This window comes from Fringilla coelebs (genome assembly GCF_963513975.1).
Source record: "Fringilla coelebs genome assembly, chromosome: 2".
Taxonomy (NCBI): domain Eukaryota; kingdom Metazoa; phylum Chordata; class Aves; order Passeriformes; family Fringillidae; genus Fringilla; species Fringilla coelebs.
Genome location: NC_140029.1, coordinates 17,342,308 through 17,486,486, shown reverse-complemented (window position 1 = coordinate 17,486,486; position 144,179 = coordinate 17,342,308). Strand labels below are relative to the sequence as shown.

Here is a 144,179-nt window from a genome sequence, read left to right as displayed (position 1 = left end):
AAACAGAGCACCAAGAAGGGATGATCAGCGTTCAGGCTGCATCCCTGAGAGCCTGCTGAGGGACCTCTCAGATGGAGGTGCTGGTCCTCACCCTTGCAGACAGAGCCAGAAGGACAGATGCTGCCTGCTGAGTGCCTAAAGCAGTGGAGATCTCACTTGGGTCATCTGCTCTTGCTGAGTGGCACTGCTTGGTCCAACAACTCACAAATGCAATGGGACTTGATGCTAAGCCCAGGGTTTCCCATCTCACACCCTGTGAGACCCACTGCTTCCTGGATTTCACTTTGCTCAAGCTGCTTTCAAACCCACTGGCATTACTTGGCACTGGGGAAATTAATTTCAAACTAGAACTGCTCCTGCCAGCAACAGCACTGGCTCAGATATCATCAGCTGGGTGATGAGTGCTCATCATGTCCATCTAGTAATACCCAAAATATAACCCATGTACACTTTACCCATGACAGTCTACACAATGTGAGACAAGAGTCGAATCCAGCACAGGGGATAGTCCCCACTCCAGCAGGAAAGGGGACCAGAGGCCATCCAGAGAGCCCTGGCAAGCTGCACATCTGATTTCATGAGCATGGAGCCTCTGCTGCCTCTGTGGAATCAGTGGGCTGATGTGAGAGGCCTCTAGTCAGAGTCAGGCTTGCTACAGGCTGAGGAAGAGTGACACAGAGAGCAGGGCAGGAGCAGCAGTCTGCAGGGGTTACAGCCAGGGGCCAGCAGCCCCAGATGGACAGACATTCCAGCTGATAGGGGTCTCAGGAGATCTCTGCTCCTGAGGCTTCAGAAGGGATTTGTACCATGGGGAAATCAAGTATATTGTCACAGTACCACATAACAAGCTGAGATGGGAATAAAGCAGCTGGTTAGATGTGTGTGGAGTGGGTAGCCTGGAAACAACATTCACTCAGGGAGTAGACATGCATGAACTGACCAGCTCTGCTGACATCCCATCTCACAGAGCATCCTTCTACGTAAGCATAGCGAAAGATCTGCTGCTGAGAAAATATGCCCATAGATTTACTTTGATCTAAAGTTAAAATACTTGTGCAAAATTGCTGTCCGGGGTCCCAGTGTAAGTGCTATCAGCATTCTGTGAGCCAACACCACTGAGGAAGCTATTCTGTTATAATCTCAGAGAAAACAAAATACAGAAGAAATATGCTTTAGTGATATGCCTTACAAACAAGCAGTGAGAAATCTCTCAGTTAGGTTTCCTGGATTACCTGCTAAACAAGAGTCATCAAAGACTAAGAGTCCACAGAGCACTTGTTCTATTGAATGTTAGCGCCCCTAAAATTCCCTGAAAGCAGATAGATAAGAGATACATCACTTGCCATTTTTTATCCAACAGCACAAGAGATGTTACAGCTGCTTTGATAAATGAACTGAGAATTTCACTTAAGCAGAACTTCCTTGAGCATGTTTGTGCTCTCCATTTATTTTTAAGAGCCTCTCAGAGCATCCCTCATGCCCCTGTGACAGCCTCCATCTCCTCCAAAAAGGACTCACAGAAGCTGCTTAGTGATTAGGTTGAGACAACAAGGTCAGGATACTGGGGGCAAAAGCTTGGAGCCAATCTGAACTGGTAAGTGCTTTATTATATCTTGCACTTGTTTCAGTGGAGCTCATCAAATGAGATGGAGATCTCCAAAGAAAAGAATTTGCATTGGTGGCAAGAGGAGAATTTAAAGAAAAGACAAAGAGAGACATAGGAAGTAGACATAGTAAGTAAAGGAAGCAAAAAGGAAAATCAGTGTTCAATTATTGGTTTTGACTGGGGGTTTTGGTGGAGGTACCAGACCTGCTCTCCAACGTGAGTTTTGTTTTGGAATCCACTACTGGATCCTGAACATATTCATTAAAAGCCTGAGCCTCCAACAATCCTTTTCTGAGTTCTGTGACCATGACAGCATTGCAGTGTAAAGCATAAAATCTCTTCGCTGTGTTATTTTGGCAGAGAAATACAGACTTTGCACATCCATGAAATTCAACTGGTGTGATAGCTTTGGGCATTTGTTTGCCTTTCAGCACACAAAGCCCTTTTATTCTGATACCTGCCATTAGCTGCTGTTATGCCTTTTCTCCCCTTTATCTGACTGTATTTAGAAGTATATTTCTATATGTTTACTCCTGTTTCCACAGTCATTACTTGGTTCATTTTACTAATATAAATCTATAAGCTTTGTCCAACAAAAACATTTGGAATGTGGTTCTGGTTAGTATGTATCTGTTTTCTCAAGCAGCAAAGATCCAAAACTCTTTCATAGAACATCTGTGTGTGTTAGACAATCCTTGGTTTGGACAATGCTTTGAACACATTCAATTTACATTTCATTTCATAGACTTGCTCATGCCTGAAAAAGAAATAACCTGATAAATTATTTGCAGTTGCTGCCAGCTTAAGCAATGTCTGAAATGCTTTGTTGACGAGTGGAACTTTTCAGATTATTTTTGGTGCTGTGACATACTGCTGTACATAACCCAGACTGGAAAATAACTGACAGCCCCTGGCATCTTGGAGATAAGCAGTATCAGCTGCCATAGGGTAGTGGACTGTGTCTCATGAGTAAAACAGACTCTAGCAGTAGCTTTGGGAGAGAAAACATGATTTTTTTCTAACAATTGCGTTGTTAACACATTTCTATTTAATTTTGATTCAGCCTTTAGATGATTTTTTCCTCTTTTTTGCTACTGATCTTTTCCTTTGGCATGCTGGCCCTGGGCATCCAGTCTATCTATATTTGGAAGCACGACAGAAAAGTAAGGTGAGCAGGAGCAAAAGGGACTTCAAATACAGGAAGTAATTTTGTGGGTTTTGTGGCTCTTCCCTCCCTCCATCCCCTCGGAAAGAGGAGGAAGGATCCCCCTCTCCAGCTGCTGAGAGAGGCCCCTGGCACTGTGTCAGCCCAGGGCCCCTGTGCAAGAGCTGAGCAGCCCCAGGAGGGGAATCTCCCACCATGGACAGGAGGAGCCATTGTAGGATTTACCCTCCCCCTGCAGGAGCAGCAAAGGGGCTGCTGCCAGGGAAACACAATGAACCACCTGAGACTGCCAGGGATGCTCTGTGTCCAGAGCTGCCTCTGATGCTCTCAGCTATTTAGCAAGTAGCTGCAAAACATGCAGCCTACTGTCTGGCTGGAAAAATGTGCCAGCAAAACTGGAAGCAAATTAAGAACACCTTTCAGAGCAGACTGTGTCCGCTGCGTTGCTGATAATAATGACACATCAGATGAGATGACTTAGCATAGGAGGAAAATGAGAATGGGCATCTGCACCATCTTAAATTATTTTCTCATCCTGTTCTCCTTTAGTACACCCACGTCTATGCACTGTTGCTGTGTACTGGGCCCAGGGGAAGCCTTTGGGTACTTAAATCACAAAAGAATTACAGACACAGTTGCATGTAAGTCTGCCAGATGGTAAGAGGAATCACAGGCATCCACTGGTTTCAAACTGTTTATTTAGGGATAGGAAATCAGTTGCAATAAAGCCTTTCTGGCAGGGTCATCTCTGTCTGATAAACATACACACACACACACACATAAATATATGTATATATTTCTTTGAGGACCAATCATAACACTATCTCATTAGAATTTTTTTTTCCAAATCCAAAACTAAAACAAGCAGAAAAGCATGGCCAGTGAGTGAGTATCTATCTTTATACTACATAAACAGGCAAAAGCCCTATCAGAACAAAGCCTCATGTGTTGACATTTGACACATGCTCTTGGACCCTAAGAAAGAAGTTGTTCAGATGTTATTAGAAGAGTATGATTATTTCAATGTTCACGCTCTTAAAAACTCTTTTTCACATATATTTTCATGCTGTGGGCGCTCCTCTCACAGCAGTCAGTGCAGGAGCTGTCCCCTGAGCACATCCCTTCTGGAATGCTTTGAGCCCACAGGAGGCAGCTCAGCCCAAGGCAGATGGACCATGGAGGAGCCACGAGCCCCTGCACAGCTTTGAAAGGGGCCAAGCTGTAGAGCTGCAGCCTGTGGGTGCATTTCATGGGCTCTTGCACATCAGGCACATCCAACCCAGAGCTCAGTGGGCCCAGTAAGAGAGTGAGATTTGACACAGAGACACCTTCCCATAGTCACGTGTCACCTTCCAGAAAGATCTGGGCATAACCAATCCTTTATTCAGGCAAACTGAAAATTTTCCCTAGTCTATCTTTTATCTCTTTTTAGTTCTCAGGGAAGACATACTTGTGTCATTCCCTATCCTGAGTATGTTTTGTATTTTAAGCTCACTTTTAAACCCAAAGGAGACTGAAAGTTGAGCGTATTCACAAAGGCTTCCTTGAATAATAACCCCCCTGGGGAACTCTTTCTGATATTTTGGAAGACAAGAAGTTTGTTTCTTATTGCATGCTGAAAACAACTTGAGATCACATCAGTAACAGCACAGTGAAGAGGCTGTAAAGACTGAGATAGCTCTGGTTTTCAGCTAATAATATTACTCTGACACAGTGCATGTAATTGTCTCTGGGGGATGTTTTAATTAAAAGGGGAAAAATAAGTTTCTTCTCAACTACAGTTTCCTTCTACCTCTCATCAAATAAAATGTAGATGATGCAGGATAATTATTCTCATTAGTCCTAGTGGTTTGTGCTCAAAGCATTTGTGATAACATCTTGCTTTACTCTTTGTCCTTTTATTACCTGTAGGATACTGTAGAATATCAGGCTGATGCTGAACTGCATCAGTGCAGGCAGCCTTGGGGGCTCATATCTTAATACATGCTTTGACATCTTATCAATCTTCAAATTTAACGTACTGATTTATGTGCTAGCATAATGATGAGCTCCCTGTGGATACTGAACTGTATGTTATTTGGATGCACAAGGTCAAGAGCAGCTTCTGCAGATCAGTTCTCTCTGGTCTCTGCCAGAAGCTGATAGGAGGCAAATCTTTTGTGCTTCCCTCGAAAATAAGCTGCAGATTTTCTTTAAGGGAAAAAATAGGCATTGTACACAAAAGAGGAAAATAGTGTGAATAGTGGAGAATGGGATAAGGAAATGAAAATGAAGGCAGAGTTGCATGATCCTGAATATTCAGAATAATAATATTTCATCCTCCAAGGATATCATTCCAGATAAAAGCATGAGATGAATGTCTTCAGCTTTCCAGATCAGGAGTTCTGGAAGGAAAATAATGAGACAGAAAATATTTTACATTTATATGAAAGAGTTCTGGCAAATGACACTTGTGATTTCTTAGTGTCCCCAAGTAAAGGAAACAGGTGATAAAGTAGTCAGTGAAGAAAGATGCATTTCTTTTTTCTATCTTCAGTGTTTGGAGCTCCAAATCCATTCTACAGTTTTATTTCTTCCTTGCATCAGCATAGTCACTGCTTGAAAAGAAAGGTATTTAACAAAATTTTCTAATTTTCTGTAAGAGTTTTTCTAATTTAAAAATTGTTCGGATATTCCTGTTTTCAAGTCCATTTTTCTTCTACTTTTGCTGGTGTATTCTGATACTCCAGGCTTTCCTTTGGAGTTGCAATGAGGAATTACAGTAAAATCATTGAAACATCTTGTTAATTGCTGTCTGGTGGCTGATCGGGGGTTGTGACTTGGCAAATTTTATTGGAAAGTACTTTGTCACAATCTGACAAGATAAATTAATTAGTGTAAAACTCCACTGTGCATTCATTATTGCCAATGTACCTCAGACCTTTGACATAGCTGGTGCTACATAATTTACACAATTGGCAAGGAGCAAAGTGAGACCAGTGTTTATTTCCATTGAGCATTCACTTGTTAAACACACATGCCTTTTAAAAAAGAGATTAACTGACCCTTTAATGTTGTTAAGGTGATGCATCCCTAGTTGCTCAAATAGTCAGGGTGTTTATACACCTTTTTGGTCTGACTGCAGAACCACAGCCTAAAGATCATTGTGCAAAAAGATTTTCTTTCTGGTGGTTTAAAGCTTTCAGGTGCTTTACAGCCTCTCACTGTCACTGAATTAGAGCACTGATAGTTTTCCCTGTTAGCCATGTGTCCTTGCTATGTAAATGTGAAAGGCTACAGATAGGCAAGTAGACTCTGTGGCAGCTGATTTTATGATGCAGATGAATTAAGAATATTTTCATGTCAGAAATATGGAGCTGTTGAGAGCATTAGGGATGATTGTAGTGATGAACTCCAGTGTGGAAGTGACTCTGTGAAAATAAGGTTTTGTGTGTGAATAAAAGGGACTGAAGCCATAGGAAGCAATAACTACAATTCCTTTAATACTCCTCTGATGAAATCATCTATGATATCATGTGGTCTAGGAGGAGGAACATATTGAATATAGCCCAGCTCACACTGCATGGTGTAGAGGCACATAGAGGTCCTGATGCTGATTTTTCTGAAGTTAGTAAATATATTTTTGCTAAATTTATTGGTTTGAAAAACTTCTCACTCTTCTCTACAAAGAATGGATATAGTAATTACTAACTTGCAGAAAAATCAAAGTCCTAATGAGAACTTCTGTTCCCATTTTGTTCTCTGTACATTTTGGTTTTAGGGTCTAAGGCATAACCAGAAATAGGCTCTCCACCACAACATCAGCAGCAGTCACTATTATCTCCTCATTATTAGGGACCTGTATTTCAAACACCCACAAAAATACCGATTCCCTAAAAATTCCTTTTATCTTGGTATTATGCCACTCGCAGCAAGAAGAATAATCTATATCTGAAATAAAATTGCAGTGGGTTTTCTTCCCGGGTTGCCAATACACGGTGAGTCAGAAGCAATGCAAGAGCTTTGGGCCATGATCACCTTGGCTGTTGTTTTCCCTCTGCATTCAGCCAAGAAGGAAAGTGTGGGTGTCTCTTTCCTGATCTTGCCTTTCAGTCACCCCACTCCTGCGAGCAGCTTCTCCCCACTCACTCCTGGGGGGGCTGCACAGCCCACGACTGGGTGGAGGGGCCACTGCAGCACAGGCACAAAGTGGTCCTGGTTTGGGATCCAACCAGGAACTCGGGTCCTCAAAACTGAGAAGTCAAATCTTTACCTTATCCTGCTGGTAAAATTTTATATAATTTTATCCTTTTTTTACTGAGGCACCTGTCTCAGCAGATGATCCTTGTAATGCAGCAGAACAGTTCAGGTACAGTCATTTGCAGCGCTCAGAAAAATTACTAAGTGCAAGCCTCCCTTCTGTATTCCCTGTTTACTTGTCTCACCCATCTCTTAATTTGTATGTGACACACATATTTTTAATATAAAAGGTGCTCTGAGTCAATGCAAGGACTTGAATCAGTTCAGCACAATGGGAATGAAACAGTGAATCCCATTGTGATACAGATAAATAGTTCCAGAAAAGTACCTGAAAATGAAAAGCAGAAACTGTGCATATCACATATGATTACCCCAGCACTTGCAAAACAGCTTTTGAAAGATTGGAAGGTAAGATTTCTGTGAAGAATAGAAAAACAAGAAAAAAGGAGGAGAAAATACCTTCCTCAAAGAGCATAATGATATGAATGGTATCTGTCACAGGAGCTGGAAAGTGCTATATCCCAGTAAGCATGCACAAGGTAAAAGGAAAGACATGCTCTTAATAAAAGATCAAAATATACTCTTAACAAAGGTAGCAATAAGTTTTCAATGTTTCTAACAAACCAGAAGTCTCAGTGAAACTGAGCTCAAAACGGGTCAAGAGGTATGGAACACAAGGCTTGGTATTTACTGCTCTCACAAGTGTAAAGGCAAAAGAAAACAAGTGTAGTAGAAGATGCAATGCCTTTTATTGTTTAAGTGTTGCACTTTTGGACAGCTGATGTGCCCAGAAATCTTGTCTGGCAGGTTTTTTTTGCTGTTTTGGGGGGTTTGGTCTGTGTTCTGGTTTGTTGGTTGGTTAGGGTTTTGCGATATAAGAAATTCGAAGCTCAGTCTGGGCTAAGCACCATTGCTGGAGTTTCACATAATTGTATTCACCCATTCAACAGTTTGAGAGGAAAAGAGCAGTTATTCCAGTGGAGCAGAGCTAGATGAGGGGGAAAGAAACAAGGTATGAGGTCACTGTGGGACTGAGATAGGCAATCAGGACTTGCAGAAAGCAGGTGGTTTCATGGTGACTGAGCATCTTTGCTGATAAGTTTGACTTGCCACTTAGTACTCCCTGAAGACCAGAGAGGAGAGGAGGTTTAGACACAGAAAGGAACAAGCTAATTGCACAAACCACAGTAATTTCTGAAGTATAAGTGCACTAAAGTAGATCTGTCATATGATAGGAATAGCTGGTAAAACAGTGACTCATGGGTAGGTCACTTTTAAGCACCCCTAACTGGGCATTTAGGTGTGCATTTTCTTAATAATATTAGTGCTTAAAAAGGCTGAGAATCATCCAAACGAATTTCAGAGATGTGTGGAAAGTGACCATCCATTGACACCAGCTGAAGTAGGTGTGGATCTCTGAAAAGGTGACTGGCTGCCTGCATCTTTGCCAGAACTAAATAAAATATAAAGCACTGGCTCCCTATCCAAGTCTTTAAACATCTGAAGACCTACCAACACCTGCCTTTTCCCCAGTCTAAGCCATACATTGTGCAAGAGGATGTGCTCTGCTGACTCTAGGCCAGAATATCTAGAACTGCTCTTTATCCTCAGACATTTGCCAAACCTCTGTCATCTCTTCAATTCCATTTCAGTGCTAACTAAAAATGTTTTATTTTGCTTTGGGATTTTTACCTGTTTTAAACAGAAGGAAGAGTATGCTGAATTTAGTAGGTATGTGCTCTAGGATACTCTATTTGTATTGGCAGTGGCTATTAGAGCTATTAGAGCTGTGACTATCAAACATGATGTGCTACTATAACTTAATGGAAAAGATTTAAAAATTTTTTATTTGTATGTTGGAAAGATTTTGTTTGATTTTTTTCCTAAATGACAGGTTACAGTCCAAATCAAAGTGAAGGGCATCCCCACACCCATCTGCTGTTTTGATTTCACATAAGGATGCAGCCCATTGCATTTGTTCAGTTGGGTAACTGATGATTGTCAATAATATTGAGAGCTTCATCCAATGCTAAAAATAAAATCCCATATATTAAAAAAAAGTAATTCTGATTCTGCACAGAGAATGAACAAATTACTTCCTAAATAAAATCAACTCTGAGCCATCCCATCCTCTTCCAAAGTGTTTTGGGTGTATTTTAACTTTGCGCTATCACTATTGAAATGATAATTAACTGAACAGACTACCAGAAAAAAAACCCAAACATATTAGCCCTAATGCACAAGGCTGTAAACAAATGCTGTCAATAAACAGACACATTTAAGACACACCTGTCTTTCCATTCCACTAAGATGCATGATTTACCACATACTTAGCAATGAAACACAGTTAGTCCTTTGCACAACTTTGCAAAGCATCTCCTGGTAAAAGATAACAGAACAATGTTTCCTGTTAAAACATAGCATTTCTAACCATCTCACCACTATCACAAGGCAGAAACATCTATCAAGATTACCTAGGCAATCAAAAATGCCTAAGCACATTGCAAGCCTAAGTACTCTGGAAAATTATTGAACTGATTAATTCTGTAAAGTTGAGTAAACATGCAATAGACTTGTCTCACCTAGCATTAAAATTAATTTCTTCACAAGACTAAAAAGTATACATAGGAGAAAATGATAGAAATCTAGACTAAGTTAAAAGATAAAAAAAGTTGAAGGATTATAAACTATGGCATATTGTAAGCAAGAACAATCTTTCTGAATACACTAAATCCTTCTTATCTCTGATGTCCAGAAAGAGTGCCAAGGTAGGTTGTAAATTTCTTATACAGAGGGATCATCCCAATAATTCAATCTATATTTTAAAGGATGCTGAAATAGCTGTCACTCTATGGCTTTTGAATCCTTTGTGCATGCACACAGAACAGGGACAAGAGCTGTCCTCCTTGTGCTGTTATATCACACAAATCCTGCATTCCCACTTTCCCCACTCTCCAGTGCCCTGCCATTCTCAGTGGAGCTCCGAGTGCAAGACAAGTAACAGAAGGAAAATGCTAAAATAATTATTTTAATGGCCAGAAAACAAGAAAATTTGGCTGAGATCTTAAAAACTCTGAGACAGATATCAAAGTCATAAACAGGCTTTCCACTCTGTCCTTGCATTAAAGACAGAGCAGAACCCACTTATCACCAAATTAGATCATTGGCTTTAGAGGCTCTTTCTCAAGGATGAGCTTGTCCTTAGCTACTTCCTGGACACCTAAACCTTCTTGCTTTCATATCAGTGAGACTACTGAAAGTTTTGTCTGGTGTTTGAACCAGGAAACAGCATTTAGACCACTTAATTCAATATGGTTGCAGATTAATGCAGCACAGCCCCAGCATGATACATTTAATTTTATTTTGGACATGTAGATTTTTCCCATGTTTAAATATTTCATTTTTTAACTTGAATTTTATGTATATAGTAAGAGATATCCTAGAATTTCACTGCACTGATTTTGGTTATGCCGATTTTCTGGATCTGGAGATGGAGCCCAAAACTGTAGCTTGACTAGAAGCCAAGGAAAGGTGGAAATGTGTTAAGTGAGTTATTTTCAGGGCTGATATTGGTTTCTTTTGGTACCAGTCCCCTAGCAAGCATGAGAATCAAGTCCAAAGTGTCAGTCCCAAGTTGCCCTCTCTCCAGGAACTGAAGAGCAGCAGTAAGGGCTGATATCCAAAGCAAAGGACCTGCCAGTGAAACACTGAGTAGAGTTTCAACCCAAGAACCTGGAAAAATTGCACTTTTTGGCACCCAAAGAACTAATTTTTCCATTTGCCAACACACCATCAGTTGGTTTTACATGCAAAGTATGATTCAAAGGTGCCTCACACCAGCTGGCCAGATCACCTTCCCCAGCAGTGCCTGTTACCTCAACATTTTGCATCATCACTTAAAATGGGGTTCACTGGGCTTTAACAATGAGTGCAGACCCATCTGTCTGTGGCTCAGGATCAAAGAAAACAGAAAAGTGAATCAGATCTAAGAGTTCAAACCTGAAGCCAAATTTAACAGAACTGGAATGTAGAACTCTTTCCTTTAAACATCCTATCAATCCTTTTGTCCCATACACAAAACAATTGCTGAATTTGCAGTAGCTCCTGCAAGTCTCTTCCAAAAACACATTGCCAAGTAGTCTCCATTTCCAAGTAATTCCCTTTCATGCACTCCAAAGAATTAGAGAAACACACACAATCATTTTAAAGAACAATAAATTAAGTGAAAACTGTCAACTTTACTATGTAATTGCATTGAATCCATGCAATTACATGCAAGAATAATTTAATTCCTTTTACTGATTCATTCTGGAGTTAGAATTACACAGTATTAAGGCAAATCTTTCATACTTAGAATAATTAATTGGTCTCAATATATTTGTTTGGGGGATGACTTAGGCAGGAAAGCACAAATTGCTCAGTGGTTAGATGGTGTACATTTTCCCTAAGCAGAAAGTGATGATGTGAGGCTTTCTACAAGATCACCACCACACTCAATCAGCCCTGGAGCACCTTTATGGCATTCCAGGGTGGTCCCCATGCTTTTGTGGTCAAGGACTTTGTGTGGCTGCCAGAGGATTGGATTCCCTTTGTTTGTACTTTCACTCAGTAGAAATAGAAGAAAGGGGGTGTGAGTCCTCTTCTGGGGCAGGTCCACATTCTTCCTTCCATCAGCCCTGTGGGTACTTCCAGGATGCTTTCCTGCTCAGCTGTGGGTGGATGTTCATTCCTATATAATAGTGCAAGGAGAACAGTGTGGAAAGGCATGGTTTTCCATCTGCATACTGATATAATCAATTGCAGTCTTTGTGGATCTGGGAGAAACATTTAAGCCCAAAGACAGCCCTTTCCAGCTCACACAGCTTGGATTGTGTATCAGGCAGGGGCCAGCACCACCACACACCTCCAAAGGAAAGAAGGGCCACTGAAAGAGCTTCCTCAGACTTTTCCTCAGAATTTGACTTTTACACCAAGAGGCACAAACTTACCTAATAGATTCCTAGCTTCTCAAAAGGAATCAAGAAATAACAACAAAAAAAAACCCCAAAAGTCATTTGAAGGAACAAAATGGGCTAATGTAAAGAAGGGAAATAAAAGTAATTTTCTACTTGCTCCTAAAAATAATTATTTTGGACCCAAGGTGCAAGATAAATGGCAACCATATTTAATTTTGAGGGCAATCGTGTCTATGACTGAGCAAACAAAAAAAAAAACCTGGGTAGATCCCTCATATAACCCCAATAGAGTGGAGGAGCAAAACAAACTTAGATGAATCAATAGAATAGGAATGGATTATTGTATCTACTTACATAGTCCCACACTTTCTAAGAAAAAAAAAAAGAGTCCCCAAAGAAAAAGAACATCCAAACAGAAGTTAGTCTTTGCTTGCATCAGAAGTGTCATGTGTGGGATATGTTGCATATGCATCACAATGATGTATTTTCGCTTAAAGCCTAAAACAGGCTACTGCTGTTTGTGCAAATTTCCAAAAGTCCCTCCTAAGTCTTCACTTCCCCATCTATTAACCTCATTTTATTTTTCAATGCAAGGTTGTTTTTTCCTCCTGACAAGGTCCTTGTTTTTGGTTGGATTTTTTTTCATTTCCATTTTTTATTTCTCAGAAAGTTGTGTTTGAATATTCATATTTTTTTCTCAAAGGAATGGACAAAAAGTGAATAGCAGTGTAGTGGCTGTTTAAAGACAAGGACCCAAGGAGGAGCATCAGGAGGCACAGACAGAAAAGAGGCCTTGCAGTGTGCAGACAACTTTGAGAGACATTTTGAGCAAATTTCAGTGAGGAAAGCCATATCAGCTGTTTGTATTTCTAGGTCACAAAGGTCAGAACAATAGAAAGAAGCTTTTCTTTCAAGAAAACAAAACTCCACAAATTAATCATTCCCAAGTATGGGAGTGATCAGCTGAAGAAAGTGAACACATAAGAAATTAGGCAAGTAGTGCATGAAACTTATTTTTCCCAAATTTTATCAAATTCCCAAGGCACTGTTGCCACAGGAATGACATTTTAGGCAGTCAGTTCTTTTGGACATGTTAAATTTATGTTTGACTTCTCCAAGGCTTGATTCTTTTTTCAAGTATTTGAGCTACAAAGTCTCGCAGCCTAATGTCCAAAGTACCTTGAGGGATCATTGCCTTTTCCGTGGGCCATTGCATTAGAAGTGCTGCAGGGTTAGTGGGACATCAGAGGGTGAGGATTTGCTGTGCCACTTTTACAGAGCACTAAGTCCCAGCATTGTGGTGAGACCTGCAGAGCCCTGGAAAGCAGGTGGGGAGGTGCCAGGTCCTGCAGCAGAGCAGGAGCCTGCAGCTTGCAGGAGCACAGCTATCTCTGTCCTTGGATCTGCTGCCAGACAGCCAGCAAGGGACAGGGGCCATATATTAGTGGGCCAAAGATGCATCTATTATTGATTCCATCTGTTGATTTTCATTCACAAATAACTCTCCTCTGTCCAGCCATCAGTCCTGTCCCTCTGGTCACCCCTTCTCACCTCTGAGACCAGAGTACCTTTCCCCAGCTTGCCCACCCTATGCAGCGAGGTTGTACCTGCTGGAAAAGTGTCTGAACAGTGCCTTGCAGAGCAGCAGAGAAGCTGAGTGTCTGCTGAGGGCTCCTGCCTCTGCTGAGTGTACAGCTTACAGCATCACTGTGCCTTCACCCTTATTTATCCCTCAACCCACCGCCTTTGGAGTAAAATGAGTTGTCTTTGTTTCTGCTGGGACAGCAGATGGGAGAGGGAGGTACTCCATGGTCAGGTACTTTTCTGTGGCTGTTCCTTTACCTCCACCTGTGCCCTCAGTCTCTTATTTTCTTCCTCCTCTCAGAAAGAGCTGGGCACAGACAGAGTTTTAGGACAGTTATTGCCTTGAAGCCTGACATAATTAAAATCTCTTTCATTACCATCATTGATAGGAGAGTATCATTACAATGAACAGGATAGATACCTTTAGCCCTTACAATAAGAATAAAAGATAACTGCCCGTGACCACACGTGTCAAATAATATTAACAGAATGTACAATTCCATAATGAGAGTTAATACAGTTTTTAATGGCACTGAGGTACTGGTATAATTTAACATTCAGATGTTGGACTGGGTTCTCTAAACCACCATTGCTTGGTGCACTCCTCCCTGCACGTGGAGCTCCTACCTTCTCCAGCAGCAGGGCTCTGCAGGTGCAGAGCAGATGTCCAGTGATGGAAGTAGCTTCCCATAGACAAGAACCTTACTGTCCTCCTGCAATTAAGGCTATTAAACCACCTAAAGCCTTCTTGGGAACTCAGTTCCCAGAACCTGCAGTAACGGCCCAAAAAGTATTGAGACAATTTCTGCTTCTAAACCTGTCTCATCTTGGCAGGGACAGAAAGGACCCACTGTGCCTGTGCTTTGGCTCCTGCACACAGTGGGGAGCTGGCAAGCCCTGCCCCAAAGCTGTTCCCACTGTGACGACACCGTGCAAGCAGTTCTGCCCTGGGTGATGCCATCTGATGTTTGCAGCTCTGGGTGCTGCCCAGCCCTTGCTGGCACGTCATTCTGCAGGGCTGAATCCTCCACAGCAGCTCAGGTGCCACAGGACACAGCTCCCACCATTCCCTGGCAGCCTTTCCTGTCAGCCACATCTATCCACCTTCTGACCTCTCTGATCAGCCTTCCAAAAGGGATGTGCCAAGTCAGCTCTGGCAAAAGGGCAGCTCTTGTGGGAGTCAGGGAGAAGAGGAGGAGCTGCTCTCCCACTGGAGTTGCTTTCTGTCAGAGCACATTCAGGAGCTGCTGATGGATGGAGCATCATTCAGGCTGCCATGTGCAGTGGCACTTGGATCTCCTCCTGAGGGCACTGCTCAGTGCCACAGGAGCAGAGGCCCTCAGCAAGGAGCTCAGAAGCTCCTTGTTCTCTTCCAATTCCTGTTCTTTTGATTGCCCTCAAGAAAGGATTAATATTCAGCCAGGAAATCAAATTATCATCCATCTTTCTGCTGTAAATCCCAGGGCCTCCACTACATGCCTGCGCTGTTTCAGAAATAATTTCATGACCTTTGTCATCTGGAAACAGCATGGGTGTTAAGGAGTTATAAGGTTATGAACAGAAACAAATAGAAAATAATTGACCCAAGAGTGTGCCTGACAAAATTTTACTGACTGTTGTGACCAGTGTTTCAGCTGGTGCCATGAAGCCTTTGTCCTCTGCTCTTTGTCACATATCATAGAAAACTGCTCCCTGGGGTCAGTGCCTGTGTAGCTCTTCTGAAGAACCACATCATGTCACACAGCTGGCATCATATTTTTCTTTCTCATTGCTCATGAAGGCCACAATATCTCAAAAAGGACATGGAAGAACAAGGAAATGTGCAGAGAGGAGCAGCAAGTTTGATCACTGCTCTAGAAAGAAAGCAGGACCATATGGAAAGAGACCAATATCCTTCAAGTAGGTAAATATATATAGAGAGAAATTAAAAAAGGAATGGGAGATATGGGTGGAAAAGGAACAATGGAGACCTGAGAGCCCTCCAATGAAAGCATCACATTACAGACAGATTTGAAACTGTCATAAGGTCAAATTATCCAATAGAATTAAATTTGTGAGCTCATTCCTGCAAAAAGGTATGGAAACAATATGTAAAAAAAAAATAGGCAAATTAATAGAAGAAAGAGGCTTCATAATAAAAAGCCCACACCTTTAGACTGAGAAGCCCCAAACAGCAGGCTGTGGATAAGAGATCCTACAGGGCAGCATGAATGCAGACTTACTCTATGCACCCAGATACTGCCTGAGCACTTTTCATCTTGCCTGATGGTGGCTGCAGGGAGGCACAGAGGATTCTGGCCCACATGGGACCTGCAAACCCTTTGACACGTGTCATCAGTACAGCTCTAGACTGGCCAGAGACAGTGGAGTGGAGTGACTGCCATGCTGGGCTGAGGAGGGGTGCAAAGGATGAGAGCACCCAGCTTAGAGGCAGCACCACAGTGGGTGGTGACACTCCAGCAAGTGAGACCTCCACACTTCTCAGAGCTGGGGGAAGATTTTCTCTGCTTCTGACTCAGGACTGAGCACTGACAGCACAGCTGAACCCTGTATGACCAATGAGTGCAGTTCACGTGATGTCATATATAATGCAATGACATCTCTTTATCACTCAATGTATTCCAGTCCACTCTGCTTTAGTTCAAAACCAAATGCAGCAAAATGTTCAGTCTAAGGGAGACATGAAATTGAGATGCATGGAGCAAAAATACATCCTTCTTGCCTCATTGCAAGAGGTAAGAAAAATTCAAGTTCTTCCATTAGGCAGGAATTAAAATGTAGTTTGTAGAGCAGGAAAACAGCACATTATTGAACCACTGTAAGGCAGGTGAGGTAATCATTAACTGATTCCATTATACTTCCTTCTCCCAAAACTAAAGTGACTTCCCTATAATTTGGAATGAATTCTGAAAGTATTTCCTGACTGTGCCTTTCCTAATGATGCAGGGGATGGTGTTTCTGTTCACTTGCTTTGTCCTGTAGTGAAACACGCCAGATAAGAAAATTAGCAAGCTGTTCTCATTAGCCATTTTGGACTGTGTATCCCACCCTCACAACAGGCAACTGGCAGGTAGGCTGGGAAATGCAATCAGCTTTGAGCCCATTATGAACAGGTTTGATGAAGTGTTACTTCACAAATTATGTCTGCCTGACAAAGTACCTGGCATGGGTGTCTGTGCATTCCTGTCAAATGGCAGCTTTGCTGGGCAAGGAATTTAGGACTGGTTTCAGAAGGAACTCTGCTGCCAACATTTTCTTTTGGCACCCCTGGGAGTTATCCCAGTTTGGAGTGTTTTACAAAGCTAAGAAATCCCCTAAATGCTCATTTCTGGAACAGTGCTGCAGCTTTCTGCGGAAGGCAGGCTCTGAACAGTAAAAAAAATTGCACATCTACACTTGCATGGCCCTTTCCTTCCCTTTCCCGTGCTGTACTGTGCACTGCTGACTTGTGGGTACCCTTTGTGCCTCTCCAGGGAGCTGTGTTTCCCCACAGGGTAGCACTGCCACTCATCTCGTGGCTGCAGCATGCTGTGACCCAAACTGCAGCTCCTGCACTCCAGAAATAGCATCCTGCCTCTGGGAGAGGTCAGCCATGGCTGACTGCTTCATGCCAGCTGTATCTGCTGTGGAGGTTTCCAAACATGCCCTGCCTGATTGCTCATTGCCTTTCTCCTCCTCAGGAATCATCTCCCAAGAGGCTCTGCATCCCCTCCCCACATGGCTGCCCCAGGGCAGGAGACAGCATCCACACAGAGCTGTCCCCCTGCGCACTTCTCACCCTGGAGAATCCTGTATGTGGGTGAAGCTCCCATAAATCACCCATGGGGGAGTTCCTTGGCATCCCCCACTCCAGATTTGTGGCTCAAGGGACTTAAAAACTTGGGATTTGGATACATCATTGTGCTACAGGCATACAGTCTATGAGGGCTCTTAAGAATGTAAACATACCCAGACTCAGAGCAAGGGTCTTCTTGTCTAACAGCAGCTTTCTGAAACATTCTTAAGAATAGAGTCTAAAAACCAGTCCTCTGCCCTTACAGTTCCTCCCAGCCTCTAAAAACCAACATTTTAAGGAGTTCTTGAGGTTGCATACTCATCACTGTATGTAATGGCTCTTTTCTCCATGAGCTTACCCAAGTCCCTTCAAATTCATTTTTCTTTTTGGATAAATGCATTAATCTTTTGACAGTGAGATTTGGGGTTTTGAGGGCATTTTTTTCCTCCTTTTTTATTTTGCTTTGGCATGTGCTACAATAAACAGCCAAGACATGAGAGTGGTGGGTTGTACCAGAGGACTGAAGCTCGGCTGCAGACCTACAGGACCGTTTCTGCCCAGACAGGTCCTCCCTCCCTGCCTCCTGAGTGTCTTGGTTTGGAAAGACAGGTGCCTGCTAAAGGAGACAGGAGCCTCCCCTGAAATGGAGAATGCAAACCCTCCCCACCCCTCCGAATTGCTATGAATTTTAAATAAGGGGCTCTCAGGCAAAAAATATGGGAGCAGGAAATAACAGTTCTTTAATAGGGAAGGAAAAAAAATAGAAGGATAAAATAAAACAATGCAATACACCAGAACAACACTAACGGAGTCAGAACTCAACCTGACACCCTGTGGGTCAGGGTGTTGGTAGCAGTCCAGTTGGAAAAGGGGCTGCAGTCCTCCTGCAGTGTCAGGCGTGGTTCTGTTGGAGCAGGGGGTCCTGTAGGAAAGGGGTGTCTTCTTCCTCCACAGATCCATGGAAGTAGAAGCAGCTGCTGCTCCTCTGGGGAGTCCAATGGAGAAGCTGTGCTGGCGTGTCAGAATCCTCCCGGTTATATCTGGGTAGGAATGCTTGGCTCCTCCCTCTGGGCGGAGCATCTCACAATGGGATGTTAGAGTTCTTATCAGTCATGTGGTGAAATTCTATAGCCCCTTATCAGCAGATGTCCCCTATTGATTACAATCACTCCGGAAGAGAGATAAGGAGTATTGCCCACTTGACACCAGACAACTGCCATACAGATGGCAATAGAATACATCTTGCCTTGCCATCTGGAACACTGAGCTCCTCTCATGATCAAGCCCAGTGCTCTGCTGTGGAAGCCAGCCACTCCTGACCCCGCTTTTCCCAGCTCTCTGGGGGACAGCAGCAAGGGCAGCAGGAGGGGGCATGGAGTGAGCCCTGCCTGGGAGCAGCAGTACTGCTTCAGAAATTGCTGAGGTCATTGTTTATGTGGTCCCTCTGGTCTGAGACAGAAATACAAACTCCTGAGGAGATCAAGCATGTGGACCACTCACCAGGAAGTGGAAGCAGAGATTAAATGCCCCCTATTCTCCCCAGGACCTCCTCCCCAGAGTTCCCCTCCTTCACCTTCCCCAAGCCATGTCCTGCCCTGCTGCTGACCAAGCCTGGTGTCCCTCTGCTCCCTGGAGCTTCATGGGCCTCCCAAACATGGGTTGGCCCCAGGGCATGGCAGGGCTGAAAGAGCAGGTGAGGACAGTTCTGTGACACTGTGAACTCTGCTGGAGTTCTGACCCAGTCAGTCCTGATTTTGCTGCTGCCATTAAAGCACATCTGGTCCGACCATGACTGGTGCTGTGCTTTCCCCTGAGGTCTCCTGCTGTGTCCATGAGCCTAAATGTCTCTTTTTTTTTTTTTTAATTACAGATGGGCATAGTCAACAGGATTTACCAAGATATATCTTAAGTATCACAAATTCTTGACTTGATGAAGACTGCATTTCTCTTTAACACTTTATATGGAGCCTAAGGTTATACTAGAGCAGTTTTTTTAATGAGAGGATCTTGTTTTGTAAGATGATTTACTAACAGAAAAATGTCAAGAAAATCCCACACTCCACAAGCATTACATAGCAGTTCCTACATGTGTGTGCTTTGAGAAAAGTCTGCTCTCCCTTATCTGAACCACAAATTTGGTAATTTTGTTTAGCTAGAGTAGAAGCAGCCACCTCTGAAGCACCTCAGATCCAAGAGCTCAGATCCAAGAGCTACACAGATGGTAGAAATGGACACAGCAATTCCATTAAAAATAATGATAGTCAATGTGTGGAGGTTACAGGTGAAAATAATATATTGGACCTGTAAGAAAAGGAAAAGACAAAACATGAATAAGAGTGTTCTGGGAGAACATTTAGACAACCATAGAATAAAAATAGCTGGATGAAGAAAGCCCTCCAAAAAAAAATGGAGCTGGCAAAAGAAAGACATATTTTGAAACAGCAACAAAAGAGTGAATTATGCCTGTGAGCTGAGAAGCTGAATGACAGTGCCAAGGTCAATGGGATGGTAGACAATAGCAGGAGAGAAAGTTAAGAGGGGTTTGGTCATTTGCTAACTTGGCTGTGAGAAGGAAAATTTGAGAAGAAAAGGGAAGGAGAGGGGAAGGAAAAGGAAAAGGAAAAGGAAAAGGAAAAGGAAAAGGAAAAGGAAAAGGAAAAGGAAAAGGAAAAGGAAAAGAAGAAGAAAGAAAGAAAGAAAGAAAGAAAGAAAGAAAGAAAGAAAGAAAGAAAGAAAGAAAGAAAGAAAGAAAGAAAGAGAGAGAGAGAGAGAAAGAGAGAAAGAGAGAAAGAGAGAAAGAGAGAAAGAGAGAAAGAAAGAAAGAAAGAAAGAAAGAAAGAAAGAAAGAAAGAAAGAAAGAAAGAAAAAGAAAGAAAGAAGAGTTTTGTCCCTGAACACCAAGTAAGCCAAAGAAAGAATAGGAAGGAATAAGAAAGAGGAATAAACAGCACTACAGGAATCAAGAAACAGCAAGTTCTGCAAAACTAGAAGTATAGTAATATAAAATCAGACTGTCCTTCTTTTTCTCTGAGGCACAAGAACAATTTGATTATATGAGGGATTTGAGAAACATACTAAAAGATATTTTGCAGGATAAGAAATGTTTCTTTTATAGCTTGAGAAAAATACACATTTCTGTAAAAAACATGGAAGAAAATATCATTCCTGGTGAGACAAGTGGGAGCAAAAAGAGGAAGAGATCTTTATTTGTGATAACCATACATTTTAGAAACTAACATTTATACTTCAGGACATATGGGAAAACCAGTGAGAAATAGTATAGATGCTGTATCAAAGACAAATTAATCATTTGAGTTTCCCACTAGAAAATCTGATGTTTGATTGTGAACCACATTTTTGAGGGCTACACAGCACACAGAAATAATAAAAATAGTTTGTCTGAAACCCAAAAATATCTTTAAACATAGGTTCTAGAGAATTAGGGAGACAGATATATAGATACACTTGCCTCGAACATTAGAGATTCCCTAAACCCGCCATTACTTTCAAGTTTTAATCTCCAAGGAGTTTTTACTGCAGATAAAAGTAAAATCTACTTGGAGTAGGTTTTTACTTTCCTCTGATGCAAATTAATAAATCGTGCAGCTCACATTTCACAGCAATTCCCAAGGCAGGACCCACAGAAAGGTCATGCAGACACCTTTGGAAGCAGAAGAACACAAGAAGCTCATTTTGGGGCCATGGTTTCTACTTCACTAAAAGCTGCAGGCTGTGTTTCAGGGTGCTGGTATCCCTCCAGTTCTTGGGGAATTTGGAACACAAGCCTCTCCCCCAAGCAAGGCGCTGCCAGTTTGCTGCTGGCCACACCTGTAGCTCTGTCAGGGCAGGTGCCCATGGTCTGAAGGTCCTCTCATGCTCTGGCCTGAGCCAGCTCTCAAGACACTGCCATCCAGGGAGGAGGGAGCTCCTTTCCTACCAAAGCACGTGAAACACAGTGAGGAAGACATAAATGATGGGTTTGAACATCTTTCATTCTGAAGCAATAGTTTTTACTTATGTGGGAATATGGAAACTTCAGTGAGAGCAGCCATGGTTTACAAAGAGAAATGGACTGCAAGATGATGTTAAAGTTTTTTGTTAAAGATCTCACATCTTCCAGAGTGAGGATCTGCTGTTTTCTACAGGATGTGCCCAGGTGAGAGCATATGGCTCCCAGCAGCTTTCTCCTACATCTTCCTCTGATGAAGAGGAAAAGGGTGACTCCCATATCCTTGTACCCACAAGAAACAGCATCCAAGTCTCCCAGACCCTGCAGCCCCAGGGCCTCCCCACTGGACCCCTGTGGCCAGCATGAGAGAAAACCTCTGGTGATTCCCAACTCTGTTTGTATAAATGGATTAAGATAGGCCTGCCCCAGGCAGCTGAATCACTCCAGAAGCTCTTGTGCTTCACCAAGAGCAGTTTTTTCTCTCCTTAGAGAATTGTGGGCCACCTGCAGGTGTCTGAGTCAGCCTCATCTTCTGAATTTGCCCAGCTCCTGGCTGAAGCCAGTGGATTGAAAGAAATTGCTGGTGTTCCAGCAAGCTTTAATCTGCAGACTCCCCATGCATGCTGTGATTAGCTTGTTACAAAACTGTATGAACCATTGCAATAATCCCATGTACTAAGCAAAGGAATTTGGTACCTCTGTTCAACCCCTGTTGAGCAGCATACCTCTGACTGCTTGGATTTACAGCCTCTTTTCTGACTGAAAACAAATTTACATATGTCCAGACTCTCCATTTTCCACTCAGCAGAAGAAAGATGACTCATTAAATCCATTGTCTGCACTAATGAAATGAGTGCTCGTGAAGTTTCTGATCACACTCCAAAAAATACTTTTGAGTGAAGGTATTTAGAAACTGCACTTATCTGGACAGCTTTCATCCTGTTTGTCAGACCTTTTAACTGATCAGTACAATTCTGGGGGATTGAGCTGCAAGCCTGGAGGATGCTGTATGTGAGGGAGCAGAGTGCCAGTGCCTTGGCAAGGCAGGGGCTCAGCCCTGACAGGGCTGCTCTGTGCATCCCTGCTGCCTGTGCCACCACAGCCTGTCAGAAGTGCTGTAGGGATCTGAGAACACTGTCAGTGACATGTTGAGTACTCAAATTTATCTTTGTTTTATGCTGCTTAAGATAAAAACCTTTGCCACCTTTTCAATAGACTGCTGTCAATTAATCTACTGCTGAGGCTATCTAAACTTCAAACAGTGCTGACATTTTTGTTATTTGGAAAACTTGCCCTTCATTATCTACTTTGCCTCTCATCCAGGCTCCATAAGGCCTGAGATTTACCCTAAGTAACAGCTTAATGAATACATTTCTCAGTGCAAGAAATCTTTTAATCTGCAGAGATCAAATGACAGAATACTCGCACAGCAACTATTCAGCTGAACATTGGATTGCCACATGCTTGCACCATCCTAATGAGCAACAGCAGACCAACAGGAAACAGATACTATTTCCCAGCTCTCTTGCTTTAATCTACCAACCAGGGGTGGAACCATAAAAAAGGAACCACAGCTCAATAGGTAGGGAGGCTCCCTTTTCATGTTTTCTCCAGGCTCAAGTTTTTACAGACACATGACAAAGACATTTTCCTGCCTTTATTGGTTTGCAAACATAAGGATTGAAACAGAATAATTGTCATCAACACTTGCAAATGGAGTGAGGACTCTTGTCTTGACTTTTGGAGAGCAATAATAAAGAAACTTGTTGACAAATTTTCCCTCTATTCTTACATAAAGCCACATTCCTTTTTTGTTTTCAGTTTCCTCCTATGAAATAGTCATTAAGACCCAAATTCCAGACACTTTCAAATGCATGTGAGCAGCACAGGGAAAGAAAATACCCTGTAATGTATATGATAAAGAAATAACCCTTGTAATGTATATGATGTGAGCAACAAACCTTGCCAAAATTCTTTGCTATGCTAAGCTAGAGGAAAGGCAGGAAATTTGGAATTCACATGACTTAAGGAACACAGTTTAGCTTTCTGCTGCCTTTGACAATGAAGTTGTTGATATTTTTCTCACAGAATGATTTTTTCTTGAAGATCTGAAGGGGCAAAAGATATCCAGTGGAAACACATTCATTTCAAAGAAAAATTGTTTTGCCCTTTTCTATTTTCTCATAATAACACATAACTTTCATTATACAAAGGTTAAAAAGCTTCAGTGAAACGCTATGGATTATTTTTCTTCATAAGGGAAAATCCACGATTTCAGCTTTTAACTAGACAAAAAAGAGCATGGTTCAAATTCCCAACATTTCTCTTGGGACAGATTTTACAGGCTCCCTTGGAATGGCAGTGAACTGTGGGAACAACCTGCAGAATGTGCAGTGGCTGGCAAGAGAAAGCAGAGCTTGGCAGGTCCCAAGCCCAGGCATGAGGCTCAGATGCAGACCTGCAGCTCCCACTCCCATCACCCTGCTGCTGTCTGCAGGCCAGGCAAGGCTTCCACCCAGCCCTGCCTCCCACAGCTCTATTGAAATATCACCCTGCTCCTGGCTCTGTGCTGAGATTTTGAACTGCTGTTTATGGAAGCTCATTCTTGTATTTTCTTGCAGTCAGTCTTTTATAACCTCTAAACAGACAGTAGGAATTCACCCAATATACACAAGCTTTACAATCTAGTCTCATCACAAATTAATTTATTTGCAAACTTTCAGTCGTATATGGAGACTTCTGCGAAGAAAAGCAAAGCTCAAATGTTTTTTTTTTCTTTTTTTTTTTCTCCTTTACAGGGGACTGTATGGCCTTTAAACACAATACAGAAGGGCATTTTTCCCATTGGTCTTCTATTGACTGATGACAAGTATGGGGAAGCAGAAAAAGTACAACATTGTGAGAAAAATCCTTCATCCCAACAGATCCAAATCATCAGGGAACATATTTTCATTTGCAATGTGACTACCAGCCTGCAGGGTGTAGGAGAGCAAGAGGAAAAGGCACCCCTTTTTCCACAACACCACAAGAGCTGTGTTAACATCACATCTGAGACACGACAAAAATTTCTGCTAGATAGAAACCACAGTGAAAGGGTTGTTGAATATTGATGGGAACCAGATGCTACTGCATATCCTAAACAAGCAGGGAGTGCCCAATTTCAGACATCAAATAGAGGCTGTAGAACACAGAAAGTATGGATAGAGCGAATCCAAATTGAAACTAAGCCTCAAGACAAAATATCCCACACAACTTCAGTGGGCTAAAGCAATTTACCTTTTTATGCAAAGCCATATTAATTGAAATTGCAAAAGTCTAATCAGTCATTACTAGTCCAGTTCTGATGATACTTATTGTCCAAATTGTATAATTATTACAGTAAGATCAGGAACAGACTTTTCAGAAGAGACCAGCAGGACTGGCAAGGTGAAGCAATATGACTCTACTTAAGGCAAAGGTTTTACTTTCATTTACTTTAAGGATCCCTTTAGGGATCCATAGCATTTGAGAGGCTATGGGTTAAATTAGATAGAGGCAAAAGAAAAAAGATGTTGTTCTCTGTGAATCACCAGCCAGTTAACTAAGAGATGAGTTAGTTATTCTACAGACCTTTGGGAAAAATCTCTCAATTCATAACCCTAATCCTTATGGGACATTTCAATGTCTCACACCTCAGCTGGAAATACTCTACTGTTGCTGTGGGGAAAAGTAAGCAGGGAATTCCTAAAGGTTTTACTATAATTTCTTTTCACAATTAGTCAGCAAGCCAGGGGCTTAGGAAAGGTGCCCTCCTGCCAGGGCACCTAGGAAAGCTGCCCTCTTGGACTTGACTTTTGTGAGTCAAGGAGGGCTCATGGGAGACACCAGATGAACAGAACAATCATGCTTCCCCTGCTCATCCAGTCAATATGACTAACTTTTGGAATACAGCTTGGAAGGTGTAGGATGATGTTTTGCTGTTCTTACAGACAAGGGTATTTAGCTTTTGAATAATGACACCTTTTTTGTGGCAGCATGAAAAGTCTCACTTTACCAGCTGCAGAGGATTTCAGTTTGTCAGCTTGTGTGCCACCCAGCACAGTACAAAGAGAGAAGTGACATTATCTTTCTTTCATCTCCTGCTCAGTCTTGATAGTCACTCCTGGGATTCCTCATGCTGCTGTCAGTCTGTGGTTTTTTCCCCTGGGAATGCTAGTGTAGAAGAGACAAGATAAGTGATGCTGTTGTGTGCCACAGATAACTCTGCTCTGCAGGACCTCTTCATTGCCTGCCAAGGCCTTTCCTGCCTTTCCTACTGCCATGCTGGCAAGGAAGTTGGGATTGCGTGGGGGACTGGGGGGACACACAGCCAGGACAGGTGACCCCAGCTGACCAAAGGATATTCCAGACCATCTGACAGCCTGCTCAGCATATAAAGTGGGGGGAAGAGGAAGGGAGCAGTAGACATTTGGAGAGATGGAGTTTGCCTCCCAAGTCCCTGTTCCACGTGGTGGAGCCCTGCTCTCCCAGAGATGGCTGAACACCTGCCTGCCCATGGGAAGCACTGAATGAATTCCTGGGTTTGCTTTGCTTGTGTGCCTGGCTTTGTGCTCCCCCTGTTAAACTGTCTTTGTATCAATGCATGAGTTTTCCAGCTTTCACCCTTCCCATTCTCCCCAGTCCTGCTGGTGGATGAGCAGCTGCCTGGGGTTTGGCTGCTGGCTGACCAAGCTGAGATGACGTGGAGAGGGCAGGGACACTTCCCTGGCTGCAGTGCCAATCCAGACGGAGAGATTCAGAAGAAGGATGCTCTCCATCACTGGCAGCATGGCGTGACTAAACTGGCATCGCATTCAGAGTAGTCAGAGCTCTGCAATCATGCTGCAGTCCAGCTTCCTCTGGGAAGATGCAGTTCTAGCACCAGGCCAAAGCTACAATGTTCAAGAAGATTAGGAGTAGTGTTTGGAATATTTTTCCTCATGATAGAATAACAAAATAAATATATCTGGAAAAGCCATAGTCAAAAAGAAAAAGGTGACTACAGAACTCATTGTTTAGGTGAAAATAGTAGTTATTACCTTGTTTATCAAAGAATTCCCCAGTCCCTCAGTATTTATGATGTGTGTCAAAGTTCACTAATAAACTTTCATATTGCAGAAATTTTGAACAGTATTTTCACTGGCCACAATATTACACAATTATAACTTTCACAAATAATATAATCATCTCATTCTTCAAGTTGCTCTTGTTTTTCTTTTCTTTAGGAAGCACTGATAAGTGCACTCAGAAATCAGCCTATATGGCTTCACTTTTTTGTTTTTATTATTATCCAGAAAATATTTTTTTCTGGACAATGCAAAGGATTCATGTAGGCTGAACAAACAATGCCAGTGAAATTATCAGCAAGTAATCTTCTCAACCCAATAGGAGCGGCTTCTGGTGCATTCAACTCACATTCCATTACATCTCCTTCATTACAGTATTGTGATGGAGAAAGGCAATTAATTTCATATCACTTCAAGCCTTTGCTGTCACTAAGCAATTGGTAATGTTGATTCCCTTCTCCTTGAGTGATTAAGTTTTACAGGCAGTAGTAAAATGTTATTATCTTAATTCTGCTGTAGTTCTAGGCTATACCTGGTCTCCCAAATATACCAAGACCATAAAAACTACTTACCAAAGAAATTTCAAACACATATATACATTAAAATTATTTATTAGGTTCAGCAATTCCTTCTCCCCTACAGCAACAAATATGGCCTTTAGAAACTAGTATTGTATGAAGAATAAGCTGTCCATTCAAATACAAATTATTCCTTTCCCCAATTATATTTTTTCCCATTTGAAATCCATTTTCAGGCTTTATTATCTAATAAATACCAGGTCCCAATTCATGTTCAGGCAGAATATTATATTAGCATTCCTGGAACTCTGTCTCACTATTGAACCCTGCTTATATAAGATGAGCATTTTTCTTTAGACACAGATGCCAACATAAATTGATGAGATTCTCCCACTCCTAATAATTGGTATGAAATTTTTCAACAGTCCCTGCACAGAAATTCACAGCCCATGCTGTAATGAGCCATTCAGCTTCACATGAAAAGCTAGCAAGAAAATCACCTTTCCCAGAACTAAAGTGACATATTAACACTTGCAAAATGTGGTATTGTATCAAAGAGAATGAAAATGTTCTCTGAGGCACCGAGCACAGCAGCACATGCGCAGCCCTGAGTGTGCAGTCCCTTGATCTCCTCTGGAGTGATACCAAAGGCCAGAATTTAAAATTGCTTATTAAACATTTTAACAGAAGAGCAAGTCAAAACTGTTCAAGATTGCACAGGGTCTATATACAGCCCTGGAGTTAAGAGCTTGTTCATTTTTCCCTCAGAGCACCATTGTTTTCAATTTATTTTTCCTGATTTGCTTTGCTATTGTAGTGGATTGAGCTGCTCTGTTGGGAAACTGCTTGTGAATACTGCTATAACCAGCTGGGGAGAAAATCACCTGCAAAACAGAAATTCAAGAGGCTGTTTGGTCCCTGCCCACACTGATAGAGATCACAACACTGTCAGATCAGTCAACACTGTCCAGTCACTTTTTGAAATTTTCTGATGAGGGGTATGCCATGGTCTCCCACGTCTCTGTCACTGTATACCTACAGAGTCGATTTATTTTCTCCAAAATCAGACTTACATCTTCTTTTCTGTAATTAAACTGAACACATCTTGCAAACTGTGGAAAACGGCTGAACATGGAAAACAATTAATTGTTGAGCTTATTTTATGTTACCTTTGGAAATGTGAGTTAGAAATCTTGTTTTGATCTTCACCATATTTATCCTTTCTGCTTAAGACTAAACAAAGGCAGTACTTTCAACATATCCCTCAGCAGTTGCATCCTCAAGTCATCCTTCTTGTCAATGCCACCTTCCAGCTTTTGGCATGTTCTGGCTCACCCACACCTTTGGAAGGGATTGAAAAGTCCAGGTGGGAAAAGGCCAAGCACCAGAGTGAAACAGAAGCCTCCTGTTTGGTTGCTAATTTTTTTCAGAAAGGATCCCCTTCAAGGCAGGGGACACAGTTCAGTCACCAGCACAGAGGTATCTGCTGGCATTTGGACTGTCCTACAGATGTCCCCAGCTGACAGATGCTGCTCCACAGGACACAGCTCTCCCATGGCTGTATATTCCCTTGCTCCACAGAGATGTCTTGGGCAGCAAAAGCAGCAGAAGTGACACCAGGCTCAGGTAACTCAATTAATTTCTCTCTGTCTGCTTAGAGAGCTAGATAAAAAATAATATTCCAAAATACAAGTCAACATCAGTTTCCTTCATTCATTTTAGAAATCCTTTTCAGGCCAGACAGATTTCTACTGCCTCATGTAATGCAGGTTTATTCTTCCTGAGGATCTGCAAGTACAAGAAGTATTGCCTGCTCTTCTCAGAAAATAAATGAGTTCACTTTTAACTTAATCTATATATTCACATATGACTTACTCTCTGCCAAAGTAGCTTTTTGTTGTATGACTCATTCCTCAGGCTCTAAATATTGTTGATTATATCAAGGAGTGGTATCCAACCCCAAAACAGACTTCCATGAAAGTTTTACTGGAGGAACTGGGTGTAAAAATTAGACTTTGTTCTTCATTTGACTGGTCCTCTGTTCTTCCAATTATGCTTATACCATGTTCATTGCCATCTATGTAGCTATGTAAGGATGAATATATGGCCTTCCTAATCTCCTTTTGCAGTTAACAAAAAAAGATAGACCCTTCAGAATCCAGGACTGTCAATGCAGAAAATGCAAAGGGCCAGGAAGGAAGTTTATAGACTGAACATTTGAGCATCTATAATTTTCTTTATCCCTTGATATGTCTTTATTGTTTCAATTAATTCACTCTAATATTTCACCCATGCCCAGTCCAGATGATAGCAGAATCTCTCTCTTAAACACATGTCCCACTTTAGGACACAGATCTTTTACCTCACTCTATAGAAACACAACTCAGATGGTCTAAAACACAGCCCTCCAACTGCCTTATGCTTAGAAACAGAAATAACACACAAAAGAGCAACTCCAGCTTTGGGGCAGGGGAGCATCCACATGGGTCCAGCAGAAACCCAGGGCCAAGTGCTGTGCAGCTTAGATGGGACCAACCTGCACTAACAGTGGGAGCAATACAGATGTGAGCCAGGGAAATCCTTTACCTGGCCTCATAATTGAAAATTTATCATCTTCCCCAATAGAGACAGCATAGGGCAACAACATGTTTATTTTAGGAGTCACTGTGTGCCCAAAAAAAGCCAGCTGAAAGCCATTTATTGATAGTGGCTTCAGCACAGACTTGTGGATCCCACCCAGAGAGTTTAAGGGGAAGTTACTGACCACAGGTTTCTGCTCCTATCCTCAATAAACAGTCACAGAGAATTTCTGTAGGTAGTTCAAGGGTGGGGACTGATTAACCTTTTGAGAAATGTCAGGGTAAATTTTAAGTGGAACAGGGAGGAGCTCCAGCTTTCTGACCATCTTCATAGTCTCCTCTGGACTGACTCCAACAGTTCCATGTCCTTTTTTTGGGAGATCTGGAGCTGAATTTATTAACATGCAGAAATTGCAGTGTATAAAATTACAGTTTTAATTGAAAGCTAGCACTGATACAAGTATGTTGCTGAGAATGGTTGCACTTTGATACTGGCAGTGTTGAAATCCATAGTGGGCTGTTATTTGCTAATGTTTATATAGATACAAAGCATACACCATTAGCAAGCCACTTCACTAAATAAGTAGGGTACAAATGTAGTTAACAATTACTGCAACTGAGAGACTAGAGAGTACAGGCTTTTCTCATCTGCACTTTGGCATACAGACAGCTCATGCTTAGGTGTGAAAAAACGAGCTCTTTCTTCATATGTTTTGCCTTTCTCCATTATCTATAGAATACAATAATAGCAGCAGGGATAAAACCCTCCAGCATGACTCAGAGAGCTAAGAAAAGCCACAAGCCCCCCTGCTAATGTGATGCCAGTTCTCTTGCAGAGCTGCAGACTGCTTTGTGCAGAAATCCTGATGCATCTCTGCTCACTGCCTGCAGGTCATCGCTGCCGTGCGGACGTGGCACAAAAAAGAGCCGCCCCACTGAAGGCAGTTACAGAATTCCTGGGGAGTTAAAGAGGGAGCAGAGTTTGCCTCAAGTCCTGAAGTCAGTGTGCCTTTGCAAAATGACATCTTAACTGCAGGTCTGTGCATAGTGTAGGACATTTGCATTTTGGTTTACCCTGAAGGAAATCCCGGGCAAGTCAGTGTGTCAAAAGATGGGCATAGTTTGGATACATCACAAGTCTGTGGCTGAGGAATGAAGATCATGGCCCCACTGCACTGCTCTGATCCACCAACAACCCATCTTTCCCTGCTGCAGCCCAGCCTTTTACCAGATGGGCTCTTCTGTTAGGCAGAGGATCCCCCAGTGTCAGCTCACCTTGTAACCCCATTTAGTGCTAGACGCATCTCAAGGGAAAAGTAAAATCATAGTACTTTTCACAGAAGACAGGAGTAATGCACTTTATTTATGGAACTGGGAATAAAACTACAAAATAAGAAAAAGGGGAAAAAAAGGAAAAAAGGCAAAAAGGAAGAAGAATAAAAACTAATTATTAAAGCCACTTAAAATATCTCTCTGTCCTTGTCTGCTCTGTCAGGAGTTGTTTGCAGATGTTGCCATTACTGACAAATTCTCACAAGCAAATCCCCATCAGAGAACACTCTGATTTTGGAGATCCTGTCTCTTCCTCTGCTCACAGTGTCCTGTTTAGATCTTTTCTTAAAAGAAAAAAATCTCTAAATATTTATGAACCTTCAAAATCTATTCCATCTCTCCAGTATTCCCCTTTTCAGCTATCATTGTGACAGTTTGCATCATGTTTCAGTTTCATTTCTTTCTTTTCCCTCTTGCCAGTCAGTGCAGACAGGTCCCTCAAGGCTGATTTTTTTGTGTCACTAGTGCTGTACCTGCTGCCCAGAGCAGCTGGCTGGGTCCCAGCTGATGTTTAACCACTGAAGTAAATGCATCAAGGTGGTAATTTTACAGAACTTTCATATTTCTGCTATGTGTTTCCATCACCAGTTCTGCCAGAGCTGTGATTTCTCACAGAATTCCAAACATTTTATCTTTACTGTTCCTTCAAATCTAGTAGCACTATACTAGCAACCAGTTCAGCAGGTTTCCACCCCACTCAGATAACAATACCCAAAATGGTGCATAACAGAGGCAGAAAGTAGAGCAGAGCCTGTTGCCTTGGGCTGGGTGCAATCTGCCCTAGACTTGGGCTCAGGCTGGACAGGCTCACAGCCGTGGAAAAAAGACTGGAAAAAAGAACAGGGCTCAGCTGTGTTCATGCGCATGCCTTGCCAGGGATGCCTGCACCCTGCAGACTCCCATTTGCCTGCTGCAAAATCCAGTGCTGAAAATTGGGAATTTTCAGCTGGTGTCCTGTGTGAAGTCTTGGCCCTGAGCACCCAGTGAGACAGAGGGAGGTCTCACTGCCCCTCCAAGCCTAAGGAAAAAGCACTGTCACTGTGGTTCAGCCCATGGTGGTTCAGCAGCCAGCCAGGGATGCTCGTGCAGCCCAGCCATGCAGCGCTGCTGGATGTCCTTCCCTCCACACCAGCTCACTGTGTGAAGACAAAACCCATCAATGACCCGCAAAACAAAGCACCTCAAAGGCCAGCCCTTTCTGCAGGGACTGTGTTTATCTAATTAGGGCACTGTGAGAGTCTGTCTGAAATATCCCTCATCTGCCTCACAACTGTCATGGAGGGACCACTGAAGATCCCCCTGTCCACAAGCCCCTGGATGGTAAGCCAGGAGACCTTGATGACCTGGGAGCATTGCTGAGCTACTATTGCCACAGGTGTGTTTTGCTGCATGCTACACTGCGCTTCAGGAGGAGAAGAAAATAGGACATTCTGACCTTTTTTGCAGCAAAAAAGCTTTGGGATTTTTCCTCTCCAAATTCCTGGCCTGGCTGGACTTTTCCTGAGTTTTAGGAGTGGTCCCGTGAAGAAAACCCCTTCCATCCATTTGCACCCACCATGACAGACAAACTGAGATGCAGGAAGCCACCTCATCAGAGAAAAAGCTGAGACATGAAATCCCCATGTGAAAAGTCCCCTCCCACACTTTCCAAGGACTGGGACTGAAGCCCCCAGCCCGGGGGAGGTGCACAGGGGGAGGCGAGCCGACCAAAGCGAGATGGATGTTGCAGGGACAAGCATCCAACCACGAGAACAATGGCTCTCACCCACTGAGATATGGACTGTGTGTACCCTTCTTCCAAATACCATTTTTTCCCAATACAATAGATTCAGTTTTAAAATCATTCCCTTCCCCCTTCAGAGAAGTGTATAATTAGGATCCTGATGAGCTGCACTTTTGAGATCTCCCTGGACGTGAACTGGGGAACCTCCTCGGCTGGACATTGAAGGACCTTGGTCATTCCCATATTTGGTAGCTATATACCCTTTTCCTTTTCTTCCCTTTTTCCTTATTTTTCCTTTTTTTTTTCCCCAATCCTTCCCCAACACATCTTTGCTGTGGTTATTTCAATAAAAGTGCATTTGTTTTGATTATCACCACAAACCCCCTTGTACCATGTCACTTCTTTTTGCACTCTGAGATCACAAAAGCCATTTGCAAGGACGGATCGTGGCAGGCACCTTCCCAATAACTTTGTTCTTAAGCGCTATGGCAAAAGCCAGTATGAACATTAACAAACTAAACTGAATGGGAGGGCAGGCTTTCAAATAAAAAGAAAATCCCCATTACAGGAGTGGACTGTGCAAAAGGACACAAAAGCCAGCAAGTCTAGAATAGATTTAAAATGTGGTATGAAACAGGTTCAAATTTTTGGAGGTAGTAAATAGGGTAGGAGTGGTAAAGTCTTGTCAGATGAGTCCTGGTAAGTTGTCACCGACATGTTTTATGAAAAATCCTTTCCTTAGGATTTTTCCTCCTGAGAAGCTGAGATGCCTCAGGAACAAAAGGTAAACAATGATTATCTGCTGCTGTGGAATGCAACAGGTGGATCTGAGATTGGTCTCACCTGGTTGTTTCTAATTAATGGCCAATCACAGTCCAGCTGACTCTGACTATTTCGGTCAGTCCAAGCCTTTGTTATGCATTTCTTTTCTATTCTTAGCTAGCCTTCTGATGAAATCCATTCTTCTATTCTTTTAGTATAGTTTTTAATATAATATATATCATAAAATAATAGATCAAGCCTTCTGAACATGGAGTCAACTTTCTCGTCTCTTCCCTCATCCTAAGACCCCTGCAAACACTGTCACAGTAAGTTATTTCCCATCTAATTATCTTGGCACCCTCCCAGGTGTTCCCTTGCCTCTGCAGAGTCACAGGACTGTGGCTAGAAACAAGTTGCCTTCTCCATGGCAGCACAGCCACCCTGAGTGTCCATCAGCACTGCTGCCCATGTCCTCTGTCTGCTGACCCAGACCTCCACCAACTCTTCATGAGCTGCCAACACAGAACCTTTGTATCAGGAAATTAGTTGGTTCTTCAAGCAACTTATCATCACTTTGTCTTGAGCTGGAAATAAGGACTGAGCTGCGTTTTGGCTAGTGGTGTTTTCTGCCCTATACAGCAGCACAGTAGGAGTATAAATGTTCACAAAGTGAAGCTCTCCATGGTCTACTTCATTGGTTTCAACAATGAACCTTGATCTCCCCCAGAAGACATGCTAAGTCCTCACAGTGCTGAATGAATTAGTATTTAGTCTACAGTTCAGAAAAAGAGTTTTACAGGTTTAAATTTATATGACGTGTATGAAAGAAAAGGATTGAATGCCTATGGATCATGGAAAACCCGTTCACTTTTCTTTTCTGAGTATATGGGTCCTATGCTCAAGCAGTTTGCTATATGTGAAGTTTTCTAAATCCCTTTTAACAGATATAAATAACCTGATTTTTAGTTCCCAGTGTTCCAAGTTTTATCAGCAGAATACTATGTCTCATGTACTCTTCTGAAGTACAAACACAAACATACGCTGAAAATAAACTCTGCTACTTTGCTATCTCTGCTTACTGGGACGTTCTTGCCTGCTTTTTAAACTCAAGCTATTGCTGCATATTTATGGATTTGAATACAAACAGCATGGAAAGGAAGGCAAGGGAGTTTTCTAAGTACCTTCTGTAAAGACACCCTTAAACAAAACTCTGTGAAAGGCTGACCTTCTTGCAGGTTTGCCTGTTCATCTATCACAGTTGCACAGTGACAATATATTTTTTCAGGGTGGAACAGAGATACTGGACAAAGGGAATTTGCTATTGATGGGTTTACTTTCCTTCTGGGTGAAGTTATTCAACTGCTCTGTTATGTTTCATCTTGCTTCTTCTCCAAGTGTCAGGACTGCTTCTAGACAAAATGCTGCCAGGAGTGATGACAAAGAAAGCAGCACATAACCAGTAAGAAAATATGTGGAATCATTCCCATGTTAACTTTCAAATCTGAAGATGAGTCTTAATGTAAAATGACTGGACTTCTTTCAAAACTGGAACGGGACGCCCAGGGAAGTGGTTTAGTCACCATCCCTGGAGGTATTTAAAAGATGTATGGATGTGGTGCTGAGGGACATGCTTTAGTGGTGGATTTGGCAATGCTGGGTTAAAGGTTAGACAAGAGTCTTTTCCAGCCAAGAGGTCTATGATCCTGTGTGCTGTGCAGGACTGCAAAGCTGAGTGCTCCCAAGGAGGGCTGCTGTGGGCCCCCGAGCACTTTGAGCAGAGCTGTTGTGAAAGGGGACCAGCCTCTGAGATAAGGACCCTCTGAGAGTGGTGCCACCAGCCCAGCTGAGCCCTTGTGTCTGCAGCAGGGCAGGCTGTCCCAGTACTCTTTCCCCTCTGAACCAGAAAGGTTTTCCCAGTTTGCAGCTGCCCGGACCACAGGCACAGTGTGTGCTGGGGGCTGCCTCCCTGCCAAGACTGCTCTGCAGGGACTGAGGCATTCTCCCAAAAGAGCTCAGTGTGAGAAGTCACAGTGCCTTCCCCAAGCTTTAGCTGTCCCCATAGCTCTCCCCACCAAGCCAGCATGACCCCAAACCCCACAGTGACAGATCCTCCATTAGAGAAGCAAGGGAAGTTGCCCTTCCTGCAGCTTTGAGCTCAAAGTGGCACAGGTTTCCAGGCTGTCTCCTCCATGCTTCCCACTTTGGGCTAAATTTCCCGTTATCACTCCTCAGTCTCTGTTCCCCTGAAGCAGCCCATTTTCCCAGGCAGTGGCTGGGAGGGCTGGCAAGGACAGCCCTGTGATTGCTCTCATGCTGAGGTCCACAGGCAATCAATCCCTGGAGTGCCTGTTTGCTGCTGACAGATAAGTGCCTCCTCTCCTCTGTTTTCAAATTATTCAAGCAACAAAAGCAGATACCCAAAACCAGTCTCTGAATGCTACCTGAGAGTAGAAGAGCAGCCCCTGAGCTGGTGGTGTGGGGAGAGATGGGCTTAGGGCAACCTCACTGAAATGTGATGCTGCACCAGCAAGGATGGCCAGGAAGCCCCACTTGAGGCATCTGGATCAGAAAATCACTTATCTGTTTTATAAAGACTTAACCATAGGAAAGAGTCTTTATACATGACAAACCTGTGGGGAGAAAGAGAAGCAGCCTGTGGGGAAGGATTGTCCACAGCTCTGGGGCGTGGGGAGAGAGGAGGAGTGCAGGAACATGAACATCTGAGAGCCAATGGGTCTGCTAACATAGCTTCCAGATATGAAAAATCTTACTGATAACAGCTATCATCTAGATAAAAGAGCCATGTTGTGGAAAAGTCTGAAGGCCTTTCACAGGAAATAACCTAAAAGGGGCCTAGGGAAGGTTTTCTGTACTTTATTAAATTCTGTATGCTTTATTCTAGTTTTTGTTGAACTTTATGTTCCCTGTAGTTTTAAAACATAAGCCCCAGAATTCTATAGTTACAGTTTACCTTTAGTGTGAGGAGAAAAATTGGTTCAAAAATTCTTTTCAAATATTCTAATTTTTTATGAAGATTATTGAGTAACACCCTGAAAAAATTAATATGAACAGAAATATCAATTGCATTAACACCAGACAGAGATATTTTACAGGTGTGAAACCAAGTGTAATATATTATACAAGCTTCCCAGGTGAAACAATCCATAGGAGGGAATGAAGAAGTTATTTTCTCTACCAAATGCTTTTTTAAAATTTCTTCTGACAAATAAAAAGTAAGCATATTAATACATATAATTTGTTCTAAATAAACATGGAAATCTATTTATTTCTACAACTTCAAGATATCATTCATTACTGTCAGGTCCTGCCACCTCATACCAATTAATTTATTAATTTTGAAGCAACCGAAGGGAATGGATTTAGATGATACTTTGATATATAATTGTTGAGCTCTGTATTACAAATGCTTTTCAGTCAAATAGCTGGGCCAGCCTGACTGGAGTGTTTTTTACTGAAATATCACAGGACCATGTGCTGAGCTATTGCCTGTCCACATTGGCCCTGAGGCAGCAGGAAAGGGCAGGAATGCCCAGAGTTGCCAGCATGCTTGGCTTCATATGAAGAGAGAAGTTCAGGGGCTTGTCCAGGGATGGCTGCAGTCAAAGTTCCCCATCCTGAGTAGGAAGAGAGAACTGAGTGATCTGAGACATTTCCAATGCCACTGGCCAAAACTATAAAGGAAAGTAGTTTTCTACTGGCAAATCCTGTCTGAATATGTTTTTATGTAGCATGGCAGAGTAGGATGGCCTAGAACAAAAAATAAAGTGAAATTTCACAGAACCACAGAATCTTCTGAGTTAGAAGGGACCCCTAAAGGATCATCTAGCCCAAATCTGAAGTGAATGGCCCATGCAGGGATCAAACCCACAACCCAGCTGGTGTTATTAGCACCATGCTCTGACCGACTGTACTGCAAGACATCTTCTGTGGAAATCAAGGCCATGACTGTGGATTCAAATTTCACTGAAGAGACCTCTAGATAGTACATTAGAAACATTTTCCTAACATCAGCAACCCCCTTTTCAATTTCTCTCCCAGTTCCTCTCCTAGGGAGACTGAAATTTAGCTACCACAGGGCAACACAGAAATTCTCCCTCACAAATCGGGGTTTGTATTTCTTTGTACTTTGGCACTATTGTCAGTACTCATACAGGGAAAAACACACATTTTCTTTTCCATGCACAGGGTGTGGCATGGTCCTTTCCTGGAGAAACAGATTCAAGTTGAATCAGATGGGGTGAGGGAAAGACACTCCACATGAGTTTTTCACTTTTCTTGGGTCAGAAGAAGAGATCATCAAGGGGATGAGAAAGCTCTGCCTAACCCCTCTTTTCTCAGTTTGGTCTGACCAGTGTAGTTAAAAGCAATTGTTCTGTATTGGTCACAGGGAACTGGTGATTTCAGAGTGCTGTGGAATAGATCCATGTTCATGAAGCTTCAGTGGTCTCCACTTGGTCTTTCCAAGCAGTGTTTGCTCTCACCCTGACCTCTAACAGACAAAGTTGGCAGAAAGCCTGCTGTCATTACCCATCTTTAAGATGATGTTACTTTTTTCTCATTCCCACTGGCAGAATAAAATATCTGGGAATTGTTTGCACTAGTAGCAGCATGAAAAATGTGAATACATTATTTCAAAAGCATAGGAACAAACTCCAACAATGGCTTGGCTTTGATTTGGTGGTGGGGGTGCTGATGATTGTATCAATGAGAGCAGATGTTTTCATCTGCAGAGAGATTTATTCTGAATAGAGAAAATATATTAAAATTATAGAAAAGGGAGGGAGGGAGGGAGGGAGGGAGGGAGGGAGGAAGGAAGGAAGGAAGGAAGGAAGGAAGGAAGGAAGGAAGGAAGGAAGGAAGGAAGGAAGGAAGGAAGGAAGGAAGGAAGGAAGGAAGGAAGGAAGGAAGGAAGGAAGGAAGGAAGGAAGGAAGGAAGGAAGGAAGGAAGGAAGGAAGGAAGGAAGGAAGGAAGGAAGGAAGGAAGGAAGGAAGGAAGGAAGGAAGGAAGGAAGGAAGGAAGGAAGGAAGGAAGGAAGGAAGGAAGGAAGGAAGGAAGGAAGGAAGGAAGGAAGGAAGGAAGGAAGGATGGATCAGGTTGGTCTAGCAGGACCTGCCTTTCCTGATCCCTGGTTAGTGTGTGATGGCACTGAAGATGATCTGCTCCAGGACCTTTCCCACCAGGCTGAGAGGCCCCTCATTCCCTGGATCCTCCTTCTGGCCCTTCTTGTAGATGGGTGTCACATCTGCCAGTGACAGCTGGCACCTCCCCAGCCAGCCAGGACTGTACAGGACTGAAAGGAGCTTGGTGAACTCTTCCAGCACAGGGAACTCCGCTGGCATGACGCAAGAACAGGCCCTGGTTCTGTAAACAGTGGAGCAAGAACCTCACTCCCCTTGTAGGAGCAGCCAGGGACATGATTTTTCTTTCTGTGTGGTATCTGCCTCATTTTAGGATCCTATACATTCAATTCACTTGGAGCTGCTGTATTCCAGCAGTGGGTGTCACACAACTTGCCTCACAGCTGTTGTCAATTAATGACAACGGGACATTCTAGTGAAATGAACAGCCCATTCGTTCACATCCTGGTTTATTTTCACGCCTCGCTCTTGAGAAAACCAACAGGCAGCTGCACTGTGACTTTGAACTGGTCCCTATTCATTTCCTACTGGGGTGTGCTTGGACACCAAAATGTATTATGCATGCCCAGCAGCTCAAAGGACCCTGGTTCTTGCTTCAAGCCTGTGGAAATAATACATTGGATCGGGGGTTTATACAAATAGTGGTAATTATGCAGAAATCAGCCCATGTTCCCTTGCTAATGGCACCTCATTAATTTCGCTGAAACCTCCCTAAATTATACCAATGAATTCTCCTGTGAGATAGGGTTTGGGGTTTTTTCTGTTTGTTTGGTTTTTCCCTTTCATAAGCAAATTGTGCCATAGAAAAGTAAAAAGGGAACATTTCTGCTGGGTTGAAATAGATAAATTTCCCATCAGATCAAACAGCGGTGGTGAGAATAGGAATTGTGATGTCTAGTACACACGAAAACTGTGGATGATAACTGCTGTAGAGAAAGTATTACTTTGACAAAAAAAGTTCAAGAATTAGTTCCAGAAGTGGCAGAGCCCAGTTTCCAATGGATTTCTGTGGGCAGTTGAATTGCATGAAGGTTGCAGTATGACCTCGCCATGTCAGTAAACATGACAGAACACTCCAGGGAGAAAGTAATAATATTAATTTTTGACAAAAACTGCTATTAGGCAGTTGGGTTTTTTTTTTTTTAGTAGTAGTAGTTAATGCCAGATAATTTCCTTAGGAGACAATCTTTGACAGAGGAGAGGACTCTTCACTTGATCCTCTGCATTTTGCAGCTGAAAATCAGCCATGGAACAGAACTCACAAGAGGCCTTGAAGACAGAGCATCCATTGGCTCTTCATATGGATTCTCTGGCAAATGGCACAATCTGAGCTCTAGTTGGAGCAAGAAAATGAGTGGAAATGCAGTGTCTTTGAGACCTTCAGGAGTCTGGCAAATTAGTTCAAAACTAAAGGGCAAGTTTGAAAATTATTGATAAGGGAGCTGATGGTTGACATATCCCTGCAGTAAAAGAGTTTGAGCTTAGTTTCTCCAGGAACCAGGCTAATTAAAAGATGCACTTTTATTTTTGTCAGCTTTCACATCAAGTTTTCTTCACATTTTGTCACCCTGTCCTGTTGATGGAGGGGGTTGGTGGGTACCTGGCAGCTAGCCAAGGTAAGCCCAACACATTCACTTTTATGTTTACTCTTTTTTCAAAATTCCTTCTCTGACTATTTACGCTGATAGTCTCCATATCTGATACCCCTTATTTTCTCTCTCTTCTGCTGAGGTGTTCCTTATGTAAATACATGATCAGCCATGTTTTTATTAAGCTTTAGTTTTTTATCTGCTTATTTTTAATTCACCAGTTGTACTACTTAATAATTTTATTTTGCTTCGCCTTTTAAAGTCCATATTCAGTCTTTACAAGTGCAACACATTATTAGTTTAATTCTTGAAGTACACATAGTACTTCCAACAAATGCAACAATAGTCTTTGCTCTAACAAGCTTACAGCTCAAATGATAGATGATAGAAGAATTCTGAGCTGGGGGCAATCAGAGAATGATAAGACTTTCACTGTATACACTTGAGAATGAATTGACCACAGGATGTACATAGATCATCACATCCTTGATGGCATGTAACCGTGTAATCAGTGTCTAATAATGGCTTCAAGACATCAAAGCAATGAGGTTTTAAAACAACCTTCTTGTTAGAGTTGTGGGAACAACAAAATAAGTCATCCTTAAGTTGGAGCCTGGTGTGTTTCTGAAAATTGCTGTGAGATGATGCTGCCTGCAGCAATGGGAGAGTGGATTTTTTTTTTTTAATTTTACTTTTTTTCCACAGTATTTTTTGTATTTGCTTGTTGTGAGCAGGGAGGGAAAGGGACTTTTCACAGTGTAAGGTTACAGAAGGTGAATGTCAAAGCTGCTTGCATACGGGACAGCAGCCAAGCACAGCGCCCTGGGAACAGATGGAAAAGTGCCAGCACAAGATCTAGCAAGAAAGCAGGGTCATTAAATGCCTTTCCACTACCTTGCCCACCTGCACCTGTGGTAGCTCCCATCCATGCCTAAGAGGTGAAAGTATTTGGTTTACTGCACAAGAGATGAAGAGATGGGCATTGTGCATTAGGCTGATCCCAGTCAGTCCCAGACTACCCCAGTGACAGCTGTCAATCTGCCTTCAGCAGCACCTGGCACTGCTAACTCGCCAAACCACATTAAAATAAACCATAAACTGTTTTCCAAATAAGCGGTTGTTCTAGATTTTAGAGAGCAGATAAAAGCAGAGAGGAGAAGGAAGGTGGTCTGCAGGTCAGAAAGAGAAACAGGGACACGTGGCCAGAAGATGATCTCACAATTGACTGTGATCTGCTTTTGAAAAATAGTTTCTACTCCGTCTGCACCAGTATATTTGATGATAAAAGATACTCCTGGAAGAGTGGCTAGACATCCTAAGACAAAACTGAAGGGTTTATTTGATTATATGGGGATAAAGTATTTGTGCAGGCAAAGCATAATTAAATACCACGCTCTCTTCAGCCCTCAGAATGTTGCTGTGAGGTTAAGGTATTGTCTTTTTGCCTCCCTTGTGCACTGATTGCATTTTGCCTACACACATGCTCACACACACAGAGTCTGTCAGCTTGCTGGATTTGCCACTTTTCTCCTGATTTGAAATAGTCTTTCCTTACTGGGAAAAATACCTTTGTACAACTGCTGATAGCTTCCCAAATTCTGCTAGTATTCAAGGAACAGTGACAGGGAATGGTTTATTCATCCTGTGTGTTTCTGTCAGTGATCATACCTAGAGACTGAATTCTGTTTGAAATATAGACACGCTTCCTGACTGTCTGCCTAGAAAAACAGATACCTGAATGACAGAGGCTGAAAGGGAACCTGTGGTATAACTCGAGTCTTTAATTTTTTAATTGGATTTTAAGTAGGAAAAAAATTTTCTGCAGTGATACATGGCAGGGAAGTCCAGGAGTTTCTGCCCAGCAGCTGCTTGATGGCTTTGGAGCCCCAGATCCCAGGAGCCAGCCTGTATGGAGTCTGCTTTCTCCCTGTGTTCTGCATACCTGACCTAACACAGCTGAATGTTTCATCATCTGCCGCTGCACAGAAGCCAGAAAACATTGTTTTGATGGAGTTTTTAAAGCACATCTAAGTGCTTTGGCACATAATATTGCTGCAAAATCCCTCCTCAGCCTCTGCATTCTGTGCCTACTTCACCGTCCTTTTCAAGCTGCCTTTTGCAGCGCGGCTGCTGAAACTCTGCCATGGGAGAAGGCGCCTGCTGTTTCTGCAATCACTGTCTGCCACCCCGTCCATGCCTATCCAGGGAAGCTTGTCACCTTGTTATATTGTCCAGTGGGGGGCAAGGATGGCCCTTGGTGAGCCCCCAGCACGCAGGGAGCTTTCTCTGAGCAAGCACTTCTGAGCACAACGGCAACACAAACATATTGACAAAACAGTATTTGAAATAGAAACAGGATTCTGCCACAAACACTCTCAAGAGCTCCTTTCCCCTCTGTTGAGAGGAGTTTGATCTCTCTGTGCACCACTTTCGCAGCACACTCAGGGGTTCTGAGTAATTTCAAGAGTTTCAAGTGCATTCCTCCTATGTTTTGAATGCAGACACAATAGTAACATCTCCTCCTTGATTTTCTTGAAGAGTTTTGTTAATGCATTCCATAGTGATTTGACTTGCTCTCTACTCCGTATTTTTAGGTGGTTTCCTGGCAATAAAGATGTATTTTCCCTCATGAGAGAGTGAAGAGTGTTTACTCCTCATCTCTTTAGATCTGCTTCACCTTACTCCATCTCTTTCAGGATAAGCCATTGATATCAGGTTTGGGGAAATACAGTACATTAAACTTTCTGAAACAAGGCAGGAGCAAAAAAGTCTGGGGTATGATGGTTCTAGCATGGGGTGGCACAACACTGGTGCCACGTCTTGGTGATGGAAGGAAAGATTCAGCAGTCATCACTGCTGGGGCCCTCAGAGACACTTCTCATTCAAATCTGGAGCTGACATCCACAGCCCAGAAAACCACCAGTGGTGAAACACATGGCAAACTATAGCATATGTCTCTAAATTCTTGAGAAAAAGTACTCAAAATCCCTTCTGTAGGGATATAACAATCCAAACTCCCTGAAGGGAGGGAGAAATGGGGTAAAATGCAGCATGGATGAGGAAGCAAGAGAACCAGATGGGGCATCCCCTGCCAGCAAGGTGTGAGATCAGTGACAGGGTCTCCAGAACAGTGGCACAACAGCACTGACCTGGGCATCCAACAAAGCCTTGCTGTTGAGCAGATACTTTGGCAGTCAATTCAGTGGGGAGGTTTTGTCCTGACAACTGCTTCCTCATTCTTCATGTCTGGAATAAGAGCAGGGAGCCTGAGGGAAGTTTCATCCTCACAGGTTCAAAGGCCTTCGCATAAAACATGACTGGAGGTGCCATCAAAGAAAGTTCTTCTCGCCCAGCCTTTCTCTGGTGATCCAGCTTCCCTCTTGCCACTCCAGATTCCACTTCAGTCACCTGGAATAGGTAATGCATTATTCCTTCATGTTCATATACAGATAATGGCCCAGAAGTCTCAAAAATTATGATGGTATCAGGTTAAGCCAAGCTTAGCTTTTGTCCTGAGCGTGGGCTTCAGACCAATCCAAGTTACATGTAAGCTCTTTGTGAGGCTGGTTCTGAACTTTCCAATAAGCAAAAGCCTCTTTGCATACAGACCCGTGTCACTGCATCTGCCTTGATTCGAAAGAAAAAGATTGCTAAGCTCTTAAATATAAAACATATTTTTTGCTTCTTAAACTTAAAAACAAAGGAAAAAAGGGTGTGTTGATAGCTTCTGTTAGGCAAGAACAGATCAAAAATTTTTTAGAGTTTCTTTAGCATTCTGCCAGAGCCCTCAAATTTTTTTCACCTAGTAAAAATTTGGGACAATAGCAAAAAATGATCCACACTGTTACTGTAGGCAATTAAGGAATTTTTATAATGTTTTGCCACTTTTTGAAGTATCTTAAAGAGTATGTAATTTACCATAGTTCTAACATCTGTCATTTCCTTGGGAATACTTCACTTGTCAGAAATTAAAATGCATTACTACTAATGAGATATTCTGATTTCAGATTGTCATTTCCGATTCTAAATATAAAAGTAATTACCAGCACATATGACCCCCCACAACTGAACAATTTTATCATCATTCTCAGAAGTAGCATCAGTACTTTTGCTTTTTCTTGTAAAAAAAAAGCTTTTACCATAATGACACCCTTATAGTCAAGTGGAAGACATTACATAGACACAAAGGAATGAAATAATTGCATCAGTGATTTCACAATATTTTCTACCTAAAAGAGAAAAAATAAATACAAAAGGACAGTTATTTAAGTTCTTATGTACAGTCATATAAGGCAGCTTTTGGGTTTGTTTTCAAATGCATGGAAAAAGTACCTAAAAGAAGAGTCTCTGAAAACTGCAGCAACAGCAGGCAATGTTTGTGCTTCTTGTAAATCCCAATAAATGAAGTGCCGTTTCTTTTCATCATACCAGTATTGCACTTTGCAAACAACACAGCTATCCATGTGAGAATTTTTCAAATTCAAAGCAGGAGATTCATAAACAAGCTGGATTTCAGGGACAAATTTTGCCATATGCAAACCTCCTATCCATCTCCTGCAGTGCTTTTCCTTTTTCAGCAGACCCCTTGCAGTGGGCAGAAGTTCCTGTTGGCATCATCATCCCTCTTACTGTTTGGCCCTCTCAACCTTGGATGCTATATATTGGATACCCTGCATTTGATATAGAGTATAAGATGTCTCAGGAGGGAGTCAACAAATAGGCAGACTTTGAAAGACTCTCCCTTTATCTAGCACATGTAATTGGAATTATCTAAGTAACTGCTGCATATATACAACCTGTTCCTATTCTGTAATTTAATGCACATGTCTATACATTATAACACTCCTCTGCACAGCCCCTTCAATGTTTTACAAGTTGTTTTTGGATGAGTATTAGTAAGTGTATTGATAATGGTGATTAAATAAGTAAGAATATTTCTTCACTACTTACTACTTGGTACTGAGAAACTGTATTTTGAACAAATACAGTTTCAGAATAAAGCAGACTACTGGATATCTGCTTAGATCAGTATTCAGACAGACACTAACTATGTCCCCTTTTCTCATTTCATTTCCATTTGAAAGACAAGAGAATTTGGGCAGATTTTTGCCCAAATTCTTCTCCTTTTCCTGAGAATAAGACCATGTGAGGAGATTAAGAGAGAAAGGATTTTCGTGGGTCATCAGATCTAGCTTTCTGTAATCCCTATTAGCCCTGTCACACACATTTTTCCATAAAGAGACAAATATCTAAGTTTATTTTTCATTCATATCAGTGATCATCTACTGGTTAGGAACATTGGGCTCATTTCCACTTGGAAATTATTCTTATCCTTGTTTATTTCCAGTTCTTGTATCAGCATTTAGGTCAGTTAAATGCAGTGAGGTCCTTGGGTTAGCTGCCAGAAAATGGGCTTTCCTTTCTTCTGATTCTCCTCTCCTTCTTCCCCTTGCTCTTACTCCTCTTCAAAAATAACAGATCATCACAGCCATGTGCTGTGTTTTGGGTAGGACCTTATCAGTGGTTCTCAGAGGGTAAATAAGATTTTTCCAGTGTCTGCTGAAAGCATTTTGCTTGATGCAGCACAGGCCCCCTGTTGGCCTTCCCACAGCTCCATCTCAACCTGCTCACCCTGCAGCTGCTTAGAATAACAAGGTCTTGTTCCTCCTTCCTTTGTTTCCAGCTGATGAGCTCCAGCTCACAGCAGGAATTTTAGCTATTTAGCGACCTTGTAATTTTGACTTCTGTAATGTCATTATTTCTTTATTATGTCAAGGTTTAAAGTAATCTTTTTGTTCCTGTAGTGTTCCTCCCTCCCAGCTGTTACCACCAAGAACTCATCAGCATGTTTCTACTTTTTCTGCCAAACTCTAAGATATTTCTGAGTCCCATATCCAGTACCCAAGGAATTCAGTTCTTCTTTTTTCTACTACTAATTAGTTCTCCTCGCCCCTTGCATTTTGTTTATCAGACATTTCCTTAGTTATCATATACAAATTAACACACAAAACTGCAACCTTATTAATCATTTCCAGTGAGGAAATGTTTAACCTAAGTCCAGGCAGATTGAAGCCATTTCACTCCCCTTTTATCAAAATTTAATTGAATCATGAGGGATAAGTATAAAGTTAGACTGACAAAATCTACTCTCAGGAGATGGTAAATCTACATTGTGTTTTACACCATTCCCCATCTAGTTCCTTGCCTTTAATTATGCTTTCAGAATTATGGATGAATATTGCCTAAGTTTCTAGTTTGAGTGCATTCAGCATTTTGAATTCAAATTTCTTTATGGGAATTGGCATATATTATCATCAAGTTAAGAATTACTGGGCTCACTTGAAAACACAATAATGCTTAATTATTTTTAAGGTTTTCTGTGATGTAATATATCTATTTGAGCACCTATTCTGCTGAATAAACTTCCTATTTGATTTAAAGTACATTACAAAGTCTGAGTGCCATTTTTCCACCATCATAACCTTCTTGACTTTCACAGAGTCTTTTGTTGTTGTTGATCTGCTCTTTCATTTTTATCTGATCAGTCAAAAGAATGCCTGCTTCTCTATATAGAGAAATACACAGAGAAAATCCAGGAAAATTGTGCCTCACTGTTTTTTCAATGGTTCTTCATTCTACATTTGAGAAGGGAGTTTCCTCATTCATATTGCAACTCTTCAAATGTATTTAACTTGAAGAAGTAGTCAAATATTAATCTACTCAAATGCATTCACACAAGCAAGCACAGATATTAACACAAGGGGAAAAAAACCAGCCAAAGATGTGTGTGAATTAATTGTGAATTACACAGTACAATAACACATTTGTTTTTTTAAAACTAGCACAAAAAGCCTCTCTCACTGCCATCCTTACAAGTGTCTCTATAATCACCTGGAGCATTTAGCTTCACACTTTGGAGAACTGGAGGATTTGACCTAGTTGCTAGTTTTAAGGGAAACAAGACATACAAAGGAAGAAGCTGGAGGTTTTCAAGACAAGATGTTGCCAGGGTTACAGGAATTTGCTCATGCAATCCTCTCCACCACACTTGAACTATTCCAGAGCTGCTTCATGCGCCTGCACACGGAAATAAGTGCATACACCAAGGTCTTGAGAATGTTATTTCCGGACAAGAAGAAACACAAGATGCTGTGTTCAACGCTGTTTTCAGCTCATTTTGTTCTTTATTCCTTATCAAACCAAATATTCTTGTCAAAAAAAAAAAAAAGAAAAAAGAATGAGATGTTCTGGGTTTGAGAGAGCTGTTCAGGTGGTCAAGATGTTTTGCTACTATTTCCAGAATGACATCATTTGAGCAGAGACTTAATAGTCCATACTGGACTTCATGGTAGTAACTGAAGAGTTGTAGAAAAGTAAACCTACTTTTTAAGTGTGTATTCATTCATATTTCACCTTATCAGTATCCAATCAAAATAAAATATTGTTATAAAAGACTACACTGTAAAACTGCTTTAGAGTAAGACAAATGTTAAGATTTGAACCGTGTGGAGCTTCCCTGGCCCTGCCAGGACTTACACCACAGGTCCCTGTCCCCTGTGGGACACTCAGCATCCTGGGCATTGTCCCGTCCCAGTCCTGACTGCCCCTGTGTCTTGTGTGAACCTCAAAGTCACATTGCAGCAGTTCCTCTGCTGCTGCCAGGTGGATTCTGGATGTGACTCACTACCTTGCTTCCTCTGGGACTGTTGGTGGATCCTGCCACAGCCCCCAACCCACCCTGCTCAGAGCCTGTGGCACAGTGCCCCGTGCAGAGGGCAAACTAAACCCGAGCTCCAAGGGCACCAAGGGATGACAGCTCTGTGCAAAGAAAGCTCAAGCCCTGCAGGAGCTGTGATGAGAATGAGTCTTCTTCTCTCTTTCATTCCTCTGGGCAGCTCTGATTTTCCAGGCTGGGGGTCAGTCCAACTCAGCCCAGTCTGTCGGGAGCCGACACAGCTTTTCTGTTGGACTGTCCTTTGAGCAGGAAGAATTATGGTAGCATAAGCCTTGCAAGCCTTGCCAGCCAGTGGAGAGGTTTATTCTGCCTGGGAAGGTGCTTCTCTTGTCATATTACAACCACCACACTGTGGAGAGATGGAATGTAAGAAAATAGTGCAGAAGGTAGTCTCACACCTGAGGAGCTGCAGCTGTACTGATCACCAAAGATTAGGAATAGGCCACAGCTGAGTCCAATAAGAAGAGTGCTAAAAAAGAGTGAGCTGATTGAAGAGAGAGCAGTAATTTGTTGGTTGTGAAGAGAGGTGGTATTTGTTGGATGTGAAGAAGGAGTTAGTTCTGTGAGAAACTGCCTATTAGAAATCACTGAGAAGGTGTGAGACTTGAAATATGATGACAACACCACACCATAGCAGCCACCAGTCACGCTTCTGAGCTTCCCTGGACATCTACAGGGCCCAGGAGAAGCCAGCAGTGTGTAAAGCTTGATTTTATCTCAGAAACATCCAAGCAGGTCTCTGCATGACCTTAGCACACCACAGGGTGTAAGGAACTAATCTCAGTTTCCATGGGTGCCCCATAAAACATCCCTTTCCTCAGACTGTGCTTCTAGTTATAGTCTTTGCTTTGTTTTTCATGGCCAGCCATTAATTACCCCACTGACTGATGCAGAAAGCTGCGAGATAGGTTGCTTTTGGCATCAAGCAACTTTTAAAAAAAAACTTCATTAAGGAAAGTCAGTGATGTGGTTTGTCTGAGGCCCATATGGACAGAGCCAAAAGACCTGTTAGACCCCCTAGAAAGGCTGAGACCAGAATGGTCTCACGTGCTGTATTTTCATTGTGAAAATGCTCCTCAGCAAAGGTGCACTACTGGAGCATGTCTTACCTGGGTTTTTGTGAGAACTCCAGAGAACTTCCCAGCACACCTAAGTTTTGAAGGACTCCCACAGAAAGGGGCAGAAACAGGTCCAGCCTGCTGCAGGCACTCAGCCATTGTGGTGTCACACAAACACAGTCCCACGGTCCCCGTGCTGCTCAGGCACGTACGCCCAAACCAAATGCAGGCTTCAGAACAGAGGCATTACACCTTGCCTTGCATCATGGCATGCAGCCCAGCCCAGCTGCCTTTTGCACAACCTGGCCCCAGAGCCTCTGGACTCCTGACTGCACAAGCAGCAGAGTGCAGAAGGGCAGAACACAGCTGTGCATTCCCCACCTGCCCCTACAGGCAGCTCTCCTGCTCCCCAGCCCTGCCTTATTACGGAGCAGGGTTCCTGTAGGGCGTAGAGGAGGGTTTCTGAATCCCTGGAGGAGGAGGAGATGAGGTCAAAGATGATGCTGGAGTGAAGAGCTGGGGCAGGAGAACTCTTTGTATGCCTTGAATTGCACTGTTCACGGTGGAGACACATCACAGGCTCACACCTCTCCTTTGTTCCTGTTCCAGCTGAGCACTCAATGTTCCAATTCTCTCCTAATCAGCATCACCCTTTGTGAGCAACACAAAAAGTTGCCCATTTTCTAGATACATCAAAATAATGCCTTGATTTATTCTCCTTCCTGCAGAGAAACAGAGAGAGAAAGACCTTCCTCCATCTCTGTCCCTACACTAAGAGCTGTTTAGTGCAGCCTTATTGACAACACTCAGAAAAAATTCTAGCTCATTGCCTTCAGAACTGAAAAACAGGACAGTCAGGAATAGCATAGAATCTATGCTGTCACCACTTTAAAAGCTCTTTAAGGGGCAGCTCTTACACCCAGAATCAGAACAGAGGCATGTCCAGGCAGAGAAAGGCTTCAGATGCTGTGTGACAAGGTTACAAATCCTAGGCCCTCCATCTCATTTGCTCTGAAGTTTTTCTCCAGAGTCTTGGACTCACTAACTGCAAACACCCACTGAAGAGAGATTGTCTTCTTGAAATGAGGGTCTAGTACTGGGTGACACTCAGCACTGGTAGAACCACAGTTAAAATACTCCAGTTGGATAGAGACAATATATGTCTGCTAGACAATAAATATATTTATGAAAGCATTTTGTATTGGAAGTCCTGAAAATCATGCAATATGGTAACTTAAATGCTTGGCTCAGCTACTGAAAAGAGACAACTTCAGATATAAAAAGACAGTGTCAGTTTGTGGGAACTTTATTCCATGGTCTGATGGTCTTTGGGGCAGCATAAGAGAACCTAAGCATAAGAAAACAGGCAAGTAAGCAGTGATCCTGACAAATGGCACAGCAGCTTATTCTAATTAACTAAATTTAATTACTGGAGTCAGACAAACTGTCTTTTTACAAGGAGCCAACAAAATCAATACCAAGGATTAGTCATAGCAAATTTAGTAGTGCTGCCTGTTAGGAAAGTGGCTGGACATTTCTTATTAGAAAACCTGCTTTTGATCTAAATATCCCTTGCACAGCTTCATCTGTCTGACTGAAATTGTCCATATGTGCTATCTAATTTTGACTAATTTTTCCAGAAAATGTTATCAAAAAGAGTGTAACCATTTCCAAGAATCAAAGCAGTGAACAGGATACTGCTTAGCCATGTAGCTTTCCAGGACAATTATTTTCACCTTCTTACCCTTTGCTTCAGAGGGGGTACTTAAAATGCAGTAGAAAGTGGAAGCTAGCATCAGAAACTGGAACTGTGCTTCCCACTGGGTCTAGCTAAACTCAGCTAAGCTTCACAGTCCTCAGACACTCCACAGATGCTCTGAAGTGTTTGACAGCTGAAATGCCCAGAGGTACAGCCCTCCCTGAGGACAGTGCACCCATTTCCCTCACTGACGCAATCCAGGAAACCTCTCAACACGCAGGAGCACTGGGAAACTCCCCTGAACAGCTGCTGTGAGTCATTTGGGACCAACCTGGGATAAACAAAGAATTTGTACTTAATTGTACCTTAGGTGGCACTCAAGCAACCCGAGGGATGGACCAGCTCTTTATGAATAAGAGATGCAAATCAAAATAACAAGAAATAAAAAGACTGGCCAGGTACAGCAGATTCAGACCTGGGTCTGGGACAGGAAGAAGAGGAGGCTGGGGCAGAGGAGCCAAAGGACCAAAAGCTCAAGAGCTGGGCCCATGGGAACCTCATGAGGTCAAAGAGGGCCAAGGGCAAGCCAAGGGCTGCACCTAAGTCAGGGCAATCACCAGTGCCCAAAGGAAAACTGGACATGAGTTGGCACAGTTAGACTGACAAAATCTACTGTCAGGAGATGGCAAATCTACCTTGTGTTTTATACCATTCCCCATCTAGTTCCTTGCCTTTAATTATGCTTTTAGAATTATGGATGAATAGTGCCTAAGTTTCTAGTTTGAGTGCATTCAGCATTTTGCAGCCCAGAATGCCACCTGTAGCCTGGCCTGCATCAGAAGCAGGGTGGCCAGCAGGGTGAGGGGGGGCTCCTGCCCTCTGTGCTCCTGAGACACCTGCAATACTGCACCCAGCTCCAGGGTCCTGACACAGGAGGGACAGCAGCTTGCCAGAGTGAGTCCAGAGGAGCCAAAAGTGACCAGAGGGCAGCAGCAGCTCTCCATGAAGACAGGCTGAGAGAGCTGGAGTTGTTCAGCCTGGAGAGAACAGGGGTGACACCATAGCACCTTCCTAAAGGGGCTACAAGAGAGCTGGGCAGGAACTTTTTACAAGGACATGTGGTGATAGGACAAGGAACAATGGCTTTAAACTGAATGATGGTAGGTTTTGATTAAATATTAGGAAGAAATTCTTGACTGTGAAGGTGGTGAGGGACTGGAACAGGTTGTCCAGGAGATGGTGGGAACATTCAAGGTCAGGCTGGACAGGGCTCTGAGCAGCCTGGTTTAGGTGAAGATGTCCTTGCTCACTGCAGAGGGGTTTGGTCTAGACGACCTTTAAAGGTCTGTCTCAAACCATTCTATGATTTTATCTTGAGAGAAGCACCCAGGTAGTGTCTCTAGGCCATAACCTGTGGAGGCTCTCATACATGTCAGTCTCCTCTCCAAGGTGGTTTCCATGTGGACAAAATTCCCTCAGTGAAAGCCAGACAGAAACTTCAATGCAGTCCAAGAGGTTCCTGAATGCAATGAGGAACTCCAGGGCAAGGGGAAGAACAGGGACTGGAAGGAAGCAGAGGATATGGCACATCATAAGGCAGGAGAAAATACTGCCGTGAGTGACAGAAAAAGATTAATATTTCTTATAAAAGCAGAATTCTAATCGATGCACGTTAAAATGTCAGTAAGGCAAAATAAACACATTAATTTTATTAATCCTCTTCTCTTCTAGCACATGTGCTGACTATTCCTGGCCCACAACAGAAGAGGCAACCAAGCTTTATCCAACCAGGCAACAAAGCCATCAATAACCCTGTCACCACTGTGCCTGAGGGAATTCTCTCCTAAACCATTTAAGTCTCAGTGAGCGGAGGAATAGCTGTCTGAGCAGACCTTGATGATCTTTCTAGTAATCTTTTCAGGCCACTGGGGAAGAAATAAAATTGAACATTTTATTATCTGACTTGCTGTGGGTTTGGGCTTGGTTGTTTTTTTCATTTCTTATTTGAGAAATACAGCGTTTTAAGGACTGTCTTTAAAATCTTTCTGATCATTCCATTGGGTGGGGCCTTCAAAAGGAAATATGACCATGATCACACATGTCTACAGAATTGACTGTTGAACCCTTTTTTGTCACCTCCCTGCTGGAGAGGAACACTTCTCCATCCCAGTGAGGAGAACTGATTGGAGTTCTTCTTAATCAGTCCTGTACCACCATTATGTTGATTAAATATTCACTAGAAGACAGTTTAACCTGCTCTGGCTTACTTTACCCTGAGGTGGACAAAATTACCTCATATTTGCTCCACCTGGGGGAGCAATCACCTCTGAAATCATCACAAGTATTCCAGCAGAAATGATCTGTCTTTAGCCTCAACTTATATTGCGCAAATTCTTAGCACAAGTTTGTGTCCCAGAGCATCTCTTTGCTGCCCAAATTTAGTCCTAGTAATAAAATAAAAAATAAGAAAAATGAGAGAGAGAGAGAAAAATGAGGAAAACACAACAGATGCTGCTGTATTTCAGTAGCTGTCAAACATTTGGGCTTGAAATGTTGGGTGGCATACAAACACTGAGAGGTGAACAGAGTATTCTCTGTCTTTATTGATACTAGGTTTCCCTGCAATATCTACCTGTTATGGGAGAAGGCCAGCTTATTTCCTGTGCCTCCTCTCCTGTGAATCTGAATCCTGAAAATGCATGAAAAAACCCTAGCAAAAGCAGGGTTCATACAAACATGAATTCAATCGTGCTTTGCAAAAAAGTGACATAAATTTGCATGGACAAGAAGGCCAGACACAGGGAAAGCATTAGAATGCATACCACAGACGGGCAACTCTCTTAGTTTAATCTCAAAATAATTTAGCTTTAGTGTTCTTAAAAAGCAGGTGTCATTGTACAACATTGAGTCAGACATGCAGAGCTGTGACTGATGAGAAGCTCGGCCAGCAGTCCAGCCTGGCATTCCTGCTATTTTGCTTCATCAGACAGAGCCCCTGAAGTGTCTGCTCCTTGTCCATAGCAGTCATGAAGACAGGCATTGCCAGTGTTTCACCATCTCCCTTCAGCTTCCCTATCTGCACTGCTGGGAAAGGAGCCATGAAACACCTGGAGACACACTTAGTGCTGAGAATCTCAATTCACTCTTCACAAAATAGGCTGAAAACCTGCAATCTTGTTTCAATTGATGCTAGCTATCAGATAACCTGATTTCTTTCAGGGCAGGTTTTTAGCTGACTCACATCTTGGGGAAAAGCCATGGTGCAAGGACTCTTCCACAGCCACCTTTAGAAAACTGCTACTGTGGTTTCAGATGTAGCAAAGGATTAATCCCATTTCAGACAGGTATAAGGAGAGGGAAGGGAGAACAGAAACCCACTTTCCTCTCTTTATCTCAAATTGCAGCATTTAATGGTGTCAGTAGTGCAGTGGTCAAGTCTGGCTGAGAGCCCCTCACATAAGTTGTTCCACGGCAGAGAAGGAACCTTAGGAGATAAAAGCCCAGGCAAGCATCACACCTGTGATTGTCTTCCCTTGGCAGGCACACCTGGCTTCAGGGGGTGTAAGGGTCTCCTTAAGGAAACTACAGCAAGCAGTCTCAATAACTTTTTTCCTGTGCTAGGTCGATTTAGATTTGCTGCCAATTTTTTTATTTGGAGCTTTGTTACAACACTTTGATACAAGAAAATAATCACTGATGGGAGCTAGTAATTATCTGTTGGGGAGATCACAAAAAAAGAAAGAAATAATAAAACACGGCTGTGTCGTAGCCCATTAACTTGATGCCTTCAAATTCTTCTCAGCTTTCATCTCTTTTTATTTTAGTTACTGCTGCTCACATCTGTGTGGCCTCCTGTGATTCCTGATCCCTTCCATCCAAATGGCATATTTTAAACCTTAGAACAGTGTCAGGCTTTTTCCTAATGAACAATTGTCAAAAAAAAAAAAAGAAAAGAAAGAAAGAAAAATAAGAAAAATACAAAAATTGACAGCTTTTTAAAGTCACTGCATAACCTTACCCTCTGGCTTATCTTACTTCCAGCTCCCAAACATCTCCTATTCATGTAAGAATCAAATAGGGATTATTTTTGCTTTCATATGATGTGTCTTCCTGGTCTTATTCCAACATGCATTTGTTGTCATCCTTGTAGAAATAAAAAATGCAGCTGTTCTTTATAAGAACATGAAGCTTTAGCAGAAAAAAAACCTCATAGGGCTCATATGTCTCTGTTCCCTCTAGTCCTAGTCTCTTCCTTCCATCCTTGGGATGAGAACACAGACAATATGGCTGTTTGAAGGATGCTAAAACCTTCCCCTTTCCAACCCCAGGTGGCTGAAATGCTCCCCAGTTAACGCCATAAGGAGTCTTTCCTTCTTCCTTGCAGCTGTCTTGATGCAGAGATGTTTGGCTCTCTGCATAGGACTGGTTTGCTGGTGACAGGACAGAGCTGTGTGCTCTGTGCCCCACCCCTGAAAGCCACCAGATGGAACAAGAGCAAAGATTTGGATATTTAAGCAGCACATGCTCTCTAACCCTGATGTCTGTGAATAATGACAAAGTTTAAATGCCAAAGCTCTCGTAGCCTCATGCTTTTGTCATCATGAGCTATTTCACTGTGATAAATTTCATTAATGCTTCTGTGTCTCTCATGGCCAAAGCCAGCCTTGATCTACAGACCCACCAGTTTTGGTGACACTCATGCCCAGATTTTCACAGTGAGCTAAAATCTTTGTAATATCTGGTTCCATTTATATCAAAGAGGAGATCTGGCTTCTTAATGGGTCTATCATAGTGAGACTAGAGAAAGTCTAATGAAATCCATGCTGGGATATTTCATTATCTTGCAGGCAATAAAACCATCAAAACAAAGCCATTCATTATCTTTCCTATTAGGGAAGAAAACAAGTGATCTATATCATTTAGATTATCTCATTGTCCTCCCTGTTCAAAAATGATAGTAGCATAATGAACATTAAAAAAGGCAATGTATATTATTCACTTGTTTCTTTCCACAGGAAGAAAGCAGTGCCTTAGAAGGAAGAATAAGCTTGAGGGCTCAGCTGCATAAAAATTGCCTATTTTACAGCTCATTGCATTGTTAAGTAACATTATACTGTAATTTGGCCTTTGGGATATAGTTTTACATAGGGTAGACTAGCACTTGCAAATTTTTTTTAATATTCTTTTCTCCCAAATATGTTACACATAACCAAATTCAATATTTGGATTTTCAAATCTGCACTAAGTGGAAATGATTATGAGCATACATGACAGTAGGCTGCTTCTGGACTCCAAAACCCTAATTTTTTCTAAAGTGATATATTAAACACTTCAGAATTGCTCATCTCTACTGTCTATCTTTCTAAAACAGATTATAGGGTCTTCATGATAAGAGCTCTGTCACATTGACATGCCATAAGGCTGTGATTGTAGTAAGAGATTTGGGAGGTTAAAAAAATACAATCATTATAATAATTTTTGTCCTGTTTTCATAAGAAAAAAATTATTTCTATGACTGCAGCATTTTTCCCTATCCCTTCCTCAGTCTGTCAGTTCTAACAACTTTCAGGAAATTTTCGAACAAGTGCAACAAAGAAACGTGTGTCAGAAATGTTGAAGTCCTCCATACTCCATGGAAATAAGTTAGAAATACCTCGGTAAAAGGCAGTTATTACTGCCAAAAGACACCAGAGAGTTGGGCAAATGCATTGGCTACACTGCTACCAAAGCAAGCCTTGCTAGGAGCTCTTCTGGCCTGAAGCCATAGACAACTGCTCTGGGGCTCACCCCTCATCTCTGATGGCAATGAGAATTTAAAAAAAAAAAAGGGTTTAAAAAGGGCATTTAATGTGCTCCAAAGCACACATCTTCCACAGCTGTCTAGAGCACTGGGCACGAACAAAAACAACACCTCAGCTGCAGAGTCGCCACTGGTAGCATGGGAAAGAGACTCAGTACAGACCCCGTGTTTAATGAAGATTACACTAGAAGCAGACCAAGGCAACTGTGGAGTAGGTTTAGCCAGTGTTTGAATTCAGCAAGGCTAGGATTTTACATCTAGGGAATGCCTTTTCCCAGTTGCCATGACATTTTTATTTCAATTAAGCCAAAATGAGACTCTAGTCTCCTTGGCTGTGGGAAATAAACTGAAGCCAAAATATGTTGCTTAGAGGCAGTGACTGAAATCAAATGGAAATTCAGAAGAATGTGTCATTATATTGCCCATTTCTAGATGACTAAAGAAAACAGCATATAAAAGAGCAGAATCATATATTTTACTTTCAGACTGGATTCTCCTACAAATAAATAGCAAAATCCCCAGCTGGTTGTAAGGACATCCAGACTGTGTGAAAGCAAAAATGTTCCAGGTTCCCCCTAATAAGAAATTGCCCTACAAAAAATATGACCAGCACACTTCATTTTTTAGAAAGCTCGCTTGCAATAAGATTTTTTTTATTTAGGAGAAAAAATTGAAACTAGGAAGCAAATAGTGATTCTTCATCTCAGAAGGAGTGGAGAAATTCTGGGTTATGTTCTGGAATTCAATTCTTAATAAACAAATGCATTATTAAATAATTAGTAATTCAGGCATCTAAAATGTTTATCCTGTGGTAGCACCTCAGTCCTGTGTTACAGATTCACTGTGATATACAAATCTTTAATTGTAAGTTGACAGTAGAAGGTTCTTTGTGATAATTTACCTTTAAAGCAATTAAGTTCTTAATATCACTGCAGCATAAATTTTTCCTACCATTTTCAGCTTAGCTGAAGGGAGAGGGCCAAATGTTGCCTTTGGGCACCTGAAGCTGGAGGTAAGGAATGGGAACAAAACCTCTGTCTTGGATTTCTGGAGGGTGTACTTTGGGCTGCTCAGGACAATGGTTCAGAGGGTCCCTTGGGAAACAGCCCTTAGGGGTCCATGGAGGCTGGACATACTTTAAATAAGGAAATGGAAATCATGATGGCACAGGAGCAGCTCATCCCTATGTGCCGAAAAATAAACCAGAGAGGAAAACCAGTCTGGCTGAACAGGAAGCTTTCCCTTGAACTCAGGGGAAATAAAGAGAGTTTAAGGTATTTGAAAGAAGGGGCAGGCAATTCAGGAAGGGTACAAGGATGTCATTAGGTCATGTAGAGAGAGATTTAGAAAGGCAAAAGCTCAGCTAGAACTCAATCTGGCCACTGCTGTGAAAGATAATAAAAAAGTGGGTTTATAAATGCATTAACAAGGAAAGGAGGGCTAAGGAAAATCTGCATCTTTTGTTAGATGTGGAGGCGAACATTGTAACCAAGGGTGAGAAAAGGACTGAGATGGAAAGGCTGGAAAATGCCTCCTTTGTCTCAGTCTTCAGCAGAAAGACAGGTTATCCTCCGGGCAGCTGGCCCTGTGAGCTGGTAGACAAGGATGGGGAGCAGAATAGACACCCTGCGATCCAGAGGAAGCAGCTAGTGACCTGCTGTGCTGCTTAGATGCTCACAGGTCTATGGGGACAGATGGGATCTGGGGAACTACATCACCTGGAAAGGTGATGGAGCTGCTCATCTTGAGTGCCACCATGTGGCACACACAGGTCAACCAGGGCATCAGGCACAGCCAGCACAGCCAGCACAGCCGGCATTTAGGAAAGGCAAGTCCTGCTTGACCAACCTGACCTCCTTTTATGACCAGGTGACCTGCCTGGGGGGTGAGGGGAAGGCTGTGGATATGTCTGCCTGGAGCTCAGCAAAGCCTTTGCCACATCTCCCACAGCATTCTTCTGGAGCAGCTGGCAGCCTGGGCTTTGGATGGGTGGCCTCTTCACTGGGTTAAGAACTGGCTGATGGCTGAGCCCAGGGAGTGGTGGTGAATGGAGAAAAATCCAGCTGGTGGCTGGTCACCATTGGGGTCCTTCAAGGCTCATTATTAATCCTATTTAATACTCTTATCAATGATCTAGATGAGGAAATCAAGGGCACCCTTAGTCAGTTTGTAGATGACACCAAGCTGTGCAAGATGGAGTGTTGATCTGCTGGAGTACAGGAAGGCTATGCAGAGGGAGAGGGATTTTTGGGGTGAAGTTGTGTTTTTATTAGGTCAAGATATATTGCTGGGAACAACAAACTAAATTTCAAGTACACAAACTCTCCTTCAGATGACCCAAAAGCTTGTCAAAACACTTCTAAATAAGTATTTCCATTTCATTAAAACAGTTACATCTGCCATCAAGTTTGCTTCTCCTCTAACTCCACGGCCAAAGTGTTAACCCATGTGCAAAAAGTCAGCAAAGCAAAGGGTATTAGTTCAGACAGCAGCAGAAGCAGATTCTTTTATCAAGCTCACGTTCCTGAACACTGCAGCAAATACTACCAGAATTTTTTAAGCCTGTACAGTAGAAACAAAAATTACATAAATTAGCAGCCTTGTAAATTAAGGCTCCATGTTGTTAATGACCAAAACAAACAGACTGGGAAAGGATCTTTTATCTTTTTCACACTCACATATTCTTCTCACACAATGAGACAACCAACAGATGTTGAACAAATCATCTTGGGAAAAGCAGTTTCAGAGGACTGCCACTGGCACATTTTAATTTGTACCTAGATTTTACTTATACAGCTATATTTTAAGCTATGATCTTTTACATTTGCAGCACTGCAACAATATAAAAAGCACACAAGCATGACCTTTGTGTGATTCCTCTGACCCACCCTAGTAAGTTTTCTGTCAAAATTCTCAAATAAACCAATCCCAGGAGTTCTTCTACACACTTCACAAATTAACAAGCAATCATGTCTCTGTTCCCCAGCAAAGTCAGAGCTGCATCACCTTGAGTAAAGAGCAGATCATTACATTTATAGTCTCATCCCTAATTCACTTAGCTATGTGAGTAAAAAATCTCCTAGTTCCTGCCCCTCAGGAGGTCTGATTCTCTCCTGCTCACAATATTACGCTGCTACCTAGCTTTGTGTAGCCAGGAGAGCTCTGTATCTTCAATGAGTTGAAGAGAAACCTTTGTTGGTCAAAACCTTTATTTCTTAAAGCTCACGTAAAACTGAAAGGAGATAGTCTCAAGAGTGATATCCCTTTAAGTTTGTAAACAAATGTTTGGCAGTAAGATGACATACACAGAACAATCTTTCAATTGCTAACCTGCTTCAAACTCAACTATACACTGGCACTGTCTGAACTTTGTAAAAATGGCACATTATACTCCCAAGACTGAACACAGGGGAAGTACATTAGCCAGCCACAAGCCTTAGAAGTCAATGTTTTGACTGTTCAAAATTTTGGATGCCTTTTCAATTTCTCAAACCTAGAGACTCAACCAAGGCATATTATTAGGCAGGTATGTTAAGAAGAGTTCAAGCTCTTCCAGGCATTGGAACTATGCTGAGAACAGCTTACTTTTATGTGTACAGGCTCCCTTCTATCCCTTTTTAAGATAAAATAAAATCCTGGGTAGGACAGATGATGAGTAGCAAATCCAGCAGAGGAAAAGATAATAAGCTAGTGCCTGAGGCTGGCACTAGCAGCAGCACAAACTGGCCCAGGCTCTTACAAGCCAGCAGGGACAATAACTGGATGGACAAAACAATGATGCAGCGACTTCCCTCCATAGGGGAGAGAAAAGAGGGGAGGTGCTGTCACTCCTTACTGTTCAGACAGGGGGCGAGTTTTTTAGTTCCTTAGGAAGAACTACTCGGTGGTTTCTTTGGAAAGGCTCCTGGCTGCTAATACTTGCAACTGAAAAGGGAAATCCAGGGGCATCCTCCTTGAATGTTGGATGAAGTGGAATGTTGAAAAAACAATCCTTCAAATCAATGATTACAAGTGGATCTCTCTTGGGATCATTGAAAAAGAGGGATGTCCAAGTTGAAGGGGTCCCATTTCCTCGATGACCTCATTAATTCCTCTAAGGTCATGAAGTAATCTCCTATTAGAAGTTTTCTTGTGAATAACGAACACTGGAGGATTCCAGGGACTGTTTGTTGGATTAATGTAGTCTTTCTGAAATTGTTCTTTCACTAAATGTTTCAGAACACTCATTTTCTTTTCTTCCAGGGGCCACTGGTCCACCCATACGGGGTCATTCACTTTCCAGGTTAATTTTAGGGTGCACCACTCCAGAGAAAAGGGTTCAAGACTGACTTGCCCAAAACCAGAAAGCCTCTTTTTAATGGCACTGGTTTAAGAGATGGGAGTCCTGTGCTCTGGCTCCTTTTCCAATGACAGTTTCTGTCTTTTGTTCAGTATCTATTTAAAATTCATACACAGTCTAAAGACATGGGCTCAGGTGCTCTCTCTGCCTCCCTCTCCCTGTTGCATAACCTGCAGAATCTGCAGAATCATATCCTTGCTGGTTTTCTGACACAGGACCAGTGGGGGCAGATGGCCCTGGTATTATGACAGCCATGAACATTAGTACTGAGAACTGGCTTTAACCTGGAGGAGGGGGCAGCCCCCGGAGGAGAGGGGGCCTGGCTGCTTCTGAAAGTCAGGAGGCAACTGGTCATGTCTCCTACATCCTGGAGGAGTGCCCTGGGAAAGAGATTGTTATTTTTCCAGGGAGGGAGGGAGGCACTACAGGATAACTCATGATGACAGATTCCGCTGCTCCTGTGTCTCGTGTGGAGCTGGTCCCAGCAAGGGCAGACAGAGATGTTTACACAAGCACCCACACTGGGGACACACACAGGCCCCTGGCTGGGCTTCAACAAGAAAGGATTGCTACATTCAAGGCTTAGAGTAACACAAAAATGGGTTTGAGGCCCAAGAGAAGAATGAATTTTGTATTCTGGGGAAGTTCAAGCTGTCCAGGGGTGACCTGGACAGGGGACCAGATAGATCTAGCTGATTAGTAACAATGAGTCGATGGTAGTGACTGATTCCCAGTTCATCCCTACACCTATCAGGACCTATCAGGAATAGAATCCTCTGACCAAATATATGTATCTTAGCCATTTGGGCCAGGCTCTTTTTTAAGGTTCATGCCAAGAAAGAAACAATACCCACAGGCAATTCATCTGATCTGCTAAGGCTGACTGAAAAGTTCCTGGTTTGTCTGCTGAGGACAAAAGGAGCCCGTGGTGAGTAGCTCACACATAGACATCAATATTCAGCAGTGCAGGTGCTGATACAAGCATGGCCCACAAGGCCCAAAGGAGTGTCTGCGATGCTGTCTTTTGCAGTGCCCCAACACTCAAGCAGGGCACTTACCAAGCTCAAAGAGGACTAGATCAGATTACTCCAGGACTGTGCTGCCTGGTTTCTGTGAGAACATATCCCCAGCAACTCAGAGCATGGTGCCTGTTTGGAACCTTGAGGAAGATTTCAACAATAAAAAAACTAACCAACCAACCAACCAAACAAACAAAACTCCCAAACAAAAACAAACAAAACCCAAAACAAACAAACAAACAAAAACCACAACAACAACAAAAAGGCAGATAGGAAGGTGAATATAACACCCATTCAGAGGCATTCTGTGGCAGTGTTCTTCCCTGGGTGGGTCCAGAACTGAATTACACCAGTAATGTGTACCATTCATTTTTGAATGAATCTTCAAATTTTATTTCCTGAACAGGATCTAAGGTCTGGTGCACAACAGCTGCTGTGGGAAATCAATCCTCCTCACATGTAGTGAGAAGGTTTGCTCCAAAACTGCACTATTTCTCCAAATTGCAAATCTATAATTAGGCAATGAGGACCATGTTCCAAAGGTAGAACAAGCGATATTCAAACGAAAAGACACTTGAGGTCATATTTTTATTGCTCAGGTTGACTCTCTTAAATCAGGGATTATGGAAGTTGCTATTGGATGAGGATATGTTAGGCAGAAGCTCAGAGCAGACTATCCTGACTATTCCTTTAAATATATAGAGTCTTGGAACATGCTTTAATCTGAGACTTGGGTCAGTCCTTAGGTTATCCAAAGGATGCTACTGTGAACTTCACTAGCATCTCCCAACTTTTCTTAAATTATTAACTGTTGATCCATAGAAGTAGAAAAAATTAGCCTTACATTTCCAGAAGCACTCCTGAAATACAAAATGTTGTCCACACTTCAGGAAAAACTGGTTTTCTAGGCTCTGATCCAAATTTGTGAGAGCAGGTTACCAGAAGTCCAATAAGGCAACCAATTTCTTACAAATGAATTAGAATGTTACAAGCAGGGAAAATATTCCATATACAAACAAATCATCAAAGCCTAAAGATTAAAGTACACAATTTTTACAAGATGAAAGACATTTTAATAGACTTTATTCCAGCAGTAGGTCAGCTAGGTCACAGCAGGATGTTGAAATAAGACAGTACTCAAGATTACTTACTTTTATATGAATAAAGAACAATAGAACTGATCCACTTCTGTGTTCCATGAAAAGTTAATTCACATTATTTAAAAAAAAAAAAAGTTTAAAAAATGTTTACAGATAAAATCAAGACAATCAACCAGAGATTGGAAAATCAGCATTTTTGGAATTGCTATTCAGAGGGAATTTCCAAGTGAGGCAACATAGATATTTCCTTTGGACATCTAATAGATGCTGATGTAAATATTCTAAACCATTTTAGGGCAGCTATACAAATATGAGCCTGCTGCATAGCAGAACATATGCAGACTCTTTTAATGCAATTATTGTAGATGAGCACTCAATTAATTTCATCTTGTTAGCATGTGCTAGTTACCAATTCAGACACACTCTGAAAAATCTAGACAGTACCCAAAAAAGGGAGAAATATCTGAGATACTAAGTTCATTGTCATCAAAAATACAAAGGCTGCTACCTGAAAAAATGTGGGAAATCCTTAAACAAAGTACCAACCATGTCAACAGTGGAACAGGGTGAAGTGATAAGAGGAAGAGTTTGTCTGGAAGTTAACTCAGAGCTAACAGCTACCAATTCACTTTGCAAGCAGGGAAAAACTAAGCACTGTATGGGATAAACTGCTGAGGCACAGAAGTGCACCACAGCTCCCATGCAGATGTCCCAGGGAAGAAGCCTCCTTCTACTTGTGTGCAAGGATGAGGTGTTATTCAATCCGAGGTGCAGAAACACCTGTATCATTTGTTTATTTCCCTGTCAAGCTGAGTGAGGCCACATATTCTCCCAAGAGCAATGTCATTCTGATTGCCCCCTGCTCCACCTCGCTCCCTTTCTCAGCAGATTTTGGTCACCTCACCTATGCAGACAGCGAAGTTAAGGGAAATGAGGTTCAGCCAGTCCCACATAGGTTTCCTCAGCCCCTGTTCACTTGGGCTGATCTGGCTTTGGTGCCAGCTCAGAAGTCCTCTAGGCTGCAGTCACACTCCCTACTGTCATTGATACACACAGAGTTTGGAGAGGAACTTTCCTTTGCATTGCCATGCAGCTGTAACAGCTCTCCTGAGGAGGTGAGCTCACGTTGGTAAGTCATCTGTTGCTCTTACACTTGACTCTCCCTTATCATGCTCCACGTCATTTTGGGCAGCAAGACCCTGCCCTTATGATTGTTGATAATCTGACTTTTCTCTCCTGAAAACTTCCTTTAGCTTTAGGCTGCAATTTCTGCTTACACAGGTTCTTGCAGAAAACTCAACCTCTACTTTTAAGATATTGCTCAAAACTTCCAGGGTCTTCCTGGAAAGCCAGGGCTTAGATGCCTCTAGAGGATTTCAGAAGTAGTATGCCAGTCCCATGAATCTCAGGTCAAGTGAGCCTTTTTTGGTACTACTCTGAACCACCAGTCACACTCTGTCTGATATTAATATTGCTTCAGAAAAACAGCAAACTAATGTAGTATCTGGCCCACCCTCCCACAAGAACTCTCTGATGAGGAACAGTCTGTTTGGTCAAGCAAATCCTCCTCACTAGACCCAATCACTGCAGGCATCACCCACTAGCACATGCAGGTTATATCTCCAAGCAGTTAAATAATGGGAAGAAAACTCAGCTTTAGGGTAGTACACATTAATTATGTTAGGCAGGTGCTAAAGGAGCTCACCTGTAAAGCTGACAGTGAAACAGGAACCCACACTGCTGAGACTGCAGACACTCAGTAAGACACAGCTCTGTCCACAGAATCAATGAAGTGCAATACCTACCCTGCAGTCCCATCCAAACTTGGATGCTGCTCCCCTTCCTTACAAACAAGCACAGCTTCATGATTAAATGATGATTTCTTTCTTTAACACCACAGTTCACAACTGGCACCATGATTTTTTAGCAGGTACCCAAACACTTCCGAATAACACAATTTATTGAAAATATTTTGAAAATACATTTGCACATTACAGACAATCTTAGGAAATTCTTCACTTTCACAAAGCAGTGGCCAGTGTCTCTCATTGGGGAAGACATACAGTGACACCAATTCTGCTGTCAGTATTTCCAAGGCACATATTCACAAACTACTTTAGGAAAGTGCAGCCATAAAAATACATTTTATGTTTCATTACCATTAAAGCTTCTTTTAGTGAAAAGACAAATTTGCTGTGTAACCTGAGATTTTCTAGAGCAATGCACAGCCCTCAAACTTGCTGTTTTACAAAGCTGTAATAAGGAACATGGTGCTTCCTATTTTTGTGCAGATATTGACTTTTGATGAATTAAATAAGACATTTTGCCCAAAACCAATGAAATACAACTCTGAAAATTCAGAATTTTTCTTTATAGGAAAGTGTGCCCCAAGCATCTGGAGCCCATCAGTTACATAGCTCAGGTTCAGCTTCTGTGACAGGTTTGATGATGCCCAATGCTAATGGGATCCTTACACCCCTTACACCTTAATGCTGCCTTACACCCAGAGCAGCACCTCTCACCTTACTCTTCTGTCCCAGTGGTTCAGGCTCCAGCCCTGGCTTTGCAGGGCTGCCTGAGTTGTGATGCAGTGGAATAACTTGTGATTTCTAAATTAAAACGCATCATTCCATTCTATTCGGGAATAAGTGCTACGATGATGGAGTGGTCACAGGATGCAGGAAAACAAGGGTGAACTTTACTTAATTTGCTTCACACTTATTTACTGCAACTAACTGAGTGTGGCACAGCTGGAGCCCAGATAACACCCCAGGGTTATGACTGGTTTTTCTACAACTTTCACAAAAGTGTTAAAACTGGAGTTTAATATATGAGCGTATTTACTTTCTCTCTTACAAAATACAAATATGAAACCACCTTCTAATATCACTTCTGTAGGTCAGAATTATGTTCAGCATTATCAGACTTCCAGGAGAAATAGAGCAAATGAATTCATGTGAAATCAAGCAAAGTGAAAAAACTTGTATCCAACATTAATTACTATAATCACATAGAGCTGAGATACAGCAACCATTTTTCATTTCTACATATTGAACAGCAAAAAAAGTAATAAAAAATATATATATATACAAGCTTAATAGGAAAAAAAGCCCTGAAGTGGTTTTCTACTGCTCAAGAGAAAGACAATTTTCTCCTAAATGCTTTAGTGCATTCCCCCCCTCATTCCCAAGAGCTAATGCATTTTTTCTTCCTGTTCCAGGGCAAACTGAAACCAGTCAAATCTTTCTTCAAATCAAGAAAGCTGTGAACTAGTGAATTGATACATTTTCACCTGAGATCACTCTGAAATATAGGACGAGATAATAATGATTAACAGCTAAGGTGCACAATCGTTTGGTAACTTTTAAAACAGCATTTACACAGAACAGTTTTTGCTACAGAACAGTAAAACTATTATCTGTAATGAGAATTATTGAACATAGCAGAGGAAGAAACAGTATGAGAACTGCAAGCAGCTTACTCTTCTACCTTCTTCTATTCAATATTGTCCTGTTCCCAAGTTTTCTGTAACATAAAAAGAGGGAGAGGAAGGAAGAATAAATTTAAAAATATCAATTATTAAAAATATTTCATCTTTAAATCAGTTTATTTCATGATTATGTAATTTTCACTCAAATTTGTTGACTCATTTCAAAGTAGTCCTATGTAAATTCTATGAGAAGATGCATTTTATCTAAAGTGAAACCACAAAGTTGAATATAATCTACATGTGTATCCAGCTCTGATTTACAGGTAGAATTAACCATGAGATTTAAAAAAAAGCCAATGCTTTTCTTATTTTTTGATATCTGGATTTAGTTATTCAATCTTTTCTAGAGTAATCCTGTTGAATAAAAATTAGTGACATGTTCAAACAAAATCAGCTGGGCTGCTGAAAACCACTTAAAAGCATCACAAAAGTACATTCACCCAAGCACTGACAAGTCATGCTGCAACAGTAAACAGAGAACTACCATCCATAAATTCCACTGAGGAAAGCAAGGGCTTTTCCAGAGGGACTGTCCTGTACCTTGTGCTGGTCTCAAGAAACAGAACCATTGTGATGTTTGGAGGTGGGAAGGATCCAGGCAAGAGTGAAAAGGAACAACTTATCTACTCATTTTTTGGTTATTTTAGGACAGGCATCAGTACTGTATGGACATGTAACAGGTCATTAAAACTTTTAACATCTGTTCTTTGCTCTCATGATTTGGGGAGGGATCATTATCATGTAGTACAGGAGAGCGAAAAAGAACTCAATTGAAAATCACAGAAGAAACCCATGCATCTAAGGACAGAATTCCAATTTCTAGTATCTCATGCCACTGCTTGGATGAGGAACCATCAGGCAGAAATGCTGCTCATATGTAGCCTTAATTGTCTGCTCAGCAGAGCTGCTCAGTGTCAACACCATGTGAGACATAATCAGAGGGGAAAGTTGTGCCCTCCTCACAAAAGTGCTCAGAAATACCAAGAAGCTGAATGAGAGTCATACCAACCCCAGCTCTGATGAATCTGCATAGGAAAAATAAAGTAAGACCAAGTTTCAAGCTCAGATCCTGCAGAGATCAGGTATCTCACAGGAAATAGAACCTCCAAACTAAGAGGAAATCTATGACTACCGTGTTTACAGGTAAATAAACAACCAATACAACATACTTTGGCAAAACCTATGGCAAACAGAGCTACAATTTGATAAAACCTGTATCTCTATCACTCTGCAGATTAAATTCAAGTATTTATGCTGGGATGTCTTTGTTGTATCAATGCATCAGATGCAATTACAGGTGAATATTAAGGCAAAATAAAAAATAACATCTACACAATGTAGCTTAAGTGATTCTAAATTGTAAACTGAAGACACAAAAAATTAAATATAATTTCAAAATGCATTTTTAATGTATCTTCAAACACAGAACTTGGTTTTGTACAGCATCCTACAAAAAAGATGTACCCAAAATATTTAGCAGACTTTAACATCTCAATTTCAGAGTTAAGCAGCAGAAGAGGAAAACAATTAAATGCTACAGACAAGAAAGAAGACATAAGCTCTCAGATGGGACTTGAAACAAATGGGAGAATTAAGTTAACTTTATTTCCTGTTTTAAGTCTAAAATAAATCAGTGTCATAAAGCAGTATCAAAACATTTCAGTTTACCTCAATAGCATCATCCATTTCTGTGCTCTCATACAATCATTTCAGCTTGTGTCAGAACAAGGAAACTCTTTTTCTGGAGAGCTGTCATCACTTAGGTCACTGTAGCTGTCACTGTTGGAACCAATAAGAATTCAGAAAGATTTAAACCAAATATTTCATTTCAAGCCCTCCAACCCATGATGCATATGATCAACACTTTCCTCAAATGCACCCCATTTCCAGAAAACTTCTTTAGGCTCATGCTAAAACCATGGTATTTTAGAACACCTTCCTCTAAAGTAATGGGATTGAAGTCTGGAGTTTTAAGACCTGATGCAAAATAATGCTCTACCTGATAAACAGCACATTCAATTTCTTTTTGCTTGACTCCTGTACATTCATTCTGCATTTTGCTGGTGCTGCGTGTCTAAGATCATGGTTAACAAGATAGATAATGACAGGTATTCAGAGCTAAAATAAAAGGAATGTCTGCCTTATGGTTAAAAAAAAAAAAAAGAGTTAAGACAACTTTATTAGCTCACAATTCTACCCTTAAATTACAGTTCCTGCTCTTTTAGTAAGAACACAAATAATTTTCATTGCACCAAGCAATATCCTGACAGTTTTTCTAGAGGTTTTATCCCCTTTTGTTGTGTCCTGAGAGAAGCAGACTGGTTTTCAGAGACCAAATTGCCATGCAAGTGGTTTTTTTATAAGTGGTAAGAACAAGGAAACAGTGAAGAACAGGAATCACCACAGTGACTGAGAGAAAGAAGTGCCAAACCCACATTTTCAGTCAGTGTGATGTCTATTGGATCTCCAAGTTTATCTTAAATTTAAGTGCACTTCAGAAGTGCCTCCAGCCTCAACCCCTCCCTACTGTACTTCATTCTACAGTCTGTTTTCCAGATATTTTCATTTCCCCAGATGAGAAGCCAACAAAGGCAGCCCAGGGAACAGATAAGCACATTTGAGCAGCAATAATTGTGGTCAGTCCTGTCACCCTGCAGCGCCCAGGCCATGGCTAGCACAGCACAGTGGGGATCTCAGAGCTCATTTGTGTGGGAAAACCATGACAGCCTTGGGTGCCAGCTCTGTGCCAGGCACTGACTGCACAGCTGTCCTGTCACATCTCCCCTTTACCACACATCCCTTCATCCTCCAGACAACAGGACCCCACTCATTGTGTTCCCCATCTCTGGGCATGATCTGCTACTGAGACACCAAGCACATGGCCCGCCCAGACAGAGCCTTATCAGTGACTGCCTTATCAGCACCAGAGCCTTATCAGTGACTGCCTGCTGGGCACTGCTTCAAGGGAGCCATGCAGCCCCACAGCCTCTGATGAGACTGCACTGTGGAACAGTGAACAAACTGCACTCAGCTACTCTGCTCCTTGGTACTGAGCACTGCTTTGTAGCCTGAATTTCACCCTCTCTTCTCTTCTTTGAGAGAAAAGGAAAATCAAAGAAAGAATAGGTAAAAAAACCAGACACTTAAGCAGAGTGGGACAGGAGGAAGGGCACCAACAGTCACCTCATTTAATTTCTACCTCTGTTAGGAAAGTTTCCCACAGTTACAGCAAGTCACTGTACCAAATTTGTGTAAAACACCATAGATATTCGGGCTGTCCTAACATTAAGATTTTGTCCACAGCATTCTGCCCTTGTCTGTGTGACACACATACTGCTGATGTGGCTCTTATAAAGGGTGTGTCACATCAGGCTAGTGTGAAATGCTCAATTGGATCATTTCATCAGCTGGTGATCAATTACACAGTTCAAGTGAGGAAAGTGTTGTTAACAGTACGATCAAGCATGCCAGATGCACACAGACAAACACAACATCACCAATGCTGTACTTACTTTTTTCTGAAAGTACCCATGGAAACATGGAACAAAAATGCAGTATTATTAAAACAGTTTTGCATTTTCACATCACAGCAAAATAGCAAATACTGTCCACAGAACACAGAGTAAAACTGATTGTAGAGAACTGCACAATCTTATGACAGCCATGATTAAAGTCCAAACTCTCCAGAGAACTTTTTTTTTAATTAGTCTGCTGCCCAGTGGCAATCCCAGCCCAAAAACATGCCAGAGCTCTGTAAACAACACAGTATGGGAGCCAGATGCTTAAGCAGAAGTGCTCACCAACCAATGGGGTGAGTGGACAACTTCATCTCTTGGGGGCAGTCAGGTGCTGATCCCTGATCCCCACCCAGAACGCTCCTCACAGGTCCTCCGCCACTCAGTGACACAGGTTTTAGAGGGATTTGCCCACAGAATTGGATGCTTCTGTGATTTCACTGACTTACCACCCAAACCTCTCAAGCCTGTTTTAAGTTTGCCAAAGCTGAGGCTCACCTGGCCACTAGTGCAGAGGCTAAAACACTTAACTCAGCTGATGACTATTTTCTTCCTGTTCCCACAGTGCCCAATTTCACTACAAGATTTGACATCAAATCCCAGAGAAGGGCTGACATCATCATGTTCTTGACTTCTGCAGTAGCACCTCACAGTCTCCCCTACTTCAGGGCTGCTCTGTGGGGTGTATGGGGTTTTATGTCTCACAAGCAGGCCACAGGGCACGAAAGACAGGGGAAATACCCAGGTAAGGATCAGCCCTTGGACTTCAGAGTCAGGTAGCTGTCAGCCTCTCAGTTTCAGCTGCTTGAATGGCTTGTCTAAGCATGCCCAGAACCTGTGGCATCATCTTAAGAATAACACCTTGGGTCCCAAGGAAATCTGAACTTCAAGAGTTAGGCTGCCAGTGGACTTGAAGGCAAACAGGGACTCGTGAAATTTGGCATATCTACACCTGTGTGTTACAGCTTCAAACCAGCACTGTGTGTCAGGTTTCTGAGATTTACTCTGATGTCAAACATATTAGTATCATGTGTTATCTGAAAGAAAACGGTAGGTGGCATTAACCAGAAACAAGCCATTTTTTCTCTTTAGATAAATGTGTATGTGTTCCAAATTACAATGAGTTGTGCACAGATATAAACACAAAAACCAAATGGATGCTTCGTGCTCACAGTTGGTAATATTAAGTAACCTCATTTAAATCTGCTGGCTGTGAAAGTGGAGGTGCTGAGAAACCAAATAAACCCAGCTTTCTTTAATGAAATTCTTTTTCACACTGAGCCAACCACTGAAAAAATATGCTTACATTTGCTTCAGCAAGTTTTCTCTTAATTTGTGTTCAAATTAATCAGTAATTATCTTGTGCAGGAGCCCGACACCCACTTCATCTTATTTGTAACAATTCTTACAACAGTGGACAACAACAAAAAGGAGCTACTGAGCAGACCTGAGGCCACCAGTTCGAAGACCTAACCCCAACAGGTTTTGTTTGTTTATTTGTTTTTGTTTGATTGTTTTTGTGGGACCTCAAGTATAAAGTGGCAGCCGAGGGAAAAAAACAACAAAACTCAATGCAGTGTCACTGGATCTAGTCAGTCATTTCAGATGAGGAATTTTGGTCACCTCACTCCTGAAAAATGGGTACTCTGTGAACTTTCTGGTTCTCACTTGGAAAATCCAGATTAATATTCTTTAGAAACAAAGCAGCAGTTTCAGGGAAGCTTTTCTTTCATTCATTTTTAATGTACAATTGACAAAAAACTCCTTTTCCAGAAACATAAGGAATTAAAATAATTACTACAGTAATGCTATACCCCGCAAGCTAAGCGCATTTCTTCCTCAGTGCAAATTAAAGATACATGAAGTACAGATAAATTTAGCACAGGCTGCAATTGTTTAAGTTGTTTAGCTTTTGAGGACTCAGCAAAAAGAAATCTGCAAATTATTGTAATTTATTTCCCCACAAAAAAGCTGAATTATTAAAATTATTGTGTCATTAAAACATTATTTTGAATAAATGAATATTTGATTGTGGAATGGTTATAATTGCAGTCACCCGTATTCTTGGTACATATTTTTATGATTATTACATGATCATAAAAATCACAGATATCATTTACAGTCATAAAAATTTTATCTACCATTTAAAACCACAATCATCATTTAAAACGATGAACATCATGATACGACCCTATGCCTCCATAAAACATCATTTCATTTGGGAATCCCTCAGCACAAACTCCCCAGTTCTGACCTGTGAGCCACCTGCCCACACATAACTGGACCTAGGATAATATCTTAATCTGGGACAGGCACCAGCAGCTCCCTACATTCACTGGAGAGAAACAGGCTCTGGCAGGATGGAATGCATAACTGACCCACAGAATAGTTATAATGAGCTATTTGGTTCCTTAAAGTGCATTTTTACTTAACAACTACAGAAAAAGACTTGAGGTCACCAGCTCAGAAGGGTTTTCACTGTAAACATCTAACATTTAAATGGCAAAGTTAACTGACATAACCAGCAATTTCTAAGTGCCAGTATGGTTAAGAAAGGATTTCCTTTAAAACTTCTCTGTAGTTTTCTGTAAGAACTCTGAGGGTAACAGGGTCTTTGCTGTCCCAACCATCCCCACCTGGGACCTGCACCACTGGAAGGTCACTGGAGCCAGAGCACTTGCCTTCTGTGGCAACTGTGGTACTGACTGAGGACGCCATCCCCACCAGGACAGCTCCCACCCCTGGCTCCTGGAGTGCCATCTTTCACAGAGCAGGCCCTCTCTTGCTGCTCTCCTGACAATCTTCAAATCACATTTCCATCCAATCACGTCTGTATTCAGCCAATGGCAGAAGCATGATGCTGTGCCAAATGTGTTCTGGGCTGGGGACAATGTACAGGGGACATCAGGCACCAGAACAGGCTGGTTTCTACTCTGTTCATAGGTGCTTTCATCCACAGCTGGTGTGAGAGATTGCTGGACCATGCTAATGCAGTAAGCACCACATGGACAAATTTTCTGAGGTTTTTGGTGTTTCATTTAATGCACTATTCCTTCTGTTCTCTGGCCACTTTTGTTCTTTATCATAGGTCATCTTTCATTAATATTTTTCCTAGAACTCAAGAGTACTCTGTGACTAGATGGCATTGGATGGGTACTTCACATTAGCATACTCACTAATGCTTTGGGAAGGTTTTTTTTTGGCAGTAGTCAGTGTTGCCTACACCTACTCACCTAGGAAAACTTCTCATTTGCTACATTTCATCCCTTGTACTGGATATTTGTGTTTAAATTATTTATCTTTAGCTTCTCATCTTCTTGCTCCAAAGATGCCATTATATTCAGCAGCGATTACTAAATTCCCTACGTATTTTTTCATTGCTTCTTTGTTCTGAATAGTACTTTCAGCTCTTATTCAAATGACATTATTTGCAAATATAATTAATGCACTTGGGCTTACTCTTGCAGGCCATTAATAAAGGTGTTGGTTGTAGACAAAGAAGAAATAAAGCCTGCTGATGCTAAACTGGATAAGGAGAAAAAAACAAACCAAAACAAAACAAGCAACGTGGCTTTATTGTACACCAGTGATTTTGCAACCCATATTATACTGTTCCCAAAGACAAGTCAGTTTTTATTAATTTTTTCAAATGAAACTACATAAGTTTTAGTAAAAGCCAACAACATTACATGTGAAGTTCCCCTCTTCATCCACTAGTTTCCTATTAAAACCCTTTGTTTTCTCTTTTAAAGCAGCATATTTGTGGGTATTGTACACTTTTGAGTCTCATGTAGTTTTGGTTTTCTCCGTCCTCGAAAATGAAAATGTAAACTGGCAGCCTCCCACCACATTCCTCACTTCTATATGAAATGGTGACTTCAGTATTTCCATGGAAAGGTTTGGAAAAGGTCATGATCTAAAGCCATTCACAAGGAAATGAAGTGCAGAGCTTTGATGGTTGGGCACTCATGCCATAAAGCACAAGAGGCTGAAACCACAAAGGCAACTTGGGAGCCCAAGTAGTACTTCAGGTAAATAAGTAACAATTATTCACTGAGCTACTCTGATCCTTTGGTCAGTTCTTGACTGTCTCTTGGTGTATACACTGACTTTTCTAGGAACTAAATTTTCCCCAGCAGATGCATTCCAGTCTCAAACTAGGCATGCTCATGCCTACGTGGGCCTATGTCTGTACCAGACTAGGCCTTAAAAAAATTAAGAGACATTTTATTCACTTTCATTTATTTAGGGCACTCTTCCAGAAGTTGTAATGCATCCTTGAAGTTATTATTAGCTTTGCTTACAAGCTAGGGCTTCTGTCCAGGTGTCAAATATTCTAAAATTGCACCCTAATTATGGGGCTATTAAATGTTCTGGAGCAATAGTTTCCTGTTAAGACTCTCATGCTGAAATAACTATTTCCTTTTGTCTCAGGACTTCATCATTCACTCTCTCTTTAGTTTTTATGGTAGCCTTGCTTTGGTAATCTGCTCAGCTTGCTGGTCTCCACAAATTCTCTGCCAGCTTAGTTGTGCTCTAGTCCACAGCACAACTAAAACTCAGGTGGGTGGTGCTGGATGAGGTGTGCAGAAAATCCTCTCCCTCAGATTTCTTTCAGCCTTGCTAGGACATGCCTTAGCTTTACAACTCAATGACATCACCAGCATTCTGGGGTTTAAAGGTTTACATTGGAAATATTTCCACTTAACAGGTGGGTATGTTAATATGAGTGTGTGTGCTGTAACTAACACTGCAATTCCCTCCTGAACATTCTTCCATAAAAAAATCTTCCTCTTTTAGCCTCAAAACGCCTTCCTATTCCAGGGATCTTTCTCAAGACACAGGGGTATTGCCTGATTGCTGTGTAACTAGATAAATAGCAAAAATCTGCAATTTTATAAATTAAGTTTTGGAGTATGGATTTTTGTCTTTGCTGTATGTTTAAGATTTGGTAGGAGTTTATTCCATGAACATGAAGAAAAAGAGTTGGGTATACATTTTGAATGATTAATTCAAATAAGTCTAAGTGGGGCAAATGCAGTAATGGCTGAAACTTTAGATCAGGGTTAGATAGCATAGTTGTTGTAACACTAAGGGATGTAAATCAGCAGGATGCATGCAAATCACTTATTTTAAAAAAGTAATTTTTCTTTAACTCAGAGAAACAAATAGGGTTACTTATGGGACAAGCAGTGTAAGAAAGGATATTGGGACCTGTGAAGTGAGATGAAGTGTGACTCAGAGTGCCCACCAAGAGGTTGAAGATCACTGTGATGGAAGACTCTGCCTTCCCAGGCACTACAAAAATTTGATCTGTGTATTGCACCAGCACACCTTTTAAAAGGTAGCTAACGTTATGACTGCTTCTAACAATAACAGGCTAAGGTACAGGAGTGTTTCAATCAAGCTGTGGTTTGCAGATCAGAAATTCGTTCTCTTTGTATGTACATCACTGCACAACCAGGCAGAGTGAATAAAAACTGCTACCCATAAAGTATCAGGGAGCATAAAGAGCAGGGACCCAAAACAGATTGGTCTGGTCTGGTTTGGCTGTTTTCCCATTACTACTCAAACTTGAATAAAATTTCTATTTCTCTCTTAACAAACAGATCTTATTTTAATAGAACACAAGACTCAGGAATTAATAAGTCTGGTGTCTTGTTTAGAGGGAAGGCCAACATCCCAGAGTTAGATCTGTTCAATGTTATTATTCAGTCATTTTATGATTTTTTTTTTATTTTTTGTTACTGTGCCCAAGGCTTCGCTCTGATTTCTTTATTATTGCTATTATAATGAAATTTCAACTGTTATTAATATCATTGAAATAAACAAGAATTAGTTAACCCTGGCTAAAAAAAACATTGGTACATTCAATAAACCAAAGCCTGTGTGTCCAAGAGACCAAGGACAGAGTTTTGGCTGGACTATCCAGTTCTGACCTAGATCCAAATTCTTCTGTAAGTCTAAAGGTATCCCAAATGTTTTATTTCAGGCCTGTCTCTGAAAGACAGTATTTATTATTTAGCTACTGCAAAATAAAATCAGTTCTTTCTTTGTTGTTGTTACTATCATTCAAGTACAACTAGGTACGAATTTCATTTCATTGCTTGATCCTCTAGCAAATCTCTTTCCCTATGAAGCTACTGTCAATGAAGTCAACACAGAAGGCTGCTATCTTCATTTGAATGTATTAATGTTTTTTTTACTTTTTTCTGACTGTAATGTGGGGTTCTGGCTTTAGCCCTAATAGCCTCTGAAGAGGAAGAAGTGAGGAACTGTGCTTCCTGCTTACAGGTTATTTTGCACACAGGTATATGACAGGCACACAGTCACAAGTAAATCAATACATGAAGAACTCCTTTTCCTCTTCTGGGCTTCTGAATTGAAGGATGGGATAGTCCCTCTAAAAATGTGACTGTCAAACTGCAGGCAAGCAACAAAGAAAGATTACCTTGGAGACAATTTACATCCACGCTGCAGGTATGCATTCAGTGTCCCAGTTGCTGCTAGCAACAGTCCAAGGTACGGAGGTGAAGGTTTCATAGGTCTTGAGGAAAATTCTGGGTGGAACTGAACTCCCACAAAATATGGGTGATCTACAAGATAGACGTCAAAGAAAATTACACAATGTAGGAAGAAGATAGTAGAAAAACTTTTAAGAAAAAACCTTATTGAAGATTTCAGACTAGTGTCCAGAAGCCAGAGCAGCACATGTCAATTTAAGGGTGAGGCAACAGAAAACTTCTTTCCACAAAAAGCAACTGACAACAGAGGCAGAAGATTAGTAGGGCAAACCAAAGAAAAATCATCCTCTGACACATAAAAACTGAATAATAAACCTGTACCAACATGTAAGAGTGGGGGTAGAGGTGCACAATTGGAGAAGTCACAAAGTTTACATATATAATGTTATTTTCATGGTATTTTGGTTTCTGGTAGCTATTTATGCATGTCTATTCAGAACAATATGCTCAGGGACAAACTCAAAGTTAAATCAGGTTGCTGACAGCTTTGTCTAGTCAAGTTTTGAAGGTCTCTGCTGCAAGGATGAAGATTTCACAGACTCTGTGGATAATACACTCCAGTAATGTCATATACTTTGTCTGTACGGGATGTATACATATTCCATAAATGAAACACAAATTGGGAAAAATGAAAGACATATTGGGACCTGACCAAGAATATTTCAGGGTGCTTAGGGAGCAGGGCAATGTCACTGTGAAACTGGCATATAGATAAAAATCTATAAAAGGCCAGAGGTCTCTGATGACTAGAAAAAGGCAGTCACCATGCCCTTCTTCAAGACAAAAAGAAGGGTCAAAGGAACCAAAGAAAATTCCTGACCTTCAGGACATGAAGGTCTGGAAGGCACAACAGACCTGAGAAGAATCTGTCTTTGGATGCAGGGAGAGCACTGGCTTTTCTTAATTCTGACTTTAGCAAAGCTTTTCATATGATTTTCTACCCTTTAAGTTGGAAGCTGTGGACTATGGGTAGACCACAACGTGTGTTAAAAAAATGGCCAGACCCTGGATTCAAAAAACAGTCATGAGAGGTTTGAAGTCCAAGCAACAGCACACTTGGAGGTACTCAAAACTTGACTGATACAACTCTAGAGAACCTGACCTATATTTGAAGGTAGCCCTGTGCTGAAGCAGAAGATTTGACTATATGACCTCCCAAATCACTCAATGATTCTACATAGCCAAATCCCCTGGAGCTAGATTTAGGACCTTTTGGAAAAGGAGCACATTTGTCCCACATAATCAAATGCATACACAGTCTTTGCAAAGTGTAAAACTTTTCCTAACCTACTCTGAATTTTCATCCATTGTAATACACAAGTGGAGTTAGCAGTATCCCCCAAAATGACCTTGGCTGTTAAGACAGCTAAATATTGTGTCTACATGTCGTTCAACAACCTATAGTTCATAGTTTATAGTTCATACAGTTTTAACAGATGCAACAAGTATTACAAACAAGACACTCACTCTCCAGTTCAATAATTTCCATCCTGTTCCCTTCTGTATCATGGCCAACAAATTTCAAACCTTTCTCTTCAAAGCAGTGAGTCAATTCTGGGTTCACCTGAAACGTCGAAAGCAATAACAATGGTAGTTCTGTTTATTTGTGGATTTAACAAACAGTAGCAGTTAATTGTAATGGTTTATACATGCATACAAGAATGAAGAGAATTGGGTAAGGGCTGGGAACTTTTGCTTTCTTGTTTCAACAACTCTAGCATAAATTTGTAAAAGTGGACATGTTTATTTCATAAAGAGATGAATCAGTAATTTTAAAAGTTACTATGCAACGTTCAAAAATTAAAGCCATGGTCCCTTCTGCTTGCTGCTCTTCTGAATCCAAGCAGCCTGAATTCCCCCTTTTTAAATGACCCACTAGATGAGATGCCCACTGACTTCCCCTTTGAACACTGCATTTCAGTGGTTATGACAAAAGCTGTGATGCAACTCTTCCTTCAAACTCAGGAGCTCTGCAGTGAGCTGTCTCATTTCCTTGATGATGTTTTAACCACGCAGTTAATATCCAAACTTGAGCAGGTTTGCCACCATCATATTCTCCTCCCTTTTAAGGAAGGTTAATATTGTCTGAATCAGTTACAACATGCACAAATCTGATCATTCAAGACCCTTTAGAGACACTGATGGAGTCAGATCCCTTCTGAAGTATCTCAGAGATAACTCCAGGAGTCCACCTCGTGTGTGTCTCCTTGAATGTCAGTATTCTGGAAGTATTCAGGCACCTTATCCCAGATGTTTGCATACAGAGGAGTGGACCCATACAAAGGACAGTGCGTACCTCATATCGATGCCTGTGTCGCTCCTCTACAAACATTTCATCACCATAAAGCTTCCCTGAATATACAACAAAAGAGAAATTAAAAGCCCATGAGTTGCTTTAATAGTTACTACAATTATTCCTTGTAATTCAAACCTCAAAGAAGTCCCAATCAACACTTGTTAAACACAACAAGACATTATTCATCTCACTGCATTTTTCGGTTCTGCCTGAGTGATGACTAGTTTCTTTTAATTCACTGTTACCTGAGTTTATTCAGGACTCATATTCAACATTCCTTGACTAGAAATAGCTTAGGCAAGCTAGAATCTAAACACACTTTAACTAATTTAAATTGTAAAGCTTAAAAAAAAAAAAAAAAGAAAAGTCTGAGTGAACCAGCAATGTAAAATCCCTTCAGGGTTTTAGAACAGTTGCACACAAAAGATGCAAGGAAGGAAGCCTTTTAGTAGCATCTGTTCCATTTTAATAGATTATGCATGGCACCTGGCAGAGTACCTCCAAAGAACAGAGAATATTGCTTTTCTCTGTTTTCCTGATCTCATTACCCAAATGACTCTGGCAGTCTTCTGTGTGTCATCTCAAACACTCCACCTTTTACAGCAACAAGGAACAAGTCTGAGATATGCAGTAAACCAGATTTTAATGATATCTCTCACTTATAATCATGGCTCAAATTTTGCTCTCAATTTACACTAAGGTCATGAGAATTGCTGTCTTGCTAGGGGGTTGGTACATAAACTAAACTGCAAAGAATGTCTTCAAAAATTGTAGAATAATAGTACTGCCATTTTACAAAGGATGGTGCATATCTTAATTTTAAAGGACACCTTTTCAAAACTATTATTTCCATCCAAGTTGTAAAGCATAAGAAAAAGAAATCAGATCTCCTGATTAAACTACCATAGCTTTTTCTTATTCTTTCCAAAGATCTAAACAGATCTAAGCAACTCTTAATATTGGTCAGGAGTTACAACACATGTTAATTTTTATTAACTTCTCCAAGAATGTTTAGGTCACACAACAACATGTACATTATGATATGCATATCTACATCAGACATAGGCAAAGTATCATCCAGGCTAGTCAGATCACTAGTATGGGCATCTCTAGAATTGCAGAGTTTTCATTAAATGTGCACATGGTATTACACTCTGGTCTCCTGCTGAAGTAGATGTAATTTATACTCAGAAGGATAGATTCCTTAAGTTTAACATAGCTAAATAGAGAACACCTCAGATCAACATCAGGGGCAGGGCAATATAAGAAAAACATACCTATTTAATTAATGGACAAGAAACTACTTTTTACACTTTTGCAGCATCATCTATATTACTACCGTATAATGGGCTGATTTATAGGAGACAAGTATTACTTCAATTTTAAAATACATATAGATCTAATAAAATAATTTTTTCTATATTCTGGATTCTTTTATTTTGTTATCTGAAGCATCCTGTTACAGCAAATAATTTCCTTTTCTGCAAAAGATACTTTGCTTTCCCAAAACAACACTGCTTCCAGGATCAGGCTAGAAAACAGGAAGAAAGCACTCTGACCTTCCCAAGAACACAACGAATTAAACTGCCATGAAAAGAATTTCAGTTTTCTCAACATTTTACTCATTGTTTTTAAAAAAAGCACTGGACCCTCAGTGACAGTTTCACTGGGAGTTACAGATGCCTCTCATTTCTTTTTTTCACTCCAATTCTCAGTAAATGTAAATTACAGGATCAAAGTGAATGAGCTCAGGAAAGCTTCCACCTAACTGTTTACTTAAGATTATAGCATTTTTGATTTTCCATGTTACAAAGCTCCTATCCAAAAGGCAAAGTCAAAAGAGCAGAAAAATAACTTACTTAAAACAGAATTTTCAGTTTTAAAAACAGTCCTCCTCTTCCCCAGCCTCATTGTTCCTCCCATATCTCCAGGACTGTGTTCTGGCATGTCAATAACCTGTAGAGAAAAGTTGCTCAGATCCTGTTTTATTCAACAAATAAAAAAAACCTAAAACAAACAAGCCTAGCCTAGCAAGTGACATAGAGTTTTAAGTGGTATCTTAACATATTTTACCTCCAATCATTCCCAATCATTATTTCTGTTTTGTTTCTCTAATGTTTTGTTCTTCAATAATGCATTGTAACAGATTGACAATGTTAACTAGGTTCATGACAAATGTTTTCATTTAATGTTATGAATAACAAAAGCAACTTCTAATTTCTTATTTAAATTTTTCGGGGTGGAAAAATCACCTTTCTTTTAAAAATTACACCAAAATGTTACCAATAGGATAACTCTGCCCAAAGCTATTCTTTGTGCTAAGATAGTACACAGATTTTTAAAAATTCAAATTCATAGACCAAAAAAGTCCACCAAGCGATAAAGACATCATCTCTGGAAAAACAAACTCCCTGAACCTCACAGGGGCTGAAAGATTAGACATATTAAATATGGGTAAGTAATATTGGTTAGAATTTCCGTACACTAGGCCATTTCTTATATTGCTTTTTCTTATGGTAACAGGCAGAAACAGCTGTGGTATCAAGTGAGAAGACAACCAACCTCTTTCTTGGGAAGTAGGAAGAGGGGAAGGGCATGCAGCAGCAGAGTGAAAAGAGGACACTTGTAGTGAGAGGATAATGTTGTAAAAGCAGAGTATGGGAACAGGTAACTCCAGTATGTGTGTGCTATTTCAGATTATAGATATAACTAACTTATCACAGAAAATGGAAAACCATTCCCCCCATTTCACCTCTACTAAAGGGTTTCTCAGATTCCTGAAGAGTATTAACAGTATTAACAAAGTACTGGGTTGCCTTGTTTGAAGAATATGCTATTTAACATAAAATTTAAAGACAAGGATATACAAATACTGACTGAAGCAGATGAGTCAAATGGCTTCTACATGGGTCAAGTAAAACCCGGGATAGTGGATGTGGGGCACAAGAGAAACCACAACTTAATGGAAGGAGTGAACTTAGTTTTGCTCAGTTTGAAAAATCCTGCAGGGTCTCACAATGTAGTTTAGAGGAAATCTGTCTAAGAGAGGTAAAACAGTTTGAAATTGTAGAAACATGAGCTGAAGCCTCAACTTACGTACTTATATTCACATAAACACAGTCAGTGAGAAATGTATTGACAAAGAAAAGTTCTAAAAATACAAATATTCACACATATGGGTAATCTCAAATGGATTTTTATTAACCTTAATTTGCCCTCTGAGAGTAATGAAAACAATATCTGATGATACACTTCATAAAGTGAAGTTATTCAATTTAGGAGGGATGGTGGAAAGTGCTTAACCTTTGGCCTTGTGCCAATGCATTTCAGCTGTGTAATTATCTCTGTACAACCTTATACATTCAAAATGTTATTTATAAGCAATATATTCATTATAAAATGTCATGAGCAGGAGTTGTGATCAAACCAATGGGATATTACAGATTCTTCAATTACCTCTCAAATCACAAAAGTGAGGACTGTGCAAGATGTTGAGCTAAGCCCCCCTTCACAAATACAAAAAATAAAAGAAAACCTATTCACTGAACCCTTACTAGTTTAAAACTAGGAAATTTACTGAATTTATTTTATTTCCTTTCATTTATTTTCACTTTTCTTCCTGAAGTAGTGCCCACAAAAAAAGAAGACGGTATCAGAAGTAGAGCATCTGCTCTGCTGAAGGCACATGTGTGTGCGTGCATGTGTGTGTGTGTCTGTGTGTGTCTCTGTGTGTCTGTGTTTCCAGCTCTCCATCTCTCCCAATACTGTTATATTAGTAAGAAATGGACAAGGTTTGATATATCAACTTTTGTCATCAGGTGACAAAAGGAGCTATTTATGAATTAATGCCTTGGAACTGCTTTGGCTCTGTGGCCTGGATGAACTCCAGCAGCTACAACAGCACAGCCCTCAATATTACTCGTTTATATATTACTTGAGTTTCTCTGCAACAACATCTGTGCAAGAAACTTTTGAAACCAAAGTGGCACTGCTGCCCTACAGTCCAAAGAAAGTAAAGAGAATCAGAAAAGCAGCGTCATATTAATGAAATATTTTGCTGTATTATAGAGAATTTATTTGAGCAGAAAAAGCAGAGGTTTCAAACAGTGGTCATTCTGAACAACTGTGCAACTGAATAGACTCTTCAACAAGCTTATGCTTCCTGGCACAGAATAAATCAGCTCTTCCTATGCATTAGTTCTTTGAAGGGCAGAGAACAGCACAGAACAGGTACCACAAGCAACAAAAAAGTATGGGAGGATGCAAGAATATATAAGGCATCAATTAGGTCTTTCTTACCCAAATCTCTGAAAACTGCCAAAACTACAGGGATTTTATAGAGATTTTATATGTATTACACCAGACAGCCAACATGAAATTAAGAACGAATCACTGTAAGACAGCACAAAGCACATTCTTGATATAAAGCAGTCTGATCACTATTTATTCATGTTACTAATGAATAGTGACTTCAACTATCCATGAACAGAAATCTTCTTTCAGATATCTACTGCCTGGATTGTTTCATTGTTGATAGAAAGCATATAAAAGCTAACAAGAAAACCTTTCAAACCCTGACACTCAACACAGAGCAGCCAAGGCTCTGAAAGCCCCACACCTATCATTTTAGCAATCATGCCAGGACCATTACATTTTATCTTTGTTTTGCCTCATGTTCTGCAATGCCATTTTGAGAAATTCATCTACTCTGGTTACCTTGGCAGGGGAAGGGGAGGGAGTGGGGGTGTCTGCTTGGGTTTTGTTTGCAGGCTTGGTTTTTGAGGAGTTGAGGAGGGAGATGAGCATTACTTGATTTGAACAACTGATAACTAAGCAGCTTTGAAAGCACATTTTTACAAGTTTGGGGTCTAGGTTTTTTGTCTTTTTATTCAGACCTTGACTGGTGAGCAAAAGATTTAACAATGCTGAAATAAATTACTACACATATAAATGCTGATCAAAGCATCAGGAGATGCCACAGCCCTGGAGATTACCTGAACACTGAGAAGAGGATCTGAACACAGCACACAAGAGATTGTGTAGAGGGAAAGCTGACAGGAGCAGGGAATACAGTGACAGGTATTGATGAATACTAATCCCTGTTGAACACAGCTATGAAAAAAAATCCAGCAGCACAAACTGACAAGGACTCAACCCAAACTTAAGGAACTCATCCTTTTATTGACTCTTCCATCATTCTCTGTAGGATTAGTCAGTACTTGCTAGATTTGATCAAATCAATTAATCACAAGTTCATCGGTAAAAAAACCCAGACACCTACAAATGTGATGTTTATACTAACATCTATTCTGTTTTAGAAACAAACTTAGTACAAATATTTTAAAGAAAAATTGACAACTACAACACTACCGGGGCACTGAGACCTTCCAGCTTGGCAAGGAAACCAGAATGACAGACTTTCCCTGTTCAGAGGATTACATTTTCAGTTACTGAAAGAATGTGCAAATATTACATCTGCCTGAATCCCTTGCTCCCTTTTCCTCCAGAGATATCCCAGTTCCAAGCAAACTGTATTGCTGCCCACCCATCTGAAGCACTCAGTGCCCTAGGACTGAATTAACAGCCAACAAAGGCACTTGCAGATTTCAGACTACTCAGTGCCCCATTACTCTAACTGAAGTAATGATGTTTTTAAAAGAATGTCCACCATCATGTGTGAGATCAAAGCAGAAATTATCAACAGCCAAGTCATGCAATTACATACTGATACAAGCAACTAGCTTGAAAAATCCTGTCCTCTATTCTCTTCAATAAACTACAGCACAGTATCCAAACATTCCAACAAATACCAATTTAAATTTCTTAAAACTCTGAAAATCCCATAGAATACGACTGTCAACTATTTTCCAGTTTGGGTGATCCTCTTCTCCACAGATCTGTTGCTTCCGATTTTACAATTAAGTAACTGCCATGGAGCATTTATTTACTGAAGTCTAAAAGCTCTCTAAGGATTCTGTCTAAGCAGAAATTCTGCTCCAGAATGTTTTGTAACATTTTCTCCAGAAGAATTCATGAAGGGTGTGGCTTCTTTTCAAACAGTGCTTACTCACCCGTAAGCAGAGTGCAACGAACTGAGGAAGTTAATAGAGATGTTGATATGCAAAGCCCATAAAGATATTGCTTAACAGCATTTTGAGAACTCATTCAAGTTATTCCAAACACATGTCCTAGAGTTGGCTTAGACTTAATCAAGCAGAAAGTTTCAGACTGTCAGCATTAGTGAAAGGCACAGGGTCAGATAGCACTGGCTACAGAAAGACACTGGAGTGTCAGTCACACCATACCACGAAAGGCAGGATTTACCACAGACCTGAAAAACTAAAAAGGATGTGCAAGGGTGTTCTCAGACTTCAGACTGGTCCATCTCACATCATAATTAATGACTAAATACTAATTTAATTTCAGAAAGATCAGCAAATCTGTAGCTAGGTGAAATCCTTAATCCTATCATATATATCCTGAAAAAATCAGAACTCTGTAACTGCCATGGAAGAGGACTTCTCCAGCTGCAATTCCAAGTAGATGAAATTCTGCTCCTACCAAATGTCCTTAAATCTACATCAGGTATACCAGAAAGAGGAAGGCACAAAGCAAGTCTGTGTCTTTGAGCATCCTAAAGAGAGGGAAGAACCTAGAGAGTGAGATAGAGCCTGGTGCTCTCTCCATCACACACCCCACCCACAATGGTGAGACAGGAATAATCAAACACAGCCTGGGATTGTCTGAACAGCACTGTGCTTGGGTGGTCTGGCTCAAAGAATTAGAATATCCTGCAGGCAACTGCCACAGAAGACTGGGCCACAGAGAAACCCCATTACCTAAACTACACAAAATAGCCACAGAAACATGAGATTGTCCCTGGTGGACACAGAGCACAACAAATGTTTTACCCTCAAAATCGTCCATTATTCTATACTTGCTCCTCCCTGAATGACCATGCCTGAGCAAGCATCCATTCCAGTTATTTCTCATTCATTAAGAGACCTGTGCTAGTTTGAACTACTTCATTATCAGTTATATCAGCAAGCAAGACAGGAGGAAAATTGTTTACTTCAAGGAAAGTGAGAAGGAAAACTGTTTATTTCAAGTGGTCACTACTCCAGACCATCACTGAGGAGAATTACTGATACCAGCTTTCAGGCAGTGCTCAGTGCCATGACCTATACTACCCCAGTACTTGAAGAAACTCTGTTCATCTGCCATAAAAACTATTATCCTCACAGTGAACATGAGGAGAACTAACAACTGTTTTTCATCCCATTTCCCTAAAGTAATCAGACCACCATCAGACTTGTAAGAAAGACTGCCTGGATTCCAGCCACTGATCCTTCTCACAGAATGGTGTCACCACCCATTTGATGTTCTGTCCACCTTCCAAATCTACTCAGTGATGATTTGGTACTCAATAACCAGAGACACAGAAACAGAGGCATCTCTTTTAGAAAGGAAGTGAATGGGCAGCAAGTAGAAAATTACAGATTGACCCATTTTAATTATTTTTCTAGTTGGAAAGTGTTTTTGTTGTAGTGTAATACTTCCCAGCTAAATGTAGAGCTGAGAAGAAATCCCTGGAAGATCAGCTGAAAGACACCTGTGGACCATTTATTTTATTCACTGGATATAGAAAAGCATCCTATCAAAAGGATATATATTTGAATAGAAAAAAAAAGACAAGGTCCCTTGGTTGAAAAGTTGAAAAAGAGAAAGTGAGAGAAAATTTTCAAGTGAGAGCTCTACTCAGAGAAGAAAGAAGTGCAAGTACTATCTAGAGCATGAAATCCATGTCAGTTTTAAGAACACAAACCTGAACATCTGTATTTTTGTGGCTTTGCTTCTGTTTCAAGATAAATTTCTTTATTCTCTTTCTGAGTCGACTGATCATTCATTTTTACATTATCTGACAACACATATTTGACCGAAGCTTCAACAGCTTCCAGCAGACAAGATGATTTCACTAACTAGGTTTAGTTGCATCTGATTAATGTATCATTAAATTGAGGTTTTAAACTGAAGAACAAAAATATACAATCACACTAGTTGATACTGACAGAAGAAAATAACTTACTTCAAATTTGGAGTAAATGAATGAAACAGAAAGAAAGGATTCTAGCTCCATAAGGATTTCTCTGCTACAGATACGTAGGAAACAGCCCAGTACCACTCCTTCTAATTAGGATATTATGCTTCATATTATGCCCAAAGATCAGTGGCTGACCATCACTTTAACGGCTGATGGATCAGCTTTTGAAATAGACACCAGAATTTAAAATCTGACATTTCTACATCAAAAAGAATTTTCTACTAGTTGGGCTAAATTGGTATCTCTGATAGATGAACATTCTACGAAAATCAGCTGAATAGAAGGAAGAACAATGCACTTACTCAGAATAAAGAATGCTAATTTTTAACTCTTCAAAGAACAAAACCTCTACAGTACAATTCAAGATCTCAAAGAAAAGCAAAGTAGTGAGAAAATATCTCAAAATGTGTTAAAGACATCACTGAGCAAGCATGTTAAACTGCTACAAGGTATTATGCAAGCTGTCTTCAGAAAAAAATCCCACTAAAGACAACTGCAGACAGTTGTGAAAGTAAATCTTGATCTATTATCCAGTGCCAAAATCTTATGCCAATCTGACTCCTTCAACAAACAGCTCAGCTGAATCCACTCTGGAAAACCACACAAAGCAGCCAGCTCATGCCCACCACTGTAATCTTTAATTGAAGAAATTTGTTCTCATGCACCAGTCTATTTTCTTTTCAACTGTTCTTTTACATCTAAGCTGTAACTTTGTAGAAATGAAAATAGATGTAGATAATTAAGCTCTCATACTAATTAACAGTATAGCCATGCTTTTTCCTATGTTCCACTCCATTCTCTTCTTCATTTACATTTTTGCATCATCTCACAGAGGACCACAAGCAGGAAGAACACTGTGCAAGCTAAAGTAACTGGTGTTGGAAGGCATGCAGGATCACTTTTACTGTTTAAAAGGATTCATATCTACCGTGTAGAGATCTTGAAATATTTTACATGCATTTTTGTAATGCCGTCCTTCTCTCTTCCTCTTTGAAAGCTTCTGGTTTGATTTAACTCCTGTTTAAAAGTCATGCCAGTTCCCTCACCTCTACTACCTACACCCCATAACAAAGCATACAAAATGAAAGGCCCTCTAGAACTAAAGCTGACCACTTCATTACCTAGTGGCACTTCCACTTAATTTACTAATTTGAGAAATTCTAGTAACGTTAATTTTATGGATTAAGAGCAGAACAGACGTATTTTAACAGGGAATATCTAGGCAGAAAGCCTCTGGCTCAATCATACTAATTTTAACTACTACTCTTGTCTTCCATTGTATGCCCAGAATAATAAATGTATTTTGACATATCTGGTCTTTCATGTCTATAACTTTTCCTAAATTATAGAGAACATGAATGCTGGGTATCTTTTTAGACATACAGTATTAACATTTATTCTTCTGGAAAGCTCTCCAGCAACAAGCAATGAGATTTTCTTTTCCCCATGAATTCAACAGCAGATTACTTCCTTGAGTCCTTGTTCTCCCTCCCACAAATACATCATAATGTTTCTATTCTCATTCCAGAAAAACTAAAGCAAGAGCTGGATATCATATAGTGCTCATCAAGGTACTGAATTGTAATCCTAGGATTTTCTAAAGCCTATAGTTTCCTATTGTAAACTATATTAGAAAAAAAAGATAGCATAGGGAGATAATTACAACACAACTTTAAACAGATTATCTTGCAAGTACTTTGGTATTTCCATTACTGTCTATCCAACAACAGCAAACATCTTTTCAGCTTCAGAAAACCAAAAGGAATGCTGTATATTAATATCACAGCAGAGATTAATTACCTTGATTACCTCTGCCAGGCATTTCAGGGATGCTTTGAGACACATGCTCAACATTACATTTAATAGCTTCCTGCTTCCATTTCAGAAAAGCTTCAGTTGGCCAAAGACCATCTTGTCTGGAAGACTCTTTGTTCTGATAAAACACTTATGACCTACAATACTTCTTTTTTTTCAAATAGAAACCATGATGTCTTCCTTCTGAGCAGGATCCCTTCCATCTCATTTTGTCTGTCCTACTTCCTCCAAAAACCTAATAAACATCACTGTTCAGATCATAATTTAATTCTGCACTTCTTGTGATCTTCTCCCCCAGCTCATTAACTCTATCCTCTTCAACATGAAATGACAAGAATTCTTTAGAATTTGCTTTCCTTAACTGTGTTTATAAGGTATAATCAGGGGGTCAGGTTCAGATACCATTCAAAGGGACAAGTGGCTTGACCAGTTGCACCCACACCACGTACATCAATCAAACACTAATCACTTCCTCTCCCATTCATGTAACGAGGCCCAGAGTTAACATGACAGTACAGACATGCCTGTGCAGTTCTGGATTGCTAACAGATCATAAAACCAGAATTGCAAATCTTCATATTCATTTTTAGGGATGGACATGGTACATGCTTTTAGAATACAAACCAAAAGGAAGAGCTACCTGTGAGGAAGTAAGAACAGAGAAGCAGAGAGGATGTGCGTATGCATATGGAGAACCACTAGCAAAAAGGTCAGAGAGGAAAAGAAATGGATCTTCGCATCACTTCTTATTGAGCAACAAGATGGTGAAAGCCAATAGGAAAAAAATATTGTTTCTAAGAAAGTAACATTTATAGAATTGACTTTATACTAGAGCAGATCAAGCAGGCATTCAATTAGCATGACATCAGCCAAACACACCCAGCAGAATGTTTCCTCTGTGAAAAGTGGGGGTGGCTAGGTACAGATTAATTCAATAGATAATGCAGTGATCTACTCAAATGCTACAAATGTTTACTGAGCAACCAAAAGACATTACCACACAGCCAAAGTTCCAGGCTGCATCACCACAGTGGCACACAATAGGCACCTAGCACAGCCAACCTCACAAAGCTTCCCAGTGGTACCCATACAAAATTCATTTTTATACTTCACCTGCACCTCTGATAGTCTCCAACAGCAGAATGAAGAGACAGAGAGCATGAGAAAGAACTTTTAGTTTAAAAGCACAGATCTACAGCACATCACTGTCAAATCCATTGCAAATGTACTTCTGTTTTTCAGTGCCTAACCCCCCCAGTATGGAACACTGTATTATCACATACAATGAAGGATGGGAAGCAAACAAATACAGAATTAAGGAAACAGAAAACCTCATTAATAAAAAGGTCTTCCTTTTTGAAAATTAAATACTTCACAACATAATGAACAGTCCACTCACATCTAATAAAATACACCCTCCAATACATCCATTCAACTCATTAGAATTCCTTATTTTTCATTGCCCATGCACTTCTAGGCACATGTTCAGCTCCAGTTCTCACACCTGGGTGTCTAAAAGGATATTAGGAAAGGGGTGGAAGTCCTCAGCTGCTGCACAGACCTTTCTCTGGAGGTATTAAACCACTTTGCAAAGGTAAGTGTGCTTCATTACCTCCATTTGGTATGGGAAAAATAAGGCAGATTAAACAATTTTTTCAACCTAGCAGAACCAGGATTTCTGTGATATGTAATCTTGTTCCTACACTTTAGAAACAAGGCAGCTAAGGATACAGAAACCACAAATTCCCAGGTGACCTTCTAATAAAGCCAATGCCTTAATGTCACTTGGTCCCTTGTCTGAGTGGGACAAATGTCTACAGAAATGAGTTATGCAGGAATCTGTGAACAGGTAAACTATTTCATGTTCCCTAATTTTTAGAATTTTTGTTAATGCACAATTTCTGCAAGCTTGCTTTAAGGCCAGCGGGTGCAGGAGATGTTTTAGAGGTGTTATATTAAGCAATATAATCACAGCGTTAAGGGATCTGGACAATTCCACTTTACATGATTGACTTGCCAAACAGAACAATGGTGAGGAGCTAGTTCACTAGTTACAGTGTTTCCCCGGTGTGTGAAAATCATCTCACATAACTTCAGCTGCATAACTTCTAGATAAATAATTTAAGGGAATCACATGAGTGCTTCCCTCTGTAGGGACCACAACACAGACAAGGGTCAGTACATTCAAGCTGGAGAACCTCACCAAAACATGTGGCAGCTTGAAATGCTCATCTAAGGCATGAGGTAAGCAGTGCTGTTCTGCCCTAACCTGTACTACACACCTGCACAGAAAGAGTTTTGTGAATGTCCCTTCAACATCCATTCTTTGACAACACTTTACAGCATCCCAGAGCATCCTCAGCTCATTCTGAAGTGACACACAATATATTGCAGCATTACCAATGCAGACTCAGGCATACAGTTCTCCATTAAATAAAATGTTCTCTGCTTATTAAATCAAACCCTGACAGACACTCACCTACATCCACTTCATCCAGAAAAATGTTTTGTGCACAGCATAAATTTCCCTATTTGATTTACAATTAGTTACACATAATTCCTTTTTTAAGTACTGGAAAGGGCAAAGCTTTTTGATAATCCAACATACATTTCTACTTAGAAAAACGCTTTTTTATGAAGAAAATTTTAAGAAAGGAAAAAGGTGAGAGTTCATTAACAGCAAGAAGGCATTCTTCACAGAAACTAAATGTCCAAATGAAGAAGCACAAATACCTTTAAGTTAATATATATAAATACCAAATCATTAACCCCACCCCCCAAATATTTAAGATGAAAATTGTAAAAGGCATCAATAACTGAGAGTCAATTATTTTTATTCATTTTTATTTAAGGAGAAAAATGGCATTGTGAAGTTAATCAAATATCAGGACTAAAAGACAAAATAAAACTCATACACAGAACAATGACTATGGCAGAAAAAACACGAGCATTCTGCTTGTGTGCAGTGTCAAGGAGTTGAAAGAGATTGTCAAGCTGAAATCCATCTTCAGGGGAAACTCAAATTGAAGTGTTAAAAGTGGTTACAAAACAGAGTAGACAGTAAAAAAAAAATCACTCAAAACAGGTGGTACTCATTCCATTTTGAAGAGACTGAAGTGTGAAACAGCTGATCCACTACCTGTGGTGAATAACTGCCCATCAGCCTTGCCACCCACACAAGTGGCAAATGCCTCAGTGGAGATTCAGAGACCCAGGGTCTGAACCACCTGATGGCCATGCCAGGCAATGTAGCTAATGCTTTAACAAAAATGTACAAGTACAGGGCACCTGGGCAGCTATAACAGGTTGGGACACTGCCAACAAAGATTTTGTAAAGGGAGAGACAGGACAAGACTGGCCAAGGGGGCCTTTGGCCTGGATGGAGCAGTGGTCTGACCCAGTGTGCTCTTGTTAAAATAAAGGTGATATCATAATATGCACTGTAGAGCACCACACACATTGCCTTCCTGTGAAATAATTATAGGTGTGCTTAGTCACAAATGTATTTCATCAGCTCAATCTGGGTTCTAAGAGGAAAGCAGAGTCCTCTCCTTTTAATTCCTTATCTAAAATAAAGATCCTCTCAGTGCTATTTGTCCTCCACGTTTTGCTGAGTTTGTAAGTATGTCGTGGAATGAAGAAAATAAGTTCACGGAAAAAATTATTTTTAGAAACTTTTTCAGTTGTTTGCTTAAGTACTGGTTCTCTCATTTCTCCAAGAAGACAAATTTTATTAAAGGTCTCATTACTTAGGAATCAGCTCAAAAAAAGCAGGTAAAAATGAGTTGAGTGAGAAGGTGATAATATAAATATATTCACCACACAGCTAATGATACTACATCTCTAAAATGGTAATTTACTTTGTTTTAGTTAATTCATACTGTTTCTTTATAGTCTCACTTACAATTCCAGATTCACAGTGAGAGAAACAGCAAGACAACACAAACCTCGCAAGAACTCTATTTATCACTACTTAAAATGGATTATTCTGAGACAGATTAGAATATTTCTTTGCCACAGGACAAAAAAGTTGTACACAAAGTCAAGCTGTGCAAGAAAGTACTGTCGCTGATCTGTGTCGTTTGCAGGCACAGCATGTCTGCTGTGATTTGTCAAAACTAATTTTTCATTTTACAGTTTGAGCAATACTGAGGTTTTGGTGGTTTTCCCAGGCTCTTGGGCAACTTCCTTCTCATCAATGAAGACCAAAGTTAACAATTTCAAGGCAAGTTATGACTCTGATGCCTACACAGGCTCTTCCTAATTAGCCAGGCCAAATGACAATGCCAATGGAAGCCACAGCTAATAAATCTGTATTATCTTTCAGTGACAATGCAATAATCACGAAGTAGTCACAGACATATATTTTCATTTTTTTCAAATTTGTAATTCCAGATTCTTCGCAGCTAGATATGAAGGCTTTTTAATACTAGGATCCAATGGGCAATAGAAGATGACTGTGCAGAGGTGCTGGAACAAATGGACTTCTCCCAGAGGATAACCAATGTCTGGGAAAAATGCCTCAGAGGAAAAGCAATGTTTCTCCTTTTTTGATGTTTCAGCATAGCATGCACAGGTATCTTGGAGTTACACAGATCTGCTCCAAACTGGTGCCTGCCTTAAGGCTGAGCTCCACATGGTATCTGGTGCACTCCCTCCCAAGTAAAGACACTTAAAACTTTCTTATAAAATTCTCTCAACTCTTGATTCTGAATCCTAAAAAATTACTTAAAGCTACATTTTTTTACAGCTTAGCTGTGAACTCCTGTGTATTACAGGAAGAAGAAAAAAAAAAACAACCAAAAACAGACCAAAAAAAAGCCAAGTCCTTTTGTGCTGAAGGGAAGACTAGTCACTAACCCCAAAAAAATGAAACTGACTTTAAGGTAAATTCAACTTAATTGATAGTTGGTTTCCTCACTAGCACAGCTGAGAAGTGAGTTATGGCTGAGGTGGATAATTTGTTAATTTCAGTTTACAAAATGCAAATCTACTTCTTCAAAGCTCTGGTTTACAGATGTTTATATATTATGAACTTGTCTAAACTGAGAAATTTGAAACTACTACTCCAGTTAGTTATTGAACCTAGAATAATTTGGATTTGATTTAATATTCAAATTGGGTAATTGGAAAATCTCAAATTAAGCTAGGTATACAAGCAATACACTTTCTTAACTACAATTTCTATAAGTAGCAACAGCACAATTTCTTTCAACAGGCCATAATCACATATAAAATAGTTAGAAAACTGATTGCTCTATAGTGATTGTTAGACAACTGCTACTCTTCTCATAGGCCTCATTAGTTCCTCTAAATTCTTCAATTTTCTTTCATGTCCCACTCTGACTTGGTCAAAATAGAGGACAGAGGAAGTATTTTCTAGGAGCTTCTTGCTTCCATTGTCCTAAATTCCCATTAACATTTCAGAGAGACTGGATAGTTGTTAATGGTAATTTTGACAGTTTTCCTTTGGAAGTAATTTAGCAAACATCTATTATATCTAGACACTAGTACATCACTAATACATTTTTAAAAATCATCAAAATCTTCAAAAAATCATCAAATGCTAACAAGATGAGGGATTTCTATGCCAATGGTAAAGCCATTACTTTGTAGCATTGTTTTTGTTATGTTTCCCATTGGTAATGAAACATACCCCAGAATACCACTAATAATCTGATTTTACAAGGCATGGCTCACTCGCAGACTTCTCACTGAGAATTAGTAACTTCTGGAGCTCTACTCTTTCTCCAAATCAAAGAAAGAGCTCCAAAGTTCTTACCACTGTTCTATTTATTCCTCTGCCTCTGCATTTTGTACTGCTGAGTTTGATCAGGCCAGCAAGGCTGACCATCCAGATACACAGTGCTGAAGGGGAAGAAATTGAAGGGATTCAGATGTTTCTACCAAAAAATGACCTCCATTTCTTTCTGCCTAAGGGCACCTCTCATGGTTGCTGCTGTTTTCCCCAAACTTACCTTTTCCTGGCAGAATGTAGGTGGCCATTGTCTAGCACAAGCACCTTCAGCTCAGTATTGTGGCACTGCCTCAATAATTCCCTTCCACTTCAGCAGCAAAGTCAGCACAGCTCCAGCAGGGTCACAGGGACCTAAAGGGTAACTGCAGCACAATTCTGATAAAAACCTCAGTCATTGATTTATAGGGGCTGGAACACGGTTAACTGCTGAGAACCCCCTGCTCAGTGTACATCCACAGAAGAGTGCACACTGGTCCATGGGGTGAAAACACCAGAATACTCATTCTCCCAGCTTCTGCTCTTTAATAGAAAAGCCAGAATTGTTTTAGAGAACCCAGAACCCAGGGTTCCCCCTCTTTCCCACATGCACACAAAGTGAGTCAAGAGGATCCTATCATGTCGCCACACCTATCACCACACCATCATCTCAAGCTGTAGGCTTTATAAGAAAGCTACACAAACTAATATGATATCAGACTCCTGTCTGTCAAGTCATTTTCAATAAATTCTAAGAATACAAAATGGATTACACCCTTCCAGGATCAAGACAAGCAGATATGACATTTCTTACTCACCAGTAGGATTATTACATTGACAGACAGTAGTCCTAGACTCACATGAAAACAGATTATAACTATTTCTAGCTTAAAAATAAGCTGGGCAAGGGAGTTTCTTAGTGGTACATTTCCCCTTTTGAGATCAGGCATCTCAGTGTGATGTAATCCCTAAATTAGGTGCCCATGTGTCTAATGAGATGCACCTCTAGACCTCTTTTGAACAGTCCATCAGGTTTGCACTGCTAAGAGCAACAACAATGCTCTGAAAATGAGCTACAAACTTGATTCCAACTCCCCTCATAAATTTTTTCTTCAGGATTAAGGAAGGTTTTTAGATACAGATGTGACATCTAGAGACTCCAGGCATCTCCAGTGTCAAAGGGCAGCTGAGAAAAGACCTCATCTCACCAGAGAAATAAACTCACTAGTGCCTCTTGTACAGCATTATTGTACCTGTACTTACTTTGCTCTACCTGAAACTCATCCAAAGCCACTCCTCCATAAATGCATATATGCTTGGCTGGAATGGAGATTTACACATTTTTGATCACTCTAAAGAATTTCAAAAAACAAATCTGAGTTTAGTATACAAGAAAAAAGGTATAGGGATTTAGCAACTACAATTTCAGCTGTGGCACTAACAGCCAGATTGCACGGCTGCACGAGTCAAGGTTCATAGACGGAAGGATAAAGCCTCTTACTGAAACACATTCTCCCTCAAAACTACCATCTTTTGCAATATAGAATATCTACATCACAGGGAGTTTCAGTAATAAATTAGTCTGCCAGATGTGTACATATGACAGTAACAGCTGACACATATAGTTACAATGAATAACACATCCCCAATTTTAAGCTGACTACAAACAATGCATCTTATTGAATTCATCCCTGTAGCAGTCACACCCAGTCCTGTTTAGGGAGACACCTTCAACATCTCATTAGGTGTATGTCACAAGGGAGGGCCTGCAAGAGACTCTTGTCAGGATAACCCATATAGCTCAAGTTTAATTTGTGAGATGAGACAACCCTTTTACACGTCACCACTACAGGTTTTACAAACAATGACAATTTTAACATAGGGAATGCATCACCTGTGACACATAAAGGATTTTACAACTCATCCCCAACTTCCATCTAACAATTCCATCCCTCAAAGCAATGCCATGTTCTCTACAATGGCTGTAGTGCAGTTTGCTGAACTTCTAACCCGTAATTATTTGATCTTTTTCAGAAAGTTTGTTCACTGAATGTTCCTTTTCTCTCAGTCAGCCCTTTGTCTCCTCCTAGGCTAACAGTAAGAACCAAGTGACAACACTGAAATGTTCTATCACAACCCCCCTATTTGCACTACAGAGCTAGTTCCCACATCTGCCTGCCACCACATATCTTGGAAAAATTACCCATGGGTTACACTGGCTTTCAGTATCACAACTTTAAAGCCTGTTCCTTTTTGTAGACAGGTCAAGGATGCCTAAAGATGAGTGCCTGCAGTTGTGGGACTGACTCTGCAAAACTCACCAAAGCCCTTAGGAGCTGAAATGAACTCACACCATGGTAGCAGCAGACATCTGCATCTCCAGGGATTTCATTATTTGCAAATTATCTACAGCACAATGTATCCCATATTTAAAGTCAGATGCAGCATGGGGATTGGTAGTAACACAGGCACAGACACACATACATTCTTTATACCAGCACTAGTTCCACACAAATTCTACTCTGCTTTTTTACTCAAGAAGAAATCAAAACTTGACACCTTGCAAGATTTCTTTGCAAATCAGATAGGAGTCGTATGTTCCACAGAGTCCCCAGTCCACCCCAATTTACTTTAATTGTCCCATCATTTTTCTCCCACATCTCCCATCTTTCTCTACTACAAAAAATAAGCAAAATTAACAAAGGGCATTGATCTAGTGATGGATGTCTGTAAGCCTGAGATGATGCACAAGCACTATCTAAGTAGAAATAAGTGAACACTAAGCACAAAGCCACTTCTTGCTCTTTTGTTTTCAAGTGTTCAACATCCACAAAGGTATGTTCTCCATTGCAGCAGACTTCACTGTGACAGCAGACATTTCAATACTCTGGCTAGGCTGTAAAATAAGCCCCACAGAGATCCCTGAAATTGCTTAAAGTAGCTGGGCTTACATACAAGCAAGCCTGGCGCTGCTACAATAAAATATACCAAAGAAGGTGGAAAAATACTGGAGGGTTAGGGCGTTAACCCATCACCTGGGGATTAAACAGGATGATTTGAGATAGTCACTGCCCTCAGGTGACAGCCCCACCCCTGTGGAGGGTGCCCTGTCCCTTCCAACAGAGTCAATGAATGGCATAGAAACCCACTTAGAGACCAACCCAATTTAAGGAAAACAAAGAGCACAGATTCACATAACATGCAGCCATCAATGGTGGCAGGAAGGATGTGACAAGGGCAAAAGAGACAACACCTGGGTTACCATCCCATTGAATCCATCATTAAGTGCACATGACTGTGATGCTGTAAACTTCACCCCTCCTACCACTTTGGTGGTGCCCAGACTTCAGCCATTCCTGCAGCTTGTGCTCCCTTACTCTCCAATGTGACTGGAACTGCTTGCTCCAAATATGCCAACAAACCAGTTTACTAGGGAAATATTCACCAGTAGCCAGTTTTGTGTGAATACTGAATCTGCACACTCTGAAAGAAAATGACACACAGCCATCACAGGGACATGCAATGTGCATCCCTAAACAAACTTACAAGACATCACCAACTTAGTCCTCTTTTCGCTAATGGCTTTGTATCTAAGCTAAAATTAAAATGTCAATTCCAAAAGGATACTGTGCTTAGTATGACTTCTCTAGACCAGGGCAAACCCAACTGAATTATGTCAGAAACTGCAGAAATTATATATTTTCATACCTGCAAGAAAGAGCAGCAAGGCCCTGGAACCAAAGTTGGATTGCTGCTTCTACACTGGAAGTCAGCGTGCACAGACATCAAAGGTCCAAGTGCTGCTCTTTAGCCCAGATTAATGCTGCTGTCTGCTAGTCACACATCATCAGGGCAGCAACAGTAACAAATTATCTTCCCCTACTTTTGCTCAGATTCTTAGTGGGCAACCAGAATTCTTTACACCTGGATATCATTCTGCCATTGCTGGGCTGTGCTGGGTAAGATGGATATATTTCAGAATAGCACTTAAGTCCTTCAAAGTCGTCTTCTGAAAAAGACAACGTATTGGGGCCTGTCAAGCTGAGTTCTATGGCTGACTGCAGAGTTCAGAGATGCCACACAAACTACTGGAGGAGGACAAAGAGTCAGGAGATCAAACTGCAAATCCCAGTTCTGTCAATCTCTCATTCAAACAGCCTCATAGATAACAGTGCCTTGTGAACAGAGCTGATCTGAGGACACTGGATTCATCCCCAGATTTGGCACACAACTCTTGAGGAAATCACCCACATTTCCAGACGTTGGTCTCTCACTTTCCCAGGAAGATGTTTCAGTAAAACTGGTTATGCTCTTTTGCAATTAGGTGGTGTTCTTTAATGAACCCTTAGCAAATTAACAAGGCTAATGTGCTGAATTTGTGATCCCTCGAAATGCAGCTTTTTCATACCACTAAGCATCTTACTACTACATTTTGTACTCAGGGAGGTGCCTTAAGTACAAAGAGAAGTCATTTGAATACTTAAAACAAATCTTATAAATACTGTAATGTCAACAATTCAGATCAGGCACACCAGCTTCCCAGCACTGCTTCCAAAAGGGATAAAGCAGTAAGGATGGTGAGGCCACCAGACAGGAGCTGCAGGGGGGAATTAGCAGGTGGGGAACAAAAGCCTTAGCAGATTACCCAGTCACATAATACTACTAAAATTTGACCACCTATCAAAGGTGGAAAAGAGAATAAAAGGAGAAAGCAGCAGATATTTCTTTTTTATTTTGTTGGCAGAAAGAAAAAGAAGACAAAAGGACTTATGATTATCTTACTGTCATGAACAACCATGGAGCTCATGCCCCAGGTGGGTGTAAGGGACTCACCCTCACCCATACAATGCATTCCAGGCCACAAGCCCTGCGCTTGCTTGCACTGCTACTCCCATATCCCATAGCAGCACAAGAGGTTCTGTTAGTATAGACAGCAGCAGCTCCTGAATTTCTGTAGAGCCAAAAATCAAGCAGAGGAGAAAGTGCATTTCCAGCTTTGTCCCGCAGCTGGACTGGGTAGATACTGGGGGATGCTTTGCTCCAGAATTCCAAGCCAATGCCAAGATTTTCCACTGAATTTTAAATCACTGTATTTGTCCTCTCCACAATCTTGAAATTAAGTGACAAGTCTTCCACTGTTAAAACCCTGTAGCTGGACACCTCCCTGTAAAACAGCATAGAGATTGTCCTCATCAACCAAATGCCTCTGGAACTATTTAAATCTGCAATACCACGGGCACCCAGAGAGGTGAACAAGTGGCACAACTTTGGACATGGCATCTCAAGCAGAATGGGAAACAACTGAAGAAAGTTAAGAAGAAATTACTAGATCTAGGTAGCAGGACTCACAAAGGAAGACTAAACTAGCAAAGATTTCTGAATTTTTTTTTTAAAAAAAAAAGGAAGACAGGGAATGTCACTGATGTCAAAGGCCATTTTAAGAAGGAAGATGTCTGTTCTGCCTATCTGCAGAGAAAGGAGAATCAAAGGGCTTAAGTGCAGCAAGGCTTGTGGACACACAGTAATACACTCTAACAAAACCCAAAAGGAATAGACCAGATAAGGAGGCTGTAGATTCCCCATTATTTACAGCACTTATTCTTAAGTGCAGACATCCAGTATAAATATTGCTGACCCCACTCCAGTGAAAAGGAAATAATTAGCTATATGATCTCTAGGAACTCTTCTAATACTCTCCTGACACTTGGAAGTGAGTGCAAGCACATTGAAATGGGCTGCTAATGCAAGGTGTACATCTACAGAATTCATCTACCAAAGTTTGCCTGGTTTTCTCGGGAAACCTCCTACTTACCAGTTATGGAATCCTACACCCATATATCTGCAGTTCCAAAAACATCCCTTCTGCCCCATCCATCTCCAACAGACCCACAAAGCTCTTTTTTTAGAGTTATAAAAGGTGAAATGACAACTGATTCTGAAGAAGTGATGGACAGGGTGAAAAATCTAGCCAGTGGGCCTGAGGCCAAGCACAAAAAAAATGACCACAGAGAGCAGGTAGATTAGAAACCACAAGTGGAAACCACAGCCAGAGCCAGCCACTCAGCAGTTGCAAAATTAACAGCGTTGGGTCATGAAGCATCAACCACAGGCTGATTATCAACTCCAAGACATCCCACAGACCATGGATGGAACATGATAAAACCATTGGAACATTCAGAATGGAACATTCAGAACCTGCAGAACACAATAGTCAGTTATAAAGGTGTTCCCAAGAAGGGAATGTTTTCAGAATCTCACATTCAACTTTCTCATTTAGAACACTTGTTTTTTACCATTCACATCATGCAATGTTTTGTTTCTTAACACTAGCAACCAAAATTTTATTCCAAAGGAACTTCATATTTTTCCTGTGATAAGAAATAGCACAAAACATGAAGAAGTGTGATTAACTACTCCCACAAAGAGCAAGTAGCTTCTTTATATTTTATTTACATATCTGGATATGTTTAAAAACCCCTTATATTTGCCATTTTCCAAAAGGCCACTATAATAACAAATGCTATACACATCTCCATAGGAGTCTTTTCCACACTTCTGAGTGTAGTTCATCTTGAAGTGAAGAATACACAAATTCAAGCAAGAAAACCTCTCCAGTTTCACCTATAAAGACCAAGTAAATATACATAAATTGCAGTGGAGGATGATGACATATTTCAGAGATAAAAAAATATTACTCATTTCTACTGCTAAAGTATCTGTTCCTTTGACTACAGAAAACACAATAACTAGTGCACTGACTCAATGACACATGCTAGTTTCATAATTAGGGTGGAGCATGCAAGCAACTATAAAGGTTGCCCCCATCTGAGACTCTCACTGCTGGATACATCTGAAAGCTCTGGGTTCTGAGTGAGGTAAGCATAACCTAAATATATGGGGTCTTTCAAACCCTTAAACCTAACTTAGATAATTTCCTTTCTCGGGAAAGTTGATCAATTTTACAGGGAAAAAACCCAACTCTTTTCATCTAGGTTAAGTATTGCTCTTTAAATGGTTAATTAAACAATGAAGAGAGTGTCAGATATATTTCAAATTGTGATTGTTATTTTCTGTTTTGTTTGCAGTTACTCTTCAAGACAACATCTGAGAAACATGGAACATTTACTCAACGAAAACCTTCTGAAGTATTTTACCCAGTATGCTTTACAGGAGGGCAGCACCAGTGCACTGTCCATTGGTGGGCTGAAGAATCTACTTCAGAATCAATTTGCACAGTACCTGAAGGTAAGTTTCACTCTCTTTGTATTTACTGTGCTTCTATGGAATGCATGAGAAAAAGGAAATGCAGGTAGTGATGTTCAGGGCAGATTACTGTGTCCAAATAGTTTCACTAAATCCATAATTCTTAAATAAGGTTTGGCTTATAAAACTTCATTTACATTGGTAACAGTAGCTTCAAACAGATATTTGAGCACAGAGTTTATAACAAAGTCCTATGAAATCAAATGCAAAAAAAATCTAAGAGCTGTTCTTTTTGGGTTTGGTTTTGGTGTTTTTTGTTTTTTTTAATGCAAGCTGTATTTCACCTGAAATATTGTACCTGAATCTTACAAAATATTTTTCATTTCAATCTAAATAATTAATCTTGAATCTATAAAATATATAGGAAAAAAATCTATAAACCAAGTAAAGCAGTAGAACACATTTAAAAGCAAGAGACTTTGGCCAATTTCTAGCTAGGTTAAATTACCACCATCACAAAATAAAAGAAGTTTTGCCATTCCAGAATGATGCCAAGCAAAGAGATGCCACCAAGCTAGAGAGAGAAATACCCATTTCCTGTAGCTAGAAAAAAATCTCTGTTCTGATTTTATATATATTCTCTGCCAAATCTTTCCTGAATTGCATTAGGACTCAATTTCGATTTTTCTGCTAGACTAATTTTTAAATACTGTGTTTTGGATATCTCACAAAAGCAATTTTTGCTGAAGGTCTGAAATAAGTGGCACTCCCATTGAAAAACAGTATTTTGAGAACTACAGTAATCCAATTTAGTAATTTCAATTAACATGAAATGGCTTATTAACAACAGACTCCCCCAAAAAAACCAATAAAACACAAAGGGTTTTTTCTTTCCCCTAAAAGACAGCTTAGAATTTGATTGTAAAAAATTAACAGAAATGTGATAGCAAATTCAGAAATATAATGCTTTCTATAACACTGAAGGCAATTCAGTATCATACACATTTTCCCAGATATGTGGAAATGGAACTGTTCAGAAAAAGCAATATTTATGTTTTCTGTCTGGACCTCAGACATTTTCAAACAACAAGTCTGTTTCCAAATATTTGTGGCACCATAATAAATAAATATCAAAACATAACAGGTCATTATAAAACATGCAGAGATACATGGTATGAACAAAAGAAAACATTTTGTGAATTTAAATTATAGCTCCAAATTTGGTTCATATTATTTAATTAGCCTGATCAGGGTTGTTATCCGAATATTCCCTGCATCAGGATGCTACATGCACTCTTACCAGACACAACAAATAAAAGAAGCTAATAATCTAAACTAAATGTATTACATTAGCAAGATGGTTTTAACAGTGAATACAGTATTCATACTAAGGAGGGAGAAAAGGGAGGGAAATAGACCCCTCAGGTCCTGGCCCAAAGCATAAAGAAAGTAGCAACATTTTTTCAAAACTGCATGCAGGGCCAAATTTAGTGTCTAATAAAGGAGTAGGTCATATGCATATTAATTTTTACAGGTGATTATGCACCTGCTGCAGCTATTTCACCTGCTCCCTTTCCCAGATTCCAAATTTATCCAGAAGACTGAAGTAACCCATCTGAGTAATACTTCATCTTTCTCAAATGTTTATACATCTTTGTTAACATTTTTGGCAGGCAACAGCAGACACAGTCCTACTAGTTCTAGTTTAACCAGTCAAACCAGTAAATACAACACCACCAGTAACACCTTCAAGTAACACTGACTGTTTTGAATGCATAATTTCTTGGCAACATGCTTCACAGAAAAATGCTCGTGGTGACCTAATCATTTCATTCTCTTTTTTTTTTTCTTTAATTCTTGTCTTATAAAAACAGGATCAATTCTCACTTGATAACATAATTAAATCGTTGGACAAAAATAAGGACGGATCTGTCAGCTTTGATGAGTTTATGATGATTGTAAAAAAGATAACTAGTACAGGACAGTGAGGCATCTGCAAGAACGAGTATCACTGCTTTGAAGAAGAGCCTGGCATTTGTTTACATGACATGTACATCTAAGCCCACAGATTTGTTATTATTTTAAAGCATATGGAATAAAGGTTTAACAGAAAAGAAAGCATGTTTGTATTGTGTTTCATCCACAATCACCAGCCACACATTCCAGCTAAAATGCCTTCCAGCTAGTTCAGAACTACTGTTTCTATTTCATGCTACATTTGAGGTGTTATTTAACAAATCCTGCTCTACCTGGGCTATTATTTGGACCTCTAGAGAAATTCAAATCACACAGCTTCTAAAACACACAAAAAGAAAGGTGCAGCATTCCATTTGAGGAGTGTTTCCTAGAGTACACGATCCAATACTCCTCACAGTCCAGTTTCATCATTCACAAAAGATGACACTTCATAAAACAAGCAGTTCAAATTTTTCAAAAATTAAGTACCTATTTTCAATAGCATTGCAGCAATGCCAAGGATGATAACTGCAACATGAGATGCTCATTTAAATTACATTTACTTAAGTATGTACTTTTTTTGTTATGACTCTGCGAATAGGAACATACAAGTATATGTATAAACTGATTGACTGTTGTTGCAGTTAAAGTTCATTAGCCTTATTTGGTGCAGTCTTAATCTTTTCATTGCATGATTCCTGTAACATATATATTTTCATGGGAATTATTATTTACTTCAAGAAGAAATTAGTGAAAGAGAAATATGAAGAATGGATATTTTGAAGACAAGTAATCAATGGATTAGGGACTAATCCTACTAGAGATCTTGGAATTTTGGACTGAATTTTAACACCAACACCATCTATTATATTGATAAATCACATAGATCTCTCAAGTTACTTAAGGACTTAAAGACTTGGCTTAATTGCAAAGCCTGTGAAGTGCATTCAAAATCCCATACTACTGTGGTTCCTATCCCTAAATTTCCCCTTAATGAAATGAGGAATATAGTACTCCACTCCAGTGATGCATGAGTAGAAGCCTTAAAAATATGATGTTTAAACATCATATGATTGTCCTAACATGCTCCCAGGCTATTCTTTTACAAAACCCCTTTAGTTGTTGAAATACGTTATTTCTTGGAAGAAAGAAAATCATATGTATTACTTTTTTCCTGGTTTATGAAAATATTTTAAATTAATGAGAGGCTTTGATTTAAAAAGTAAATACACCACATGCACATTATGCTAACCAAGCTCCAACTTTACACACACACCTAAGGACAATCACAGAATTTTAGGACATGCTTTTTGCATGTGTGAGACACACATTCCTTTTCATCTCTTAGACAACCTTAGAAATTTTGGAATTCAATCAGGTTACTGACATTCTGAATAGGAAACATGGGCACTAGGAAATTAACATGTTTTAAGAGTGTCACCTACTGGCAGGTAAAAAATAATTCTGCACAATTTCTTGAGTATATAGAAAATCCAGTTGTTTTACCCAGTGCAGTAAGATCAGGTTCATGATCCTACACAAGGTGTAATAGTTCATGGAGAACAATGATCACAATTAAAATTAGCTTTTGTAAATCCAAGGAAAAAAAAAAAAGGAAAAATTATTTCCAGAAAGTTTTTTTTCTTCTTCCAAATCAGTATTACATGCAGTTGCAGTAAAACTGACAAAGAACATAATTAAAAGGATCATCAAAAAAAAGCTAAGTTTCATAGTAGAGGAAGATAAGAGAAATGGAACAAAACAAATAATTCTTCATCCATCCAGTGAACCCAGTTCATTAGCAGTTCAGACCATACAGTTTCCCTTCAAAGGAGTTATTTGTGAAATTAGTATTTGCATGAGAAAATTCATACCAAGCTCTACACTCAAGCAAATGCATTACCTTTCTGTACAGCCACCCTCCTGCAAAGAACACTAAAAATTTACCTATCATTATTTTTCAAAAAGGCTAGGAAGTAAAGCAGAAAGCTTCAAAATATATAATGGGAACATCACCTGCAAATAATCAACCAAGAACTTGGGCTGTGCTCAGAGCTCACTTACCTCCCTCATTGCCCTACTGAGCTAGGGCAATGCTCCAGAGGAAGAGTGGCTGGAAAGCTGCCCTGGGCAAAAGGGCATTGAGGTGCTGGAGTATGTCCAGAAAATGGCAATAGACCTGAAGAAGGGTCTGGAGCATAAGTCTGACCAGGAGCTGTTGAGGAGGCTGGGGTTTAGCCTGGAGAAAGGGAGGCTCAGGGGTGACGCTATCAATCTCTACCACTGCCTGACAGCAGCAGGTGGACACCAGGCGATTCTCCCAGGCAGGATGAGAGGAAAGGGCCTCAAGCTGTGCCATGGGAGCTTCAGGCTGGAAATCAGGACTAATTTCTTCTCTGAAAGGGTTGCTAAGAATTGGAATATTGGAATGGGCCACCCAGGGATGTGGTGAGGTCATCATCTCTGGAGACGTTCAAGACACAGATATATGTGGTACTTAGGGCTGTGGTCCAGTTGACAAGGCAGTATTTGGTTTAAGGTTGGACTTGATTTTGCAGGTCTTTTCCAACCTAAATGATTCTGTGATTCTGTGCAATACTGAGTTACAGGACTACTTGATAATTGTAGTTTTTATTTGTGCAGCAAAAAGGTTCAAATTTCCATAGATGCAGTCAACAAAGAGAAACACAAGAGACCAAAATATTTTCTAAGTACTTTAGACGAAACTATCAATTTTAGTAGTACAGCTCTGAGTAACTGAATGCTTAGCAAATTAAGAAGCAATCTAAGTAGCTGCATCTTTTATGATGCCCCTCAGTTACCCTGCCAAACTACGTGTCAAGTCCTATCTCTTTTTTAAAAAATAAAAGGAAATGTAACTACTGCCTCATCAGTACCTTTCTTCTCCCTCTTCTGTTTTCAAAGGAGGGGAAACCAAAAGAAAAGTACACTGCCTCAGTCCTAAGTTAGTGCACAGTGGCATCACAAGGTATTATCAATGCTGATATACCCCAATTAACTTTCTTGAATAATGAAACATCTACATCAGTTTGATAGTTCAGTAATCTGCTTCTCTTCCAACAGTTTTTATTGATTACATAGAATATCTAAACAGCTTTCAGCACAAGATGGACTCTGCTAAGGCAGATTATATAGTGGCTGTAATTATTGGTAGTGCAAATCTCCCACTTGGAATGATTTACAGCTCTTTCTTGTCCAGAACTGAGGTGTCAAAGATCAGATTAAGATGCTGAAATATGACTGTCAATACCCAATTTCAGAACCTTAATGCAGCTCAGAAAAACAGAATATCCATTATACATACTGCAATGATAACACTTCCATCATAAACAACGTATTAATCTTCTATGACACATTCACTCCATTATTCTCTTAACTTTTTGTATACATAATTTTCTCTTTAACATATCTACCTTACTTGTCCTTGAATGTAAACTGCAGATCACCCAGCTAAATACCATAAAATAAAACTGACACTCAAATTAAATAAATATCATTATATAAAACTGACACTCAAAAAGCTCTAGAAATAAGGATGCCCCAGAATCACTCTTCTGTGCTCTATCTTCTTACAACCTAAAATTCTACAGTGAGCTTTCAACATCTTCCATATTTTACAACACATTGCTATTATGAAATTGACCCCTGCAGTGAAAGAGTACATTCTTGCACATAGTCAAGGAGAAAGGAAGAGACCTCTAACTATGGCAAGACCACAAATTTGATGCTATAACTCACCTTCTCCAAATACCACCAAATTCTAGCAGCAAGTCTCACTCTGAAACTCTGAAGGTCTTTAATTTACTTTCAAAAGCTCAGACTAGATTATCTTTCCTATGCAAACAAGCAACTTTGACAAACTGAGCAAATGCTCTAAAAACCCTCTTATTTGCACATTTCAGACTAAGCAGACATGAAAAAAAAGTATGTTTTACTTCCAAATGCCAACAAAATTCTTTTGAAGGAAATACATACAGAAACAGTAGGTTACTGCGTGCAACCCACTTAATTTGTCACTGGAGCAGATGTTTACATCTCACACCAAGACACTGCTTTATTTCTCATATTTACTTCTGTTCTTTTTCATTTTCTTAAAAACCCCCTTTCCCTGATAAGTTATAAGTTTTACTACATTAATAATGTGGTGAAATCCACTCTAAAATCCTATCATCAGCATATGATGCAGAGAGCCCTGCCATATTTGGGGCACTGACATTTTTGTCGAAAGGAGGTTTGTGAGAGGCATGGGGAGGATGGGTATAGTGTTTTTTATACTATGTATATAGGAAATATAAGAATTTTTCACCCCATTTCCACTTAATCCTTATCATACAAATTTTATTTTGGTAATAGCTTGTGCTATGCGTTTCAGCTCCCTTTTATATTTTATTCCCTAGTAAAGCCAACTTAATAATTATTGTCTACTCCCAGCATGAGTTTACACACAAGGAAAGCATTAGGAAAATTACAATAATAAAGCTAAGGCAACTCACAGAAGCAAATAGGCAATGGCAAGAGACTATCAAAAGAAAATACCTTTCTAAACAATACTGAGTAAGGACAGCAGATACCACCTCATGTCCTACCACACAGAAATATAGATAGATTTTAACTAACACAGAGTACTCCCTTTTTAAGAAAGATGTATGTTCACAAAACACATGCAGGGAAAAAACAGTACTTACAACTGGGTTTTTTGTGTCTGGGTCAAATTCTGTAGAATTTGCATCTGGAACAGAAGTTCAAAGTAAACACAGTACATTTGCTCTACATGCCCTACAAACTCATAACAGCTCTGTGGCATTTCAGGTCTTGTCTACATTTATGTTACAATCTCATGAGTTGAAATGCATCCTGCACCACTTTTGGAGCAATCACAGGAAGCATGTGACCTCAGACACATAAGTTCCCTTTCCTGCTTTCCAAAACACTTTCCTCTCAGCTCTTAGTATTAGAAATTATTGATAAGTTAAATCTCTTCATACTACTACTGAATGGTTCTTATTTGGCCACTCTGGCTAATGAAGGCAAGCGAGAAAACCACTTCTCAGCTTTTACTTCTCTCCACCAGCACCCTTCAGAAAGAGACTACAGAGGTGAACTCTAAAGCACACTTTCTTCTATACTCTTTAGATCAAAAAGCAGGTTTCAAACAATGCACATAACAAAGAGCTCTTACTCCCTTGCACAGAGAGGTAGCACAGGGTACTTAGCTGAAAATGATCTTGCTGCAAGGGCTAAGTATCTACCAGAGGATCTGTAAACAGTTCTAATAATAGACACACATTTCACACAGAGAATTCCTCTAAATAAATCATATTCACACTAGCCTACTGAGCTCACCTTCCCAATTTAAACAGTTTCTTGCAAATTCCACAACTGCTAACTGCATTCCGAGGCAAACTCCTAGAAGAGAAAACAAAAACTCCAGAATTTCCAGGGCAAAGAGTAGGACTGACTAAGTACTTGCTGCTCTGTCTTAAACTTGACTGCTTTGAAATCTTGGTATTCATTGCATATACACAGACTTACAAAAAACCTAAACCAAAAGTGGCTGCTCAGTGTAAAACTCACACTTCAAACTTGGCACATTATGAATACACGTGACCCACTTATGTGCTTTAAGCCCTTTCAAACATATTTTATTCCTCTCATCTATTTTACCAATAATTATTGCAAAGACAAACAGAAGCTGAAAGCCTGGGTATATCCAGATTCAAAGTTGGCTTTGGCAACTACTCAGACACTTAAAAGTAAGAAATGTGGAATAGGAAGCAAAGCCTCAGAGGTACACAAACAGCACTTAGCATGTAGGCCAGATGATGTCTTTGGACTTTTTATATGTAGTAACATATACCAGTAAATCAAAAAAAACATTAAATATAGCAAAAGTGGTCCAAAGACATCTATGTTTTCTGCATACTGTTTAATAAAGAGAATTATAGTCATATAATTACATTGAGAAGCAAAGACTCTCCACTTTTGTACATGCAAATTAAACCTTTGCAAAAGGGATTGTTTTTTTTTCCTTCCTCATACAGCAGATATGGTACAAGACTATGCTCCTGGGGATTCTTTACATGGCAGATAGACCCAAATTCACACATACTTCCCTAAGACAGGACCCTTCTCTAATCTGGGGGTTTGTCTTTTTTTAATCAAATCAATTAGCTTGCTAATATCTCCTAAACACAGTAATTTCTCACTCTAATGATCTTACCAAGAAAAGGTTTTTTCTTTGTTCTTGCCCAGGAGATAGCTTGGAGTTTGCCTTCTGTTCCCCTAATTCCAAAACCTCCTGGGACCAGAATACCACTGTAATGACAGTCATATATAAAAGAATTATTGTGTAGAATCAAGCCAGCAGAGGAATCCATACAACTTAAAGACTCTTGAAGTTATAACTAAGCAAGCACAATTCATGAAAGGCATGTTTTATATGACCATTTGGAATACAAAGACATTAAATTTGGAGATTTGTTTCATCTATCTACCCCAATTCTCATCTGACTAATATCACACTTCACAGTGAAATTCCCACTGCTTAAATAAATATTGCTCAAATAAACTAGCCATATATTCACTATTTAAAATCCTAACACCCAAAGTTTAGATATTCTAATACCAAAAAACCTAAATGCATCTAGACAAGAAACAATATCACTTGAAAAATACAAATTGAAATGCTGGCAATGATTCTTAAAAAAGACATTTGCAGTGTACATTTACAAGCACCTTTCACGATGCTGCATGTTGACAACAAAAAACCTTCGACAACTGATCTGCTCTGTAAAGAAAGGATATCCAAAAAAGCAAAACAACAACAAAAAAAATCAAAACCCTAAACCAACAAATAAAAAAGCCTGCAATTTGTCTAAAGAGATTAAGCAGACTTTGAGGATATATGTTGATACTTCAATTGGCTGAAGCTTTTCACCACCCATTTAATTTAACCTTTCACATAAGTAACAAAAGTCTGGATGCATTGAGAAATTATTTAATTTACCGAAGCATTTTTCATTACATGAAATAAATATCATGGTCTGCACTGAGACACAGAATGCCCATGTCACTTACTCTGCTTTGCACAGTTTGTGCCATGCCTGGTGATATTTCACTGAGTTCTCTGCTTCCATAGAACGTTCAAGTTCTGTTGAATCTATGTACTAACAAAGAAAAACATGCAATGAAACGGTCTCTTCTTCCACAGAAGGAGCAGCAGACAGTATATGATCAAGTGCTAAGAGAAATTATTAAGAGCTTCAAGTGAATTTGCCAGTAAACCTGCAACAACTTCACTGAAGACCAAGTATTTGCTTTCAAGACCAAGTGTTTGCTCCAGCTGCAGCAATCTGTGTCCTTTTCTTTGCACACAGCTCAGGAGCTGTGTCTGCCTAGAGCCCTGTCTGGCACCTAAACTAGAATGCTTTGCAACTCTTAACCCAGGTTACCTTCCTAGGGCAACCAGGGCCAAACAAGGAGTGGTGCTGACCTTATCCTGCCATCCCAATGGGATGTGGCCAATATGTTTACTTTCTTGGCTTCTGGGTGTCACAGCTTGTCCAATCTTATTTTAAGACTGGAAAAATCTGCATTGTCTGTGTGTTCCTGGGGACTCTTGGGTCGAAAGGGAGAAAGAATCATTACCTGTGCCCTACTGGAAATACTCCATTAGACTCTCGAGTGTCATTAAAAGGCACAGGTCCTGATGCACTACTAGAGTGAAGTGAGGGGACAATGTACTGCACTGGGGACACAAAAGATCAGAGTTTGACTCAGGGTTCTGTCAGCCTTTTTCTCAGAATAACACAATTAACCACATTCTGATGTAGACTACATGCTCCATAAAAATGAGATCATCTGAGATGGCAGAGCTCACCTGTGTTCAGAGAAAGGCAACTGACAAGGAGATGGTTGAAAGTTTCCCAAATAAGACTGCTTTCTAGCAAATATTTGCTACTTTTTCCACATTCCAGAAGGCATCAAAAATACAACAGAAAAATAACTACTTTTGAATGTTGCTATTCTATACTAGAAGAATCTTACACAACCAACTAAAAAGACACTATGAGACTGCAAGGTTGGAAAGAGAAACTAATGGCAGTTGGAGTTAGCTGTACTTTCCTTGCCAAACATATTAAGGAACATTTATCAGTTAAAGAAGCATCAACATTTCATCATTCAGATTAAACAGTTCCTTCAGAGCATAGGATTATACTGACAGCCTTTGGGCATAAACACTAAAATGAGGTTTGGACATGCAGTACAGTGGGAACTGTGTTAACATTTCAGCACTGCACTGGAGCTCAGCAACCATCAGTTTTCATGCTTGTTAATGCAGAAGCCCCACTAAAATTAAGACCAGCTGCACATGAAGCTTACTGTGCATTTGCAGACAGGGCAGCTTTCACCTTTTTTGCTAAAAGCAAAGTTATTTTTCATATAATAAAAATTTTCCCCTCTGCAGCTGTCGGTACAAAACACTACAATGACACAACCATGTAGGTCAGAAAGGACATTGGGAAGCCTCAAGCCTCACTCCCTGCTCAAAGCAAGTCAAATTAGAGCAGGCTGCTTAGGATCATTTCCAGTCAGGATCTAAAAATCTTCCAGGATCAATTCTGGCTGTTCCCACTTTCTTGTTTCTTCATGCACACAGAAACAACTTTTTTAGAGTGTTAGCTAATACTCTTCCCAGGGAACAAGAAAAGGCTGACCATCTGCCATTTCCCCAAATCCTAATTTTTGCCTTTTCTTTTTTTTTTTTAAAGACTGGTACACTTGCCCTTTTCTAGTCATAAAATAATTAGGATGGAAAGGATGTCTAAGATCATTGAACCCAACTGTTAACCCAGGACTGCCAAGTTCACCATAAAACTATGTGTCATGAAAACAAGTGAAATCTAACTATGATAGTAAATACAAATTTGCAGATAAAATCTGCTTTTTCATCAGATCCAGTTTTGGGTAACTTCATTGTTCCTTTCAGTTGAGTTTAGTTCCAAATAAAATAATTAAATCTGTAAACATTTCTTTCCTAAAAATGAGATGTTTGGCCAGTCTCTATTTATCTGCATGATTCATTTTCTAATTCTCACATGAATTAAAATTGCCACACATGATGGGAACTAGTAGGTTACCACAGAATAATAATCTACAACAGTAGAATCAAAGCAAAAGCCAGAAATATGCTCACCATTAAATCCAATTTGTAATTAATTGCCAGTGCAGAGTGTTCCAGAGCTTTGAAAACAGATGCATAGCAGTCACTTAGTTTTGTGTACTTGCCCACGAGAGCTATGGAACACACCTTCAGCAACCTTTCGTATCTGACAAAAACAAGTTCTTCAGTTACTGCACCAAATTTCACCCAAAAACCCCATTTTAACAGTGTTTGCTTCTTTATAGTAAAAGCAGGGTGCCCCTGGATGCCTGAGAATGATTGGCATCTGACTCCATTGATTCAGAAGGCTGAACAATTGCTTTATTAACTATATTATATAATACTATACTATATCTATACTATAAAGAGTACTAAAAGATACTAAAGAAAACTCATGACTGAGACAGCCAGGACACAGCTGTGAGCCAATTGGCCAAGGAAACAAAACAATCCACAGCAGAATCCAACTGACAAATCACTTCAGGTAAACAATCATCCTAACACATTCTACATGTGCAAAACAACAGGAGCAGCAAGAAGAGATAACAATTGTTTTTCTCTTCTTCTCTCTGTACTTCTCCAGGTAAAAACCCCGAGAAAGAGAGTTATGTGTCTCTGTTTAGAGAATGTGAATGCCACAGCTTTTTCTTTACCTCCACGAAATATCTCCTAAAATTTCCAAACTACCAGAGGTTTTAAACCCAGACCATTCACAGATGTCCATCTGCATTAATGCAGTCAGTCCAGTTTAGTGACTTCATAGCAGCTAAAACCAACCTTGAATTCCAGCACTTCTAGAGAAAGCAGCATGATGTAGAATACCTGCAAGCCATTTTCTTCCACTTCATTAGAAGATCGCTTGGCTGGTCATCGATAGGTAAATTTAGCCTCTGTTTAAAATACTTAATGATGCCTTGCTCCTCCAATAGGATTGGAACTCGGTAAGTAGAAGAAACATCATGAATAAATATCACCTAACAAAAAAAGGCAGAACATAAAAAACTTATGTAAATTTTTCATAGGAAATATTCATACTGCTTTTGGATACTACATGCATTTTTTTATTCTACACACCTTCTGGTTTTTAAATACCTTCCTTTTGAATGAGCAGGACAGCACAGCTAATATTTAAGATCCCATTAAATCTACAAGAAAAAAGTTACTCATAAAGTAAAAATGTGTTTTACTTCTCTTTGACACCATCATACAGGCTTGTCAAGCCTATCAATGCATCAGTTTTAATGCAAACATCTGGCCCCACAAACACTCATGCTTGCTAGCAGTTCCTTCCTCCCCTCTCACAAGTTTGAGGAGTATTAAGCATGAAAGCAAAAAAACAAATTAAACCTAGCAAAAGAGACCCAGTTTGGTTGCGACAAAGTCTCCTAAAAGTATGCTGTTAGTGAACTAGACTACATAATTACTGAGTACAGTCCATCTAAGGACCCTTTTGTTCAGAACACATTTATAAACTGCATCTAAGCTGCCAGCAATTAAGGTGATTGTGCTTGGTTTACCTGAGATCACAGAGCTCAGAATCCTGAGCATCAGTGTTCTCAAGACATGAACAGTAAATGATACTCTTTGTTACTCTCGAGCTGCTTCTGCTCATCACAAACTTTGTACATGTGTGTGCTGCCCCGTGCCTCTCTTTGTGCCCATTCTATCTGAATCTCTTGTACCTTCAGCATTATCCAGTACGTTGAAAAGTAAAATGTTCTCACTTGCAAAAATATTTAAAGAGCAGTCAATTAATCAAAAGTAATATTTGAATAGCAATTAATTGTAAACTACTGGGGGAAAAACCACACATGAATTATAGGAGAATATATAACTACACAGTAGATGCATGCTGAAGGGCATAAATAGCCTATTACATATAATCACAGTAAGAGTGCTCATGTGGCTGTGACCACCTGTGGACAGAAGCAAATCACCTAGCCTTAACCACACTTTGTTCATCCATTATTATAATCACCTGAGATGATTTATGGGCAATAAATACGTAATAATTAGTAACTAGTAAAACCAGACATAGTTGTGAAAACTGTACAGTTTCATGCTATGTATAACAACTAACCATGCACTCAAAATCTATTTTTTATTAGCTTTTACACAACATGCATTTAAGTAATTAAAGACTTCTTGACACAAAACTTAACATATATACTCCTGATATTTTGAAAATGCTATTTCATCCATAATAGCAAGATAAAAATTAAAAAAACAATCACATATGAAAACAGAAATACACAGAAATATTTGTATACTTTCCCACATGTAATATTGAAGTACAGACCTGCTCAGGCTCCACATGACAAAACATGGAAATCTTCTCCTTCACAGCCATCTCTATAGGTTTTGCACTTCTGCAGACTATCTGTCATAACAGAAAGAAAAACTTCAAATATTTACTAGGCAAACCAATAGAAGATCCTCAATATTTCATAGTGAAATTCATCTCCTTTGGAAGCAGAGCACAAACAAATGTACCTTTTTTTACTCTTTCCCCCCTTTTGGAGTTCTAGGATATATCAGAGCTCACAAATATCTCCTAGCAAAGCAGAAGCAACTCCATCACCTGCCCACACTGACCAATTTTCATTCATCTTTCATTGGCATTCTCTGTAATATTCCTTCCTCATATTCTTCTTTCTTGCAGCTACTATTTTAATACACTTTGCCTCAAGTCTAGCAGCTGTATAAGTATGAATATGATGAATCAAAAGAAATATTGTAATCTTATCAGTAAGATCCAATTTAAATTGACAGCAATAACACTTAGTTTACATGCATGAGTATTTCAGTATTTCAGCATCTTCTTAATGTAGACATCATGACAAAAACAAGGCCAAAGAAGAGAAAACTAACTCATAATTGTATGGAGTTTTTACTGGTGCTAGTATTTTGTTGATACATTTAAACCCCACTAATTTTAGAAAATATTGATGATTTGTAACCAATGAAAAAAATAATTATATGCTTTGGTGCTTGTTGGGAAGAGTCTTTTTGTGCATTATTTATCTCCAGGCAACTAGATCAAAATGCAGAACTGCTCTAGTAAAGTGCCTACTCATTACTCAGTCTACTCCCTTCAGTTATTTTGAAACCTGCAAGTACAACAAAAAGTAGAATGATCCTGTTACAAGGCTAGTTCATTACTTTCTCCATCTTTCAAGCAAATGCAACTATTTAATTCATCAAGCCCTTTTGCTCAGAAACTTGTAGCTGCCCTTTGATCACCTTGCTAATGCAGCCTAGCTACATTGACACTGATGGAGTCTAATTAACTTACCCTAACCTTAGAAGTAATTCTAGAAACAGAAAAAAAATGCCAAGTATAAGGGAAAATTAGTGTGCTTTTAAATCAAAATGTAATTAGGAAACAAATTGTACATTCTATTCACTCAGGCACAATTCATTTGTAAAATTTGGTACAGTTTGAAGCTGAAGGTATAATTTATAAACCTTGATAGTACAAGCACATGAGTAAACCCATTTTGAAATCTATCATCCATCTAGTGGAGACAAATTTAAAGTTAATGCAGACACAGAAATCAAAAACATCAGAGCCAGCACAAAAATAGCAAAGCTACAATAAAAATGGGAGAGATGCACTGCTAAGGAACATAACACACAGAAGATGAGGAACAATTGAATCCAACAGGGCAGCTCTGACGAGTGCACACCCTAAGTGCTGCATCAGAGCACAGGATCTCTGCAGCCACAGCACAGTGTCCATTTGGCACTCAGAACAGCCTGGGCAGAACAGAGGCTGGGGCACACAGAGCTGAGCAGTCCCCCCAGGCATGCCCAGGAGCAGGCAGGGAGGCAGCAGGGATTCAGAAGTGGATGGAACAGGCTGAGCTGCAGGAGCTGCCTCATGTGCTGCCTGGCCAAGCCAGCAACCATTTAAATATTGTCCTGAAGCAGCACTCAAGAAACTTTAGGCACCAAGAGGCTGCACCTCGAGTGCAATCTGTTCCTGCTTCAGGTGTCAACAGCAGCAGTTGAAAAACAAAAATGATACTGTGCTCCTGGCAGTCCCAGAACTGCCCCAGGCAAGAACCCAAGATGCAAGACAGTCACTATGTTTGTCTGTCCTCCTTTCATTACACACACCCACTTAACAGGCTTTTTAAAGAAAATCATTTTTTGGAGGGGAGGGAGAAGTCAGGCCCTGGCAATTGCCTTAAAGGCCTTCAAAAAGAACAGACAATTTTCCCTATGCAATTAGCACTTCAAGAGAGATTTTGGAGATTAGGCCCTGAAACTTGGAACACAGTACAGCATTACATTAATAAAAGTCTTTCCTTCCACAAGCTGGTTATGATTATCATGTTACAGCCACACATCTTTCACAAACCCTATTTCCAAATCCATTTGTTTTGTAGTTAAAAACACATTCATTCATAAATGTAAAATTAAAGAGCTCAAAAAAAAAACCAAGAAGCACAACACAAAATTTTATTGTGTGACTATCTTAAGAATATTTTCTTTTTCTGAGAATACACATTGCTTTTTCTTAATAATGCAAAAAAAAATCTGAATGTTACAAGACAGAAACATTCCAGGTCTTTCTACAAAGTGAATTGAGATTTCAATTATTTTTAGCAAGGAAGAATTATTTTTGTAAAAAAGATGCCTTTAGAAGAACCTAGCTACAGTCCCAAGATATTGCAAGAAGTTACTTGAATTAAGTTAGCTTACAGTGATTTTGACTAATTTGATTTCCTGTGGCTTTAATGGAGCTATGCAGCACATATTTTGCATTTCTTCTAAAATTCTCATCTCTCCTGAGAGACTATGGCTTATTCTTTGAACACAAGTTATGCAAGGATATTTCTAGATGACCTATAAATAAAAATCTGTATTTATTGACTCACCAAATCTGGAGACAAGCCTAGACCCCTCAATGCTCGAACACTGTTCTGTGTTGGTTTTGTCTTCTGTTCACCAGTAGCATTAGGCTGAAAAGGCACATTTTGAAAGCTCAAATAGCAACTAACATCTGCTAAAAAAGCAGTTACAGATTAAAAGACAAAATTCATTGCGAGTAATAATATTTGCAGGAAATAAACATATCCAAAGAGAGCCATAATATGCCAGAGACAGAAATGACACCATTGTTCTTACTTGTATATGAAATACTGTGATGAAACCACAGGGGTCCAATTCAGGTCAGGTTTATTTTGTTGTTTTTGTTTTCAGAGAAAAAATTCCATATAATTGGCTTGGGCGGAAGAAGAATATTCCAGAAGTTGAATTTGGCTAAAAAATTGAGAATGTCCAACATGGCACAAAGCCTCCAGTGACTATTTTTGAAATATTCAGATGTAATAAATAATTCTGTTCTCGAACCCACAGAATTAATCCTACCAATTGCTGTTCAGTCCTCTAATCCACAGCTGTAGTTGGTAATTATCTTATTGTCTGTAGAAGGTGAAATCTATCATCATTACAAACCTTTGCTTACCAAAATATCCCCAGTGAGCAATGAAGCAAAATTTAGAGTTCAAATGAAAAAATACTTTCAGTCCTGTACAAGGAGTTACAGTGGTCTTGACTTGACTCCAGCATGAAAGGGTTAATGAGACAAGTGAACAAATATAAAGCCAATATAGAGTAAAATTTATATTATTAATTCTAATAACTTACCTGTGGTACTAGGCTAACATGGATATTACAGAAGTTCTCTCTTTTTGCTTTGAACTGAAACTGTCTAAATGCTTCAACGAATGGCATTCCTTCAATATCTCCAATGGTTCCACCCAGCTGAAAAGGAAATGGATATGTCAGAGTGGCTGAATGCAAACACAAAAGAAAAAAAAAGTTTCATATATTTCAAGATGTTTTCTGAAACTTTTATCTGGAAAAAAACCCTGACAATAGAAATTTGCAAAGATACTCTACAAAGTACTTTCATCTACTCTGCATGGTTTGTTTGTTGTGGAAAGCATTAAACAATTTTCCAGTTTTGTTATGTTCACTTTCCACCAAATACATAAGCTTCCCATGGGAAGATGTGTGGTGCTGTTGAATAATACATGCCTCACACTGCCTTCAAAGTGGTGAACCAGTAATCAATAGTTAGGCTGATGCAAAGGTTTTCGTATAGGAAAACTTTATTTCCTGTCAGATTAACAAATATTTGTGATTAACTAGAGACAGACATTTCTCAGTATTATCACGGCTTTCCAACATCAATAATTGTCTATTACCAAACCAAAATGCAAGACTAAATCCATGCTGAAGTTTATTTATAAAGACAGAAATCAGATGCCTCTCAAGGACACAGCGAGCAGACTAAGCACTGAATAAAGCAGCTTTGCACACCAAGTCTGATGAAATACTTGTATTTCAGAATGATCTTTTTGTGCCACCAAGTGGTTTTCAACAGAATTACATATTTCTGTTCATCCAGTACCAGAAAAACTGACAACTATATTTGTACATCACACACATTTAGTCTAACTCCTTCAGGATTTTACAACAAAAAAATGTTACAATTAATTTTAGAGTACTAAAGAAAAATAATTTTATCAGGCTGGAGGTATAAATGTAACAAAAATAAAAACAAAAACCAAAACACAAAAAACCTGAAAAAACGGTAGTTAAAGGACTGATATGACCATAACCTATTAATGTTTTTGTGCAACTTTTGTATTTACTTTTTCATACTTGTTTTAAATTTTTGACTTCCACTCTGAATGTCATTTAAAGAACTATAGGTATACTGGTAAGTGTATCTCAGTCAAGACAGATTCTTCTGCATAAGAAACACTGAGTAATTCTGCTTCTGGGTCACAAAGTTTATGACACTATTGATTGCAGTGGTGACTTCTGGCATTAAATCTGTGACATCTTCTGCCAAATTCGCAACTATAATCTTTTTTCATTATTTTCTGCTGTAATAGTACTACAAGCAATTACTGGCTTTCATCCAGCTGTCTCAGTGACATACTAAGGGTGGGTCAAACTCCTAGTTTCCATGGTGAAGTAATTAACAAAGTTGCCACCAAAGATCCTAAAGATAACATCAGAAAGTGGGACACTAACTTACACATTGTTAAAATACATTCCTTTAAGCATGACCACAAGCAACAAGATAAACATTTGAAGTTCTATGGAAGCTACAATATTAAAGGCTCTCCAATGGTCCACAGGAGATTTCTGGTGTTACACAAGTTTTCTCAATATTGTTAACAGTATAAAGCTTCAGCCAAACATCTGGATCTTGGAATAGACAGTTCACATTACAGAACTGCTTTAATTCTCTAAGTTGATGAACTCTTAAGAAGCTCAATTTCAGCTGTATTCTAGAGTGGATTTAGTCAAGTAAATGGAAGTTGTAGAGATAAGACCATGCCTGTCTCTTTCAGACCAAACCAAAGAACACAGAACATGCTTTTGAATTTCTGCTCTCCATAAAACTTCAGTCTGACCTCTTTATAGTAAGGAGCAAAGAGAAAGCAAACAGGCTCATTGTGTTCACTGTAGATATACAACCTAAAAGGTTCTATACTTGCCTCAATTACACAGATTTGTGGCTCTTTTTTGTCATCATCCACAGGAACTCTGGCCTGATTCATTACCCATTCCTGAACTGCATCTGTAATGTGTGGAACAACTACAAAACAAAACCAAAGAAGGCAAGCACAGCTTACTTTAGGCCCATACACTAATTTTTGCATGCAAAAGGGGTAAAGTGAACAGAAAGCCAAGAAGAAACTACTAGGTCCTTTCTGTAGTTCTCCTTTCTTTGAGCCCAGAAGCCAAACATCACAAGAATATGCCTGTATCTTTTGGAAAGGAGAAAGGAGGAAGGTGGTGGAGCAAGAAGAAGCCTGTTCTAGCTGATCCCTTCTTTTGTGAAGACTGAATGGATTAAAATTAAAAAATACAAAAATTGAAAATTAAAATTACAAAAAAATACAAAATTAAAAATATTACCTTGAACGGTTTTTCCCAGATAATCACCATGTCTTTCTTTATTAATGACATGCTGATATATCTTTCCAGTGGTGATATTGTTATCTTTATAGAGACTGATGTCCAAAAATCTCTCATAATTTCCCAAATCTAAGTCAACTTCTCCGCCATCATTCAATACAAAAACTTCACCTGAAAAAAGAAAGCAAAAACAGACAGAAAAACAACAAAATAATCAGAAATTATGAAACACACAGCAGGAATTCCACAGACATCTTAAAATAGAAGAAAAAAAATTTAAATTATGTATGACAACAACATATCAATAAAGTCCATAATGCAACCCAATCTGCATTGTTATTCTGTATGACTTAATATCCAAGTCAGTTTTACATCTAATGTCCATCCCTCAGATACATATAGTTTTGCAAATAAAATGTAAATTACATTGCCAAAATATTTAAGCAACATAAATATTTAACCAGCATTTCAACAGCAGTATAATCCTTCACTGGAAGAAAAAAACCTCTAGGAATCATAAATCAGCAACAAATAAAATATTCATTTACTTGCAGGAAAGAAAAACTATGCTTTTGTAAGCACGAATTATTATACATGTTGAAAGAGTTTCACTATATATTCTTGTTGATTGGATCTATTTTAATGATTGAGGCTTTGATCAGGAGTAAAGTTATAATGAAGAAAAATGCTTCTTCAAACATAATCACCATTTCAATTGTTTCATCCATGTCCACAGCAAGGGTTATTCCTGACCCTGAAAAATCCACCTAAAATACCCTTCAGGTTCACACTTTTCTCAGCCTTCTAAAGTCTCTAAATTCTGAACCTAGTCAACTTCTGAAAGAACTCAAGTTACTACATCTTGAGGTAAGGCTGGATAGCTCTTCAGAAAAACTGTAAATATTTTGCCATATTTACCATAATTTGCCAATAATAATTTACCGATTATTTGCCAATAAATCAAGTTACATGACTAATGTATAAGTCAAAACAAGTTACATGACTAATGCAGAAATGCATTAGTCATGGACTACAATAGTAGTCCAGTAGTAGTCTGGATTACAGAAATGTATATCCCACCAAAGTACAACACTCCACTTCAATGAACATAGGTTCTCTAAGCTTCACTAGAGCTTCACACTTACTAAAATGAGAACTTAAGCTAACTCTCATGAAGGCATTACATTAGAAGGCCCTGATACCCAGAGAACAGCATTCTCAAGTAACTCTTAACAACTTAAGTTTCAAGTAAGTTTCATAGCACAATTTAAAAGGGGGTTTTAATCAAGTTGAACTGAAGATAGCATTAACTAAACAAGTCTTACAGCTAGGATTTTCCCAGTAAAGTGGGATTTTTGAGAAAGGAAGCATCTGCTCATAACAGTATCTTCAAAAACACAGGCTTCTGTTTCTTAACTTGGAGCAGACAGTGTCCTTAAGAACAGAGAGTAAGCAATAAGCTTTCAAAATAATTACAAAACAAGTTGTAAACACCATACTATTGGTTTTTAAAAAATAAAATCAGAACACATTATTGTAAATACAAATGCTTATGTGAAAAGGAAAAGCACTTATCTTCATACCATGTTCATATGGTGAAAAGGTTCCAGCATCTATGTTTATGTAAGGATCAATTTTGATTGCAGTGACACGTAGACCACATGATTTCAGAATGGTGCCAATGCTGCTTGCAATGATCCCTTTGCCAATGCCCGAGATGACACCACCAGTTACCAGGATGTACTTCATTGGAAAATCAGCACACATGCACAGACCTTGAGCTGGAAATCTAAAACAACAAAGATGTACATCTGATGAATGCAAATTCATGCTGGGAAGATCAGAGAATCAAGCTGCAAAGAATCTAAATTGAAATGACCTTCAGCAACATACAATAAAAATGACCATTTGGAACCTGGGAGCAGGACTCACCTCTCCCAGGTTATAGACCAATCTGTAAGATAAACACCTATCGTGTCCTGATGAGGCTGATCGACACACAGAGCTGAGGTATTAATTTACATTTCTAGACAGAAAGGGGTGCTAGATGGCAAATCCACAAAAGTACTATAAAACTTTTTACTATTTATACATTTTAGCAAACAAAGGCACCAGTGTTGATCAGCTACAAGCTGCATTTTTCTACCCGAGACAGGATGACATGCATCTCATCTGTAAACAAATTCACATTCTACTCAGGTGGCTGTGGGGGGTAATCACTGAACAATTTCTGAGCAGTGACAGCATGGCTCAGTGTAAAGCAAGAACTCTAGGGCCAAGAAAATCTTTCCTTACTTAAATACCCAATTCACCCAAAACAACATGCAACTGCACTTGATCTAATGACCATCAATATAAATCAAAGCAGTGTGGTACTTTAGCTGCTGGTATGAAGAAGTAGATACCAAATAGACATTTTAGTTCTTCTTTTTATGATACATACTTAAGTAAGGCCTGGATCTTCAGGAAACTGAGTTTAGGAATGCAACAAGGCTTGTTATCAACACTCTTACATTTCTGGTAATAGGAATCAATAAACTATTCGCTTGTCAATATGATTGCAAAGATGACCATAACCATTAAATGCATCTAACTCACGAGAAAAAGGAACACCAGGGGTTAACTTTCCCCTGCCATATAATTCTTTTAATAGCAAAGATTTTAAGACTTGGACCCTACTACCTCTGTTTCAGGCTATTCCTTCAGAACTCAGCCAACTTAGCTGTCAACATTAACATCACAAACATCTAAGCCATTTTCAAAGCTCTTTTCAGGAAAACGGGGGATAATTTCAACAACGGTATAAATCTTGAGTCCATGCCACTTTTGAACTCTTAAATCTTGCTTACAGAAAGCAAAATGAAAATTTTCCTGTGGTTTTAGCAAAAGCAGCGATACACCCAGCTTCAGTAAACGCATTTACTTGAAATACGTACAGAGAACTGCAGGTGGTGTGGGAAGACACTTGTAAAAGGTGAAGGAAATAGAGTTAGGGGAGGGAGCGCTGAGGGCGAATACTGGAAGAAATCATTTTGCTGGGAAGTGGCGCACGAATTACTCTGTCCCGCCTTATCCACAGGAGCTGCCGCCTCCAGCCGGGATCTGTGGGCGCTGCACCCCAAAGGCGCCGCACCGCGGGAGCGCTCGGGGCGCTGCGGCCGAGCAGGGAGAGGCCTCAGACTTACGTAGGAGTTAAAGGCGGCTGCTCCGACCAGAGCTCGGCAGCGCACACCAGGAGAGCCCGCCGCGGGAGAGCCGAGCCCGAGCACCGCCGGCGGGGAGGGACGGCACCTGCCCGGGGCGGGGGGCACAGCCCTGCAGGCACCGCGCCTCCGAGCGCAGCTCCGGCAACGGACACACGCGGGGAGCGGGGACCAGCGACAGCCCCGCTGGAGACAGGCCCGCTGGGGACAGCCCGGCCGGGACCGCCCCGCTGGGGACACCCCCGGCGCCACAGGTGCCGAGAGCCCTGCGCCGCCCGGGCCGCCCCTCCCTTCACGGCCCTGCGTCCCGGCGGAAGTGGCGCACGCGGAAGCAGCGCGCAGCGGCCGCCGCCGTCCCGCAGCAGCGCCGGCCCGGGCCGAGCGCGGCCGCCGCCCCTGAGCCATGTTGCGCGGCCTGGGCAGCTGGCTGGGGCTGGAGCGGGCGAGCGAGGAGCAGCTGCTGCCCGCCGGCAACAGGAGCAGCCCCGCGGAGCCGGAGCGTGAGGAAGAGGCGGAGGAGGATGCAGGGCCGGCCGGGCAGGAGCAGGGGGACTCGGAGGCGCTGCTCAGCCAGGCCAAGGGATTCGGCAGTGAGTGTGTCGGGGCTGCCGGCTTTCAAATATGAGCTAAGGAAACAAGGCTGCAAAGTGCCTTTCGATTATCGCCTCTTTCAGAGCTGTTTCTTGAACGAGTAGCGTTTCTTAATTATCTGTTCTGTTGGCACTATGGGAGGAAGTCTGTGTGTATAGGGAATAGATCTCTCTGCGTAGAATAATGTACTACGTGGATTGCACTGTAGGCATTTGCGGGTTTTTTTCATAGGAAAATAACGGGGTTTGATGATTTTGTTGAGCATGTCTGCAGTCTTAGAATCACAGAATGGTTTGGGTTAGTAAGGACCTTGAAAATAATCGCATTCCAACCCCCTGCCCTTTTGCTAGACCAGGCTTAAAGCCCCTTCCAGCCTGGTCTTGAACACTGCCAGGGATAGGGAAAGCTGTAACTTGCTATAAGTAAAATTCCTGCTTTACTGTAGTGAATTCTTGGGTAAAATTAATCCACAGTATAGACCTATATTCATTACTAAAGGTTTTTTTACGGAAGGGGTTTTGGATTTTTTACAATTGATGCTCTGAAATTCTGAATTGGTGTCATCTGAGAGGTTGATCTGAGTTGGTTCTTTACTGTCCATTGTCTTGGGCAACCAGGACTGCAGCAGTTTAGTCTGTGTAGTTTGGTCAAATAGCTGTCTTCTTGTGGTAACTTGATACTAGCCTGCTGCTGCTGACTCTGATTGCTCTAATCTGCAAATTGCTCTGATTGTTCACGAAGGATAAAGCTTCTGGGGAAGAATAAGTATTGACTATTATCTGTATAAAGATCCATCCCATAACTTGCTCTGTAAATGAAATTTTGGTTTAGTGGTCGATGGGTCCATTGTCTGTGACACCAGAATAGATTGTGGTGGAAAGCCTTTCTTGCTGTTTTAACACATAATCCTAGAAACTTCTGCATGGCCAACAGCCTGGGTAGCTGTGTAAAAAGAATGTCCTAGCAGATAAAGAATTTTACTGGTAAAACTGAAGCCTTATAGACATTATTTTTGCTCATTATCATGCCATTACAGAAATTATGAGTGTTTTGCCAATGTGAAGTAATAATGGAAGTATTGCTAGATACATATTCTTAATACAGGCATACACTTGTAAGATGGAAGATGGGTTTCTTAGTAATTTGAAAGTGTTATTTTCCACCATAAATTCTGTATTTCTAAGGCTAAGTACAACCTCCTCTGCAGTTTTATAAGTACCTTAGTCCAAAAGAATATTTGCCCTTAATAGAAGTAAAAAGCATTTTGCTCTTCAGCATGGTTACAGGACTGGCCAAAACCACTTTGTGCAATAAGGCCAGAATGTCACCAGACAGCAAATGTCTCTGCACACTTTGCACCTAAAACAATGGCATAGAGGAGAGGTTCCAGGGATACATGAAACAGCCAATAAAAGCTGGTAGAGAGTAAGCAGTCCAGTAGGTTGCTATTTCCTCTACTCTCATAAGGGAATAATGTATGTGTCTATGTCTAAAATGTAGAACTTAACCTTTTTTTATACCTGTATCATGTGATGGGTTATAAAGCCTGATTACAGGTAAAAGATGCTAGTAAGTACTTATAGGATGTTTGGCTACCACCATTCTGTGACTTTTAAGTGAAAGTTACATATAAAAAATTGTCTTAAGACCTCTGCATATTTTGGTATTGATTTGCTGATATCATTACAAGAGAACATTTTATCCATCACAGAGAAGTAGTAAGTTTTCCAAGAGGTGACATCAGTGTTCAAAAGTTACTCATTCTACTGGTGGCTAACAACCATGTGTTAAGGGAACGTTTTTAATTTTTTTTTTTATTATAAGATTATTTTTTACTTTTCTAACCCATAGGGAAATTGGATTTTTTTGAGAGTTCTTGAGAAGGAGAGTGGTCTTCTGTTTGAAACAAAACACCTGGGTTTTGGTGGGATTTGTTTGTTTGTTTGGAGGATTTTTTTTTGGTTGCTTAGTTGATGTTTTGACAACCCCCTGTATAAAAGTCAAAGGTGATTTTCTGGAATAACTGAAATATGTGACTTCTATTGAGCTGACTACCAAGCAGCACCCCCAGATCTCTTTCTGCAGGGCTGTTCTCCAGACACTCCTCTCTCAATTTATATTGATCCCACATGCAGAATCCAGCGTTTATTCTTGTTACATTTCATGCCATTGATGTTTGCCTACAAGTTCCTATCTAGATCCCTCAGCAAGTATTTTATTTCCTGTGACACTGTCACAATGTCTGTACTGGAACTGAGGTACTGCAGTTGGAATGCAGCCATTCAGATATAATTAAGTGCTTGTGACATCATGCTAGCTGAGAAATAGTACCAATGTCTTTAAATCACTGGTCTATAAGCTGGTACTTGATGTTTCTGAGGGTTTATGATATACATCTTGCTTCTTGCAAGTTTGTTCTTCTTAATTAAAATAGAATAATACAGTGCAGATGGTCATGCTATGTGTATGTAGTTCTTTCCCTGCCACCTCTCTTCACTTCAGCACTGCTAATACAAAGAATGTGAGTCTTTGAGAATAGTCTTCATTGCTGTTCTGACACTGAATATTTTCAGAAAATATGGCTCAGAAAAATGAGTGAACTGGGACACAGTGCTTTTCTCAATGCAAAATAGATAAGGGCAAACATAAGAGCAGGCTTTTATACTAAAACTTTTAAAGGAGGTGTTAGCTCCCTAAAATTTTGCATTGATTTGCTGCCTCAGTTTATAAGACTTGATTGTGCAGGTTGATTTTCTTGAAAAAATATAATTCTGTTTTAATACTGTGGCTATGTTACTTACTGTCTCCAAAATACTTATATGAAATCAGGAAAGACATGTTGCTTCAGAAAACTCATTGGAAAGGAGTATTTTAAGGACCATTAGCAATGTTTGATTTAATAAACAAGGTTCGTGTATAAATATTTGATTTCCAGAAAGTTGTGATCATCATCATCATTAAAGAATATAAACTAGAAAAGGATAAATAGAATTTTAGGAGTTTTTTGTAGGCCAGAAGCTGGGTTAAGTTATTTTGAAAGAAACTTTTAAGTAAGTATCCAAATGTCTAAAGAGAAGATAAGATAAATGTAGAAAGAGAACTGGATGTAAAGAAGTCTTTTCTCAGTTTTTTTTTTTTTTGTCTGTGAAAGGTTACCTCTTCAATTTTGCCTCTGCTGCTACAAAAAAGATATCTGAGTCTGTTGCTGAAACAGCACAGACAATAAAGAAGTCTGTAGAAGAAGGAAAAATTGACAGTATCATCGATAAGGTAATTTATTTCTAGACACTTGATCTGAAATATCTGTTTGCTTACCATTGTTACAACATGTGTCAAATCTAGCATTTGATAACATTTCTTTAAGCTGTCTTTAGATATTATGTCTTTCAAGAGATACTATCCATCTCTTGTCATAATGAGTGATGGGACTGAAATGTTTATACATGGCAGAGTTTCCAGAAAATGGTCACCCTGCTTTTCTCAGTGCTGCACTCGTGTTTGTTCAGTTCCTTCAGGATGTTGATAGACTGGAGAAAGACCAGAAGAAAATATGAAAAATGCTGATGTAGGTGGAAGGGCTGTAAGAATTTGAGACAGGCAGTTGGGGAATGTCTGTCCCAAGATGTCTGGACTGGTTTCTTTTTGCCCCACAGCTTATTTAGTTGGAAAAAGGAATGAGGTACCTTGCATCTTAAAGGCAGAAGTCAAAAATAGCTTGGCATCTTATACATTATATCTTAGAACTGCAGGGTATACAGGTACAGCTCCATAAGAACCAGTGAGCTAATGAAACACTTTGTTACTGTCCTGTTCTTTTCCCCACCCTGACCCTGCCCTCTTCTTGCCTTCTCTGCTCATGTCAGCTCCAGTTGCCTAACTTGTGCCAGCAAGTGTTCTTCCAGTGCTTCAAGCCACAAACCCAGCAGAAGGAAAAGAAAAAAAGAAAAAGGCAACAATAAGTGCCTTGAAGTGTTCTGTGCTTGCTATTGAGAGTATCTGGGAGGGGAAGGGAAAAGGAACTGGTCAAAACCATCCCAGCAGTAGTAGGACTGTGCATCCAGGAGTGTCTGACACAGGCAAACCCCTTTTCCTGCTCCTGTCTCTCAGACAGCCTTTCTAGGGAACTACAACATTGCCTGTTTATTTTTTCAATAAACAACAGAATTCTATTTCTTGATATAATTAGTTTTCAGGTTGTCTTCCATCAAATGACATCAAATTAATTTCTATTGTGATCACATATTACATTTTGTCTATATAATAATGGCAAAGATCTATTTCCTTCTATGGTAATATCAGAGTCTAATGTAATTTTGATCTACATCAAAGGGGAAAATCAATTAACAAGGTTATTTGTTAATTTAATACACTAATAATAATGCTCCTAAGAAACTGTAGCCAAGTACCTACAGTATATTTTGTGCCAAAAATACCATTTTGTTTTTTCTAAATGTTTCAGAGGAATATGAATTCCCTGTTTCGATTAACCAGTATTACATACAGGAGAAAAAGGATTATACCTGTATCATCATAAAGTTTTCTTCTTATACCATATAAATTATTTTATCCCATAAGCAGAAAAAATTAACTTATGTTTAAACCAGAAGAAACTGCAATAATCTGCTTGTAAAACTGACACTACTATAGTTCTCTCACTGATAGCAATCTTAAACTGAAATACTGGGTTACTGAAGGAAAAACATGTAAGGAATTTATCAGGATTTAGCTTGAAGACTTCTGTGCACTTTGGCAACTTGTTAATCCGTAGACCTCATCACATAGAAGTTATATTTTTGTAAGTGGTTTAAGTATTCATTTCTAGCCTCATCTTTTTGCCTCTGCTTCCAACCACAGAACATTTGCATTCTTTGTTCTAGATTATAGCATACCGAATCCTGAGACCATTCTCCATTTTTTAAAATTCTAAATTCAGTATAGAATATTTCTAAATATGATTTTTTTAATGAAAATTTATCAAGCAAAAGTGGATAAGTTATTTTGTTTCAGCTAAGCAGGTGTTCTGAAATTCAACTTTACAATTTTGAAAGTCCGGTTTCTTGCCATGGATATATTTCTTAGGCAACTCTTGCAACTTCTGTAAGGCCAAGAGTATTTCAAAGTGTTAGTGCTTTAAAAACATGTTTAAGTAAATCTAAACAGTCTGCTTTGGCTCTGTTTTATACAGTGAGACAGTAAGTGGATATGCATAGTATGCCAATGTTCAAATTATCAGCTAAGATTTTCCTTATTTTTTTTCTTTGTCCCCTGAAATTGATAAAACTATAAATATAATTTTGAAAGCATACGCAATAGTTTTAAATGCAAAATCAAATGTTTCAGTAAAAGGACATGTATGATTGACAGGAAACACCTTTAACTAACAGGAAGGGCCACCACAGATATAAGAATATGCGTTGTATTTGAAAGCACTTTCTGACTGAACATAAAACAAGAAGAGTGATTTTTAATTTTTTTAAAAATTGTGCTTCCCTAATTTTTATTTTAGACAATTATTGGAGATTTTCAGAAGGAACAGAAGAAATTTGTCCAAGAGCAGCAAACCAAAAAATCAGGTAATGTATGCTTTTTTTGATGATGTCTAACATCACATAAATGAAACCTTGCTGAAAGCTGGATAATTGAGCTGTATCTAAAAGTAATCTATCAAAACACTATTTAATGAAATACATTATGACAGGACTTAATGCATATGGTGGAATAGGAAGACTATATTTTTAAGTTAATGTTACATTATGTAGGTGGTTTAGATTTGCTTTTTAACCAATTTCAGCTTGGTGAAATAATCTTAAAGATCACCATGTTGTTTTCTCACATTGAATTTTATTTTTTTTAATGTGTTACCTGAATACAATAATTTCTGACAGTTTGAGTATGTAGTGTCTCTGTTAATCTTTAAAATGAGCTGGTTTTAAAGAATTGTGATAAAATTTTTCATGGTATTTTTAGTTAGTATGTTAGTCCGGTTTCTTCTCACAAGATTGTTTATGGGATTGCGTTGTCTGTATTTCTGTCTTTTTGTAAACTTGGGATTCTTTTAATATATTTCTAAAAGCTTCATGAAAATAGGTAGCTAGATTGGTCAAAGGAGGACTGACAGATGGTCTGACTGAAAGAAGCATCAGCATCTGATGCAGATCCATGTGGGTGAAAGATCTTGCTTAGTATCAGCTGCACAGTCAAATAAGTGCTGTTAGTCTAAGGGCACAAGAATTTTTTATCTGCTACAGATACATCGAATTGTCTCTGTAGGCTGAATTTGCATTGACAGTGAAGAAATTGATAAATATCTATACGTCTACAATAGTTTATTTTCCTCTCTGCCCAAAGAACTATTTTGAAAGGATTGGTAATAATGATATAGACTAGCTGAACTGGAGTAGGTTTACTCAGTGTATAACAGGTTGTAATTTGTAACAAATTTATAACATTTTTCTCCATTGTTAAAAAATTGGTGTCTTCTGGGTGTAAGTTACTTTGCAAACTTGATTTAGACAAAGTTTACACATTTTAAGTGAATTTGAAAATACTTTTTGCAGGCACCCTAACCAGTTATACAGCACTACTTCAGAAGCTAAACTGAGAGGCACCGAATTCTGTTGGTTTTTTTTTTATCTCTGATAAGCAAAGAACTATTCCTAGGGTTTCTCTCTTACGCCAGGGACTTAGTTTAGGAAAAAGGCACAGTGGCTTGGCCTACTGGTGTAACTCTGCGTTCTTTTGTGACACTGTTACCTTATATAAGGTCTGTTATTTGGAGTGGGTTTTTTCAAGTAATACACATGCAATTATCTTCCTCCTTTCAATACCAGAAGCAGCAGTGCCTCCCTGGGTAGACAGCAATGAAGAAGAGACAATTCAACAACAAATACTGGCTTTATCAGCAGTAAGTATTTAATTTCTGTAAGATTTGAAATTTTCTCGTGGAGAAATTTAAACTACTGGGTTTTTTAAGTAAGTTTATTAAATTATGTGTTTTCAAGATACTTGTAATATGTCTGTCGCCACACGAATTGTGCAAGACTAAATAGCTTTATCATTTTCAACTTGAACCTAAGCAGATTCTCAATATAGGTTTTATTTTTATAAAGGCTTTACAGATTGCTTTGCTGTTCTTGTATGTGAAATATGGTGTCCTTTTTCTGATATCATTTAATGGTCATAAATATGTTCTTCAAAGGATAAACGGAATTTTCTGCGGGATCCTCCAGCAGGTGTGCAGTTTCATTTTGACTTTGATCAAATGTACCCTGTTGCACTGGTCATGTTACAAGAAGATGAGCTTCTCAATAGGATGAGGTTTGACCTTGTTCCCAAACAGTAAGTCATTTCTTCTGGTAATTGTACCATCATGCTTTTCATGTGTCTGTAAATACTCATAAATTACTCTTTGTTCCTTTCACTTCCTTCAGTTCTTTATGTTCTTCCAATCTGTACATATATTTTTATGCTAGTGTCTAATACATGCAGTATTGCACGTGCATTGCAGTTTAGCAATTTGAGGTAAGAAAAAAAGTATATCTGTGAAATAGAACTAGTAAAGACCTGTTGACTTAAGTATGGCAGAGGTCCTCAGTATTACCATGTCCAGTGTGCTACATTTTATGATTATTTTTTTTTTCCTCCAAAGAAAGGTAAAGGCAACAATCAAAATGTTCAGGTGTGTTGGTGTAACTGACATCCCAGACGGGTGATTACAGATAGTCAGAGACCGCCCCTGGAGAAATGGTAATAGAATGTATCACAAAAAAGTAGCAATACAAGCAAGAAAAACTGGATTTGGATAGGAAATGGGAAAAGCTCTGTGTTGCAGAGCATTATTCTGGAGCTGTTATTCCTTGTCCAGAGCCAGACTGTTCCTAATGCTTATTTCTCAACTCATCTTTCTATTTAAGTTCCTACATTAGTCTCCTTTTCTAAGGATGAAAACGGAAAGAAAATCTTTCCTTGTGACATTTTCTGTCTTAAATCTCCTCCTTTTATAAACCTTCCCAGGTCCTCATTCTGTTTACCTTCTCTTTTGTCAGTTCTGAAAATCTGCCCATATTCTCTCATGCTCCCATACTGTCTTCAGCCTCTGGTCATGCTATCCTTGCCTTTTCTACCACATTGCTTAATATTTTTTTTGCTTGTTCTTAGTCTCAGTCACTGTTTGCCTGAATAGGTGTGAATGTAACTTCTTTCTCAGCCTATACAAGTTCCTCCACACAGATCTTGCCATTTCTGCCTTCTGTTGCCTATGGGTTAAAATTTGGTCTTGTCTTTCTTGCTAGAGGAATTTCAGAGGGAAATGTTACCTGAGATAGGGGATAGTCTGCCACTTACCAGAGCTAGTTATTTCCAAGATGGCAGTTTCTGGGGTTCTGTGGATGTGCTGAAGGATGTGCAGATAGTGAAATAGTCTGCTGCAATCTAGTAATGGCTTCTGCCACCACAGATGTTCCAGTCCCGCCTGATGTCTAGGGAAGATGTAGACAGTTATAGTTTGACAATAATAGAGTGTTTGGCTCAGAGGGGGAGAGAAAAGGGGTTGCTTGGCTTGTTGAGTTTGTTTACATAGTTTGTCAGGAGAGATGGAACAGCATAATATTTTTCCATACCATATATTACTGCATATTGTTAAGCTTTTTCTAGAGATATAACATTACTATTGTAGGTTCAAGTAAATTGCAAATGTCTTGTGAGACATCAGGAACTTCTAAAATGCTGGACTTTTTAGAATGTGTTAATGTCACAAATTTCTTTAAGATTTGAGCTATGTCTATTCCTCCTCTCTGCAAATTTAATTTTATTTTACAGCTAGATGGTGAAAGGAGCCATATTCCAAATGTAATAATCAAAATCTGTTTGTTCTCTCTAGTGTAAAGGAAGAGGTGTTCTGGAGAAATTATTTCTACAGGGTGTCCCTAATTAAACAGTCTGCACAACTCACAGCGCTTGCGGCTCAACAGCAAGCAGCAGGAAAGGAGGAGGGCAAAGGCAGAGAAGGGGACAGTGAACTGAAAGGTATGGGAAACATTTGTTTCAGCACAGTTCATTAACTCAGTGTAACACTGTTGTCTAAAATCAGAAAAACTAGTTTCAAATACTAAAATTGACAACATAAAGAGCAGTCTTTTAATGAAAGCTTTCAGTTGCACATATAATACATATATGCATGTGCAGCATCAAATTTTCACAATTTTTATATGTTAAATTAATTAGCATGTCTAGCAAGTACATCCAATAGGAGAACAGTTGCCCTGTAACCCACCCTTGGATCTGCCCCATTGGAGCCCCTTCAAGGATTCTTAGTCCTGTATGGTTATATCTACAAAGTATCTTATTATTTCAGCCCAGGTGCTAGTGCAAACCAGGATGTCCTTGTTAGAAACTCTCTTTCTTGACCAAACAGAATTTCAAGAATGTGACATAATATGTGAGAAAGGATAACTACTGTTCTAAAGTGTGAGAAAGTGCTAGAAACTATACAGCTGTATATTAAAAATGTACAAAGCTACAAATATATTTAAAAAGCTAAAAATCTTTAGGCATCAACAAATATTCACTGTATACACCAGGTGCCATCACATTTTTATCCTGGATTGCTTGTTGAATCAGGGCTTCTCTCACCATACTTGTCTTTGTGTAGACTGGGGAAGAGGAGGCCCCTGGTGCTTTTAAGCTGTTTTGCAGTTTCAGCCAACTTTGTCAGAAGAGTGGAAGTCTCAAGAGGAGAAATGTTGTACTTGGCTTATGACAGCTCATGACTATTGGTGGTCTTAAGTGTGATTTTTGACTTGTCAGAAAGAAGTAGGAGATAACTTTGGTTTATTTGATCGGACAACAGGTACTAGCCAGCTGGCATATGAATGGCTCTTGGCTTTTGCTCATCCCTCCTGCTAAACAGAAGTTAGTGAGTGATACAGGGGTAGAACCACTGTGGTGGCAGAGTGCAGGGTGTGCAAAGGCCCATAATGTATTGTGGAAACAGAAAAAAAGGGGCCAGAAGGCTACCTGGGATTCAACCTTGAGATGAAAAAGCTGCTTCAACAAAGGTGTCTTCAGTTACATTGATCAGTTTCTACAGGTGATTCTTACTCACCTTCTTACAAACCACTGGACCTCTTTGCATGCTAACAGATTCTGCAAGCAGGAATTTCTGTGGCTTAAAGAGTATAAAGAAGTTAGTTACTGGCAGAAATACAAAAGATAACCAGTAGCTCATTCACCACCCCAGTAAGACACCTGAAGGATCTTGGCAGGCTGGGTAGGCATTGGGCAGAAGGAGAAAACCACTCCAAGGCACAGAAAAGGCTATCATATCCCAAATATCGATGAATTGTCATCCATGAATTCCAGTAATACTTATGTCCTGTTGACATTGCTGGCCTGACTTTCAGTCAGGTGGTTACTGCCAAGTTAACTTCTTTTTCCTTCTCTTTGAATATATCTTTCCATTTAAGTATTTTTCCTCTTGAGTCACCTTTCTTATTCTTTTTACAGACTTTTTCACAGGTCTTTTGCACAGCTTAAGTAATGTTCCGCACAGTCTGAACTGAGGTTAGTCAGCCAGGCCTTAGCTGCCCATCCAAGGAGCAGAACTTTGGGGTGAAGGGAAGGCTACAGATGGAATTACAAAGCTGGGCTTCCATGTTGCCTATGTGCCTTTGTTGTCAGTTTGTCTTGTGCTTCTCATAGGTTTTGTTTGGAGTGTGCCTGTGTCAGCCTCGGCAAGGTCCCCATGTAGAGTGGAAAAAATAGTGTTCTCTGAGTAGGTTCTGTAGTAGCCTGTCCTGCCAGCATCGTCATCCAAGCCATGCTGACAGAACAGGGGGCTCGAGAATATACTGTAGACCAAGAGGCACCAATTCCCACTGCTTTTACTCAGGACAGTTGTTTACTGTCCCAAAACTATGGCTGTTTTGACTGAAGTGTCTCAGCTTTACAGGAGAGACTGCATCTGATCCTATTGAACAACAAAAATGTTATGATTGAGTCATCCAAACCCTTGGAAAGTACCATTCAGTCAAAGTGAAAGTTGCTGGATTCTTGTAAAATTCCCATTGTGACTAAAGCAAAACATATCTTCATTCAAAAAAACCCAAAAGCTCCATTGTCTTTGGCCTGTTGCAGCTCTTCTGCAGTTCAAACCACCAGTGTGGGATATGCAGATAGATTTACTAATGACTGCATGTTCTGTAATGGCAAAGATATGTGTACCAGACTGTAGTAAATGCATGTTTTTGTTTGACTCAGAAATTGCATAGATTTGGAAAGCTCTGAATCATACGTGTTATTTTTGGTTTAAGTAACCTTTTTGAAATTTGGATTCCCTAATTGGAGGCTAAAACTGGAAGTAATTGCCTGTTGGCAGTTCATCGTGTTCAGGGTTTCTTCTTAAAACTGAGTGTCTATAAAATAGAACTGTTAGCCTTCCAGTTCTGTGTCTCCTCCTTAGCTGCTATTTTCAGAAAGTTAAATAAGCATGGTTGATGGGAAGGGAAAAGAGAAGAGACAAATGGAAGAAATTCCACATTCTAGTGTAAAGGCTATATAAGATCTATAACAAAATGCCAAATTCTAGCCTTTCTCTAGGTATTAGTCGCTCTGTAGTTAGGGAGTAAGTCACCTTGGGATGAGAGCACACTGCAATGGAGGAGATGATGGCAGGCCAGTAGTCCAGAATGGTACATCAGTCACACCTGATGGGGGCATGGCCCAGGGCAGAGCAGCTGTGTCCCATCTGCACAAGAGCAGCAGGTGGGGTCTGAGGCGCCTCTCTTGAGCAGCAAACAGTTACTGCCATGTCCTACAGCTTCCCCAAGCAGGGAATACTGGAGCCTCTTTGACTGCAGTGTTGGGTGCAGTGAGAGATCCTCTGGAGATAGGAAAGTGGAAGAAAGAGAGACGATGGGACAGAGCAGTGGGCTTTGAGTAGATGAGCTATAAAAGCAGGGACAGCTACCAATTAGGGAATGATTTTAATTAAAACTTACCTTAATTTTAAAAATTAAACACAAAGAATGACAACTTGCTGAGTTAGCAGGAAGGATCCAGCCAGGCACCCTGTAGAAAGCAGAGCTGCAAGCTCAGAGCTGCTTTGCATGTTTAAGCAAGGAGAACTGCTAAGCAAGCACTTGACTACTACCACAGCCTCCCCTGAATGTTAGCTGTTCTTGCAGCCACCTGGCTCTTCATTGTAACTCCTCTTCCCTGAGAGTTGCATGAGGGAAAAAGCTGGGATCTTCCTTTACCTGCCAGGGAAAAGATCTAACCTTGCTTGTAAATAGTCATTGTCTTCCTAGCACTATGCTCCAAATACAGAATACATGCCAAGTTTTCTTAGGAAATTGAGACCAGCTTCTAGGGTTTGTTTCTCAGTGACTTCCTTTTCCTGTGTGAAAGGTAAGGCTGCAGAACACTGTTCCCATGTGCCCTTAGGGGTGTGCATAGTACGTGTGCAGTCTGGTCTGCTCAAGAGCTAACTGGCACCCATGTCAGCAGTAGAACCCAGCCAGGGGAGTTCTGTGATAGACACTGACTGGGTTTTATGAGTCTAAGTTTTAAACTTATAAGTTTATGCACTTGTAACTTTAAAGATCTTGGGATGTCATTTTGAAGGTTAGAGGGAGCCTGTCTATTAAGTTTGGAGCCATAATGAGGAAATGGCTTGCTAAATTTCTCTTAGTTAAGAATAGAAAATTGTTTTGCTTTGTTTTTGAAAATGGTTCACCTGTGGCTAAATTCATCCTTTAACCACAAGGATTCCTTAAAATACAGTATTTCCTTGTATACTTAACAGCTATGCAAATTAAATTAGATTTTTAAATATTTAAATGTTATCTACCTTTTTTTTTTCCCTTGATAGAAACAGTACGGCCAAAAACACCGCCTGTTACAATAAAGCCTCAAATAAAATCACAAGAGGTAAAAATGCTGTTATATTTTATCCGGGATTTAGTACATGAAGTTATTCCTTAATAAGTAATTATGCATCTTTTTGAGTAAGTTCTGCTATGAAACCATAATATAAGTATCTGACAGCCCTAACCTGCTGTTGTTTTGCTGTGATATTAATTTTCAGCATATAATCTTGAAACTCATTTTTAATAGCAGAAATAGTAGTTTCTCTAAAGAATGTTTTCCTTAGTATCTTGCACATTATGATGTGATTTTACTGTCAAGAGTGAAATTTCCAAAACGTTTGGAGTAGAAGGTTAGCATTGCATTGAGACACGAGCAGTACCTTCATAAAAATATATTTGTGTGCCATGTTCTGTCCAACTCTTCAAGCCATGGTCAGGCTGAAGTATGAGGAATGTAATTGATGCATTGCAATACCAACACTGTTCTAAATTTCACTTTTGCTTGGTACTGCAAAAGCCTTTACCTTAGACACAAAATGACCTTTGTTTATTTCTGGATTGTAAAATTGGTGCCAGAGAACACTCTTGGCAGAAGCAGAGCTGTGCATTCACTTGCCAATTATATGCAGCGGGCAAAGATTTCCAAAGAACAGTCCTCTCTTAATCTTACTTTGATGTTACTGAATTGTGGTCAAATTTTTAATGTTTAGGTCCTGTTCTAAACTACTCAGGAGTTTATTATTGTTTCTGATGATTGCAAACTCAGAATTAAAATTGTTAAGACAACACAAAAAGACAGCCTAGAATGTAAACCAAATAATTTTCAGTACAGCTATCTAACATTTTTGTTTGTACAAAAATATTTGAAAGGAAAAGTAGCCAGTAAAGAAAAATAGTTGTGAGAGTAATGCGTTTGGGTTTTGCCAACTCTAGTTAAAAGCAGTCACATGAGTGAAAGTACGTATTGGTGACTTTTTTTACCCTGTCTAGATAAGTTTGTACTGAAGTGTCTTGTTGCAGGATGAGGAAGAGATTTCCACAAGTCCAGGTGTATCAGAATTTGTGAGTGATGCTTTTGATACCTGTAATCTGAATCAAGAAGATCTAAGAAAAGAAATGGAACAACTAGTGCTGGACAAAAAGAAAGAGACTTCAGTAGTAGAAGGTAAAGCTACTATTACCTCTGTTTCTTACATAGAGCAATTCTAAGACAGGTTGATTTAAAAGAAAAAAATAGGTTGTAATTCAATTTAGAAAAGTAGATCTGTGAACAGTTTTTAAAAAGTGTATGGGACAACTTTCAATGAGATATTGCAGAAATTAATGATAATTTTCGCCATGGTCAAACCACATCTTACACAGAATGTTAACTGTGAGAAGTTTAAATCCAAAGAACCTAACAGTTTTAGGTCACTCTCTGATGAAAGTGAGTGTGGGGTATTTTTTTCTTTTTATCTCCTCCTTTCTCTTTCATAGGTTCTTCTGCATATAAATTGTTTTCTTTAATTGACATCCTTGTAGGTAAAGTACAGTATTTGAAAGTCAGGCTCTGTTATCTTCTTTTGGCACCAGCTAAAAAGGCAACATTTGCCCCAGACTTTGAGCTCCAAGAGGCCTCTACCTATAAAGGTTTTTAGGCATTTGGAACACTTAAAATTTAACAAATAGTTTGAGAATGATGATAAGAAATTAAGTGGAGCTTATTAATTAAAATAATTCAGAAGAACTAGTATCGGTGTAGAGAGCATAAAAACAATCTGTGATGATGTGACTCTGGCCATAGATAATTTACTTTGACAACACTTGTATATGCAGATGCTTATCACAAAATTTGCAGAATTTTCTTAGAATGTGCTTTGGATTTTCTTGCATCTAGTTCTTTGATTAGAGTGTTTTAATAGTCATTAATGTGTTACTTGTTCAGAGCAATCTCAGCTGGCCTGAGCTGATTTGGACTCTGGAATTGCGTACCTTCCTCTCCAGGCTGAAGTACCAGCCAACTTGTAACGCACCAAACGCCCATCTCCTCCCCCACACTCTTGCCTATGATAGGCAGAGCTAATTAAAACAGAGATTAACAACACAGGAATGCCCTCTGACTAATTTTTTGCCCTGAAGTATGAAATATGATTACCTTTAACCCTGATTAAATGCACTTGCTTAGCTACAAATATGAGAAGAGTACCTTTTTTGTTTTAAACCATCCACAGTATTTCATCTTGATTTCTTTTTTCCATAACAGTATATCCACACTTTTACAAACTTTATTGTTTTTTATGTGAATTTAAAATTGCAAAGGGAGATTCAGTTGAAAGTAGAGTGAAAGACTGTAGAAAATGATCTTGCAAAGGGACACTCATAATGACTTAGCTGTGTATTTGCTGTTCATATCTTTATTATAGTATGCATATAGGAATTATATTGTATATTAATTAATTCCTATTTGTGATCAATAGGAAGGGGAAATTTCTGAAGTTCCTTTTGTTTCTAAGGAGAATAGTCCATAAAGTTTAGATGATATAAGAGAGATTCAGTGCAAATATATCTAGCTTTATATAAATAAGCAACATACAATATTATCTGTTAAATTCTTACACATCTTTTGTCTCTTTTAGAAGAAACTGCTGATTGGGAGAAGGAATTACAACAAGAGCTTCAAGAGTATGAGGTGGTGACAGAATCAGAAAAGCGTGATGAAAACTGGGATAAAGAAATAGAAGAAATGCTGCAAGAAGAAAATTAAACATTTTCACAAAATCACTATAACCCAAAGCTCTTTTGGAGGACTGACATGGATTTCTGCTTTCATATTTTGCTTACAAAAATATCTTCAGAAGACATAAAAGAATCTAAAGTCCTTATAATTCCATATGGGAATACAACCAGTATTTCTGTTCTTTATACGAGCAGTTTCTGAACTTCTATATTCTTCAAAAGAAAAAAAAGAGGAGGCAGATACTGCAGGTTATAATTAAAAGTGATTTCATAGATGAAGCAGTGGTTCAGTTTGAGGCATTTTTAGGTGATCAAGAAGCTCTTCGAAGAGATTTCTAAATCCAAGAATTGCATTTTTTTTTTTGTCCACAGCCTTCTGTTTGGGATGTAAAAATGGATGTTGTAAGTAACTTAGTCCTTGACAACAATTCTCTCTTGATATTTGCACTCTGATCCCTGTATAATCTGTAAATGTGTACTATTTTTAAGGTACTTACAGTTGGTAGATTTCACATGTATTTAACTTCCTTAATGTATGTAGCCAAAGAAATTATAGAAAACTCTATTAAATAACTTTCAAGGATTTGGTAAAACACACTAATGCAGAATCCAAAAGAAGCTGATTATTTATCAGTCAGGCAGCAAACATTTAAGCATTTAAATTAGTAGAGTTAGTAACAGCTTGAATTAAATTTGGGTTTGTTAATCATATTGAGATACTGCCTTTCCCCACAGAGAGAAATGGTTTAATGCATTCTTTCTGCAGAAGGCTGTTATGTTTCCATTTAATTTTACTGTCTTAGCTGAGAGCAAATTAAATGCTTCTCCTTAATTTTAAGTGCTGAAACATTTATGTGAAAACTTTCACTGGTTTGGACGTCTTTATTAAATATTGTAAATATGTATAAAATTGGCTCATTTGTTTGGAGGTAGGGCAGTGAGGAGCAAATATGCTTCAGACACAGATTTTCAAAATACACTTTTTCACAATGCCTAAGACAGAGGATTTAAAGTAAAAAATAGGGGGTTTTTTCTCTAAAAGGTTTTTGTTTCTTCATAGGCATCTGGATGTTTCCTGTGGTTATACCATTAAGTCAGTACCTTTAAATATAGAAAATTGAAAATTTTATGTTCAGTTTGTCATCTATTTCATAAACTTCTATGACAAAGCATTCATGAATTTCCAAATACAAAGGAAAAGGGGTAAAATTAAGTAGGTCGGAGCCATTAAGCACAATTGAATTATAGGCATGTTACATACAGTAAGCTCTGTCTTAATGACATAATTCTGCAGAAAACTTTTGTAAAGAGACTGAAGAGATTATAGCTGTAATTACTCAGTCAATATTCATCCCGTGGGAAATGAAAAGAGCTAAGTAGTTTCCACTGCTGTTACTGTAAGAAAGGAGTATTTTAAATTGTCTCCATTAGCAACTTGGACAGAAAGTTCTCCTCTATTTCTCGTTATGGAAAAGGAATTGTTTTAAACCTGCATACATTTGGCTTCTCAAATTAGTTCATTGCCATACACTTTCTCAACTTCAAACCATTTTAAGCACAATTTGTATTTTTCTAGATTCTTTCATTTAGTTTACAGATGCCAGGTAAGTCACGGTTAATAAGATGTACATAAGGTGCTTTTATATCTGGGATTAATTAAAGAAGACAAAAGTTAAATCTGTTATGCTTATAAAAATAAGTCTATTCACAGCTCAGTGGTTACTCCCAACAAACACAACTGCTGTAGATATTAGGATCTGTCTGCTATACAGTTTGGTGTGACACCCTCTAAAAAAATGGGTAGTTCTGTTCTAATAGTGGCAAATATTGTCTGGGTAACTGAGAGCTCCAAAATCACTGCTCCAAAACTCTGCTTTCTTAAAAACAAGCCTGATCATTTCTAATGTTTTCAGATATACAATGGCCTTATTTGCATGGGGCTTGTACAGCAAGCCTCATCTTTCTTTTCATGTAAGCATAACCTATATAGTGGTCATAGCTATTAAATTCAATTTCTCATAAAAGATGGTTCCTTCATATAAAATTCTCATTTTTTCCTTTTTCTGAAAAGCAATTGTATCTATAAAATAAAAGAAACAACCCACTGCTTAAATTTGCATTTAAAAAAGACAGTAATGTAGCAAGAATGAATCTGACTTGAGCTCTGATATTTAAAGTCTCTTATCAAAAGTCATATTAATATTTTCAAATCTGGGTATCTGGTTTTAAGCTGGAAAACTGAAGTAAATTCTCCATAATCCTGCAGTTTTCAGGGCTGGCCTATGACTTTTATTTAGGTATGCTACAAGTGCCTATCAGTTCTTATTGTGCAAGGGAAGAGGGAAAGTATCTGCATTCCACTTGCCACAATGGAAGAGCACAGGCAGACCTTTTCATGTTCATGGTGAATTTTGCATGCCTTTGTACCCAATGTCATATTAATATATAACATAAGCAAGTGTGCTGGTCTTTTTTTAATAGCATCATTCCAAGCACTGGGATGGTTCAGATGCTAAAATCCAGCAAAACAGTGCTACAAAATCAACGAAAAAATGAAACAAAAAATTAATGTAAATAACATCATTCTGTGGATACAGTGTGACAGAAAGTACAGTTGCTCAAAACATTGAGAAGAAACTTTCTTGGAAGATATACTTGCAGATTTTTTTAATTAACTTTTGGGAAACAGGGCAAAGATCACCCAGGATCATGTAGGTTAGCTTAGAAGAGCTCTGAGATACCAGCATCTCCACTTATTCTGTGCACTGAACAATCATCTTCAACTATTAGTTTATAATTCCAGTTGATATTAGTTAATACCTGTACGGAATTTAAAAAATTTAATAATCTGTCCTGGAGGAAGAGGAAAGATTGTAAAAGAAAAGTGTAGTGAAAAGTTCCCCTATGTTTTTATGTTATCATTTACAGATGATCTGTTATCAAAGTTAATCAAAGATTTCAGTTTCCTGAATTGTTCTAGTAAACTACTATTTTTTTTTTCGTTTTTTTGCCTCAGTATTTTTTTCCTTGCTGTTTGGTGATCTTGGTGGTTGGTGGGGTGATGTGTGTAGTACTGAAGTGCAGGATGTCAATTTTAACTTTGTGCGTTTAGATATCCCTACGTGCAGGAGTGTGTTGCTGGACTGTGAGATGCATCCTTGAACTGTTGGCCACTCACATATTATTGATTTTACCTTGCAATATCTATTGATAGAGAGGAGCAAAGTGTCTGGTTAATTCTCTGTGCAGTAGCAGCTACATCGGGCCCTTAGTCCCAGGGCTGTGTCAGGAATGTTGTTATACTATTGATGCCTTTTTCCCTGGTCGTAAAAATATGAGCCAGACACAGTTAGGGTGATAAAAAGGGGTACCTTTATAGAAGGATCCTCAGGTGCACAGCTGGTTTGATGGAAAACACTGAAGATGCATGTACAATTTTTATAGATTTTGTAAATTGGCATATCCGACAAGAGCCCTGCAATTAGCAACTGACCTGGTGAAGTAATCCCCCCAGTTCCAGTACCTTCTAAATTCTCCCCACCTTCAGTGGGCACAAGGCCCTGTTTACAAAAATATGTCTCAAAAAGCTGGTTTCAACCTTGGTTTCTAAGGACAACCAAGATAGCATAGGGATCCTGGAACTTGTTTTGTCTTCCTGCCTAGGAAAATGCTGAAGCTAAGCTACAATAAGAATATTGTAAATATTGTGTAAATATGTGTAAAGAATACAGAAAATATATAAAAGAAAAAAAAGGTAAAAACCAAAACCATTTACCACCCTGATAATGGTCTGGTTTTCAGTTCAGCAGAAGTCTACAGGATGTATTCTCTGGCCTGACACTCTTAAGTCTCAGTAAAAACTGAGTGATAGATCTGTAACAGCAGCACAGTAGCCTAGCTTTAAATAACATTACCCATTAGTAGATTTTCCTTCCAAAATATTAGTTTTCAATGCTTATCTCCTTTGTTTTAAACATTTACACTGTTTGTATGTGTTAGATCATCATTCTAATTTTTTTAAGGCAATTAATTTCTTGCTATATTTTCTGTATATATTACAGTTAACTATTGGAGAAAACAACAATTTCTGCAAAAATATCAGAAGACATGCATGGCTCTGTTTTATTCTCAGTATAGCCCAGCATTTCCTATAGATAGATAGATCAAGACCATGCATACATATAAATGCAAACCCACATGTATCATAGTGTCTAAATATACTAAAGAAATTATAATGTACTTTTCACCTGTTACTTTGAACTA

General features: G+C 39.8%; 3 protein-coding genes across 4 annotated transcripts; 2 read left to right on the top strand and 1 right to left on the bottom strand.

Annotated features, from left to right (window-relative positions):
• Positions 1 to 64,712: 64,712 nt before the first annotated feature.
• On the bottom strand, positions 64,713 to 124,041 carry CTPS2 (CTP synthase 2). 2 transcript variants are annotated; one of them, XM_084223553.1, is made up of 20 exons: positions 123,727 to 124,041; positions 123,478 to 123,505; positions 122,125 to 122,330; positions 120,542 to 120,712; positions 120,118 to 120,218; positions 118,247 to 118,363; positions 117,475 to 117,558; positions 114,888 to 114,968; positions 113,411 to 113,562; positions 112,622 to 112,754; positions 110,503 to 110,591; positions 109,646 to 109,740; positions 108,769 to 108,831; positions 108,111 to 108,154; positions 80,455 to 80,551; positions 78,596 to 78,651; positions 77,767 to 77,863; positions 76,227 to 76,371; positions 67,929 to 68,039; positions 64,713 to 66,295 (listed from the first exon to the last, which is right to left on the bottom strand). In XM_084223553.1, exons 3-19 carry the CDS (start codon positions 122,306 to 122,308, stop codon positions 67,970 to 67,972), a joined length of 1,779 nt encoding a protein of 592 aa, XP_084079679.1. In that variant the 5' UTR covers positions 122,309 to 122,330; positions 123,478 to 123,505; positions 123,727 to 124,041; the 3' UTR covers positions 64,713 to 66,295; positions 67,929 to 67,969. The 2 variants fall into 2 exon arrangements, with proteins under 2 accessions (XP_084079679.1, XP_084079678.1); XM_084223552.1 differs by lacking the exon at positions 123,478 to 123,505 and having other exon boundaries at positions 123,727 to 124,040.
• Positions 101,359 to 103,499, top strand: S100G (S100 calcium binding protein G; the record flags this gene model as incomplete). The annotated part of the gene is made up of 2 exons (XM_084226207.1): positions 101,359 to 101,490; positions 103,323 to 103,499. 2 exons carry the CDS (start codon positions 101,359 to 101,361, stop codon positions 103,434 to 103,436), a joined length of 246 nt encoding a protein of 81 aa, XP_084082333.1. The 3' UTR covers positions 103,437 to 103,499.
• Positions 124,042 to 124,091: 50 nt separating the features above from the next.
• On the top strand, positions 124,092 to 142,920 carry SYAP1 (synapse associated protein 1). Its single transcript, XM_084223572.1, has 9 exons — positions 124,092 to 124,334; positions 127,487 to 127,605; positions 129,842 to 129,908; positions 131,166 to 131,239; positions 131,534 to 131,673; positions 133,214 to 133,359; positions 137,204 to 137,262; positions 138,222 to 138,366; positions 139,817 to 142,920. Exons 1-9 carry the CDS (start codon positions 124,148 to 124,150, stop codon positions 139,942 to 139,944), a joined length of 1,065 nt encoding a protein of 354 aa, XP_084079698.1. The 5' UTR covers positions 124,092 to 124,147; the 3' UTR covers positions 139,945 to 142,920.
• Positions 142,921 to 144,179: the final 1,259 nt, after the last annotated feature.

What these genes read in the sequence shown, in the direction of transcription:
- CTPS2 (XM_084223553.1), bottom strand. Translation starts at nt 122,308, where the DNA reads ATGTGTGCTGATTTTCCAATGAAGTACATCCTGGTAACTGGTGGTGTC. An exon ending in CACAAATCTGTGTAATTGAG is followed by an intron (nt 118,364 to 120,117) that starts GCAAGTATAGAA and finishes TTTCCTTTTCAG; the next exon opens with CTGGGTGGAACCATTGGAGA. An exon ending in AACTGAAAATTCTGTTTTAA is followed by an intron (nt 78,652 to 80,454) that starts GTAAGTTATTTT and finishes TTGTATATTCAG; the next exon opens with GGAAGCTTTATGGTGATGAA.
- SYAP1 (XM_084223572.1), top strand. Translation starts at nt 124,148, where the DNA reads ATGTTGCGCGGCCTGGGCAGCTGGCTGGGGCTGGAGCGGGCGAGCGAG. An exon ending in TTTGACCTTGTTCCCAAACA is followed by an intron (nt 131,674 to 133,213) that starts GTAAGTCATTTC and finishes TGTTCTCTCTAG; the next exon opens with TGTAAAGGAAGAGGTGTTCT. An exon ending in CTCAAATAAAATCACAAGAG is followed by an intron (nt 137,263 to 138,221) that starts GTAAAAATGCTG and finishes GTCTTGTTGCAG; the next exon opens with GATGAGGAAGAGATTTCCAC.